Source organism: Haemaphysalis longicornis, unplaced genomic scaffold, assembly GCF_048455015.1.
Source record: "Haemaphysalis longicornis isolate Haplotype H1 unplaced genomic scaffold, Haemaphysalis longicornis Haplotype H1 scaffold_7, whole genome shotgun sequence".
In the NCBI taxonomy this organism is placed as follows: domain Eukaryota; kingdom Metazoa; phylum Arthropoda; class Arachnida; order Ixodida; family Ixodidae; genus Haemaphysalis; species Haemaphysalis longicornis.
In genome coordinates, this window is record NW_027526422.1 from 114,134,183 (window position 1) to 114,278,361 (window position 144,179).

Sequence of the window (144,179 nt, forward strand, 5' to 3'; positions counted from 1 at the left end):
ATGTTCACTGGCTAGCCTGTTTTTCTTTTTGTTAACTGTTCCTTGTTCATCGTGAGCTGCGTTCTGTAATCACTTGTTTTTGTAATAACCGTGTTTTTCTTGGTTTTCAATTGTTTCTGTGAGATTACAAACGGATATTCATACTTTATTTGTCTCAATTGCAATTTAATGAAGTTTTGTCTCTCTGCCATGTACATCCCAATTATTCGCACTTCTACATTGTACAAGAGGTCCCCTTACAGTCTCTGACTATGGGACCTCTTTCTGTATATCTTGCACATGTTACCTGTATTTCGCCTAATAAACCTTTTCTGATTTGTGATTTCTGACCGTATTAGTGCGGAGCTAATGAGATTTTCGCAAGAGGTGACCGTGAGCCGATTGGCCCTCTTTACACGTCAGGATCCTCCAATCCTGTTTAGAGACCTGTTTGCTGCACCAACACAATGACATGACGCCCACGAGTATGTGCACCCTAATTAGGTATGGGCTAGTGATAGTCGCATAACCAGGGGCCTGAAAATGGTCTAAGCCGCCTCAAACTGGCCTATAAGTCAATCTATATACTTATCACTTTAATAACCCCGTCTTAACGATGATGTTCGAGTTCGTAAACTTTCCTTATCTCAAACTAGAGCAATTTGCGTATATGATTGTGTGTCTGGTGTTAGTTATTTGCTTATTTACCTTTTATTGCTAAATTAAAGCCTTTTTCAGTCACAAGGAGATGTAGATATAATGTATAGAGGGAGTTTCAACAAATAGGTCAAGTAATATTATAAAATAGGATTTGAAAGGAAAAATAGCTTTTCTTGGCCCAGGGGATCAGAAGGCCGGGGCGCACCCAATAAACCGACTTCGATTTACTATTTTGGTTAAGAATTAACTACTAGTTGTTACAGAACTTCTTTATTATTGCAGTCAGGCGTGTGATTGCTATGTGTAAATTGCACATGATTATCAGTCAACCTGATATCCAGCATTAGATTTGCGAAAATGTAATTGCCAGCAAACTTATTGGCTGAGTACTTCAGTCCTCCGGACTCACGCTTCTAGAGCTCAGCGGCTGCAAAGCGCTACAAAGCTATGCCCACGGGTCGACGTCGCTCAGAGATGCACACGTCACATGCCCGACGAGCTTTATCACGGCTGGGCTAGAGCGCGCCAGTGCCTCGACTCTAGCACGGCCATGGCTTTACCTTGCTTTAAACGAAGGGTAGGACGGTGTGCTCCGATTATGTCAACACAGGGCATAGCTTTGCGGCCCTTTGCGGCCGCCCACCTTAAGAAACGCGTGTCCTGAGGAATGAATTGCTCAGCTCATACGTCTGTGGACATTTTCGCAAATCTAACGCTGGATATCAGGTTGACTGATGATCCTCTGCAATTTCCACATTCCAAGCACACGCCTGACCGCAGTAATAAAAAGTAAATGAACAAGTAAAATAAAATTCATGCCTAATTAGCAGTTGGAACTCGTTTTATTGCTTCCGCCATGGCCCCTGATCACTTCGGGAAAGAAAAACAAATGTAACCCCGAAAGCCTATTTTATAAAATTAACTTGTTCTCTCTCAAACACCCTGCATAAACCTGCATCCATGAAAAACCACGTTCACTTGGAAATTGCAGCCCTAATTATATCGCCAGTAATTCAGTTCCATTAGGTTTCTTGCTAATGAACTTTATATTTATAAATTTCGCTGTCGCAGCTAACATAATTGGAAGCTTTCTTTGGAGAAAATATAGAACGGGCTTATGCAATGAGAAGCCGGGCCTCGTTGGTTCCTGCGGCTTCTGCGTTGGTTCCTTTTCACTTTGGAATTTTTTGGCGTTGAGGTAAGGGACAAGGCAAATGGCTACATCAACAAATAACGAGTTGCCATAACCATTTTGGTGTCATCACCCCGACACACTAAGCTTACACGACTCTATAGTGTACGCTCACCACTAGAACGTATGGAAAATAAAAACAGAAGGAAACATGCGATGATTATGTACAATCCACTGCATCTATAAATACTGTTTTGGTTTAAACTGGTTTTGGGGAGCTTTTACTTCGTCTGGTTTTCATATCTTGCGTCTCGTTTTTTGAAGGGAGCCCATGGGTGCGGTGGCTTTGTTCCCTGAAGTAAGATATTACGTACGTCACTTTACTCTGAACGGGCGTGGCATTAAGGCGGTATCAGTGTTAAAATTTTTAGCTTGATTTTAACTGAAAATCAACTTTTGTTATCTCAAGGTTTCGAAGCTACTGCTAGCCGCTTAGAGCATGTGCGATTAAAAAATATTTATGCACTGTAAAACAACGTTAATATATTTCAAACGATGCGTGAAAAACCCTGACAATGGTGACATGTTATAATGTTGATCATCCACCGTGTAGATTACAAGCCAATATGGCTACACCGTACTAAGCATATAAAAGTACACGCGTATAAGCTGCAGCCGGCGTCCTTCAAATTTGTGCCCCTTTTCATACCTCGATTCCGCTTTTATTTCGCTCATCAGAGATGCTCACGCGGGCTCTTCGCCAGATCCAGGACCACGTGTGTAGGTTTGTAAAATAAAACTAAAACGTGGTCGGGCGGCACTAGGCTTGGGGAATTGGCTGTAGAAAGCTTACTGTCCACAAGAAGATTTTCTCCCCAGTATCCTCCCTCAGAAGAATGGTTGAGCATGGACCTCTACCAATGACGGAGAACCGCCCTCCTCTCACTTATGAACTTAAAATGTCGGCCACAAATAAAAAAATTACACCATCTTCCCGTAGGGGAACCCTGAGTAGTATGCGAAGCAGGCATGGGGTTCTATTGAAGTGCCCGTTAGTTTTCAGTTCGTCGTTTCCGTGAGGTTGAGATACGTAGATACCGTTGTATTTACCGTTCGGTTCCCATGGTAACTACCACACATTTCACTTAGCGGAACTACGAAATGGGAAATAGCGTTGACACCATGGCTGTTTAGCATACCCAGGGTTCACCTACGGGAAGATGGTGCAATTTTATTGGAGGGGTGGGGGGGGTGTTAGAGTGAAGAGGCATTAAAGAGAGACAGAAAGAGATGTGTGCGTGGTATGCGTTTGTCTTTATTTAATCATTAGGCAGTTTTAGCATATCGTTACCGCGTTTGCGTTACCGTTTACCGGGTTTGCGAGGGTGGATTGCGCATGCGCGAGAGTTACCGTGAACGGTAACTTACCGGCACAGGCTTTACCGTCGCCAGCGAGCTTCCTGAGCAGACGAAGTTTACCTTCGCGTATTGATTACAGCAAATGCAGTGCGGTCGGCGCTTTATGCTTGGTACGGCCGAATAAAGTAATCTTACTTGATGTTGTTTATCACATGTTTCTTGCTGAATAATGCTCAGGAAAGCGACAATCGACCATTTTTCTCGGATGGGTGAGCAAAATGGCCGTCCCTACGGGTTCTAAGACTTGCCCGCCTCAAATAGTTGAGACAGGTTTCTCAGCTCGCAAAGTGCTTTTAGGCCTCCAAACTTGTGCTAGGCAAGGTAGTGTAGGTTACTGAGTAATTGCTACGACATATTTCACTCATTTCTTGCCTAAATAATTAGCGCGGGGGCAAATTCTATTTCACCTTGATTCTAACTCTCCTCAGTAGATGGCGCCACCAACTCGTTTTCTTTTTAAAGCTCTACAGGTGATGGCTACACTATTCTCAAAAGAACTGCAGTTAGTGTGAAAGCTTTACCTCAAAAGTGAAATATTCAAGTTACTTTAAACGAATGCAAATAGATATGCGCATGAAAATTATGAGTGATTTGCTTTGAGACTAATTCATCAGATGGCGCTACTTGCGCCTCGGCGGCCGGAATACGCAAACCGCAAACGGTGCGCTAAAATGTGCCCTACCGTTTTCAGCTGTAAACGGAAACTCAGGCTTCCGGTAACACGGTAAACGGTAACGCAAACACGGTAACAATATGCTAAAACTGCCTATTGTCATCATCATTTCCGTAAGGTTGAGGCACTTACCTACCCTTATATTTACCGTTTGGTTTCCATGGTAACTACCGCACTTTTCACTTACCGGAACTACGAAATGAGAAATTGCGTTGACCCCATGGCTCTTTCGCATACTACTCAGTGTTCACCAACGGGAAGATTGTGCAATTTTATTGGAGGGTAGTGTGGGTGTTAGACTGGAGAGACATTGAAGGGAGAGAGAGAGAGGCGTTGTACGTGGTATGAGCTTGTCTTTATTTAATCATTATCATCATCATGTCCAACGTAGGTGACGTCCAGCTGTCGTTGGCGTTCCGCTTTGATTATGACCGTCTTATGGTGTGTGAATTTTAAAGTCACGGACTGTTGTAGTGGATGAACCCTAAAATTGCTGAAGATGAGGTGCACGTTCCCCGGATGGTTGTGGGCTGCTTGTAATCACGGTCCGCCGAGACTCCCCGACGCGCGCCGCTTCCGACGACGATGAAACGTCGAAGGCGCGTGAAGCGTGCTCGTCTCGTGCCGGCCCACGAAGACACCGGCAACACTGTCACTCCAGGAGCCCTTAAAAGGGAAGTGTGCTCGTCTCGTGCCGGCCCAGGAAGACACCGACAACACTGTCGCTCCAGGAGCCATAGAAGGGACCAGGCGTTCAGGAAGCCGAGCATGCGCAGTGGGGGTGTGGACAGCGCCACAAGGACGATGACAAGGGAGGGACATAGCCCCGACCATGAGATGCTTCGCATCTAAAACATCGCCTCAGTATTAGAAACCCGCAAACTGGAGTTTCGTGAACAGCCGTCTCCCATTCTGCTAGCAGTGGTGTTGTATTCTAGCCTTCACAGTAATCACGTTTTCTCGGTTCGGCAACGTCATTGGTCGCCTGCCGCTATTTTTTCTCTTGCCAGTTTTGTAGCAGCGAAAATTCCGGTGAACGTGAGCGATCCGCCAGTTCTTCGCCCTAAATGGTTCACACGCAATGGTGACATTAATGATGAGCTGCCATTTCTCGACCAAAAAGCCGGCAGCTGCTTTAACACACCGCCACCGTTCTGCGCACTGCCCAGTCGTCATCTGTTCCTGTGCTTTCCCGACGCTCCTGTGTTGACGGATCCAAGACTCACACTTTTCGCGACGCCAACAATTTCTCGGTGAGGGCTTTTTAAAGCTTCATAGGGCGTCAACGAGAAACAAAAGTTTGCCTCTCTTGTTGCTTTGCTTCGTTATTCATTTGCTGTGTTACTTTTGGAATGATTGAAGCGGCGACCTTCGTTGTATTTAAACCCCTGTTACGATGCCTTGTAACGCCTGTGTATTTTTGCAATGTCAAAACACACCAGGAAACTGGGTATGGTAAAGCTGCAAATTATTCACAAGTGACAGGTCAGTAAGTTATACCAGAAGCATTGTATTAAGAACGGCTGACAACGAGACAGTGGCAGGCATGACTGGTGCAAGACGAAAAAACACCAATTCGTTCTTTAAGGGAGTCCGGTCGCAACTTACGTCGCGATAAATTAAACACTATGCGGGGTCACCTGGATAGTACGCTAGTGCTGCGAGAGATCGCAAATGGCGGGGTGTACGAGGAAACGACACAGACTGTGTTTCAAAATAAATGTTTTAGCAACTGGTACACAAACTGGCTGGTGAAGCAATGTAACCGCAGTCCGTAGTCAGCAATGCATGGTGGGCCGTTATAGCCTTTAGCTTAAGCCGGTTGGTTGCGATAAGTTGGAAATATTATGTCTCTGAGAGAAATTGCGATCTATTCCTAATTATTTTATTCATGAAGTTTTAGTTCTGCAATTTCTTGTGGAAAGCTCTAGAAAGCTCAAGGAAAATACAATGAGCCTATAAGGAGTGAACTCGGATTCCTTGAAGTATAGAGGTAGCGTAAACAATGTAATGTAACAACATTATATTGTTCTGAATCCGTGCTGAGCGAACGTAAATTGGTCCGTGGTATAACAGTTTTAGTTAATTAGATATATAGCATGTTCAGCCTCTTACGGGAGAACTTGTCAGCGACAGGGCGAGAAAGCTGCCAGATTTATTTACTCCCTGAGCAGTTAATTTGTACTCCTTATTCAAACCTCTAATGCCTGAGCATGCAGCATGCATTAGGCCATTGAACATTACTGTTCTAATTACATGCGAGTGTATATCAATGTGTTTTCACAATTTTTTGCAGCGACCCTGCTCTAATCAAAGTACACACAGTTTACCATATAGGCCCAGTGTATTGTGATCCCAGCTATACTGAACAATACTTGAGAAATGGCAGTGTAGCTGTGATGATTCGTAATAGTGTGATTTTGGTAAGCAGCAAAAAATGCCCGCAGAAGGTTCTAAAGACCCAACTCACGCCGTGAATATTGAGCATTGTTTTGGTTACGAAGATATTTTCGTCCCATTATACTTTGTCAGTGATTTTCAAGAACCCTCTGCAGTATTCTAGCCATTTGAGAGAACTACATCAAGGACGTGGTAATAGTCAAATGTAGAGAAAATAGAGTTTCGAATAATTTAGGTAAACACGAAAATAAGCAACATTGTGCTATATAAGTCTACAGAGATATGTTTGGTGCAAGGAAGCGTGTAACTTCATCTGCAGGATTCTATTATTTTTTCGTGGTAAACAATTTGCCTGCGTTTTTCTTGCATTCTCCACTTTTTAAATGGCGAAAAAAGCTACTTTGACGAAAGGGCGGAAAGGTATCTGAGATGTTTTGTGTCATACATTCGGAAGTAGCCTTCACACATGGTCAATCCTAAAAAGTCACTGATGATTTTAGCGCCAAGTTTGGCTGAAACACTTGAAACTTCAGGAAGTCTCGGCTCGTATAGAGGGGAAGGAGATTGTTCTACCATGGTTATCACACGTCGTCATGATTGTAGGTTAGTTTGCCGAAATTCCTGAAGGGGACTATATATGCACGGCCACGGCATCGCTGATTCAATGCCGCGTCACTCACCCATCACGTAATTTTAGATGGTGTTGCTGGCTGTGTGCGGGTGTTTATCGGCCGCTGCGCCATCCCTGCCGTTCGTCTCCTATGCTGGTGCTGCCGCTTTCCTAAACGATAGCGGCCAGTGCGCAGATCCGCCACTCGACACGCCACCACTTCTGGAAAAGACGCGATTCGTCGTCTGGCAAAGTGCTACACTGTCAGCTGACCCAGAAGCTATAAAGCGCGGAGATTTCAGAGGTGCCTTCGCCCACGGCATTGCTGATTCAAGCTGCGTCACTCACCCATCATGTACTTTTGAGGTCAGTTTCTATGATTGCAGTCGCTTCCGCAACCATGATGTCTGTCTGCTAGCGGTGTCGTGGTCCCCTCTTGTTTCGAAGCGTTTCCGCGCAGTTTCAATGAACACGTGGCGCCTTTTGGTGCTGCGGGGTGATATTGAGCTGGATCCTTGTCCGATGACTGAGGTTCAAGAGGAAAAGTTAGAAAGTGTGTATAACGTTGTACGCAGGTTTGAGGTCAGTACTGCTTGAAGGCATAATTAAAATCCTACAAATTCATTTTACACTGCAGAACGGTATACAGGCTCTAACAAAACGTGTTCAAGAACTTGAATTCATAGTCAATTGACAGCATCACCCGGACCTTCCGCCTCTTTCGAACCTAACATCTCCAAAATGAAAGAAAAAATTGAAGACCTGGAAAACCGCTCACGCAGGGCTAACGTTCTTTTCTACGGGATTGGCGACGCCGATAAATCCGAACCGTGGGACGTCTCTGAGCGTCTCGTCCGTGAATTTTGCACTAACAAACTTGGCATAACAGTGTCGACCATAGCCAGGGCTCACTGTATAGGCCGCTTTTCTTCTGAAAAACCACGGCCTCTCATGGCCAAGCTGTACAACAAAAAGGAAGTTGAATCGGTGATGGGCAACGGCTTTAGGAAAAAAAAACATTGCGCATCTCCCGCGACTACTCAGAGGCTGTTCGCGCTAGGCGACGCAAGTTGTTGCAGTTCTCGAAAACTGCGAAGAAAGATGGTGATCGTGTGCGCCTTAACTTCAATAAATTTCTTATTGACAACGACACTTATTATTGGGACACTGGGGCCGAATGCGCTGTACGTACTTCACAGCCCGTTGCGAACCCGCGTAATAGCGACAGCCACTGGCTCTCTGCAGTCATACGCCCATATCGTGATGCTAATCTGTCTTCATGCCCAGGTGCACGACATAATGCGGACATGACTACTAGTTTCTTGTTTAATAATATCTGAAGTGTAGTGCCCAAAAGCGTGCCTCTCCCCTCGCTAATCAATTTATTTTATTCATCTGTCATCGCACTCAATGAAACGTGGCTAAATGACAGTATCCCTGATGATTCAATCCTGGTTACTAACTCTGAATTCAAACTCTATCGCTGCGACCGTAAAAATCACAGCACTGGGAGTGTGCTTCTTGCTCTTAGAAAAGACCCTATTGCTGTGCTCATTGTTATTATTTCATATATTGAGTCTACTTGGGTATAAATAAAAAGTGGAGTTAGTAACATAATTATTGGTGTTGTTTATCGTCCCCCTGATACAAACATGTTCACAGTCGTATTTGACAGAGTATTAGGCGAGGTATCTTTGAAGTTTCCTGAAGCGACGCTGATCATATTTGGTGATTTTATTTTCCTTCTATTTATTGGTCTACCGTATCAGGCGCTACCACAGAATCCGAGGCTAGCGCTTTCCTCGACACCTGCCTTGATTTCTAATTGTTTCAATTATTCACTCAGCCCCAAATGACGTTCGGCTACCTCAGCTAACATCCTTGACCTAATTTTAACAAACAACCCTGATCTTTTTTCAGATATAATACTTCTTGATGCCCTTTCCCATCACTCCATTATAACAGGTAACTTGAAATGCGCACCACTTAACAAGAACGTCACTAAAAAGCAATAATGTTACTGTAGGGCAAACTATGACGGTATTAACGAGGAATCGTCTACCTTCGCAGCAGCATTTCTCGGGGATTTTTCCACCCGATCAGTAGAGCATAACTGGCGTTTGTTTAAAACTGTATTTCCAAGCTCATAAATAAATTTGTACCCGTCATAACAATTTATTGCACTAACACAGTTCCTTTGTTTAATAATCAGCTGCGCCGACTTAAAAATAAAAAGAAGCGCCTTTACAGGCAGCCTAATAAGCGTAAAATTTAGCTTCCTGGAAACGGTACAAATTATATGACAGTCAATACCAATCTCTGCTAAAATCATTCCGCCGTAACGTTTTCGTCCGCGGCCTGCCTTCAATGTTAACTAACAACCAAAAAAAGTTCTGGCGCCTAAAAACCCTTCTAATCATCCCGACATCACCCTTTCCAATGCTGCAGGCCACGCAATTCCCGAGGACGAGTGCGCGCAGGTCGTTAATAACAACTTTTTTTTTAATTTTTTACCCGAGAGGAGGTCACATCATCACCAGGTGTTAACACTTCCAGCGTTAGCTCAATGCCCGAATTAGTTATTTACGAGGCTGGTATGCTTTCTTTACTCAGCAAACGTAAAACCACTTCAGCATCTTATCCACTTGGATTCAATAACAAAAAATTTAAAAATGTTCTTCAAGGCATCCATCGTATCTTATCAGCTCTTTTCGCTCAATCCTTGTCACCTGGTTTAATCCCCGAAGACTGGCGAATTGCTAAATACCCATATTTAAATCTGGTGATCGTTCATCCCCACCTAATTACAGACCAATATCGTTAACAAGCACCATTTGCAAACCTCTCGAACACGTCATTCACTCGCAGGTAAATAACTACCTGGAAGAGCATGACATCATTTTCAAGTTCTAGCACGGCTTTTGGGAGGGCTACTCGTGCGACACTAATTTGCCGGGTTCATTCACGATTTACTTTCTTCTATTGAGGCTGGCATACAAACTGACGCAATTTTTCTTGATTTTTCGAAAGCCTTTGACCGGGTCCCTTAATACAGGTTGCTAATCAAATTACCACAGATTAACATTCACCCACTTTTACTCGCATGGAAATAAAGATTTCCATCCATGAAGACTTCAGTCCACATCCGTCAATAACAGTTTCTCTTCTCTTCGTAAAGTGTACTCAGGCGTTCCTCAGGGCAGCGTGCTAGGCCCCCTGCATTTTTTTCATTTTTAATAATGATTTGCCTAACGCAGTTTAATCTCGAATCAGACTTTTCGCGGACTATTGGGTGATTTATCGCAAAATTTTGTGCAAAGATAATGAACAGGCCCTCCAGGCTGACCTGGATTGTATAGGCTCTTGGTTCTCTAAACGGTTAATGTGCCATAATAATTCTAAAACTAAGCTTATGTACTCTACTAAACGTGAATCTCGCGTTTCAACCTCGTACATTTTAAATATTGCTCGTTTTAAACTTACTAGTAATTACAAGTTATTTGGTGTTTACCTTAGTTCGGACGTATCCTGGAATCATCACAGTGACGTCGTACTTGCATCGGAAAACCGCCCACTAGGTCTTTTAAAACATAACTTGAAGCATGACCAATCGCACCTACGTAAAATCGAATACATCACACTTATACGGCCAGAAATGAAATATACATCAGCCTTTTGGGACCCTTACCAAGCATACAGAATCAGCAACATCAAATAACTTCAACACCATGCAGTTCGCTTCATCTTTTCAGACAACTCCCGTCATTCCAGTGTCACAGCCTTGAAAATTTGTGCAGAACTGCTCGACTTGTCGCAACGACGCACAGCTTCAAGGTTATCACTTTTCCACAAACTTTATCACCACCCATTGCTTCATGACGATATATTTTCTTCACCAGTGTCCATTCTTCCTAGACACCACCGTCGTTTCAAAATGAAGCGTTCAGCATGTCATACTTCGAGCTATTGTCGGTCATAAGTTCCGCGTACAATCGTTGTCTGGAACGCGTTGCCGTCACACATAGCCACCGTCATTGATGCTGTTTAACTTAATCAACTAATACTCACGAAAGTTGTCAATTGAAAACAAAACTATCACTTTTTTATTCTATAACTTCTGACAGGTTGTCTTTTTTCAACATAGATTTTTTTGTTGTTGCTTCTTGTGAGTTTATTTTAAGCGTTATTCCGAGCTAATATTACATTTATCATATTTGTGTTCGCGCATGCGCTGTCCTTTTTATGTTCTATTTCTCCCAGTGTATATCTTTGTTCATATGTTTGTTTCTGTTGCATTGACTACCCCCTATCTTATACCCTCCGGCGGAAGGACCCTTAGGGGTATTCTGAATAAATAAATAAATAAATAAATAAATAAATAAATAAATAAATAAATAAATAAATAAATAAATAAATAAATAAATAAATAAATAAATAAATAAATAAATAAATAAATAAATAAATAAATAAATAAATAAATAAATAAATAAATAAATAAATAAATAAATAAATAAATAAATAAATAAATAAATAAATAAATAAATAAATAAATAAATAAATAAATAAATAAATAAATAAATAAATAAAACCGCATATGACCTTATATCTTAAATAAATCAATGAGCGTATAGCGCCAAATAAATGAGCTTATAGCGCCAAGAAAGCAAAAACCCACCTTAAATTAATTTGATGTTGTGGAAAGGGTGGCACTAATCCTCAGAGATTTAGGAATAAGAAGCTGCTACACAGTCTTTCCTTAGGGCGGCATATAATTAGGGTTGGTAATTTTCTGGTGTTATATTTTTTTCCAGATGGGAGGGGGGGGGGGTGTAAAAATCGGGTGCTATTGCTCAAACTGATATTCAGGGAGAAATATAGTATTTTGGTGAAACCATTAGAAAATTCCTGTTTTTTTGCGGGTTAAATTAATAGATATACTGAGGTTAGTTTTATACCTCAGTTTATTTTAGAGGGTATCACGAGCTTTTTTAACGGCTTAGAAGTGATATTTATTTCAGGCTGGTAATCGGAGGAACTTATACGTTTTCTTGATATTGCTCTCTAAAATTTGGTATTACTTTTGAAATGAATAAACTATAAGAGTATATATCAGTAATGATTTCTACCAAATGAAGAATTTTATTCACGACGAGCTGGTCATCGATTGTTCCGTCATCCCTTTTTAAATACATTATTGTGATCTGTTTCCGCAACTGGCCGGTCTTATTCGAGGCCGGTCTGATCGCTAAACGTATCTCAACTGAGAGAATGTTCTGTTGACAACACAGCTTCCACCAGATAGGCACAGCAACGTCAGAGTAGCATTTGAAAGCCTGAGGTTATGGCTGATAGAGTGATTCCAACACTCAATTTGTTCGTGAGCTGTATGTGTGGGGTTTGCTTCCAGCAGGTATTGGTAAGAACGGCGGAACGTCAGACCACAATTGTGCCGACCGCTCCTTTAGAAAGGTCCATTGGTACTGAAATCGGGTTTAACCCCCATCTCATAAAACATGTTCGGGGTGTTAGAATCGTGAATATCGGTGTTTACACAAAAACGAACAACCCTACACATATTTCAATCAATCAATCAATCAATCAATCAATCAATCAATCAATCAATCAATCAATCAATCAATCAATCAATCAATCAATCAATCAATCAATCAATCAGTTTTATTTTTCGCTCCAAAAAGTACAGCAAAAAAAAGGGGTCCTGAAAAAAAGCTGCTCATTTGCAGCTTGACGGGGCTCGGGAAACCCATCGGCAGTGGTCGCAATGTAGTCACAGAAGCAAACATACATTAAAACATTAAAACATATGTTTAAAAACATACTAAGCATTATGATATGGCATTGAAATGAAACACTAAAAACAAAAAGATAGTCACAAGCACTTTTTCGACACAAACATTTTGACAGTTTTCTTTCGGCTCAGTTTTATAATGTCGACTTCTTTTGAGTGAAAAATATTGTAGTAGTGTGGGCAAAGGGTGCTCTAATATTTCTTTCCCATAATTTGTGCGGGAAAATGAAACTTCCCAAGGTGACGGTTGGCGGAACGGGTCTGTGTGTGTGGTTTGCTTTAAGTGAGCTAGGCTAAAAAGAAATGTAATTTTTCTTTCGCGGCGCTTTCGTAATTGCATATCAATCTGTGATTATACATAACCTTCACTTTTATAATGCGATGTTTTTTAAAGATCGGAGAGGTGTGTTCTAGATAATGTACATTTTCACTGATTCGCAGCGGTCATTTTTGTAATGCAGTCATCTTGTGTATATTTATTTCACCAGTGTTTCCCCCCACTAGCACGCAATAACTCAAGCTAGAGTTGAACAGGGCATAGTTTAGTTGCTTTTTAATTGTGATTCGGAAAAAATGGCGATTCCAATTTAGATGCCAACCGTTCGGCTTAGTTTTGACTGTAGTTTTTTGACATGGTCGTTCCATGACACGTGCTGAGAAAAATAACATCGAGCGTTTTCACGGATTTTTCCATTCACACAGCATACGGGCCAAGAACAACTGTTTCCGGAGCACAGATTGTGGTTCACGGCGCACAAAACATGACGCATGGTGTTGTTTTTTTTCATTTAAAATGATGCCGTTCTATTCACTTTGTTCACTGTTCTGTTCACTGTTTACATGGCCGCCTTTATGCGCCTTTGAAGGCGACGAAAAGTTCAATCTCGCCTCCCTAATACCGGGGTCCGACTGAAAAATTCTACGCCTTCTTTCTTCCGCTCATCCAGAGCCATAGTGCAGATAGCCCGGCGCATCCTGTCAATCCTCCGGCGAAAAGCATTAGGTGGTCGTATGAACCCAAGGTGTCCCTGAAAAAGCCTGAAACAGATTGTAGTTTTTTAGATGGAGCATAAAGTCATCTCAGCTTTATCTGGCGGTATAGGTGCTAATAAAGCAGGTAAACCTCAGGGTGCCTTTGAAACTTACATTTTTCAAATGCCCACAGTTTTGTACTACTCGAGCAGCAACAAAGCAAAGACAACCCGAAATATTCCATAAACATTTCTGTTTGCTCCTATGTGTGGATGTTTACATTACTTATATTTGTTCTTTATAAACAGCATAAAAACAAAGTAACTGTGCCAATATTACAAGTTAGGCACCAGTAAAAGGCTTTTCTATTGATTCTAGCAAGCAAGGCCGTGATACGTTCAGGACAAAACGCAACGACTTGTATAAAGTTATCTCAGTTAACGATGCTTCTTCGAAGTTGTCACATAACATTTTGAAAGTACCGCATAACGGATATAATAGGTCGCAATTCAGCTTTTTTAGAGAAAACGTATTGCATGCTTTCTTGCACACATAAAACGAAATTGCGGTTTCAGCCGCTGTAATTATTTCACGCAGGGTTTGCCTGTCGCTGTTTTCTAATAGCCGGCAACTATCAAACCCAAGATTTAAACCTCCAGCACTTGCCATAGATGACACGGCAGTTATATATTCACTCGTTTAAATATTATCGAGCTGCGTCAACAATTACTTTCAATCAAGTGAAGTTTAACTGACGTATATGCACTAGACAACTCATAGTGTACTCAAAGCATATTATACCACTTGCTTGGAATAAGCAATTGGTAGGATCTGTAAAGACAGTTTAGTTAAGGAGTGACATCCCCAGGAAGCAAAGGGTGGCTTTATGCCTGTCCATTTCAATTCTTGCTCGTTAAAACCACAGTTCTGATAAATGCAAGGTAAAAGAAGTAACTGAAATTGAACCATAAGTGACACCGGCGAAGAGCCTAAAATTACTCTGTTATAGTTTAGGTGCATTCTCAAAAACGTTTATCACGTACTCATAGTGTCTGCAAAACGAGTGAGCCGCCGCGCGCCACCTGCGCACTTGGGGCGTGTCTTCACCATTCTTATTATTCAGAATGAACATCAGCATCAGTATCTCAGACACTGCAATAATTGTGAACTTCGGTGGGTCGCATCTAGGTGCGCATTGTATTTTCTGCTGTTTTTTAAGTGCAGCTGTATACGGTGGATGGTTAACAAAGAATTTTCACCAGCAAGTCAACCACTGAAACGTCGATTTTTTTGTACGCATTCCTTCCCGCGTTGTGTCTAGTCTGTAGGACAGGCTATCTTGCCAAGCAAGAAACTTAATTACGTAGAATAGATGGTTTGCTACTTCCTTCTTGCTTGCTTGCGCGTAAAGAACACTTTTACAAGGTGTTGCAAAAAGGCCAATCATGGGCAGTCATGATGTAGAACGTTAGGATATACTCATACTCTTTATAACGCGTCCCTACGTCCTGTTTGCAGTTTAGCCAATCGCTTTCTGTTTTGGGTGCCTCCTAACTGTTAACAGTTTTTTCACCTGAACCTGCACAGTCGGCCCGAGCAAGGACCGTTGCAAGCACAGAAATTAAATATTGGGAGAGGCTCCTGAGAGCTGCGCAAAGAGGTATTCGTTCACTGCAAAGTAGCGCAGATCACCGTTGAAGGCTATTTGGTATGCAGGAATGACTTTAGGTGAAGTGGGCACTTCAACTTTTTATCAACATTTTCTGGCGAAGAAGCATAAATACCACTTATTTTACACGTCTATTTAACATCGTTTCATACTTGCCTGTTATTGAAGGCGTAGCTAGAAGTAGTGGAGTGCTGAGGAGGCCACTCACGCCCCACACAAAGGCAATCCGATTAGATCCGAAGTGATCGGCAACGAGCACCAGCATCAGAGTCATGAGACTTGCGTGTGTCATGGATAAGCACATGTACAAGGCTAAGAAAGAGCCGAACCCAGTTGCGTACCGAAGTGCGATAGTCAAAGCCGAGTAGCAGAACATGGCGACACACGCTACAAAAGTCCGGCTGAGGCCAGCACAGTCTGCCAGCATCATAACGGCAGTTCGCCCTGCGATGTCTGTTGCGGCGCAGTAGGTGACGGTTAACTCTGCTTGCGACAGCTCAGAACCTTTGTCCAAGGCGTAGTCCACGTTCACAGACCGCATTACTACGGCTACGTATTGGATTATCACGAACTGAAATACTACCGCGTAAAACCTGGGACGCCACCACCGTTTCTGGAGTTTTGACCCGTTTTCTTTATGAATGGTTTGCAAGTCGCATTTGGAGCTACCGTCATGTTCAAGGACGAAGACAGCTTCTTTGCCGGATTGGCTTGCCTGGTTGCCCACTTTCAACGTCTGCACAGTCGGCGCCGAATCATTTCCTCCACAGCTGAAGAAAACTGTGTTTTGCAGTTCGTTCCCCGATGAGTTTTTTGTAACAATTTCAGCGCGTTCGGACTGGGTGCATTTTTCTGCACTTGAATTTAATAACTCTTCTGTTTGGGGTGACGGCTTCTCCGCGGGGGCCTTTCTTGAAGAGTCCCGATGTCTAATGGTGAAAGGATTCCTACGCAGTATAAGGACCAAGGCTGTGACGTTCATGCAGAGGGCTCCACATATGCCGAGTGCTCCTCGAAGAGTGTACTCAGCCGTCAGCAGGGAAAGAATTTTGGGGAAGACGAGTGCAGACAGTGTGCATCCAACGTCTTTGATTCCCATCGCAATACCTCGGCGCTTCTGGAAGCACGTGCTGATAGCGACGGAAACAATGCATTCTACGAAGCCCATGCCGACGCCTGTAAATAAACCAAGGCAGGAGGACAAACTTAACAAGAATGATGCAAATATATGTATTATATCTTTTTTATAATTGTGGGTTATTGCAGTGCGCAGCACAAAAGCTCTGAGCATCCCTTAATAGCATCCCTTAATCCTTCCGCCACTTATGAATAGTTGGAAGTCTCTGCAATGTTTGAAGATGTGGCATACATAATCATTATACAGCAGAGTAATCAGCGTTGCCGTAAACAATGATGAAGATATCGCCATCGTAACAGGACAGATAACGGGTTTCAGTGCCTACTTTAGTTATCACGTAGAAAGGCTATTGCGTCTCTAAGGTTTAAGGAAGTCGTAATGTTTATCCGTTCTGTTTATATTTATCTTACCGCCTGTGTAACTTTCATGGCAGCACATGCGACATTGAGAACATATCCAATCCCGAGGTTTGGCAACAATGTGGCTTCTTTGCTTCATAAGATAAAGACCTTACATGCTACAGCATATCAATACACAGGCGTGCGAGAGAATTACGTTTATAACCTGGTATTTCTATGCTTGTAGTCACATTTATGGGACCCCAGATAGGCTGTCAAATGAACCCATGAAGACATAAGTGTTTCTTCCTTCGGAAAAATTGCATTGCGGCTAGGGGTGAATGTTATATGTGCCATTTTTCTATTTTCAGAGATTTCTTTAGGATACTTGTTCCTCAAGCATAACAAACATTCTCATTACTGAAAACAATAAAGATTCTTGCAGTGAAAAAACGTCGCAAATAAACAGTGACTTCCCAAAAATTACAGAATATCAAATTTCAAAACACATAAACTCTCGACTGATGACGAGTAGCACAAGAGATCAATCCCGTTAAACTGAAACGGAAGGTGAAGAAGTTAATTTCTTGCCAATTTAGAGCCTAATTTCTTATTGTCGATCACTTTTCTTGTAACCCGGAACACAGGCGGCGGGTCCCGAATTACATCGCCACAGCTGAATGTACGAAGAGGGTGAACCATCAAATAACTCATAAGTGCAATTGCCATACATTAGGGTCACTGTGATATTTTTAGGCAACTTAAGGAAGCACGGTTGTACCCCATTTTGGCGCTCAATTTAATACCATCACAAGGTTTCACTTTCATTAGTCGGCATAAAATAATTTGGAAAGAAGTGAACATTAAAATTTATCGGCAATACGCGAAAGTAACCAGTGAGCGATGCCTCTCCAGGCTTCCTCATGGACTCGACACACCAGTCTTTTGTAGTTTCTTTTCGGATTAAACAGGGTCCACAGTTTTTTCGACCTAAATGTGATGAAAACGCAGGCAGATATCTTCAACTAACTGCCCTTAAAACAGTTGCAAATGCGTGCCCTAACCACACGAACGCACCGCGACAGAAAGGCGAACTGAATAGAACTTTGAATGAAACTGCAAACCACTAGAAGCTTACGTGACTCGCGTGATTGTTTCTTTTTGCATTTTTCGGCGGCGCGTATTCTTTACATTTTATTTGTCTCTTGTTTTAGAAATTGTACGCTGCTTTTTAGGTTACGGAAACATTTACTTTCAAGTTTTAAGTTTACGGAATGTTTTTCATTTAGTGCAAAGTGAAGGCAGAGCCAAATGCCACGGCTTGACAAAGGCTGTTGCTTCAAGGCGAATTCCGGGCAGTGCACTGCGCTCTGGAATGAACTTAATTGAACTCAAATTATGGCAATTTTACAATGCGTAGGTCGTACCTACACACATGAACAGATGTACTCAGAACGTGAAAGTAGGGGCAAGGGCGGGAATGAACACTTCGTCATAAGCCCACCTATACGGCTGCAGAATAAATATCTTGCAGACACTTGGAAAACACTGAACAAGGGATACAGCGAATCAGAATAGGAAATGAGGGGCTCGTAGACATAACACAGAAATAAGGGTTGGCAGCCAAGAAAACCTCGGAAAGCAAAGGGGAGGTTGTGGTAGATCATTGAAGCAGATAAAGAATTTGGAAAGAAAGAAAGAAAGCTGAGAAAAAGTTCCCGCCAGGTGGGATCCCAACCCACGACCTCCAGAATACCGGTCTGGTGCGATAACCACTACGCTACCGGCGGGGCGATTCCCCCCCCCCCCCCTCAGCTTTCTGGGCTATTTATGTCAATGTAATTTTTTCCCGTGCTTGGGGGATGTATCCAGCGCCACTCGCGCCACTCTGACTTCTCGGGGTGAAGGGGACCTTCTTTTTAATCCCCACGCCGTGACTCGAGTGTCTACGACATGTCGAGAGTGGTCAACCTGCGTTGAACTTTCTTAAGCTTCCTATGGCACCAAGACTGCCAGAACAGAGGCCCTCGCTACGCATGTAGCGAAGCAGAATAGGAAATGAGGGGCTCGTAGAAATAACACAGAAATAAGGGTTGGCAGCCAAGAAAACCTCGGAAAGCAAAGGGGAGGTTGTGGTAGGTCATTCAAACAGATAAAGAATTTGGAAAGAAAGAAAGAAAGCGGAGAAAAAATGCCCGCCAGGTGGGATCCCAACCCACGACCTCCAGAATACCGGTCTGGTGCGATAACCACTAAGGTACCGGCGGGGCGATTTTCCCCCCCGCTTTCTGGGGTATTTATGTCAATGTAATTTTTTCCGCTGCTTGGGAGTGGTAGCCAGCGCCACTCTGACTTCTCGGGGTGAAGGGGACGTTATTTTTATTCCCTGCCCCGCGACTCGAGTGTCTACGACATGTCGAGAGTGGACAACCAGCGTTAAACCCTCTTAAGCTTCCGAGGGCACCAAGAGTGCCAGAACCGAGGCCCTCGCTATGCATGTAGCGAATCAGAATAGGAAATGAGGGGCTCGTAGAAATAACACAGAAATAAGGGTTGGCAGCCAAGAAAACCTCGGAAAGCAAAGGGGAGGTTGTGGTAGGTCATTGAAACAGATAAAGAATTTGGAAAGAAAGAAAGAAAGTGAAAAAAAATGCCCGCCAGGTGGGATCCGAAACCACGACCTCCAGAATACCGGTCCGGTGCAATAACCACTACGCTACCGGCAGGGCAATTCCCCCCCCCCCACGCCCCACCGCTTTCTAGGGTATTTATGTCAATGTAATTTTTTCCTGTGCTTGGGGGTGGTAGCCAGCGCCACTCTGACTTCTCGGGGTGAAGGGGACCTTCTTTTAGGGGCGAAGCTCCTAAAGCCGTGGGTCTGTCCATCCCTTGTGTCTCGTGGTACGTGACCGCCTAGTTCGATGACTTACTCGCAGGTGGCGCTACGTGACCGCCTAGTTCGATGACTCACTCGCAGGTGGCGCTGGTGTGAGTGACGTCATGATGACGTCACTCGCACGTGACTGACACTATAAAAGGCAATCGCTGTTGAAGCGCTTCCTCTTTCGCAACGAGTCACCGGATTCAGGAGGTGGTTGTTGACAAGGCTGTGGAGCAGAGGGCGCGCAGGGCGGCTAGGCGCGCGCTCGCCGACAGGATCCCGCCGTGCTCGAAAGAGAGGTCGAAGCATCTCGTCTAGAACGTCGCGCTTAAACCGCGCATCGGCAGTTTCGGGCTGAGCTCGCTTGATGCCTTTTGCAGCCGCCTCGCGAGCTCTCACTGCATCGGGGTTTGCCTGCCGATACGCGCGCTTGCTTGCAGCCTCACGAACCCTACAACAACAACAACAAACGAACAAGAACAAAATAAAAGAACAAAATAAAAGTTGATTTGTACAATGTACGCACACAGTCTTACGTCTTTCTTAATGATGTAATGGGCGAACTTTCACGGGAGAGTTACGGTTACTGATGATCTCCCCCTCTCGAGCTTCGCCCCACTTATCATCATTCATTCCGTGAATATGGCGTGATTTTTTTTAATCCCCGCACCGTGACTCGAGTGTCTACGACATGTCGAGAGTGGTCAACCAGCGTTGAACCGTCTTAAGCGTCCTATGGGACCAAGACTGCCAGAACAGGGGCCCTCGCTATGCATGTAGCGAATCAGAATAGGAAATGAGGGGCTCGTAGAAACAGCACATAAACAAGGGTTTGCAGCCAAGAAAACCTCGGAAAGCAAAGGGGAGGTTGTGGTAGGTCATTGAAACAGATAAAGAATTTGGAAAGAAAGAAAGAAAGCGGAGAAAAAATGCCCGCCAGGTGGGATCCCAACCCACGACCTCCAGAATACCGGTCTGTTGCGATAAACACTAAGGTACCGGCTGGGAAATTCCCCCCCCACCCCCGCTTTGTGGGGTATTTATGTCAATGTAATTTTTTCCTGTGCTTGGGGGTGGTAGCCAGCGCCACTCTGAATATATATATATATATATATATATATATATATATATATATATATAGATATATGTATATATATATATATATATATATATATATATATATATATATATATATATATATATATATATATATATATATATATATATATATATATATGTCGACGTCTTTCGTCGACATTTGCACCGAGGGGAGCAAATAGCCGGTCATTTTTTCACCGCGATTTCATGATTCACTGATTCAAATGCTCTGCTCAGGGCCAGAAAGAGACCAAATGCATTATAGGTTGTCTTGAATATTCGTTTTTTCATGTGTTCTCTGCAATACGCTATTATCCATGACAAATACAAGCCCTATTTTTCAGAAACAGTACTGTGCCTCACCAAAGCTTTAAATATCTCCTCGAACTAAGCGAGTATAACATTTATAACATGCTGAACAAGTTTAGACAACACAAGTAAAAGAGATATTGGTCTAAAACGTTTGATGTGCGAGCACTTTAGGGCATTGTCGTCGTAGCTCGCTCGCTGGAACCAAGTGGATCCGGCGCACCATCGTAGCCGCTGTTGTAGCGGTGTAACCAAAAGGCTTCGAAAGCAAAGCGCTTTATAAAGTCATAAGCGTTCGAAACTCGTGAACCGGTGGCGCTTGTATGAACTCCCCGTTGTTTCGAGCAAAGAAATTTGTAGGTACATTTGAGGCAAAATATATCTTTTAACCGGCAGCGCCTCAATTCATTTAGTTATGAATACTCGTTGCGTTGGTTTTTACGAGAGTAAGCGAAAAAAGTGGCAGTGCAACGCCGGCACGTGCGGGAGGAAAAGCAATCACAAAAAGCACAGAACTCCCGCTTGAGCAGTTTCAGGCAGGGGGCGCGGCAGCACTGTGAAGGCGGAAAATTTGATTTTCGTTGTGTTGTAGCAGTGATCTGATAGCGGCGGTACAGCCCATTATGGCTAATCAGTGCTCTGCATTTTCCCCAGCTTTCACATTGAGGGGAATGGCTTTAAGTTTTATGTTATTGTTTCTTCCTACTTTGTGAACGGAGCACACTTTTTTTTAAGATGGTCAAAAAATATGCTTGTTTTAACATATGTCTGATAATGCGAACCAAATGGCGAGATATTGTATCAGCTACGTAAGTTATTTCAACCGGTTTTAGAAAAAATAGTCCGAAGGATGCGATGTTTGTTAGTACTGCTAATATTTTCTCCACCGCATGTACAGCAGTAAGTAACCACACCAATAAATTCTACGTTAGTTTTTTGGGAAGGTTATATCTTCAAATAAGTAACAACGCAACAACCGGTCTGTTTACTGCTGCTAGCAAACATTGAGGCAAATTCCAAATATCGTGAATAAATATTGCTTTATCTTGCTGGGTTTTGTAGCTACTCATTTCACGGCTTTAAAAGCCGCGCAGATACGTTTAAAAGTGTGCAGAAAAATAACAATGAAGGAGTGGAATAGCCCCCTTCTTGAATATAGGAGGGCTTTGGTTCGATTCGTACTTAGAAGGGGGGCTATTATTTTCAGTTTTTTCAAACACAGAAAAACGTGTGGAGAAAAGTTCAATCGATGGCTGAAGGTACTTTATGTGTAATAGGCAGATACGTAAGAAAAATACCACGCGGCTTAACACATTGCGGGTGTAAAAACCACGACGAATGCCGTATTCCTTGTTGGGTTTATATACATGTGGTTTCTCCTCCCTTTAGTAACGGTGCAACCTAAACCAGTTTTTTATTTGTAATCAATACAAACGAAATAAAGTTTATGTTTTTCATTCCGGTACTTTAAAAATTATCCTTAATATTACTCGCGCCAAAAAAACTGTGTTACTTCCCTCTGATTTTTGTTCCGCTGACTAAAATTCTGAGCAATAAAAATGAAAGTATACAACACTAGCTTCTGACTAGGCCTGTACATCAAAATACAGTTGAATGCACGAAGCTTACCTTGAAAGCCGCCCAAAAAGACGGTGATGAAAATCATGTTCGGTGCAAATGCGCATATCATGGGGTTGATCCAAACGAGAACACTCCCCAAGAACACAATCTGAAACATGCTCAGATATTTTTGCAGTAGGGACACCAGAAGACCTAGAAATATACAAAGTTGCAGGATCACTGATCCAATAGTTTCGTTAACAGCTACATACCGATTTTAAACTTCATGGATTCCTTTGTTTTTTTGATGACTTTGCACCTGCCCATTAGCATTTACATAATTTTACCCTAAACTCAAAGCATCTGCTTGGTACTCTACGCAACTGCAGTGTATGGTTGCGGGTGCCTGAAACAAAAAAAAAAACTCAATCTAGATCAAGCATCGCAGGTTTGTAACCAACTTAAAAGGCTCGTTGTCTTCAGATAATCTGATATTTTGCGCGGAAGGGCCGTAAGAGTAGCGAGAAAGGTATTTTTTACAGAAACGTGTGACTTCGTTTGCATACTTTTCTTGAAGAGTTTCACTTTGAAAAAATATCGCCACCAATACATTCCTCTCAAGCTTACTACAAGTATGAATGATGTTTATTTACTCAGACAGGTAAGTTGTGTACTTCGGCAAACGTCGTGGTGGTAAATTTGCAGTTATTTTTTTTCCTACCACAAGCGCTTCTGTGATTTATCGTGCACGTGTTGTAACCGACAAGAAAGAAAACGTTGCAGCTGCCTCAAATATAGTTTAAAATAAAGGGCATTCTAAAGAGTTGAGAAATCGTTGTAGGCATTACTGCTCTCCATTATTGCACACTGGCGGCCGCTTCATGAATTACTAGTACTGTTCCGTAACATTGCCATTATGCACACAGGAGGACGCCTACTTGAGGAAACACTATTACAAACACTACGAGGGTTCCAAAGTAATATCTATACAACGTCTCCATTCAGGGTATATGCGTTTTTGACAAAGGCAGTTTTTTAAATAGAACTAAGCGTTTGTAAGTGCCCTGTACATGAGAGCTGTGGAAGTTGAGGTGGTATAAGTTCAGCAAAATTCTATTCGGTAAGGGGCGTACCTTACGCGGCGTGTGAGCTGCAGCTCTCACTTTTATAAAGTACAGAACAGGTGTGCAGCCATCGACGTATTGCTTCATGGTCTTGTTATTTGTCTCACCTATTAATTTTTTGTTTGTTCGAGCATGAATGCTTCCGCATATTTTACCCTTGTACGTAAAGATTTAATAGGAGGCCGTTGTTAGTGAGAGCTCGAGCTCCACGCCTTTTTTTCCTTGTCCTAGTTTATTGGCCCTAGTATTTCAGTGGTAAGGATTAGTTTATAACAAACTAGACTTTAACTGTCTTTTAAAACGGCGTCTTTTAAAGCTGCTGCTAAGAGTGACAGTAACAGCAACACTGCCGTTTGCCTCACCAACCTTATTCTTCTGACTCTGCGCATATCGCCTACAATTTAAAAGGAATTCCCCAAATAGGAGTTATAAGCGCGTGGTACTATAGCACCCTAAGTTATGACGGTGGTATTAATTGACGCTCTGACAACCTGTTATTGCATATTTGCATACAAGAATAAAACGATTCGCATCTGCCTTGGCTCTTCTCTGTAAATCATAAAATATTTTTCATTGCAATAGGCCTAACCACGTTGTGTAGAGTGGCTAAAATGGACGATTTGGTGAGTTTATACATTATGCCTAGTAACCGCGCAGAGAGCACGTTGAAAAATAGAAGAGGACACATCGCTGTGTTCGCGCCTTCCTCTATTTTCGTTGCGTGTTGTTTGAACTGTTACTGCGCGTGGTGTAGAGTGGTGCATGGCCGAAGCCCTCTATGCTGAAACTGTAAAATACGGGTGAGTGGCCCATTTAGTTTTGTGATGACTTGTACTACGAGAAACAGGAAATTATTACATTCATATTCCTTCCGTATATACAGGCACATCCGCAAGCCAAGGTTTTGAAAAATAGCATGAATCTGTACCTGCGCATGAAAACACCATTATCTTCAGATTTGCAGGCCAGAAGGCTTCGGCACGGCTTGCGCCGAACTCTTTTATGAAGTGGACATAGAGAACACCTGACGTGACGAGCAGGCTTTGTGTGAACAGCACTGCAGCACTCAAGGCGACCGCGAGAATCCACTCTTTGTCCACAGCAATTGCGTCGGGCGAAGTGCGACCAGAGGAGAAGCCAGACTTAACATCGGCATATGGAATTGCATCATTGGACGAAGTGCTGCGAGGCTGTGGTTTCGGCGAAGGCTCTTCAATGCCGAACAGCGGCCCTTGTAAAAAGAGACAACAGGGTATACGCTGGCCAAAAGGAATCATGGACACAGTTGTCATAGCTATTGATTTCGTCGTAAAAACCGGCGTTTGCCCCTAATGAGACCAACATTACCATCATCTTCACACAAATTGCGCCCCAGAAACTGGCGCCAAAGTCTGGCCAAATCACAACACTACAGTCTACTATTCATAAAGCATCCGACCGAACTGTTGACACTGGACTAGAAGCTATCACTCAGATTTTTTGTTTCGGGAGGACAACTGGGAAGAAATACTACGCCAATATACAGGGGACCCAGTCCATGCTATGTAGAACTACCAGTCTATATCTTTCCGGGGGCTTCTTTAGTAATTGCCACGAGCGCCCCTGTCTTCTGCGCAACCTCATAAAGCCCTGCCACAGACGGCGGCATGGTCACGAATTCTTTGTTAATTGACAACCGGAACGACCCTACGAGTGACACACCCACTGATCACAGAGATAATTCCCCCACACCTGAATTTAGATTTCTAGATGTCCGTATGTATATCTTAAAAGAATCTTCGTATCTAATGGTGTTTTGACCAGTTTGACTTTGCGTTCACAAGGAGTGATGACTGGCCATAAATATTAAGTAAAGAGCGATAAAGGGAAGCTGTAGTCGCATTGCCGTATTAAAAGCTGCCATTAAACGGTGGAGACAAGTTCCCTTGAAACATTTCAGCAATTCCATCAGTTGCTTGTGGGTTGCGAAATCGTGTAGTCGTCTGTCCGTTATGGTTACAAAAATACGCGCCGTACTAGTTTCTTTCGTCCTGGAGTACGGGTGATCACTGTACTGCCTGCACCAGTTCCCTTCTTTCTACTACTACATGCCACTGCACCCCAGATTGCGGCGCGGGCCCCGTCTATGGCGCGGCAATGTGGTCAATTCGGTGTGTTAAAATGTTACGCGGCAGCACAAAATATTCACCGGAATCGCGACAGATGGGATGACCTATTGAGACAGCTGGAACACAGTACTGTCACCTGTTCTCTGAAAAGCGGTGCTGCGAAATCATGTAGACGAAACTCGCCTATTTACATGTAGACACATTTCCGTGTTGGTAACATCTTGGTTGATTCTCATTTTTTATTATAGAAAAACTGTTGCGATAATAAAGTACAGCTTCTTCACTTGTTTTTGTATTGTTAATTACAATTTAAATAACTAGCCAGTGCCACCACGGTGGTACAATCGTCGCATGTGCTAGTTAAATAACGTGTTGTGAAGCAGTTTTGTAGTACCATTACATCAATATTTGAACAAGAAATGAGTCACAGTCTGTCACATTGCAATACAAATTTGCCATCATACACGCTACATTCATGCTAGAAACATAGTGAATATTCTTTGAGCTAGCGTGCACCGAAGCAGAACAATAAAAACGCGGCCGGTGTATTTAGGAAAGATTTAGGTCCTTAATTCCACTGGCGTAATAACAGCGCAAAACATTAAAAAACACTTGCGCCACACAACACCGTTGTGAAAAATATAAAAAAAACTTTGACCTATGCCTTTTTTATTTCACAAAAAAACACGGCTAACTTTATATTGTCAATATTATTTCGATTATTTCCTAAAGAAAACAAAAATAATTTTGCGCCACTGCTTGCATTTTGGAAGCACCCATAAATGGAAGCCTACACAAGCCCACAATATCAGGGCAATCAACCAAACGCATAAAATGCTTATTTTAAGTTCTCACGCAGATGGCCTATATTATCGCAAAATATAACACACGTTCACTGGATATTGTATACACAAAAACCTGTTACAATTGTGCACACTGGTTGTTCACTGGCTGCGAGAGTTTAAAGACGTTTTTCAAGACGTTTGAAAAAAAAACATGGAAATGTGCAGCATGCCTGCGCCACATTTTTGAAAGAAAAGTGAAGTCCCCTTAAGATCGGATAAGCATAATACACCAATTTTATGTGCCTTAAGTGTTTTTATTTTTTACTTTCAAGCCCAAAATATTAGACAATTTAACACACTCTTTCGAAAATGGGCCGCAGATAACTCGGGCAGTATGTATCTGTGTGTTGCCTTAGGGCCTCTTTTTACCAGCTATTACGTGTGCACCTATTGCGGCGCTGAATTAAAGTGCTGAGGGTAATCTTTGATTGATAATCGTTGTGTCGCTAAATCGTAAATCGTGCTGACCATTACTGTTCACTAAGAGAGTTTTCATTCGTCATCTATCTGACAACGCAGGGGCTATTACAATTAATGTGAGGTAATCTGCTCCTGTTGCTCCTTCTGACAGAACAGACGCCGTTTTCTTGTGATAAAACAGAAAAAACTTATATAAATGTTGGGATTAAACAGCAAACAGAAATGCTGCTGATTGTAAAGAAAACAATCTAAGTCAACGAGGTTATAACTTCTGCGCGGGAATTTTTGAAGCGCAATCATGGATATCTCTGGAAATCGGACCCAACACATTCGCCCTAAATGTGGTCAGCAAAATAGATCCGGCATAGTGAACTAGTAAATAACTGCACAGTAAACAAGGCATGAAGTTCCACTGGTACCTGAGTGGCTGCTCCCGGTCGACATTGCAACTGTTGTTATGAAAGCACGTGAGCCGTGCTAAAAGAGGCTCAGGCCCAAGCTTGATGTCGTTGCCAAGGTTATTGCCTCTCGTAACATCGTCAGCCAGCCGAGCAGTTTGTAGTCATAAGCTTGGGATGTGCAACTGCCGGCTCGTCGCTCGCTCTCTCACTGTTCATAGATAAAAAAACGTTTCGTTCTCGTATGTACTGTACAATTGAACGCACGCGCACACATGACACACAGCAAATCCTCTCAGACTCGTCTAAGCCACGGGTTAGATTTGTTCGTGTTACCCCACAGGTAGCGCTATACGGAGGGACCTCATTCGTGTAGATTGAGGCGTCGAGTATTTGCACCCCGATCCTAAAATATTGTCCGTGCACTTACCATTTTATGGATATGACGAGGGTTGGAGAATAAGGGAACCATTCTGTCCGTTAGTTTTTCACCAATGCAAAAAAAGGACGGGGTGCGTTGTATAGGTTATTGGTGCAAGCGAGGGAAAGATATTAATGCCGGCAGTGTAGGAGTGCGTGAGCAAAAAATTAGAAGGTTTGTGGCCTCCGTGCTGGAACGCGCCAACAAAGTGAGTAAAACTAGTTCTGAGCGGCTTTATGGCGTCACACTAAACCGCCAATCTTTTGAAGACGTTACACGAGCTTTCGAATTCATCACAAGTGACTTTTACTTGAAAACGTGTGGTGAGAGTGGTCACGAAGTTCACCTCCTCAAAACGCGTTATTAGTAGCGCTGAAAACAGGCGAGATTAAATAAAACACAAAAACACTCGAGCTGCGTCAACGACTAAAGAGGCAAGAGGTGCCAAAAGATGGGGCGGAAGCCTTGGGGACACAAAACAATTTCTCAGGGCACTTCAGACTGGTTTCGCGATCTCAAGGCGGAAGTCCTGTGATTCTCATCACCTAATGTACTTTCACGGAGTACTTCCGCCTGTTCGCTTTCATTTCTATACGTTTTGGTGAGTAATACCTTAACAGGCTTCTTTACTACTGCACTGCAGCGGCTGTCCTGGTCACGTGCAATCACGCTCATATATCACGCGGCTGGCAGTATCCTACAAGCTTTACGTCCAAGATAAGTGTTTTTTTTTTAATTTTAAGTACAGTGAGCTTTACCCCTAATATTAGTCGTTGCTGGTCAATTCCTCAGGGGATTATATGCCATGAAGGAAGAAACAACAGCGATATCAGTTTTAGTTCTAGCTTTGTGTTACTTCGCGTAGTTCTAACGTGGGGTACTTTCTATTCAACCTGCACATAAAGGCCTCACGCTATTGGAAGCGCAAATCCTGCGGAAACCAGCATACAGAAATTTAGATGCTCCAAGATGCTGCGACATTAACATCCGGACCTTGACGAATACTGAAAGATGTGCGGCGAGAGAGCAACGGTGTCGCACGCCCCATGGTCCCGCTCAATCGTATGGGGAAGCGGCACTGGCAACACCACAACGCAGCCTACCACACTGGATACATGGGTGGCCACAGTGGCGCCTACATCTCTACAGGGCCACCTCAACCTGCTGGAGAGAGCAAAGAAAGGAGCAGTTTACAGGGCACCGTGGACCTAGGCTTCGACCAATAAATCCCACAGCATTGTATATTCCACCCTCTTCCCTCCTCTTCGTTTTTCTCAATAATGTCTGTTCAGTCAGTCAGTCAGTCAGTCAGTCAGTCAGTCAGTCAGTAAGTCAGTCAGTCAGTCAGTCAGTCAGTCAGTCAGTCAGTCAGTCAGTCAGTCAGTCAGTCTATGCAAGGAAGCAAAACCAAATTTGCTGCCACTGTGGAAACCCTGGTTCGGATCCCATAGAATCACACGTCTATTTTATTTACTCCTTACACCTGCGGCCAGTTTTATCAGCGAAGCTGTGGTTACTAGCCACTAATTACGAAGAAAATGCCAAGCATTCGTGAGCGCGTGCATCGCGGCGATCACCGAGCATTCCGGGCACGCGGAGTGGCTATAACAAAATTCAACTGCAAAAACCTGTCGGAGTGAGAAAATGCCGAGCGCGCGTGAGCACAGGCATCGCGACGACAGCTGAGAACCACACAGCAGTCATCAAGATCGGAGAGGAAATGTCGCAGCCGATCAAGCTGGGCGACAGGAGCACTACAAGGTTCCGTTCTTTCGCCCATGCTCTTTAACCTGGCCCTCCTCCCACTTCCGGCCATCCTCCACACTATAGAAGGAATAGACCACACTCTCTACGCAGATGGCGTCACCATATGGACCTCCAAGGTGGGATCGGACGGATGGATGGAAGAGGCCCTCCAACACGCAGCCAACATGGTCAAAGAATACGCACAATCATGTGGCCTCAGCTGCTCTCCCCAAAAATCTGAACTCGTTATGACACCAAGCAGAAAAAAGAGCGAAAGGCCTTCGATAACCCTCACCGTCTACGGCACAGACATGAAACCTACAAATTAAGTGCGGATCCTAGGCTTACCATTCAAGAAAACGGTAAGGCCGCGGGGGCCAAACTCAAAACGACATCGGAGCAGATCATCCACATGATTCGGCGAGTAACCAATCGTCAAAGGGGACTCAAGGAGGAAGACGCACTTCGGCTGGTAATATCCCGAATAGTATTTTCCGTCCGATACCTCCAACTCCTCAAAAAAGATATCGACCAACTCGATGCAATAATAAGAAAAGCTACCAAACTGGCCCTGGGGATCGCCGTCCACTCCTCCAGCGAAAACCTCCTGGTCATGGCCAAGCACAACACCGTCCGCGAACTAACAGAGCCCCATCTCTCCACCCAACCAATCCGATTCAGCCAGACCTCAGCGGGACGAGCTGTACTAGCCAAAATAGGATAGCAGGTCGCCTACCACCAAGACAAAGGACCCATACCCACTATCTGGACCAAAAGTAAACCAATCCCCCAAAACATGAACTCCGATCGCAACAAAGGTCGCCGAAAGGCCAGAGTGAAAGCCCTGCCTAAGTCCTGGACAAAAACAACCGAGTCCTCTACACAGACGCCTCCCTCCCCATGGGCTCTACATCGGCAACGATAGCCGTCATGACAATTGAGAAGCCCATCTGCTGCGCTGCCCTCGTCACACCCTCCCCCGAAGAGGCCGAGGAAGTAGCCATAGCGATATCTCTTACTTAACCCGGCTACAAGATCATCATCACGGACTCCCAGACAGCATACAGGAACTACAGAAAAGGGTGGGTGTCTATCACAGCGACCCGCATTCTCCGAAAGACTGACCCTCCAAATACCAAAACCGAGCTTATATGGGTCCCAGCGCACTCCAAAGTCGAGGGCAATGAGTTCGCCCATCAGCAGGCCCGCGAAGCTACCCTCCGGACTGAGGAAATGGCACAACAACCCATCACTACCTACCGCGAAATACTCCGCCATTACAGGGAGGGTAGGGCACGTTTCCCCCCACCTTACCACTCCCTTACTCGACAAGAACAATGCATCCATCGGCGAATTCATCCCGGGTCCTTTACACACCCTGTACTTCAATACCAAATTTACCCCATGCGGTACGACAAGGAATGCCCTTTCTACAAACGACTCGGCACGCCCGCCACGTAATTGGAGTGTGCAACTTTTACCACGCCGTCGTCCCTCCACTCCCCCCCCCCCCCCCAACAACGCTTCACTTGAACGATGGGAGACTTTGCTGCTCAGCCCCGCCCTGGAACACCAGACCCGACTGATCGTCAGGGGCCTGGAGGCCCGAACAGCATATGGAGCCCATGAAGAGGGCCCCACTCCCTCTGGCGCCTAAGGGCGCCAGCATTGTTAGCTCAATAAACTCTTTTCTCTCTCTCCCTGGCTGGCAAAGTGGCTTAAACAAAAAAAGAACCCTCGAGCACTGTTTAAAAGCGCTACCGAACTTTTAAAACATTCCAGGGCTAATGTTTAAAGCAGTACTGACACCAAATTTGGACGCCTAAAAAATGATATAATTGGCTTCATTAGTTTGTACAGATGCCTCAAAGAAATTTTTGCAGCGCTCCGAGGCCGGAATCACATCTAAAATCGATTTTGATTGTCCCTGCCGCGAGCTTCCACAAATCGGCAGCACTAGCGAAATCGCTTTCGCCGTGACGAAACATCGGCCGGCGTGTCTGGTGGGTTCAGGGTGACGTCACATAGTCGTTTTCGGAACCGGAAACAATATCCTGCGCTGCTGTTGTCGGTGGTATCGTTTGACAAGGAGACGTACGGGAGTAGCTGTGTGAGCAATGCTTGTAAACTTTGCGGACTTCGCGTGTTCGACGTCTTTGATCTTCAGTTCGTGGCCGGCGCATGGTGTTCCCCTGCACTAGTGCCGAAAACTGCGTGGTGCGCGTTGCCGAGCTCGCCCAAGTTGTGCTATGGCAAGCTCGCGGAATGCGAAGTATTGCTCGTGGAAGCCTGTCCGACCAAATCGACGACGACGCCAAGATGCATTATTTTCCACGCGACGACATGCAGCGCTAAACGTGGACTTAGGTCGTGCGCAGCGGCGGCCGCAAGAACTGTCACTCAAACCAGCGGGCTCGGCGTTGCTCGGGTCAGCTTGGGTGTTGTGAACTTCAGGCTTAGTATCGTGACGAATATTTGATCGCCCGTATCTGTGCAACTGCGAATGACCATCCCTTACACAACTTTCCACCACACTATCACCCCCCTTTTCGCATACCTAGCTTTAATTTGGCGATAATTGCCGTTTCAGCGATCGGTGACCAAGACATCTGCCGTGGGCTGTTTTGATTCTAGCGTGCACGTGGCGCCATCTTTCGGCCGCTCGCCGCACCGCGGTGCCGGCAGTGCTGGGTCGGAGCGCCGAACCTCTGCTTCCGGTCAGTGTAGGCTTACCATCGCGGCAAATATCTGAACGCCGCTTTTAAATTCAGCGCTGATAACAACCCCTACCCCAATTTTTCACCATACTAACACCTACTTTCTCGCATGTGGAGCTTCTTTTTCGCGATCAGATTGATTATAAGAGTGGCGACAAGCTGTTGCTATCCCGGTCTGCGCCGGTTCGAGCCGCAGTGACGTTAAGAAACGGACGACGGCGAAGACATCGTCGGCTTAATCGTCTGGCCAAATAAAGTTGCTTTGTCTGTCGGGTGGCAGCTACTCGTCCGAATCTGACGATTCAGACGACATGTCGACTGCTCGGGCTAATGCGGACTATGTGCAATCGTAGCAGACGATGCGGCGAACGTCCCTGACGTCACGGGTGAGACCATGACGTCATACTGGCCCGCTTGCAGGCTGGCCTTCGAACGGCCATTTTCCCGCGCGGCGACCGAATTTCAAACTGGTTTCAATAAACGTGCTATAATTAATTCTGTGTTGGCGGCTGACGGCTTTCGGTTCTATTTTCGTAATTACTGGGCCAATAGACACTCTTTACAGCATTAAAACTGAAAGTGAGAAATTTAGTGTCAGTACTCCTTTAAGCAACCTGAAATTGCTTTGCCGTTGCAGCTTCGTTTCTAGGGCCATCGGGTTGGAGTTTAAGAGGAATAGTCACACTGATTGGGAGAGGTGACCGCGGGCGCCGCATTCTGTAGCATTCATTATAGATAAATGGATACATGGCTACAAGTGTGTCAATCCTTCTCGAGACGGCCTCCAGGTCCCGCCACCGCTGCCTCCAGTCGATGAATAGGAGCGGGTGGAACATTAAAATGCTTAGGATGAGTTTCCACACACCATTCTCCGCGAAGAAGACGACGGACATTTCCATGCATATGAAGAGGTTACTTGCACCGCAACTATGCAAATAAATATTTATACTGAAACTTAACTGCGTCATTTAAGGCTCACCTACGAGAAAACGAACATACGTGTGCGCCCGCATTTTTTGTTTTCTTCCCATATTTTTAAAAGTTATACGGGAGCCAGAGAATAGCTTAAAACTGCAATTCGTTTTCCTCTAGCATGTATACTTTACGAAAAAAAATTCGCGAAAGTGTCGACCGCGACGCGCAGTTTCCGGCGGCTACAGTTTTTTTTTTCGAAATTTCGGGCTTAGCGCACGGCAAGTTTTCATCGTTGACTAAAATTTGTTTGAAAACAAAATCTACACCAAAATGACAAGCACGCCAGAACAAACTGTCCATTCGGCCGTGAAAAAAAAAGTGAATTCGAGATCGACTCTAGATTGCCGTTAACCTTGGAGACCCCTATCTTCATATCTGTAATCGTGACCAACTTTTAAGTGACTGGTAATGTCGACCTTTCCTTCAAAATTGGGGAAAACAGACGCCTCTAGGGGGTCAAGAATACCGCTGAAAAACATGTTGCATTGTTTTGTTTGTACCGAAGTTGTATCCGGTAGAAATCAGGCGTCCGAGACGCCTCTTCCTGTCATGAGATAAGCTACTGCCGCTGCTTTTCGGGCTTTTGGCTTCGATAAAAAAAAGTATCTGTTCGCATTCTAAGGCAACACCAGGGACTTTTCAACCGTTTACGTCTTTCTAAACGAGAAATTCGCGGTTTAATTTTTTTTTATTTGCGGCGTATGCCTGCATAAGCGCCAGCACAGCTACGTTCGCGGCGAAAATTCGCCAAAAAGTACCCCTTGTCGGGCGAAACTATTCTTTGAGCAAGAACAAAAAATTAGGGGAAGAAAACAAGGGTTTTTTTGGTGTGGCGACTGCCGCAACTGACCCAGCACCGGGCGGGCGCATCAAAGGCCGTGGAATGATCTCCCAATGGTAGCTATAATGACAAAGTCACGGCCTCTCCTCGACAGCCGCATTTCCGCAGGCGACGCTAGTTGAGCGTGCTCTAACTAGTAAATAACATCTGCCTTGACCGAGGGTACAGTTACAAAGACTATTAAAAAAACAATACGATAACGAGCTTCTGCGCATGCACAGCCACTATGCCAGCAGTGGATGTGAGGAGCCCATCCGGGGAGATGCCACTAGCGTGTGAACGTGTCGTGATGCTCGGTAAAGGGTCGGTTGTAACAAAGAACCTAACATGTCAGTTGTTTAAGATTTGTTGTGTAGTCTTTATGATGAAGCTTTGTGTATGTTTCAGTTACATAGCACAGCAGCAAGGGCGACCTGTAATATGCCTCTTAGAAGAAATTTCGCATGCTGTCTTCGAATGTGCGAACGTCTATGTTGTACCGAAAATGTTACAGGAATTTCACTTCAATTTTATGGTTATGAGCGCGTCTTCTGAGAGGCTTAAATAGAAAAGAAATGGCTTTGGATGTCAGCCACGTCATCCAGCTAATTACCAGGCGTCAGCGTTATTTCACTTTAATCGCGCCAAAACGCTCTCGCCTACGACTTTTCCTGTGAGTTTACTTGTGCTCTCACCGGAACTCTGTTATAACTAAGTTTTACGGCGGGGTTTCGTACATTTTAGGCGTGTCCACGCAAATGTCGGCGTTTTTTCGATATCGAAATCAATTACAGCTTTTTAAGTGTTCATTATTTAAACAAGTGCTTCATTTACAAACAAGCGCCATTTCTAACACGTGGACTGCGCGATGTCAGTTATGGCAGTCGCCACACCAAAAAACTCTTCGTTTAATAACCTTCCTTTTCGATTTTGCTAAAACAAAAGTTACACGCAAAAAGCGCGATTTTTGGCGCGTCTTGGCCACCGGCGTAGCTGTGCTATCGCTTCTACAGTAAAACATCGCCAATAAGGAAATTAAATCGCGGATTTCTCTTTTACAAACCCATAAAAGTCTGAAAGCACCTGAGGTGGCCTTAGAATTAGAACACACAATTTTTCATCAATTCGCGAAGCCGGAAAAACAGCGGCAGTAGCGGATCTCTCGGCACGGAGAGGCGTCTCGGACGCGCAATTCATGGCGCAAAAAGGTTCTTTTCAAACGAAGTAATGCAACATGTTTTTCAGCTGTATTGTTGACTCTCTTGAGTGGTCTGTTTTCTCCAATTATAAATGAAATGAAGACCGGCGTTTTTATTTTGATTTTTAAAATTACGCTTTTCTAGAAAAGGCACCACAGTCACTTTTTTGTGTATATTTATATTCGTTTTAGACAAGCGATATGTTAAAGATATGTGTATGAATATCTCGCCGACATCACCTATCACTTACAAGTTGGTCGCAATTACAGATACGTAGATAGGGGGCGTCAAATTTAGTGGCAATTTAGCGCCTGGCACGAATTCACAATTTTCGCTAATTTTTTTCACAGCAGAACGCAAAGTTTGTTTTAACCGGTTTGTCATTTTAGAGTTGTTTCTGGTTTAAAAGAATGTTTAGTCACAACAATGAAACATTGCCGTGCGCAAAGGCACAAGTTTAACAAAAAAGTACAGCCGCCAGAAATCGCGCATCACCCGCGCCACCTTTTCCGAATTTTTTTCTCGCGAAGTACGCACGCTGGAGGAAAACGAATTGAAGGTCTCTATTTTCCGCATAACTCATAAAATGCAGGGAAAAAACAAAAAAAAAAAAAATGCGCGTGTACACGCATGTTCGTTCTCTCAGGCATCACCAACTGCTCCGCTATTCAAGTCGTGCGCATGAGTGAAAGCGTCCCTGCATTTGTTTTGTGCGGAAAACGACAACAGGTGCAACCACAAAGGTTTTTCGTAGAATGGGGCCCCCGGAGCTTTCGCCTTGACAAGTGGATGCACGAACGCTTGTTGCATTTGTCACGGATGTTGGCAGAATAGAGGAGCAACATGTGGGCTGGGAGTGAGCGGGAGTAGAGGGGGGACATGGCAGGGGCGGGAAAAGGTCATTGTCTTTATATTTCCAGTGAAGCGACCATGGAGCGGTAATGTGTACTAAACTAGAATTCGGGTAATGTTAAACCTGCAGCGGAAATGGATTTCTATGTGCCCGATATCGCTAATGAAGCAGGCAATTCATTCACTGCGGCGTAAGAAGGCGCTCATGGCGAAAAACAATTGCTAGTTTGAGTCATTAGGTGGACTTTTATTTTGCGTTAGCGTTATTTTTCTCGTTTATGACCTTGTTCCCCATGTAAAGAATATATACAGTTTTTTTAACAATGGATCTACAAATATAATCACGAGTAAAAAACTGAAAGCAGGATAGCTGAGGTAATCTTGGATATGCAAAGCAAAAGCTTGGCTTAGTCTGGTTCAGTCTTGGTTTGGCTTGGTTATCCTTGGATGTAGCTGTACTGCCTACCATGGGTCCTTCGGTCCCGTGCAATGCTCACCGAAGGAGGCCCGGCCTCGCTTTCATTTCCGGCGAACACAGCGTTTCTATTTCACGGCGAACGCGGCGCAAGATGAGTCGCATCGCGTGATACGCCCCAGCGGTGCCTGCGTGGAAGGCTGCGGGTTTAATCGGCTGTCGATCAGCTGAGCCTGAGCGGCCGCTCCGTCGCCGCCGCCGCGACGGGAGCAGCCGCGATGTGAGCAGACCGGCTTAAAATGGGGCCTTGTGTGCAGCGCCGACAGCGGGCCTGGCGAATCACGCGATGCTCTTCGAGGGGGTTGTCGCCGGGGGTGTGTCTCCCGTCAAAACGTTAACTTGCGCATCCTCCGCCGAACCGCTGAACTGAAGTAATGAAGTCTTGCTTTAAAACTGAAAAGCGTTACACTAATGTAAATGCGCGTTGTAGCGCTCGAGCGCTCGTAGCGCCGCTTGGTTAGCCACGATACTGAACGTTGTGGTTGCAACACTGTCGTCTGCATCTCCGCGCAGACCTACTGGGCTGGTTTTTGCTCGGTTATCAGTTTTCCCGCCTGTGCGGAATTCTTTCCCTCGCAGAGCTTGACTGAGCATTTTCACACTCCGACTCAGCGATGTTGCTCAGCAACTCTGTTGCTTTGCGCTAGTTGGTGACAACCACTGAACTAATTGAGCTTAGAGAAGAAGATCTTTAATGGGCGGGCGAGGGGAGCCAGACTAGTTGTCCTACTTGCTACACCTGATGAGGGTTAAGGGGACATAAAAACACACGGACAAAGAACCATTTGTCAGAAAGTTTATATTTTGTCAATTCCAGCGTTCCGAAGTATCAAGAGCGCTTTTCTGTGCGACATGCTTAGCGGTGGTCAAGAGCAGGTCAAGAGAAAGTTTAGCGGTGGTGCGTTCAAGTTCGTAGCGACGATATGCGCAAAGAATGTGCTTTTGGTCCCCACCAACTGCACAGGTCGGGCACAGGGGGGAGGAAGCCTGTTAAAGTTTGGAAAGTAAATGTTCAGTGTAGGCCACATTGAGCCTGATCGGATGCAGGACAGCTCTATCCGCTTGCACAAACCGCTTGGCATCAGAAATTGGCATCCTGTATCTATTGTGGGTAGCGTAGCGTAGGTCTTGTCGGTTCAGTCCACAGCGAAGAAAATCGAGCTTAATCTGGCATTGTTTGTTTGCTGCTGCTCCCACGCCGTGAAGTGATATTTTCTTGGTTTTGTCTGTTAATTCATGTTCGTAGAGAGGCCTTGTTGTTGTCAGGTGACATCGAGCTTAACCCCGGTCCATCCAAGCGTTCACAAGAATGTACCGGCGATACTGAACAAACACAGCTCGATGAGATGTTCACCATGTGGCGACGTGTTAATGACCATACACAAAAAATGGAAAACTGTCAAGGAAATCTCATAGAAACTGTGAATGAGATAAAGAAAAACCAGGGATTGACCGAGGCCAGCGTAAGAGATATTAACAAACGACTCTCGCAGGTCGAATCCGAAGCATCTATCTTTGACGATTTTCAGCAGGAACTGTCGCACATAAGGCAGCTGGCAAATAAACTCGGTAAATAAAACACCAGATTATTTGACGATCAATCCGAACTTGAATATTGACTGCGACTAGAAAATATTTTGCTTTATGGTTTCCAAGATGAACCATTGGAAAAGTGGGGAGATAGAAGATACGGAAAATAAAGTCCTAAATTTAGTTTCTGTAATACTGAATCTACTGGTTGCTACAGACATGATACAAAGGGATCGTAGAATCAGCGTACGTTTTGATGCAAAGGAATGGCCATGGGTTGTAAAATTTTCCTCGTTCAAGTTGAAGGAGATGGCATTGCTCTCAAGTGCAAAACTTGAAAATGAAAGAGTAAGCATTAGAGAAGATTATTCTTTTGCAGGTGTCAAGTAAGAAACACATTCGTTCAATCGGGCAAATTGAGCAAGTGAGCATTCAAACTACGGTTCAAAACACTTCACATGACTGACAAATGCTATGGGCACAGCCATAACGATGAGGGTGTATGAACATCTTCCTGGCAACGCGCAATCTACCTCAACCTTTAAACCTGAAAATGGAACTGGTTCATCGGACGCTCTCGAGCAAAGATAGCGATCAGTGAGGGGCAGTGGCTTGGCGCATGCGGAAAGGAAACAGCTCTCTAGTTTTTCACGAGTATAAGAAGCGTTGTGCCGAAACGTGATGATTTCAGCTCCGCCATTGATCCATGTGATGCCGATATCGTAATTTTAACAGAAACTTGGTAGTCTTCGAAAGTAAGTTGCACTGAAATTTTCATATTCAACAACATCATTGTAGTGTCAGCTAAACTGGCCGAGGTAGAGCAGTCTCGCGCGGCTCCTGGAGAGCCGTACTGCGCATGCGCGAAGAGCAGTGACGTCGCAAGGCGCACAGGCTGCGCGGCGGAGCCGCCGCCGCCGAGCGCGCCTCGCCGGTTTGCGCATTCTAGAGGAGTGAAGTCATAGCCGCGGCAGACGCACTGGCGCAGGTGCGTGCCCAGCTGTGCGCCTCCGTTGCGCAGTAGCCAAGTTTGACGCTGCGCCGGAGCCGCTTGATAGCGCCTCTCATTTTGTGCGCACGCGCAGAGGTATCAGTGGGGGTCTACATATAGCGGGGCGTTTGCCAGTATGGTATCGCCATGGAGAAGAAGAGCGAAACTGCTGCTCAGCTCGGGTAACCAGTTGAACCTTAGTTCACGCTACGTATATCCTGGCATAGCCGAGCTAAGTCACTGCTAATTTTATATGCGAAGCAGCTTATGGTCGAGCCTGTTCACTCCGGAGTTGTGTGGGCGCCGTTGTGCGGCGTCCACACCCCCACTGCGCATGTCTGGCCAGGCACCGCTGATGATGATTGTGGCAGGATGGCCCTAGGAATTGGCCAACCAAAGAATCCATCACAAGATAGCTTCGTGGTCAACCACCGTCGTCATTTTCTCGTAGGGGAACCCTGAGTAGTATGCGAGGTCTTCCTCCTCTCCTCTCCGACACTCCTCTGCTCGCCGGCATTCCTCCTCTCTTCTCCGAAGCTCCTCTCCTCTCCGGGATTGCACAACGAATGGCAACACCGGCTGCTCCGCGCGCGATAAGGCGAAGCAGCTTAGGGTTAAAGACGCGACGGTAGCCGCTACATACTACGCTGGGGTGCTCTCCGGCATTCCTCCTCTCTTCTCCGAAGCTCCTCTCCTCTCCGGGGTTGCGCAACGAATGGCAACACCTGCTGCTCCGCGCGCGATAAGGCGAAGCAGCTTAGGGTTAAAGACGCGACGGTAGCCGCTGCATCCTACGCTGGGGGTGCCACTGCAGCTCCGCGGTATAAATGACGCGCGCTTGCGCTCCGCTCCCCTCATTCTTCTCCCGCAACGCCGCGATCGAACTGAAAACTAATGGGAACTTGAGTCGACCCCATGGCTGCTTCGCATACTACTCAGGGTTCCCCTACGGGAAGATGGTGAAATTTTTGATGTTAATCGTCGTGACAGAGGCCATAGGTGTGGCGGAGGTGTTTTGATCGCAGTTGCGGATAAGTTCAGTTCTTTTACTAGTGATTTAGAAATTCTTTGGGTGGAAATATACATGCACTGTAAGAGGCTTGTTTTTGGTGTGTGTTATCGCCCACCGTCAAACACACCCACATTTGTTAATGAACTCCATGACGCTTTTAATAACATTGTCGTAAGCTTTCTTAATCCTATTATTTTAGTTGGCGACTTCAAGTGTCCCCATAATTTTGGGCCCAATGCACCTCCACAAAATCATTTTTTCGAGTGAGTGCGAAAGCTTTCTTTGTTTGTGTGCAGATTTCAATCTCTCTCAGCTTGTCACTCAACCAAACCGCATTACACCGGCGACATCAAATGCACTAAACCTTCTACTAGCTACCTCGTGGGAGATATCTCCGGTATCTTATTTAGCCTGATTAAGTGATCATTCACTGCTACATTTCGCTTTAGAGTTCCCCGTACATTCCCGTTCAACCCATCCGAAACAAATTAGCGATTAAAAAGTGGCTGATTTTAATGCCTTGAATAGAGAGAGGGCTTGCTGTTTTTACACGAATATTTATTTTTCGCAGCTTTGTGTTAATGATAACAGGGTTTTTTTTAGAGAGAAGGTTGCCTCTTTACTTGGAAAAAATTGTTGCAGTCAGGACAAGTATTTCAAGCAACCAGGAACAATGATTTATTAATACCCTGAAAAGATAGAAAAAGCGCCTGTTTAACTCATTTAAAATGTCGAACAGTAAAACACGCTGGGATTCATATCGAGGTGTACCTACCAAATATAACGTGGCGCTTAAAGGCGCGAAGCACACGTTCTTTAATAAAGCATTACCCAATATGCTAATAAACAATCCTAAACAATTCTGGAACGTCGTTAATAGAAGCACGAATGTAGCTGTAGCGCTTAAATATCCAGATCATTCAGCAGTCCCTGCTGAGGACTGTGCCAATGTTTTTAATACTGTGCACTGTTCTGTATTCCCTATCTGTAATAATTTTAGCTGTTACCCTGATTATGAGTCTTCATGCATGTCCGATGGAGCCCATTTTTTTATAGTTATGACGTTGAGAGTTTAATTGGAAAAAGTGAAAATTTCCTCATCATGCGGAGTTGATAAAATAACCTCAAAGGTTTTAGCTAATGCCGAAGTCTACTATTCAATTATCTTTACCGAACTTTTTGCGCAGTCACTTGAAGCATCTCGTATCCCCGATGAATGGAAGATCCAGAAGATGTTCCCATTGCACAAGTCTGGGGACAGACATTCTCCGAACAATTATCGACGGAGGTCACTAACCAGCCTGTGCTGTAGGGCAATCGAACATGTCATTAATTGCCATATTATAAAGTTCTTGAACAGTGATTCATTTTTTACTAAATTCCAACATGGGTTCCGACAATTGTTTTCGTGTGAAACACAGCTAATATCCGTTACGCATGGTCTTCATACTGTTCTTGATCGCGGGTCTATCACAGTCTGCATATTCCTCGATGTTGCTAAAGCGCTTGATACAGACCCTCACAAATTATTGCTTTTCAGATTTTCAAATCTGCACCAGACCCTAACGTACTTGATTCGTTGCACTGTTTTCTGACTAACCGTTATCAATTTGGAAATGTTAATGGCAATTGCTCGGCTTTTGCTGCACTTAATTCAGGGGTTTCGCAAGGTCCGGTTTTGTGACCACTGCTGTTTTTAATACACTTAAATGATTAACGAACTTATATTTATTCCTCTTTCAGCTTTTGTGCTGACGATTGTGTGATATACAGGGGAATTCCGAGTGACTCTGACGCTATAGCTCTACAGTGTGATGTTAACCGTGTTTTGCACTGTTTCGAGCTCTGGAAAATGAAACTCAATATTATTAAATGTAAAAGCATGCGGATTTTTCTAAGTAAGACCGAAGCATTTTTTCATTCTAATTAAAATGTTCCCTTGAAGATGTCTCGTCCTATAAATACCTAGGCCTGCACATATCATCTACGCTATCAAGGAAAACTCAAATTATGTTGTTAACAAGACCAATCGTACGTTAGGGTATCTCCGGAGAAGCTTTATTTAGGCTTATTCTTCCTTGAAATTGCTTCTCTATAAAACATTAGGGCATGCGAAATTGGAGTATGGGGCCAGCGTTTGGGATCCGAACGCGGCGTCACCCTGTTCAAAGTTAAAAAGCGTTCAGAATCGTGCCTCGCGTTCCATACTGTCAAATCATCAACGCACATCTACTGTTACACCTATGAAAGCAAGCCTATCTTTGCGTCTTCTTGAACATCGCAGGAGCGTTTTATGCTTGTGTCAAAAGATTTATCATTGTAATCCCATCCTCACATGTAAGCCCATCTTACATGTTGTCCCGGATCTACCATCAGCACATAGCTCACGTCCCATCGTGTTGCACAAACCTGTTTCAAGATTCTTTTGTACACAGCACTTGTGAAAGTTGGAATGGCCTTCTTCCGTCCGAGGCTGAAATCGGCAAGGAACAAAGTTTTGATGACAAGCTGTTAGTTGTAATGTTTAATGTGGTTGCTTCGCTGCTTTTGTCGGTATTATTGTGTATACCACTCCCCTTTGTAACTCCCTCGGGCCCTTAGGGAAATAAAAATAAATAAATAAACAAATAAATAAATAAATAAAAATAAATAAATAAATATGCCAGTGACGCGGATCTTCAAAGTGGCTGCGTGTAGAAACACGTGTAAAAAAGCTTCGTCGTACAAATGCTTAATATAGGTGGTCCATATCAAAATGTACTCACACATAATACGAGGATGAAGTCTGCCTGATGTATACAACAACAAAAATAGTAAATAGGAAGCAAGCACACCACTTTACTCTACCCAACAGACATTGAAAAAGGAACGTTAACATGCTCAGGTTACCTCGAAGCTGCATTGGTTTACCTGCTTTCCAGGTTTGTTCTTTCGAAGCCCTAGTGCACGACTAGAATGGTGGCAGCTGCTTCTCTTTCGCATAACCATACTGTATGGACAAATAAAAGTCCATGCCCCGGGTAGTTCATGAAAAGGATGTTGCAGGTGCTTAAAATAATATTATGCTTCTTTGAACAGGCGCGGGAGACGGGTGTTTCGCGGGATTTGTAAGCAGATGGCGGGAACCAGGCATAAATACAAAACAAATCAAAAACAGTGAAAAATTAATGTTTCACCTGTAACGCTCCCCAACGGGGTGTTTGATAATCCAGTCATTTTTACAGGCACATAGGCATTTTACCTGTACATTTGAACGCGTACTTGAAAAGGTGTATGAATACTTTTCAATAGCTGCGATTTCGTACCTTAGGGTGTTGGAAGTAGGTATATTTTTTACGAAGAGTTTTACAACCTGGAAGTGTGTTTTCGGCATTGATAAATAAATAATAGGAGCATTACCGATGACTCCTCAAGGCGCAATGTGTTTAGAGTCAACCGCAATTATCTTACATAATTCTAGTAAAACTGGTCTTATTTAAATAGCTGTAAATATAAAACAGAACATGACAGGTCGCTTTGGCGCGTATTTTGGTAGCTTTGAAACGAAAAAATCTGCGTGGTTCTTTTTTTTAGCAGTAAACAGCACGCGAAAGCGGCTAAATACACCGTAAATGAATTGTCCCCAGCTCGAAGCCTCCTCTGAAGTTATGAAACTCTTGTTTAATAACGACCGGGTAGCTAAGTTATTCCCATCAAACGTTGTATTTCGATTCAACAAAATCTTCCTGCATGCTATTGCTTGGAAGTAGTTAAATTGCACTTTTATGAAAGCTAACTTCTGTATAGAAGAGATAATAAACGAACATGTGCTTTCGAAAGAAAACAAAAGGTTTAAACCCATAGTAACTAACGAAATACGTTTTTGAGCAATATAATAAAAGCAACCTTCAATACCGAAGTGAAACATATGCACATGCACGTTGAAAGGTAACGAGCGGTTCACATGCGCACAGCTTCATCATCAATAAAAACGAGTGTGCGGTAGAGGAATTTGTCCGGCCCTTTTAGGGCAAACAAACCTGTGTTGAGTGCCACGGGAAAAAAAATGAACAAGTGCCGTAATAGTGAACAATGCGTCAGGCATGCAAACTTTTGCTAGTTCAAGGTCTTTCAGTTTCACCTGGTTGACTGTTTCTACGACACCATTCTGCTCTGTGGCCAAGGTCCTTGACTTGTAAACACCTGATTGATTTGCGGCTATGTGACTGCGTAATTGGTCTAGCGCACGAACGTTTGACATAGCACCAGAGATAGGAAGACAATGCGACTTGATGCCAAAGAATTGACAAGGAAAGACACGTCGCCCCGTGGTGACGATCACACTTTGACTCTCAAAGAAACAAGCCCGTTAAGGCAGTACGCTTCGCTTATATAGATTCGTGCAAAATAAAGAGCAACACCACAACAGTCCACAAACTCCGCAGTTTTCTGACGAAGGCTGGCAGCACGGCGCCACGTTCTAAATTTAGCTGTTTCCTTTCACAGGCGGAGCTTAGGCAGCTTTTTGCGGTCTTTTCAGTCACCATTTTCCTGGACCCTATTTATAAACGCGCTTGTTAACTTCCGCGCATTTATTATTTTTAGAATTTAGGTCATGGTCGCGAATTTTTAGAACAAACACTTTCGTTGGTCATCTGTGGCTTGACAATATTAGCCTCCATTTTAAAATGGCATTAACAGAAAATAATTAATAATCAAAAATAGAAAGTAGATGCACGTATCAATCCTCCACGTCCGGTGATAATAGGGAGGCTTCAGCAGGAAGTCCTGTCGTACTGAAGCGAATACGCGGAAAAGCAGTCTCCCGGCCGTGAGTCGGGAGAAAGAAAACAGAGAGGAGCGTCTTTCGAATGTGCGACAGCGGAACCTAGCCATCCTGATGTGCTAGCTTGGGGCTATATACCACAGCGCGACACAAGCTCAGACAACGAGACAATTCGGCATGTGACGTTAGCGATTTCCATTCATACGGATTTGAACTAGTTAGTTTAGTAAGTTTGAGAATTGCGGGAAAGCTGAGGTAACTTTCTATAACCGCTATTTATGAGGATCGGATGCTCCATCCGCCTTTGTAATACCTCTTAAAACACAACCGAATTAGTATTCATTAATTTAGACAATGGAGTCCCATTCGGTGCAAGCAGTGCGCAAAAGGTAGCGTCTTTCTAGCGTCCAGATATCTGTATGTGGTCTCAACATTTTGTTTTCCCGCCCTTCAAACCAATCCGTATCTTTGCCGTACGGCGACTTAATTCCGTCGGGTCTATTTTACCCAGGAGGCGCTGTCGAACAAGTTAATCAAGCCATGCGAAGGAAGCGCGCACTGGAGGCGAAGCTTCGCCAAAACACACCCAAAAACAACCGTCGCTAAAGCGGACGAGCAAGCCGTACCGCCGACGCACCCTCCAGCGAGCAGGCACCTCCGCGCGTGCAACGGTAGGTAAATTAGCCGCGCCATTTACAGTGTGCTCCGTGAGTTAAACCGTCCCTCGCACTCCCCGCCGCTGTCTCCGCCGCATCGGGAGTTTGATGTCCCGCACGGCGCAAAAGAAGTTTTAACAGCGACCCTTTTTAGCCATCCCTTGATTCCTGCGTTTGACAAAATTTACTATAAAAGTACAAAGAAAAGAAATCACCGGCACCGGCAGGAGTCTAACCTTATTCTGGTTGATCAACGGAATTAGATTCAGTCGTCTTGCCCACGCAGCTACGACCGGGAGTTAGTACCTGAGAGTCAAGCGACTTACTCGATGGGCTGTGAGGGTGGGGGGAGAAATCACGCCACCTGCGCGACACAGAATACGTGATAGGGTGTACGTTGCTCCTACATGCGCCTAGTCGAAGTGTGCAAGCTTCGTTTGTTCGTTCTGTTTGTAACATTTGCTTCTTCTTCGCACTTATAGCATCAAAAATGGAGTAGAGGTCGTTGCGGCACTGAAGAAGCAAATCGGCTGCAATAAGGAACTTAAACCATCGTGATGGTCGTGAACGTAGCGCACAGCTTCGCTCCCTTAAAGTCTTACGTGTTAGTGCAAGCTTACTTCATTTTTTTATTGGCCAGTATATACTTTATAGGTCGAAAGCAGTCCTTTTGGCCTTTACTGCTGATTACGTCGGTTCAGGGGTTGAGGGCTGCTACTCGCCGAGGGAACCGGTGTCTACATAGCGTGGCAGTGGTGCCACTACAGTGTTAAATATGCTTTTTTACTACCTGTACATTCGCTCCTTCTGAGCGCACTGTGATGAAGTGCCGATAGCTTTCGAAGGTAGGAGGGGGGAGGGGGGTCGTCGGGTCAGAAAACACGCGTTTATTGCACCGCTCATCCGTACTGTCTGCGCCGAACTGAATGAATCGACACCTACACACTGGCAGGGATGGCCATGACAAGCAACACGGGGGTGTCGGAGCTGGAGCTCGATTGCTGTCGTTGTTGTTCCTTTTAAATTCCGCATATCTCCTTGTACAATTGGCCAGGATGGCGAGCTTTAGGGGCTTGCCTGCTTTAAAGAACTACGATTCGGTAGAAAAAACATTGAATGTAGATAAAGCGCACAACCAGATTTTTGAGCTAGTCGAAGAAAAGGTCGCCTTAGGATAGAAGTTCAAAAAACCAACGCCTTTTTTTACCGCACAAAAACAAATTCGGAAAGAGTAATTAACAATTAGGCACGCCTAACTGTCAGTTTCTCTTCCCGAGACCACGTTTCTGAGACCACAAGAGCGTGGTCTCATAAAAGGCAAATGTGGACGGCTGTGACCACATCCGTGAGAGCGAACTGCAGCGATACGACTTCAAACGAAAAGAAGGCCGGCGCTGAAAGTGAATGCCTCAGTCGGAGACTAGGCTCGGGCAAGTACCTTCTTATTCATGAAAAAGCGTGGCAAGGCAGGAAAAAATGTTCCATTTTTGCATGTTCACCACTAAAAGCAAAATTCAGAATTTTTAGCATGACAACGCGTATATCGCTTCTGAAACCCCACAGGAGATAAACCCGAGGTTCTTAGCGTGTTTCAGGGTTGTAACGACCTTATTGGGTTCGGTTATCAGTAAATGGAAACTGTATCTATAAAACCATTTTTGTCTTTCGCCTATAACTGCTACCCTGGTTGTTGATAGCAAGATTGAAAGTTGGGAGAATTGGTTTGGATACTTAATTTCAAAAGGGGTGATGAAACACGGGTGCAGAGAGTAGCAGATACACTTGGTGGCGCGCTTACAACCCCGCAGCTGAATGTACAGGAGGTTAGGTGGCGCTCCTAGGTTAAAACGTATTGTGATGGCACATTGAATACCTTGTTGTTTGCATTTTTATTGGCAGTTTTTTGTATGTCGATCCCTTGGAGGTGTTAGAGACAGCTGTAACGCGTCCTGTGTATATTCTGGTCCCGGTTTTAATCTGTTTTGAGCATTTCGCAATAGTGTTCAGTGAAGTTTGGAGCTTACTGCAATAGCCATATCCGACGCAGGTCGGGTGGGATAGAAAGCATTATCGGCGTTCACAAACTACACTTCTTAGATGGGAACATCAGGAGCATTTATTTTTTGTTAGAAAGGTTTTCGACTTTTTCGCGAACTCCACGCGGAAGACAGAGCTCTCATACAAGAAGCTATCAGCATTGAATTACAAACGCAGCCCAATGGTGATTCCAAGCACATGCAGTGGAAAAGGATGGTTGGTTTAGCTTGAGGAATGTCATTTGTGCTTCTTATCAATTCTACAGAAGGCACGCATCCCGTTGTGGAGCTATGGTGGTTCGAGGGCTTGATTTCGTTTTGCTCAATGGGAACAGTTCAGCCGCACTAACAAAATGACCAGTGACGAGTTCACTTAGGTTTATTTTAACCTGTTCCACCACCTGCTGTAGCGAGTAGTGCAGTGCAAAGAACATTCACGTGAAAAGACTTCCGGCGCTGCTGAAGCGATTGCTCTTATTTTACGTGTAGGTCATCAGCGCGTAAAACTAAATGATCATCAACCTTAGAAAACTAGAAAACAACTCATTTGACAATAAGTTGCGACAGCCTCTGTAAGACTAAAGCGAGCCAGTATGTGGCGCTGTGTGCGGGTTTCAAGAGTTGGGTATTGCTGGCGAGAAAGGAATGCATGAAAATACTCAGAATTCTCACCATTCTTCAGCAAAACTGGACGCCACTCTCTCACACCTGCACAGAAAAATATATTTTTTCTCACGAATTCACTCATACTCACGCTCACCAGTCGCCCTCACCACTTGCACTCACTCGAATGCAATCGCGCTCACGCTGACTACGCGTCCTCTACCACTCATACCCCCTCACGCTCCCCATTCGCCTTCACCCCGCGGCCCACTGGTGCTCACGCTTACCACTCGTCGTCTACCCTCGAACGCGATGGTGTGGAGCAGACCCTCCATGAGTGATGAAACCGAACGGAGTGCATTACGGCGCCACAAGGCGACCCGAATCATATTCCTTAATCAACACGCCACCATAGAGCGAATTCGAGGGTGCCCCTTAGCAGTACCTCAGTGACGACAAATTTTGGAACCTAAAAGCTATCGCGCATTTAAGAAGCATCACAGTGAACGGCTCGTCCAACAAATAGCCAACAGCATGTACAAGCGCAATAGTGGTGCTCAACGAGGTAAGCCCCGCAAGTGGCGCGACCAGTGCGTGTGCACTCGCGAGTGGTGAGGGGAGCTCACTACGCGTTGGGCTCGCCGACACGATGCTGAGCCTCACTCACCACTCACTCGTGAGTGGTGATTGGGGTGTGTGTGAACGCACTCGTATGTGAGCCTGCCGACCTTGATACTCACACAACCGGGCCCTTCCCTGTAGTCGTTATTGCACACGCCCGCAAGCATAAAATAAATTAAACCGCTTGTACAGGTTTGTGCGGGTTACAATATATTTATACAACATACGAAATTTAATGTTATCGGAGACTGAAACTAGAAGCCTACACCACGCATCCTCATTGAGAAAAATGAGTAGCTGAGTTGAAGCCCAAGTTGATGTTACAGATGTATTCGCGGTACAATAATTTTTATTTGGAAGGAAGTCTTTGCATATATGTACAATTAAAAATTTCATTGCTCCGCTGATGTTACGGAACAGTAACAAAGTTTTCTGAATATTATGCAGGTACAAATTGGCCATCCACTCGCTCCAATTAGTTCCGCCGCTAACCAGAAGGGGAGGCGTGGTTTGAGTACTTAAACTAAGGACTATAATGACGGGACTAGGAAGCTTTACCAGCGGAGTGAGTGATACCCAAAAATGTTAGCTTTACTAGAGATAATTCGCAGGAAGCTAGTACAATGTGCTAGCGGTCCGCAGTATGTGGAGGCTAAAGTTGTACTGCAACCAAAAAACAGGAGCAATGGGTCGTACCTGCTGTGTGTGGTCCGGTATGCTGCATCCGCACAAAGTAGAAGGGGACAACTCTAGGATTTCTTAGTGGACTCCAGACCTAGAGGTCCTGATGAGGATGGACATCCGAGCAAAGATTAGCCATAGCTCAAGAGGCAAGTTTGCCGAGAAAAAATGCCACTTCCTTTGTTCAGGGAACACAACCGAGTCATGATTGCAGTCGCACAACTGTTACAAGCTAGCATGACCGGAAACAGCAGGGCATAACCTACTTTGGAATGAAAGAGCAGCGGATGGAGGATATTTTGACTGTTTTGCTTGCCGCAAAATACCTGGGTGTAGCACAGCTGCTGAGCAGAGCAGTAGGGGGAACAGGCCCTTCAGCGTGGCTGGTTTTTTTATTACCCCAACAATTTAGACAGTGAGAGCTAGAGCACGACCAACTGGCTATATCCACCGGGATTTAAAAAACTGGTTCCAAAAATTATTCATATAAAGAAATTTTGCAGGAGTTGTTCAAACATCCGACTGACAACTGATCTTTTGAGCGGCTTCATTTTCTCCATTCAAAGCGATTACAGACATGAATACTTTTGAGTTTCATAATAACTGTTACGTGCAAAGCAAGGGTACCTCAGTGAGCACAAGGATTGTTCTAATTATGCCAACAGCTTCATGGGAAATTTGGAAAACAAGTTTCCAGAAGGCTACCCGTTAAAACCACCCTTTTACAACAGGTTAATGACATATTTCTGATCGGGCCTCACGGTGAGAAAGCTCTCCTCACGTTTATTGAACACTTCAACCATGTCCTCAGAGCCGTCAGGTTTTCTTACCGTACTCTGCCTGTAGCATAGATTTCTTTGACATCCCTGTGCAAATATCAGGGTATGATCTCACAAGATCACTTTGTAGAAAATCCACTTACCCACTGACCGACACCAGTACCTGAAGTTCCACAACAGCCATGTTCGCCATTGCAAAATCGGAATTCCTTACAGCCAGTCCATCCGATTCAAAAGACTTTGGTGCAACCCTGAAGACATTGCCACCAACTGTGACCAACTGCGTAAACACTTAATCACCCAACACTAGCCTTCTCCCGTAACAAACGATGTCATTGAACAATCTAAAACAAGAGACAGGCGTGAACTAATGAGCAGCGACATTGTCCAAACTGATAAACCTCGAAGCAACTTGATTCTAACATATTCGGCCTACACTCCGAACATAAGAACAATCCTGCGAAAACACCACAACATCGTCCTGGAAAGCTATCGAATGCGACGTGTCCTCCCAGAACCGCCACGCGTTTTATACAGGCGAACAAGAAAGCTGAAAGACATCGTAACTTCTTCAACAATCCAAACTTGCCAATTTATAGGCTCTGCACCATTTAACATATCCCGGTGTAAGCAATGGCTCATGTTGCCAAAAATGCTTGTTTCTAAAAGCGCTGCTTCTAGCGCTTCCTTTCAAGTACGCGGAAACTTCGATTGTCACAGTGCTAATGCTGTGTACTTTCTTCAGTGCATTGTATGCACCGCGCAGTACATAGATCAGACGAAAACACCACTGCGAGTACAAATTAATAACCACAGATCCAACACAGGAACGCTGGATCATCTCCCTGTCTCGGTGCATGTCCCCTGCCTGGGCCCCTCTTTTCACAAATTCATGGTGACCGTGCTAAAATCGAACTAAATAACACATCACGAAAGGGAGATGTTTGAACCATTTCTAATCTGAAAATTCAACACAGTTGCAGGGGGAATAAATGAACAAGAGGCCAAGTTTTCGTTCTTGTGCCCGTAACGCACACATCTGCTGCCTTTTTACTGATGCACAAATTCTCAGAGCAGGTTGGTGCTGTATATACATACTGGTTCCGCGACACCATCTGAGATGGCGCTGTAGTCTGTTGTCATGTTGTGTATATAATTGCACTGTCTAATAAACATTGGCAGTCGTCGGTAGCCCACGGCGGCGTTCATGTGTGCCAGTTTGTTCCTCCCGATATTGCAGCCGACCGCGCCGCAACACCACATTGGTGATGAGGATGGCCACTGGGATATCACCGCCGCCACCCTTCTTCGAGTCTACGGGCACGTCAGCGATGCCTTGGCACCGCTGGTTTCGCTTGTTCCAGAACTTCGTGCTCGCGTCCGGCGCCGACGAGTGGTAAGAAACCCGCCGTCGCACGCTCTTGCTTCACTGCCTGGGCCCCAAGGCCAAAGGGTTTTCGACGCCCTGCCGGCACCACCCACACAACAGCCACCGCTTTCACCTGCAGCCACCGACGGCAAGCTGACGAAGGAACAGACGGCTGCCACGCACACCCCTGCCGCAAGCCCTGCAGACCCATACGACGTGGCCGTTGACACACTGGGAAAGTACTTCTCCGCCACCGTCAACGTTCCAGTAGAACGTCATCAGTTTCGTGAGCGTAGATACTTTCCGATGAGTCAGTTGCCGAATTTGCTTTGGCGCTCCTGAAATGGCAGCCCCGTGTAATTTCGACGCTACCGCGGATGATAACTTGTGCGAACAGTTCATTTCCAGAGTACTTGCCCGGAACTCAGAGAAAGAATGATGCTCGAACGAGACGCGTTGACATTCGACCGAGCTATAGAAATAGCCAGACTTCGAGAACAAACCCTCGAAGAAGCTGAAGATTTCGCGAGCCAAATTTCGCGAACAGTGACAATGCAGACGCAATCCCACTAACCAAGGTAGCCCCCGCTTTGGCTTCAACGGGTTCCGCCCCCTAGTCAACATCGTCATAGCTCGTCGCGCACTCGCCAAAACTACAAGCCCAAGCCGGACACTGCCGCTATTGGCCCCCTACACGCCGTATCTCGTGATAACTGCGATAACTGCGGCGCAACAAGATGCGAACGGTCGCGCTGCCCCGCCGGCGGCCGCACCTGTTACTGTTGCGGACGCCGGGGACACTTCCAAAGCATTTGTCGGAGCTCGCGTCGCGGCCCACCACGAAGGCCTGCACCAGTCCGCGACCTCCTTTGCGACAATGACGCTGAAAGCGTTCACAGTATTTTGACCATCCGTTCAAACAAACGCCGAGGTCTGTATGTTGACGTCGACGTGACGGTGCTCAAGTCGGAGCCGGTCGCCCGCAAAGTATCGTTTCTCATCGACACAGGCTAAGCAGTGAAAATAATTAGGGAAGGTCACTTTTGAAGCCTTTTTCAAGATAAAGTGAAACTTAGTACCCCGATCATCACACTTCTTGATTTTTCACGCCAGAAGATTCCTGTGCTTGGCCTGTTTGAAGCACAGCTATCCTTCAAGGCACAACCAGCCATCATAACGCTGTATGTAACGCGCAAGGGGACCTCCCTTTTGGGACTAGCTGCTGTGCAAGCCATGGATCCTCAAATTTCAGGCACAGAGCTACATTGCCTGCACACGGTCGTTCCGCAAACTCCCGCCCACGCAACCTCACCGTTGCCTGCAATGAGGTGAGACGCACAAGACCACATTCCACCGCAAGGAACCATCGTAAAGCAGCCACATTGTGCGCCAAAGTTTGACATGACTGCACTGCTCTGGACCAGGTTTTCTCACCTGTTTACTCGAGGCCTCCGCAATACTCCGCAATAAATCCACGGCACCGATGCATCTATGGGATTCTACGGTGCTGTGAAGAGCTGAGCAGGTCGTTCTGCTCTGTCAACGGATAAATACGTGCAGTAAGATCTTTCTTCGGTTTGCATTTGTGTCTTCAACCATCAGTTACCGATTGTGCCTCTTCCACCAAATGTCCTATTACTATAGCTTAAAAATTCGGCTAAGGGCAGAAATTTATTACAAATACACTCGTCGGTACTACTAACACCATTGCAGACGACAAAAGCGTCGTAGCCAAAATTGTTTACACTACACTACACTTGAACGTGACTTGGCACATTTGTGTGCTTATTTCACACTCTTAGCAAAAAGCATATTTCCGCAGCTGAGTGCTTTTGCGGCACTCTGACTAAGAATGCTGAGCTCATTTCGAAGGTCCAGGTCTTACCCGCCACAATCCCCAAAGGACAGGTTTCCGATAGCCCCACTCCTGTCTGGCAATCTGCTATCCCATCTGACATTGAATTCCTGGGTTTCCTGTGCTAAAAGAGCTGTCGAAGGTTCTGAGCACCAAACAAAATTATATTCCAGATGGAATCATGAAGCGTCCCGAAGAACAAGCACACTTCTCCGACTTCAGTGAACGTTGAGTGGTGTTTTTCGCACGCAATTATCGACCGAAATGAGGTACAACTTCAGGTCGCAAATAATTAAGATGGGTGTGCCTTGCCATCACTTTTAAGCTTTTCTTTTCATGTCCAATCACCCTGCATTTAACGTAAACCTGTTAAAATGTTAAAATAGCCACTTTTGTGTGGCTTATTTTCACGAATAAAATAAAATTACTTTCGCACAGCACAAGACTTAAAAGCTCCCCTGTTTTACTGCAAGTCATAAATTGGTCGTAAATTATGCTGCGGAAGAAAATACAAATTGAGCCTATACGTGCCCTAAACAAGAGTATTTGGTGCCTAGAAACTCCTAAATGGCACTTTTCAGTGCTTATTATAGGCGCCTAAAACCCTACTTTTTCGTGCCTAAAGTTTCGGTCTCTAATGATAAGTGAGTAGAAGTTTAAAACCAACTGGAACGCGAAGAAATAAACGTGTGTGCTTTAGTCGAAACTGACCTCCGAGACCTAGAAACCCCACCTGTCATTGACAATTATGTTTGGGAAGGATGCAACAGGGTCAAAGAAATAAAGAAAGGGGGAGGCAATGGAATGCTTATTAAACAAGGGACCGACTGTCAGAGAGAGCATGGAAACTGTAAAGAGCATTTGTAAGTTAGAGGCGCCATAGAGAGCAACAATACGTTGTTAGGAGGTGTGTATCTGTGCACCGGAAGCAGAGCCAGGGATATGCGTTAAACCTAACGCATATGTTGCAAAGCGAAGTGGTACAATAGCGTATTCCGGGAATGTCATACGCAGACGGCATTATTCATTTTAGCTGATAAACACACCGATATGCAACGGCTCAGATATATTAAAGGTCAGGCAGCCGCCAAACCTGAAATAAATTTTAGCTCGGAAAATTCGGGAATAATAGTTTCCAATGACACCAGCGCTGCGCAGTATCCATACAACATGGAAAATTACCCATAGTCAAGGAATATGAACATTGGGGAGTGTTGATAAACAAAGAGGATAACTACTCAAAGCTTACGAGGAGCAACTTAAGGGTAAGAGAAAGCGAAACGCAGCTATAAAGCATAGGGCTCTGTAGGGGTAGAACACATATAACGTTGTGAAAGAACTGTGGAAAGGAGTATTCAATACTGGTCTCACATTTGCGAATGTAGTACTCTGCATAAAGTCGGACGATCTAGCAGGCCTTGAAGTAAACCACAGACGGGTAGGCCGTTTGACCTTAGCAGCGATTTGAAAAACAACTAACCAACCAGTGCAGGGAGATATGGGCTGTGCGTCGTTTGAAGTTGGGCAATGTAATTTATTACAGAAACGTGTAGACAAATATTAACCGTTGTGATAACGTCATGATTGTGAAATAAATACAATCTCTGTAGGCTTTGTTTAGATTTATTCAGCTACATTACTGGCTATGATCCATCTATTTTTTTTAGAATGTCCTGGACATTTACATACTTATGCCATATGTCGCAGACTCCAGGACACACAATATATAGTCTTTCGGGCAGACTGGGTCCCGGGACACGTAGGCGGGATCGGCAGCAAGACAGCTTACGCGTGCGAGAGCGAGCACTTTGAACTGCGCTATAACCCGGTGTTATCCGTCCCATTCGCACAATACGACCCCGACCCCACAAAAGCCAAGGCTGCAGCCAGGCACGTGTCCAAGCAGTTGTTGCGTAATTTGGTTCCACCAGACCCCGCTCCCCTGCCCTTCGGATTGCCTAGGGACGCACGAGTGCTTCGGCACAAGGCACGGGATGGTGCTGCGCGCTAACCGATGATGCGTTGGCCAAGGGGCGTTCCTACGAGCCAAAACGTCACCAGCATCCCGTCCAGGATCAGCAACCTGTGGCCGCAATTGCCTACACATTCTGTTCGACAGGAGCCACGCCCACTGTACACTACATGTTGTGGGAGTGTCCCGGCCTGCAAACGCTGTGTTCAAAGAGTCTCCCGGGCGGCGTCCAGTGGCTTGTGGAATGGACAACGCCGCTGCAGTCCGCCAGTACACGGCAGACGCTCCTTTCTCTGTAGGAGTTCGTGCGCTGCTCAGGTGCTGACGGCCAAAAATAACCTTTAAACTCCTCCCTCCCAACATTCCTTTATTCCCCAAGCCTACCGACGTGTCTACTTTCTGTAATATAGTTTTTTATATTATGTTATATGCTCCTGCTTTTGCAATGAACATCTAACCAGTGTAGTAGAATTGAATACGCTTCGGATAGTTTAAATTGGAGTTGTCACCGCCTTAGTTCCACAAGCTCGTTATCTACAAAGCCAGGGGTCTAAAAACAACTTAATTTATACCTGTAATGTCCGCTCGGAGTTTGTGCAAAGCACCATACTTTCAATGCTGGTGGTGTCTAGCAGCTATGGCATTGCGAAGCGTGTAAAATAAAATTAAATATGCCATATGTTCAAGTATCAGACGGCGTGTCTTGCATTCTTGCCTCCCTGCAGAACACGTGATTCATCATGCATGTGTAAGATACACGCCAAGAGAATCCGAAAAAAAATTGTCTGTACAAGGCCAGCGACAGGTGCTGCAAATACGTATTCAGTTTATCCTGCAGCTCCTATTTTAAATACTATTTTTTTCCGACATAATATGTTATTGTGCCCATCCCTTTCACTAGATTTTGCCATCGCAAATGTACACTTTTTTTCTGTTAAGGTAAAAAAATAATAGCAATCCCCACACTGGCACCGAACGCGCTCACATTTCCAAATCGTCAGCATGGCGTTTATATCATCGAAGGAATGGCGCAAAAATAACTCGCCGAACACGATGTAATCGGCTCGAAAATAAAACCGGCGCATGCGCCTTTCAGCATTTTGTAGAACCCTTCAGCCTACAAGCTTTGCGGGACGCAGTGCCGCCTTTACGCCGGATAAAAGTGGGCGTACCACGCTCAGTTACTAAGCGGGAGCCGTTACAATTGAGAAGTTTCATTTATCTACCTACATATTCATCACAGCTCCCTTCTCCCCCTCCCTTCTCCCATAGGTGGTTCTCAGAAGAGACCTCTTTCACCTTCTCCTCCCCAGTCTTTCTGCTTCTGGCTTTGCTTTTCATGCCGTCGTAGGGGCGGAACCCAGTGTTAGCAATTCGCACTTCATAAATGAACGGATGAAGGTATGAAACATTATGGGAAGAACGATTACCAGCAGCCGACATTTTTTTCCTACAGGCAGGACACACACAGGGACTAAGCGCCTGAAAGATCAAGAGCGATGGCTGTCAGCGCTGACATTCAACCTAAGTTGGGTTTCTAATTACGTTAAAATAAATCACACAAGAATTAAAACAAATTCACCATCTTCACGTAGGGGAACCCTGAGTGGTATGCGAACAGCCATGGGGTCGACTGAAGTTCCCATTAGCTTTCAGTTCGATCGCCGCTTTGCGGGAGGAGAATGAGGGGAGCGGAGTGCGCGCGCGCGTCATTTATACTACGGAGCTACAATGGCGAAGCCCAGCGGAGTGTGCAGCGGCTACCGCCGCGTCTCTAACCCTAAGCTGCTTCGCATTATCGCGCGTGGAGCCGCAGTTGTTGCCATTCGTTGCACAATCCTGGAGAGGAGAGGACCTTCGGAGAGGAGAGGAGGAATGCCTCGCATACTACTCATGGTTCCCCTACGGGAAGGTGACGACGGTGGTTGAACGCGAAGATATCTCGTGATGGATTCTTTGGTTGGCCAATTTCTAGCGGCATCCTGCCACAACCATAAGCGGTGTCTGGTCAGGCATGCGCAGTGGGGGTGTGGACGCCGCACAACGACGCCCACACAACGGCGGAGGGAACAGGCTCGACCATAATCTGCTTCGCATCTACAGTGGATCTCCGTCGCATGTGTAGTTTTAAATGCAGGGCATTTTAGTAACTCACGATGTCACCCGCGTTGGCGTCCGTAGTCCGCATCACTACGTAGTCCGCACCCTACACTATATAAAGCAATAATTCCTTCCGGCGCCAGGTTTCGATCCCACGACTCTGCGGGCAGAACGCGAGGTACACGGCACTTTACCGACGGCTCCACGGAGCCGACACAGAATGGAAGGTTACGCACGCGCCTTATATCCTTGACTCATTCAACCGTCGGCCACAGGTGCGCCCTCTCCCCCGCGTCCTCCTCGCCTTCTCTCCGCTCGCAACACCCTCTCTCGCCGCGTTCGGTTCACGTTCATGTGGTGGCGCGATTTCGGCGCTATAACACTCTCTCGCGAAGGGCATTGGATTGGATTCGATTGGATTGGATTGGCTTGGCTTGGCTTGGCTTGGATTTGGATTGGGTTGGATTAAAGTGGATTGTGTTGGATTGTGTTGCGTCATAGCCGCGCCACGTTGCGTCGTAGCCTCTCCACGTTGCGTAATAGCCGCGGCAGGGGGTTCACCGCACGTTTCACGTTTCACCATCGACTTCATCGACAATGTGTACGCTGGAACACAACAATTACAACAACAACCAATACGTAATCCATAAGACCTGCAGGCACGCCCCCGTGGAAATGCTCTGCATTTGATCGTGCCCCTCGCGAGGGGGATGTTTTGATTTTTTTCTTTCGTGCTCTTTATGTTTTTTGCGAATGTTCAAACGGTAAAAAAGCCGGCGTCCGCTTATTCTTGGCTGCTTTAAGAATGAATCTAAGGATAGAATGGTTTATGTTTGCGCTACAATGTTTCTGTAACGAAGGGCCGCGTGTTTATTCATTAAAAAACACAATTAACCGTGAATTTCAATCGGCAATAGAAAAGTATAACGCTTAGCTTGCAACATTTGAACATTATCACATTTTTCAGGCAGCAGTTTTTTCCCCGTATGTGTTAGTTCATTTACGTATTCTAGTTCATTGTTTGTCGTCTCAAGCACACGCATATCGAGATGCGGCAGCTGTAATACACCCCGCCAGGTGCACCTTGTTATGCATGCTCTAGTGACAGTGAAAGATGTTACACTTATCGTACCATTTTTTGTTTCAAGTTGCTGGTAGAAATTGATTTTTTTACGACTAATACGAACGAACACAATTATTCAGCCTTCCAAGAAAGAAGTTCCCTTCTCTCTTTATTAATTTCCCATCACGTTTTTCAAAAAAAAATTTTGAATTCCCGTAGCAATTTCTACGTCCACTGCAAGACGCTAACAATGCTAACTCACAAAACTATCTTGTTAAATCGAATCAGCGGAGCTGCAGATATAACTCGCTGAACATATCTTTATTGGGTGGGGCAAAAAGCAGCATGTTACATTTAAAATCGATATTTTGCTGCAAACTTTCAACTTTAACAAAAAAACACAAGAAGGGGTGGGGGATTAGGAGGCCGTTGTGTAGGAACATTATCACAAAGAGAGTCGAATGGGCAAGTTCTCAACTTGAGGCGAAAAAAATTCCCCCGCATTTCCCCGAGGGGGAGAATGTGAAAGTGCGAATGCACGGTTGTCGGCCCGCTTGCGGCGCTTGCGCTCGGCCCCCGCAGCCCACCGCCTCGCCGCCTTCTCTTCCATCTCTTCCATCGGGTTTGTAGTATCACGTGTACACCACGCAGTTATCAAGCCGCTATAACGCCGCTGAGTCGCCAACGCACGCCGCTGACGACGTAGTTTGAATGCGTTAAAGATATAAGGCGCGTCACTAACACTGATATCACCGTCGCGTCCGTGGCTTGTTCGGTAGAGCGTCGCGCTGCGGCCGCAAAGTCCTCGGATCGAAACCTGGCGCCGGATGCTGTTTCTTTTTTAAATATAGAGGAGCACTGCGGACGCCGCCGCCGCCGCCGCCGGCGGTGGATGGTTTGGGGTCGCTTATAAAGTGCATTCGCACTTAAAAGCGAAAAAGCGAAAAAGTGCAAACGCCCATGTGGCGAGATTTCAGAAGGAGTTAAATATCCCCAGGTATTCAAAATAGGTCGGAACCGCTCCACACCACGAGGCTCATTGCCCGGGTTAGCGTCAGAACGTCAGCGCGTTACACCTAACCACTCAATCCATCATTGCACTGATAGAAGTCTTGGGCAGATCTTTTAACGGACGCCCAGATACAGCAGCTCACGGTTTGATGATATTCAGTAACGTTTGCGTTCACTTACGTGGCTGATCTTTCTTTTCGAGATACTGGATTGCATTCACCGTTGTGTACGTAGCGCATTGAGCGTAACAGCGCCGCGTCAGATGGCTCCAGTATTTGCAGGGGTCGGAACAGAACTAATGTAGTGGGGGCTGCTGGAAACTTCACTGGTGCGGCTTATCGAAATGGGTTGAGTGGCGTTCTCATTCTTATCGTGGTCTGTTTATAACAAACGTTCGGGGTGTCGTGCTTTGCTGTCTCCTAGCGCTCTTCGAAAGAAAACGACAGCGCATCCGACCGGATGGCAAGAGTGGACAAACACTTGCCATTCTTATCTCTGAGCGTCTGTTCTTTTCTTTAGAAATTGATTGATTGATTGCAGGGTTTAACGCGCCGACGCAACGCAGACGATGACGCGCGACGTAGTGGAGGGCTCCGGATAAATTTTGACTACCTGGGGATCTTCACCGTGCGCCGAAATCTCGTACACAAGGGCGTTTTTGCTTTTCGCCTCCATCAGAAAAGCGACCGCCGCGGCCGGGAATCGAACCCGCGACCTCGTGCACAGCAGCGCAACGCCTTAGCCACTGATCCACCGCGACGGGTTTTTCTTTTGGAAATTAAACACAAACCAGCCAGAATTTTAACTCTCCCAGCTTGCTCTATTTTTCATACATGTTGGGGTTTTGCGCTCCAGGCTACACCTGGGTTATCAGTCACGGTGTAGTAAATGTCTTCGCCTTAATTTTGAACACCTGGGCATACCTAACGTCGACCGAAATCTTGACAAATGGGCGTTTACGCTGTCGAACTTTATCTGAAAAAGTCACCGTGGCCAGGTCTAGCGTCCTTGGGCTCCCCAGCACAAGACCCCTGGGCCATCGCCGAGGGCTCGTACTCCCCTTTTACTATGGTTTTTCTGAAGACGGCGGGAATTTTCAACACGTCAGTGTTGCGGTCTTTGTATGGGGGAGTATTTTGCAGTTCGGAAAGTTTACAACCGATCCACAAATTTAGCACAGCTCGTACGCTTCGCAGAGAAAATATCCATTTGGAGGGGAGCACATAACGATTACGAAGAAGTTCCACAAATGTCTTAAGGACTTAATTTCAAAAGAAGCCACCACGCCTTAGTTAAGGGGAAATAAAAACCTGGGGTACTAACGATGAACTCCGGTTTTAATAAGATTACTCCAATGTCATTCATTTTTGTAGGAATCAATGACAATTCAACCAACCGTTTCTGTATATTGCTCTTGGTCGTCGCTGGTGCGGAAGCAGTGGCTGTGCTGTCCTTTTGACCTACAGGAAGTGAGGAGGACCATCTAACGAATACCAAGTAACGCTGCGTCGCTCAAACGAGGGATCCTGAATAGTTCAAGATAAACCAACCAAGAGGGTTATGAATACAATGGCAAAGAGAAAAATCCTTCAGGGAAGCTTGGACTCACGCGCAAGACTTGACTGGCGAAGCTGTTTTCGGTAGTCATTTGCAGACACAAAGTTGAGTTTCAGTATCCTTGTGGTGCCGTTCGTGACTTCGGCGGCATGGCATTTTAATGAACTTATGTTCAGCAAGGCCAGAGTGAGCTGGTACTTTTGACCGATGTTTTCGTATGCCACTCCGCAAGCGCTACTTATCATCGCTATCAGATGCTTTGCACACCGAGCCTCCCCTATCCAGACCACGTACTCGGCCGTGCGAACTATCCGCGGCCGGGCCGTGTGGAGTCACTGATCGTATACAGCAGTTTTGATATTCAAGTCGCGACTTTTCTACGACAGAGAAGGCGTGAGCATGACAAAACGAGGACTAACGAGCAAGAGGCGTACTCTATGACACAACTTTCTCTTTCCGAGCAAGTGTTGCCCCGATACGGCGCACCGTGGAGTTCTTTTGTGGCCAATGTTGACCAATCTGCCCAAGTGGGTATGCTTGGCTTGCCGAGCGTGCGCTCGAGGCAAGCGCCGAACGCTGCAGTTTTTTTTTTTTTTTGCCAATATTGGTGAATCTCTCCGCGTGGGTATGCTTAGCTTGGCGAACGTAGGCTCGAGGCACGCGTGCACGAGTGCTCCGGCTTTTCTTGGTATTTTTAACCTCGGACAGCATACAAAAACGATTTGTTCAACAGCTTCGCTGTAAATAGCTGGGAACGTTGGATTCATCAGAGTGGTTTCTTGTGCGAGTTGGTCATTCATCGTGTAAGTAAGCGCAAAATGAACAAGGACGAACGAAGTGAACGGGACACGGCGCTACTATCAACTCATTTTATTTTCACTATGATGTCCGATTTTATACCGGAAGATACACCGCTAATGAAAGAAAGGAGGAAAGGGGGAGGAGCACAAGCAAGTACAAAAAAAAACAAAAAAGTGAAGGATGACATTTCAAACGGTCGCGTTACAAATGCACTTTTGCACGGTAAAATCTAATGATTTGATAAGTATTGCAGTTCTTTCTTTGTCAATGCTAAAGAAGCTGTGCTATCGCAGTTGTCTTTTAAGGAAACTATCTGGTGGGCCTCGATGATCTCTCGTGTCAAGTGAACCTCGTGTCGAGCTACAACCCTAGTTTTATAAAAAATTGGCTTACACTCACAATCTCTGCAGTCTCTGCAGTGTACGCCCAGATGTCCTTTAATCTTATCTACATTATTCCTGTGTTCTCTAAGCCGATCGTTTAAGCAACGACCCGACTGTCCGACGTACTGCCTGCCACACGGTAGAGGAATAGAATAAACTGTGCCTACTGAGCAATTCACGAACCGGTCCCGATGCTGCGTTGCGCACTTGCTTTTCTTTTTTTCTTTTCCATTGACTCTGTTCATTAACTTCGACAATTTGTTGGGAGCAGAGAAGACAACGTTAACGTTGACGCACTTTCCTATTTTCTTTAGATTGTGCGAAATACCATGTAGGTACGGCACGACAGCGCACTTCAGCTTTTCTCTGTCTTTGTCCCTGGGTTCCACGTCTGGCTTGTTCCTAAGCTGTTTAAGCATCTTATCCGCGACCGACAACAGAAGAAATGGAGGGTACCCGGCTGATGTTAGACGTACTGTCTGTTTTTTGAAACTATCTTCCATGACATGGGAGCAGGGTTTCATAAGCGCGTTGGTAAAACAATGCCTAGCGATCCCAGGTTTGGTCAGCTTTGAGTGTGCCGACTGAAAAGGCAGAATCGGTTTCGGGCTACGTGGATCATACTCCCAACAGACGTGATTGGGACCGAACGAGAGCATGAGGTCGAGGAATTTTATGGACCACTCACTTGGAGTTTCATGTGTCAGAACAAGAGGGGCGACACACTGTCGAAACTGTGACAAAACACTGGTTACGGCGGACGTGAAAGCACTACGCCCACAGTCTAGGATCACAAGAAAGTCGCCGACATATCGGCACACCTTAACGACGGCCGACCGCTCTAAGTGAGGAGCTAGGAGCCTGTCCAGTGAGCCTAGGTACAAGTCGCTTAGGATGGGAGCTAAGCAAGACCTTATGCAAATGCCTTTTCTCTGAATATAAACTCTGCCCTCCCATGTCGCGTACGTGGAATTCAGGTAGAAGAAAATCATTTCCAGGAAGCTGCTTGTCGAGATTCCACACGCATTCTGGAAGCGTACCCTATGCAAATGCCTTTTCTCTGAATTGTTATTGTTTCCTCGCTTATTGTTTCCGAGAGGGACACTTGGCAGAAACCTTTCGCGCTGTTTCTGAAAGAAAAGCTGGAAATATTGGCAATCGAGGATCCGTTCCTTATAAGACGCTCGGAGGACGTCATTAGTTTTGTGAAAGAAAATGACCACAAAGAACTTGTTGCTTTCTCGATTGACGTGAAAGACTTATACTATTCCATACCGCACGATAATCTGCTCCATTGCCTGGAGGATTGCATTGACCGCTATGATGCCGTACGCTTCCAGAATGGCTGTGGAATCTCGACAAGCAGCTTCCTGGAAATGACTTCCTTCTACCTGAATTCCACGTACGCGACATGGGAGGGCAGAGTTTATATTCAGAGAAAAGGCATTTGCATAGGGTCGTGCTTAGCTCCCATCCTGAGCGACTTGTACCTAGGCTCACTGGACAGGCTCCTAGCTCCTCGCTTAGAGCGGTCGGCCGTCGTTAAGGTGTGCCGATATGTCGACGACTTTCTTGTGATCCTAGACTGTGGGCGTAGTGCTTTCACGTCCACCGTAACCAGTGTTTTGTCACAGTTTCGACAGTGTCTCGCCCCTCTTGTTCTGACACATGAAACTCCAAGTGAGTGGTCCATAAAATTCCTCGACCTCATGCTCTCGTTCGGTCCAAATCACGTCTGTTGGGAGTATGATCCACGTAGCCAGAAACCGATTCTTCCTTTTCAGTCGGCACACTCAAAGCTGACCAAACGTGGGATCGCTAGGCATTGTTTTACCAACGCGCTGATGAAATCCTGCTCCCATGTCGTGGAAGATAGTTTCAAAAAACAGACAGTACGTCTAACATCTGCCGGGTACCCTCCATTTATTCTGTTGTCGGTCGCGGATAAGATGCTTAAACAGCTTAGGAACAAGCCAGACGTGGAACCCAGGGAGAAAGACAGATAAAAGTTGAAGTGCGCTGTCGTGCCGTACCTACATGGTATTTCGCACAATCTAAAGAAAATAGGAAAGCGCGTCAACGTTAACGTTGTCTTCTCTGCTCCCAACAAATTGTCGAAGTTAATGAACAGAGTCAATGGAAAAGAAAAAAAGAAAAACAAGTGCGCAACGCAGCATCGGGACCGGTTCGTGAATTGCTCAGTAGGCACAGTTTATTCTATTCCTCTACCGTGTGGCAGGCAGTACGTCGGACAGTCGGGTCGTTGCTTAAACGATCGGCTTAGAGAACACAGGAATAATGTAGATAAGATTAAAGGACATCTGGGCGTACACTGCAGAGACTGCAGAGATTGTGAGTGTAAGCCAATTTTTTATAAAACTAGGGTTGTAGCTCGACACGAGGTTCACTTGACACGAGAGATCATCGAGGCCCACCAGATAGTTTCCTTAAAAGACAACTGCGATAGCACAGCTTCTTTAGAATTGACAAAGAAAGAACTGCAATACTTATCAAATCATTAGATTTTACCGTGCAAAAGTGCATTTGTAACGCGACCGTTTGAAATGTCATCCTTCACTTTTTTTTTTTTGTACTTGCTTGTGCTCCTCCCCCTTTCCTCCTTTCTTTCATTAGCGGTGTATCTTCCGGTATAAAATCGGACATCATAGTGAAAATAAAATGAGTTGATAGTAGCGCCGTGTCCCGTTCACTTCGTTCGTCCTTGTTCATTTTGCGCTTACTTACACGTTGGATTCAGCTGCATCAGTCACCCGTTTCACAGCTTTCATAAGTACCACGAACGTATCATGCGTTTGGGTGTGCTTGACGCTCCAGTGCCCGGAACTGACTAAACAACGATGTGGGACCCCCCTCTTCCCCTTATACCTCTCCCCTCCCCCCCCCCCCAAAAAAAAAATGGAATCATTTTACAAGCTTAACTCGTGGGTGTGTCCATTTCTTGTCAGGAATAAAACCAACACTTATACCTCGCGAATCGGTTGAACATGCTTTCCAAAAGTATTATTTAAGTACCTCGTTATTACAGTTTCATTTACTGAGATTGAATCGTGCTTCATTTGTGCTAAATTGCAGCAAAAATATTCATGCATTCAAAGAGTCAATTGGATTATTAATGCATTCTATCCAAGTTGATACATAAGTTACTTTGGTGTTGGCATGAAAAGCAGATCAGTGAAGTTGGAAGTTCGTGAGATTTATTGATTGTAGTGTTCAACGCGCCGAAACTGCACCGGGGCTATGAGGTGCGCCGTAGTTAAGGGGACCCGATTAAAGCTTGAGTTTGGGCTGGTTGGTGGCTGGTTGGTGGTTGTTTCTTTCTCTGAATTCTTGAATTCTACTTATTGTTTTCGGAATTCTGAGAGCTGATGAGTATGTTTTTTTTCTAGTAGAATTTTCATTGTAATTATTGCGTCTTTCTGAAAACTGAAAGCTCATTTTCTCTGTGTTAATTGTGTGCATTCTTCTGTTATTTTTTATTGTCACAAAGGACGTGCCATTTTTCGCAGAGTCGTGCCAGAACGGGAGGGGGGAGAGGGACGTCACCTTGTCAGGCTTTTTTTTTTTTTCCTGTAGCCTTTTTGACCGTTCCCCTCGACAACTGTATAGCCATTTCTGTACATGTTGTCGCAACAAACTTTCAAATTTCAACGTTCAACATATCGATGCGAACGCGCAGGGTGGAGGACGAAAGAAACCAGAAAAAATCTGGAATAATTTTTACCACGTAGGGATTTTTACCGCGCGCGTGCCGACGCGTGTTGTCGCCTTTCGCCCCCATCAGAAAAGCGCCCACCAGGGCCGGGATCCAACCTGCGTCTACGGAGTCAGCAACGCAACGCCTAGCCACGCAGGCACCCCGGCGGGAAGCGAATAATCAAACTTCCCACTTGAGTGAGCAATCGGCATAGGTGGGCGCAATAAAAATAAGCAACACACAATAACAAATAAGCACGAAGTACGGTGCAGACCCAAAATGAGAGCTACAAGCACAGAATAAGTTTTGGTTCCCGGCCACGGTGGCCGCTTTTCTGATAGAGGCGAAAAGCGAAAACGCCCGTGTCTACGAGATTTCGGCGCGCGTTAAAGATCCCCAGAGGGTCAAAATTAATCCAAATATAATCCGGAGCCCTCCCCTACGGCGCGCGTCATCGCCTGCGTCGCGTCGGCGTATTTCCTACAATCAATCAATCAATCAACAGAACAAGTTTTGAAAGGAAGTGTTTAGCCAGAAGCGGTGAAAAGGACGTACGAAGAACCACTTCGAGTTGACTTACTGATTTCAAGAGTATCGTGGAAGCAGTTTGAGTGTCTTCACTCTTATCGTGGCGCCTGTGCTGGATAAAAAAGGGGCTCTGCCTGTGAACTCAAAGCAGCCGTCGTATCCTCGTCCTTTCTCTGAATCGTTATGCAAGCAACTGGGTTTATTAACCTCGCATTGTGGGTCACGTTTTAGGTGGCCAACGTAGCAAGTGCACACTTTTACTAGAAATACACCATCGCATCTCGCTATGTGCGAACTCCAGTAGCGTTCGTTCAAGAGGGCTCTTGAGTTTATGTAGGCGTGGTCAACCACAATCACACGTCTCTTATCGAAGAGCATCCCTACGATCTGGCATGTACTTGCGACGGCCATACGACAACAAAATCTGCAATTTTGACTAACAAACCATGCGCTTTACCGAGACGTTACAAGCTGCACTGCCTAATTTGGCGCTTCTGGTCAAGAGGTCCAATGAGTCAACAGGTCCAACGAGAAAATAGGTCCAATAGTCACGTAACAGCCTAGTCAAGATACAACGAGTCAAAAGGTGCAATTTCGGTCAAGAGGTCCAACGCGTCAAAAGGTACAACGAACATTGTTTTCTTTTTGTCTTCTCCATTTATCATTTCCCCTTAATCGTTTCAGCTCAATTAATAAAAAGGCTGGATCCAATAAAATCTCGTAGTAATTTTTGGTCGTTTAAGAGTAGGGTTACAAAATTTCAAATCTGAGATAACTATGTAAACTGCTTCCTTTTTATTAGGAGACATCTCCCAGCAAGGTTCAACAGTAGCCGTTCAGTATAACATATCTTAAATCCATTTTAATCTGTGCTCGCACGAGAAAGCCTAGAGCCGGCCACCATGACATCATGTGCTACTTGCCCCAAACTGCCGACGTCGGGGCTCCCGTGACGTAGCCGACGCACTTTCTGCGGTTGGCGCGCGCTGCTAAACCGTGTGTGCACGTCATGGGTTTGGGACCGACGTCGTGCTTCTCGGGCGTCCGGAGATCATGAAGACCTCGGCCGGCCTGGGCGATCGCGTGCGGTCGCTCGCGCGGGCGTCCACACCCGCAGCGGTGCGCCAAGAATGGTGACGTCAAGTGCTATTTCCTGCCATGGCGGCCACTCGTCGTTCGTTTTGTAAAACCCAAACCGACGCGAGTAAATGACGCCGTGAATGATTGTTAGGCGGCTATCGACTGTCTAATGTGGTCTAATCGGTACCCATAGCAGCGGAAAAAAAAACGTAACACGAAAATTTCGTGTACATACTCCTTTGAGTTATGCGGGTCTACATTGCGATTAATTGCTGCTTGTTATGGTTACTGACTGTTCTAGCTATTTTTATGATTTCGTACTATACGACTACTATATGGGTGTTGGCGAAAAGTAGACAGACTGTTTTCCAGATAGCGTGGTTATATTGCTAATAACGGCTCCTGGTGACGGTTACCGACCGCTTGAGTGACATATTTTGGACTTTTAGAATTTAGGGTCAGTGTTCCAGTCTACGCTTCATATGACATATACTATAAAAATTCTATAGAAATGCAGTTCAGCGTCTTACGTATACCCTTCCTTTTTAGTATCTGAGTAGTCTTATTCGTCAGTACTTTCCTGCGTAACTTTGACCAGTCCTGGGTTCTCGTGTGGTCTGTTTTTTTTTTTTATCGCGACTAGTGATTGGGGCTCCTCTGAAAGGTTGCCGAATGCTGTAGTCCCCAAAACCGAATTAATCTTCTTTCAACGCCTAGCACGATATACGCCTTTCTTCGTCCCTGAGAAGTAAAATAATTCAGCTTCCATCTAGCAAGTTCTCAACGCCGACATACCCGGTCAATTAGCTACTCTTCAAGCGCTATACTAATTATTTCACCCGAGAAAGGTGTAATGAGGGATGTTTATTGAAACAGAAACGCACAGTTACAGGAACCAGTTATTTGACTGTTGAATGGTATTGAAATAGAATGACATGTCCGCAACAATCAAGTAAACACAAACGTTGAAGAAGCGTCCTACAAAGTATCGTGCACGTTCCAGCGTCGGCTACTAAAACGTAGCGGAGTTTGCCCGGTGAGCATCTAGTTTTCAGCTTTATTACATCCCGAACAATCAAATTGGATCGGAAACATTGTTCATCAAAGAGGCGTTTGATAGACAAAAGTATCGAAATGGGGAAACCATCTTCATATTAAACAAGGTCGCCCGGCGCGGCGTGCAATAAACAGAGAAAACCTCGGCTCAGCTCTAAAAAGCTAAAATAGCCTGGCGCGTCCAGGCGCTGGTAAAAAAAAAAGGCGAGACATGCTCGCGCCAATATATATACAACCTATACACAATTTTATACATACGAAACTTTAATACACAGAGGCATTTTAATTTCAACTGATACACAATTATATACAGATAAAACCTATATACACAGACGCGTTATACGTTCAACTTTTCGTAACAACACCGCGACTTGACGCACTAACGTGGCGGTGATTTGTTACAGCTTGGACCTCTCGACTCGTTGGACCTTTCGACTCGCCTCAGCCGCGTCAAGAGGTCCACGGGGAGTCAAGAAGTACAACGAGACAAGAGGTCCAACGAGTCAAGAGATCCAATATTGGACCTTTTGACGCGTTGGACCTCTTGATTCACTGTACCTCTTGACTCGGAATCCTAATTTGGCGGGGTATAAAACTCAGACGTGCGAGCATAACGGATGTAGTGCCAATAATGGCCGCAAGAACATATCTTCCAGGTACCCTCATTACTGTTCTCTTGTTCCTTGGCACACCGCCGTATTATCACTGCTTGCTCTAGCGTAAATATTGTACTCACTTCGGCACCGCTCCTTCAAAAGACGTGCAGCATATCACTCCTGAAGAACACAGAGGCAGGTAAGTAGCTTCGCCGAGAACATGAAGCGTGATCACGCAAGCCAGAACAGCAGTGCGGCGCGGCTACAGATATCAAGAGGAGGAACGTGCGAAGCCTCAGGACACCGGGAATGTACGTACATATGCATCATTGGGCACCTGCACGGCAGTTGCAGCTGCGCAGCTTGCCCTTTAGTCAGTCGTGGGGCTGGGGTTAGGCAGGAAACATGCATGGTTCAAACGAGAAAAACCTTCCGTTAGTCAGTCCAAAGCGAGTGTAAAATTGCGGTAAAGGACGCATAGATTGCATGTGACACTATATATGTACAAATTTTTAGTCGCAAATTCATTAGCTGGTGATTGATTTTACTGGTCAAATTTTTCAAACACGTTATCGTAGAAAAAATGCCACATCTTATTCTCAGTTTTATGTTCTGGCTTGTTATATTTACCACCATCCAATACATAACGTTCACACGAGTGGTCAGAATAAATTCTAAGAATGCTATTTAAAATTGGCTTATGCAATAAACGAACGATCAAACAATAGAAATGTGGTGCCTGGGTGGGGCGTATAGCCCTGTGTAGGGTAATATTTATTCAAACACATGTAATTACTGAGAGGTCAAGGCAGGCACACAATATGACTTTGAAAGCCACTGTACATGATGTCGGAGTTTTGCTCTACACCTCTCTCATGGGAAAGCATCGGCTACGTGTATTTAGGAGCGGTTGGTTTAGTCATAGTTCAGCTTAGTTTAGATTAGCCTTGTCTTACATTTTTTACTCTAAACAATGGGCCACGAAACGAAAATTCAACAAGTAACTTTACAATTTAGGTGAAATCATAATCAGGTAGTTCTGTATATTCACTCAGATGTTCTTGGTGGTGGTTAAAGTATGGACCACGTTCCAAAGACTCCAGCAGTGCTTTTTTACGGGTACGTTTCTGGCCTTACATCGGTTATTCGGGTCGTTCAGACACAGCCGCAAAGAGAATGATCGGGATCGGTGGGCAAACAACAAAGTTATTAAATATTTACTTCTACAAATGCAAGCAAATGCGGCACTGCCTACGTTACACCTGAAACCTACAGATATTATGACGCAACTGGGGAACCCTACGCAGCCTACAGCAGCCTGAGGATGCAATACTTTGTGCCATCGTATCGACCAAACGAGCAGGAATATTGCTTTAGGTCGTACTGTTTTCCATGAAGGAAGCACAAGACGTAACCGCAGATAGCGACAAGGGCAGACACTGCTACCCGCTTCGAGCGCATGTGTGCCCTTCGAATCCATGTTACGAGGAGCGGCTTCGTATTCTTTCAGCCAAAGAATTTGTTATTAAGAATTTCTAGTAAGTTAGTACTAGAGTGGAAACTGCGCCGGGGAATCCATATCGACATGGGGGGTCATGAACTCATGGGAAGACCACAGCTGATGGCTTGGCTTGGCATGTCTGTCGGATTCCTAAACGTTTTCTTGGGTTTGTTTTCTTCACTATGTCTATGTCTACGAGGTAACCGCTTCAGCCAAAATGGCCGAACCTCGCTTCGCTTGGTAACTCCCAATTCTCCCCATTAGTTCATGTTTAGACCACTGTGCTTCATTAAAAGCAAGTTTGAGGATTAGTGCCGGCGAACAACCATCAGTAAATGTCTTACATAAGTACAAGCCCACAATGTAGACACGCTAGTTTGTGCGAAGGAGAGTGCGCTTCTCGGTTAATTTTTTTTTAGAAGAATATAGATTAATAGCGCCCGGATATCTTGACTGAGCGGGTAAATTTTCGCTGCGAAAGTTGTAGACGCCCGTGCGTTAGGAAAACACGAACGAAAACACGGCGAAGGTTAAGTGTTCGTTTTCATTTGTACGCGCAAAAAACCTTTATGAGCATTTCAAACCATTTATTGATATAAATATTTCCAGAATTAGACTATTTCATGAGTTTCTCCCCATATTTAACGATATTTTTAGCAGGGAGCTACAAAATTAGCAGGGAGCCACAGTAGACCTGATCTGACTACGGCACACGCTATGCTGGCGCCAAATAAGGCTGCCGACAACGAGGTTTGAGGGCATATGATCCGGGCGGATGCCCGTGACGTTCCCTACCACGTGGCCAGATCCGCCAGCGACAGACTAGTCTTGTACAATGAAATCACCACACATTACTTCCCGCCTACCGTAGCTAGCCTTCCTCCCATACCCAAGTCATCCATTCAGAAGAACACGCATGGCGTCTTCTCCAGAAAAGACCTTCCCTAATCGCGGAATGCTCTGCCTTATCTACTCTTCACCATAACCCTTCCCGGAAGGCGGGCATGCGGTGTCTCGCCACCGTACCTCACATCATTTGGGGATGCCTTTAGACCCCCATCGTAGAATTTTCTGTGGGGAGCTGTGGTAGAAGGGGCCGCGTAGCTAAGATGTTGAGGTATAAATCATAAACCGGCTTGGTCAACAGAGCTACTAAAGTCGTCACACCCAGAAGCTGGGGTCACTTTAGTCCCTTAGTCCAAACAACTCTAAAAAAACTGTTTCTCGCTTTCTTTCACCGCACACTCAGAGGTCTTCTCTGTGGGTACCTCTTGTAGACACGTGCCGTCACTCTCAGTGAACACACAAGCGCAGCAGGGCGCCTATTGGAGCAGGGTGGCGAGTTGGGCGAGTTGGTGTACTTGCATCTTGGGGAACAGCGCGAACTAACAGGGACACAATAAGAAAGAAGAGGACAGGACTAGCGCTGTAACAGGACAGGACCAGCGCTAGTCCTGTCCTCTTCTTTCTTATTGTGTCCCTGTTAGTTCGCGCTGTTCCCGAAGATGCCTATTGGAGCTCCTTTCGCAAGGGGTGAGTTGGCAAACTAACCCACTTGGCTCCTGGTCTCGAGAGCCAGGTTCAAATGCAGCGCAAAACCAAATGTGTTTTATTTGTTTGTTTGTTTCTGTACAGCGGCAACCATTTTGGTACCATTTATGATGAGGCCCCGAAGGCGACAATGAGGACGACGTCACTTTTGGAATTTCACGCTGCATCAAAGGACTTGCCCTAAAAAAGTAGGAATATGCCAAACCGTCAGTGGGGCCGGAGACTGAAGCCAGAGATCCAAGGAAGGACTGAATAGAAGCAAGGGCCAGGGTTGAAATTTTCAAAAGTAGACCACCCACGAGGGATAAAACCGAAAAGTTCTGCCTAACAAGGAAATTAAGAAGCCCACGATAGGGCCCATTAGAAAAGTACGGAAAAGGCTGTTGTCCAGCTGAGCAAAAAATTATTTCAGGCTGCCGCTGCCGCATTTTGGGATTTTGGCGATTTTAATAACTTGTGCTGGACAAGCAACACTCTCGGTAGTATGCACTGCCTCTTGGAGAAAAAAAAAACGCTGCCGCCTTCAAGTTGGGGTTTTGCGGTCGTTCCATAACTTCCACTAATCTGAGCCAGTGATGTTCTGTACTGGAGAGAAACATTCTGATTTCTAGGTTCAACAGTTTCTTTTTTTATAATTTTCCCCTCGCAGATGTATCTATATTTACCTGTAATTTTCCCTGCATACTCTTTTTTCGCAGCCGATAAATCTTTACGTGGATGCCCGTTTGGTTTTGCCCGAAACCTTACAGGCATCCACGTTTTGGTTAACGCTTGTTCGTTAGCCAGTGGTACCTATGTCGACTTTGCATACCCTCCTAGACGTAGGCGTGGTTCAAAGAATCAGAGTATCACCGTGAACTAAAATACACTGAATCTTCCGCTCAGCAGCATTTCACTACGCATTTCACGGTTTGTACCAAAAACCATGCTTAGCTTGCATGCTAGAGTTTGTTATAACTACAAGTATAAAAAATAACAAGGTGCTCTTGCGTAACTGTAATTTGTGCGCAGCGCCGTCACTGCTGGCGCACTATCCTATTGACTGAACGAAGACTAAGGCGCACCCGAAATCATTTTTGTTTTAAAGTGGAGGGGAGGATTACATGCCAACAGGCTTGAGCTCTTTAGCTGCTGCCGCTTCATGCTTTAATAACTCTTTCTAATGGCACATTTTGCCTCTATTCTCCCTCCTGTCTTATGAACTGGATTGGGAGCCGTCTTTGATGCTTGATGATGATGATGGTTGGTGTTTAATGGCGCAAGGCCGACGAGGGCAAAGAGCGCCAGGGAAGTCATTTAATGAATAGAAGTGATTACCACAAAAGGTAGGTATAAAACGTGTAAACTATACATAGTAAGATCAATAAAGATAATGGTGATGACTGGTGTATAGGGCCAGATTTGATTATGCGTGATAGGAAATGAGGTTTAAAAACTTGACATCTGACAAATACTTAAAAAGGCGTTTCACAGAAACCATGGCATCGTCACCCAGAAACAACGATGGGTGTAGGGGAATATGTTGTCTGTAGAGTTCTCTGAAGTGTTTGTGTCGTGTTGTGTCAAGTGCCTTGCATTGTATGAGTATGTGGACCACGGATAGGCCCTCCCCACACCTGCTACACAGGGGTCTTGGAGATCCCGTGAGCAGGTGCGAGTGCGTTACATGCGTATGGCCTATCCGTAACCTAGCTAAGGTAACTTCAATGTGCCTGTTGTGTGAGTCAGTAGTGCATTGTCCCAAGTGTGGTTTTATGACGTGTAGTTTGTTGTCTGTCTGTTCGCTCCAGTCTGCTTGCCAAGTTTTACGGAGTTGCTGTCTTATGTGTGGCTTGAGGTCTGTGTAAGGTAGTGTTGTTATGTTTACTGTGTTTCGGAGTGCAGCATTGGCGGCCATTTGATCCGCCAGTTCATTTCCGCCGATGCCAGAGTGGCCTTGCACCCAACACACAGTCACCTCAATGTTTGAAGAATATGCCAGCATAATTGATTTGAAGACAAGGTTAACTACATGGTTTTTCGATGACTTTCCGGATGTTAATGCACGGACGACGCTCAGCGAATCTGTATAGATGATGGATTTAGGAATATTATGTTCAACTATGTGATTTACAGCCAGAAAGATGCCTTATGCTACTGCCGAAAAAGTACTTGTCTTTGCATTCATGGTTCTACCTCCTTCAAAATTGGGTCCATGAGCAGCACAAGACACCACAGTGAACGTTTTGGAAGCATCACTGAAAAACTCTGCAGCCCTGTATTTTTCCTGCAGATACATGAAATGCTGCTGAATCGCAATTCTTGGTGCCCTGTTCTTATCAAGATGCGTAAAAGACAGGTCACAGAGCACAGGGCGCACATTCCATGGTGGTATAAAATCAGTGATGGGTGTCTTGTGAATGTCTAAAAAGGGTACGTCATGCTCAGAGGCTTCCTCTCTTACCCTAAGTGAAAAAGGCAGAGAGATGGATGGACGATTTAAGAACAGTTGTTGTGAGGATGTGTTATTAATGGTGGAATTAAAAGAGTGGTTAGTCAGGGCCATGATTTTTGAGGCATACAACAAATCCATGTAAATCCTCTGGTGATATAGGGACCATTTATCACACTCGGCGTAGAGGCTCTCGACTGGGCTAGTGCGAAAAGCACCGCATGCAAGGCGAAGACCCAGATGCAGCACTGGGTCGAGCATTTTCAGTGCCGTTTTTGTGGCAGACCCATAAATGACGCTGCCATAGTCCAATCGGGACCCCACTAGGCTTGTAAAAATGCGTAAGAGGAGTTGCTTGTCCGTTCCATAGGACTGGTGTGACGAGATTTTAAGAATGTTGAAAGCCTTTAGACATTTATGTTTCAATTGTTTAATGTGAGGGATGAACGTAAGCCTTTCATCCAACACCACTCCTAAAAACTTGTGTTCCTTCCTCACAGGAAGCGAAACGCTATTAAGTGTAATGTCTGGGTCCGGATGGATCCCAAGCTTCCTGGAAAAGACAACACAGGTGCTTTTTTCTCGATTAAGTTTAAACCCATTCTTGTCTGCCAAGCTGGCAAGTTTTTTGACAGCGAGCTGACTTGACGCTCACAGATGGACATATTGCTTGATTTAAAAGACACCTGGACGTCATCTACATACATGGAATAAGAAATTGTACGTGGCAATGCCTTCTCAAGGGAGTTCATTTTAACTATGAAAAGAGTGCAGCTTAAAACTCCACCTTGCGGGACGCCGTTTTCTTGTACATGAATCCTTGAGAGTGCGCTACCAACTCTCACACGAAAAGTTCTTTCGGACAAATAACTAACAAGAATGTTCATCATGCTCCCTGAGACACCAAATGACTTCAGGTCACTGAGGATCCCGTAGCGCCAGGCGGTGTCATATGCCTTCTCAAGGTCAAAAAACACCGTTGTGCAAAACTGTTGGTGAATGAAAGCGTCCTTTATGTATGATTCAAGGGCGACAAGCTGGTCATTTGTAGATCGCCCCGCCCTGAAGCCTGCCTGGCAGCTCTCGAGAAGACCGTTGTACTCCAGAAAGTACACAAGTCTCCTGTTTATCATCTTCTCGAGGAGCTTGCACAGGCAGCTTGTAAGGGCGATGGGCCGATAGCTAGCCGGAGAGGAAGGGTCCTTCCCTTCCTTCAGGAAAGCCACTACTATGGCCTCCCTCCAAGAGCGAGGAATGTGCCCCGAAAGCCATATGTTATTGTATAGATTGAAGGATCCTCCTTCGTTGAAACCGGTTTGTGTCAGCTCACCCGGCGAAAAATACGGCCGCAATCTTTTGCAAGCAAACAAAGGGTTTATTACTTGAAACCGCCAGAACTAAACTATCGGCTCTTGAGCGGGACGGGTGCAGGGCAACACCAGTCCGCAGGGCAGCACTCACGTTTCGTAACGGTCGCTGGCGGTATCGTTCTGTCCCGGGTGCAGGTTGGGCGGCGAACCTCGTATCCACGCACTAGACGCCTTGCCGCTGTGTCCCGTCGCGTCCGAAAACCGTGGCGATGCCTCGTCCGCCACCACTCACACAACACACCCACGCCTACTGCCGCCGTCCCTTATCTCTCTTCCGCCTGCCCGTTCCTTCGCACTTTGGTCCTGCGCGTGCTGGAGCGCGCATGCTCGGCCACCAATCTACGCGACTGTTACCCGCGCGTATCTAGACGCGAGCCGTCGTGCACACCACGCTCACGCACGCGCACTGCGGTCCCCTCACATGCCCACACTCCCCTCCCCCCAAGACCGGTCAACTCCTGAGATGACCGAAAAGAGAAAAAAAAAACGTCCTGCAAACCAAACACAGCCACAGGAGAAATGAAGGTCACTAATTATCGTCCATGTCGAGCAAGTGAGCGCCTTGTAGCGCGTCTTCCTGTTGAGCGGCTGGTAGCGGAGCTACGATCCGTTGGACCGGAGCCGGACGTTCGGGTTGCAGGTGGTTTAGCAAGCGCCTGGCTACCTGCTGTTGCGGTCCCGGAGCCAGAGCGGCCTGCAGCGTTTGGTACATCTGTTCCCGCGCTGTGTGTCTCGGGCTGGAATTGTGGGCCCTTTCTGAGACCATACACTGGTCGCAGATTTCACACCATCCCACGAAGGCTTCCTCTGGTAGAGGGTGTAAAGGATCAATGCGCCTTAGGTCCTCGAGAGTTCTTCCAGTGAAAGGCGCGGGCGCGGGGACGGCGCCCCTTGGTGGTCTAAGCTGAGTCTCCCAGCTTGTACTTGATGCGTAAGACGCCTCCCCTCCTCCTCCGATGTGGCACCACGTCGCCATGTCCCGAGTCTCTGTGTTGTGGCCGCTCGAACTTCGTGCGATGGGCCCTCGTCGTAGTCTTGTGATAGGCTGCCTGTAACGGTACTGTTGCGTGTGAGGGTTCGTGTACCGGTGCCGGTACCCCGGCCCTCGCGGTCGCCTGCGCCGAGTCGGGGAGGAAGTAGGGCGCCTGCCGTGCTGGTACGCACTGGGACCTGGCTGGGAGTGCCCTGGCATCCTTCAGCGGTATGGATTCAAGAAAGCAAAATTACTCCATGAACTCGCAAGAGGGTGCTTAGATTATTCCTCTGTGAGTTTCTCGTTTGCACTGTCAATGCGATGGTAGTAAGCTTTCAAGTCTGCTATGCGTATGGGTCCGATTTCTGGACCCCCTTCTACCTTACGCAGTATATAAGCGAGAGGAGACAGCTGTTTTGTCACTATGTACGGCCCTTCCCACCTGTGTGAAAGGGAGGCCGTGAAACCCTTCGCAGCATCGCTTAACGCGTGCGTGCGTCTTAACACGTTATCACCTACCGTGAATTGCATGGCTCGCCTGCCTTTGTCATACTGCCTGCGTTGCTCTAGGTGTGCCAGGTCCAGTTGCTCCCGAGCTTCCTTTACGGTCTCACGTAGGCGGCTGCGCAGGTCCTGCGTATATCTGGTGAGGGTTTGCTTACCTGCCAATAGAGTGTTCGGAAGTGAATGCTCAATTGGAAACGATGTATTGCGGCCAAAGAGTAGAGTTGCGGGCGTGAAACCTGTCGATCGGTTGACCGTTGTTCTGGTGGCGAAGGCGATTTCCTGAATGCGGGAGTCCCAGTCTTTGTGTCGTGCTGTGAAAGTTACGAGCATTGACTTCAGGTTCCTGTTGACGCGTTCAGTAATGTTGGCTTGTGGGTGGTATGGCGTTGTCTTCTTGTGTTTTACTCCTAACGCCACACACATGTATGTGAACGTCTTGCTTGTGAAGTACGTAGCGTTATCTGTGATTAGTTGGGCTGGGAAGCCGAAGCGGCAAAAGGTTTCGAGAAGCTTGTCCCATATACCTTTTGAGTCTAGCTTCCGTAGAGCGTACACCTCGACCCATTTTGAGAAGTGGTCCGTTACGACGAGCAAGTAACGGTTACCTTTCGGTGATCTTGGGTAGGGGCCCATCACGTCGCAAGCTGCGATCTGCCAAGGTTGGTGGCTCTCTACTGGCTGCATAAGGCCTGGTGGCTTTCCTCCTCTTGGTTTAGCTGTCTGGCAAGCAGGGCAGCTGCGAACGTACTTTAACACTTCTCTTCTCATTCGTGGCCAGGTGACGAAGCGGCAAAGTTTCTCGTATGTCTTATTACCGTCGCTATGTCCTGCCAGAGCAGTGTCGTGAAAGTACTTCAAGAAGGCCTGCCTTAGGCTCTTTGGTATAAACACTCGGAAGGAAGACTCGCCGTTGTCAGGGTCGGCCTCTGCTAGGTAACGTAGGAGGATACCGTCGTCTCCCTGCACGTAACAGTCATATTGTCGGGTGGCTGTCGTGTGACTAGCCGACTCTGTGTCCGCAATGCACTGGAGAATCTGTTTAAACTGGTCGTCTGCCCTCTGCGCCTCTATTAGCTGCTGACGGGTGACAATGGTGCCCCAGGGATGGTCCGAGTGTGATATTGCCAGGATTTGCGGGGTGGGTTGTTCCTCTCCTGGCAGTGGGGCACGCGAGAAGGTATCGGCCGCAACGTTAGTCGTGCCCTTCCTATACACGATGGTGTAGTTGTATTTTTGGAGCGTTAGAGCCCAGCGAGCCAGACGGCCGGCCGGGTTCTGCAGTCGCGAGAGCCATGAGAGCGCTTGATGGTCGGTTTCGATAGTGAACTTGGCGCCGTCCAAGTACATGTCGAACTTCTTTAGAGCGAACACTATTGCCAGGCATTCTTTCTCCGTTACCGAATAGTTCCTCTCTGCGCTCGAAAGTGTGTGACTGGCGAAGGCGAGTGGGCAGGCTTGTCCATTGTGCTCTTGGAGCAACACTGCACCTATTCCGTATTCACTTGCATCTGTTTGCACGATGAAGGGTCGGTTGAGATCCGGGAGTCGCAGGCTTGTCGTGTCCGCGACGGCTCTAGATAGAGCTCTGAATGATGTCTCCTCGCTGTCGGTCCATGTCCAGGTCGCTCCTTCTCGGAGTAGTTGGTGCAGTGGTCTTGCCATATCTGCACAGTTGGAAATGAATTGCCTGTAGAATCCTACCATCCCGAGGAAGCGCTGCAGACTTTTTACGTTCTCGGGCCGCGGAAACTGCAAGATAGCCTCGAGCTTTTCCTCATTTGGTCTTACTGTGCCTTCCTCCACGATGAAACCCAGGAGTTCAATCCTGGTGCGAGCTAGCTGAGCCTTTCGGGGGTTCACGGTGAGGCCTGCGGTTTTCATACGATCCAGGACCGTTGTGAGGTGCGATAGGTGATCTTCTATGTTTTCTGAAAACACGACCACGTCGTCCATGTATGCCATCGCGTAGTTGAATTTAGCATCCCCGAGGACGATATCCATTGCGCGTTGGGAGGTTGCCGGTGAATTGCAGAGCCCAAACGGTAGCCTCACGAACTCGAAAAGGCCTCTGCTGCAGGTGAAGGCAGTTTTTGGGATGTCCTCTGCTGCTATCGGGATCTGCAGGAACCCTCTGCTACAATCTAGAATTGTAAACACTTTCGCGGACCCCAAGGAGTACATGACTGCATCTATTGATGGAAAGGGGTAAGAATCCCTGACTGACACTGCGTTTAACCGACGATAGTCTACGCACAACCTTGGTGTGCCATCCTTCTTTTCCACTAGGACGATATGGAATGCCCAAGGGCTTTTTGATGGCCTCACCGTTCTGGTGTCGATCATCTCATCGAGTGCCGCGTCTAAGAGCGGTCGCTTGTGGGCGCTGAGTGGGCGTGCGTTGAAGCGAATGGGCCGGGTGTCCTCCGTGTTGATGTGGTGTTCCGCCACGTTGACCATCCCAGGCGTTTCGGTGAACATCACTGCAAAAGGTCTGAGCGCGGCAGCCAGCTTTTCCTTTTGGGAGGGGGAACCTGCGAATGATTGCAGAGCCACTGCCAAACCGCTTTTAGCGAGTGCGACCCTAGAAGCTCCCGCCACTACTATGTTCCCTGCCGCCTCCACCGGTGGTACGATGAAATTGATGGGTGGAGTTCCTGCCCCATAGTGGTATTGTCCTGCTTTGAGATCGAGGACGATTCCAGTCTTAGCCAAGAAGTCGCGTCCTAGGATAGCGTGGCAAGAGATTCCGGGAAGATACAGAAAGCGTTGCCTAATCTTTTGCTTGTTTGCCCGTACGTTAAGCCGTATCGCAGTATTCACAGTGTGCTTTACCTCTGACGCCATGCGAAGAGTGCTGTTTATGTTCCGCAGCGTGCGGCCGGTCTCACTGCAGCGCTGCCGAACATAGTCCCCGAATACCGAAACAGTAGCGCCTGTATCCAAAAGTGCAGGAATTCTTATTCCGGCTAGCTTAACAGCGATGTAGGGCGCATTCCCGTTGGTATTACCACTTACCCCGAACATTACTTGTTGCTTGCTTCCGCCGGACTTCGTGGTCATGGGTCTGAGTGGTGCTGGGGCTGAAGCCTCCGGCAATGGTTCTGTAGACTGGGTATCCGCATGTTCCACTGGAGTTTGACGTGCTGGGCTCTGGCCTTCGTCACGCGGGTTCTGCCCATCTCTGTTCCTCTTTTGTTGGTGTTTTGGTTCTGTACATGCCGCTGGGTGGTGTGATGACCAGAATACCCGTGTGTTAAACTTCTTGAAGCGATTCAGGTACGCGGGATACGGTTCCGTCTGTGCGGCAGAGAGGGGCTTGTGGCACGGGTTTTCCGGTTTCTTTGGCGCTGGTGGCACACAGCTTGGGTCCCCTGAGCACGATGCGTTCTCCCACGGTGGCGCCGCACCACTGGGGTGAGTCAGCGCTGCGACCTCGTCCTCCCGCGGTGGCGCCGCACCGCTGGGGTGAGTCAGCGCTGCGAACTCGTTCTCCCGCGGTGGCGCCGCACCGCTGGGGTGAGTCAGCGCTGCGAACTCGTTCTCCCGCGGTGGCGCCGCACCGCTGGGGTGAGTCAGCACTGCGAACTCGTTCTCCCGCGGTGGCGCCGCACCGCTGGGGTGAGTCAGCGCTGCCACCTCGTTCTCCCGCGGTGGCGCCGAACCGCTGGGGTGAGTCAGCGCTGCGAGCCCTCTCCTGGTGGCGCCACACCGTTGGGGTAAGAAAGCGTGCGGAGGCTTCAGCTTGTGCGTCTCATGACCCGACGCTAAAACGTGCCTTTTGGCGACCGGGGCCGACGGTCGTTTGCGGGTGTTTACCACCGCCGGCCTGTAGCGTTTCCCTGGCGTGCACCAGCGCTGGGGTTACTGGGGCACTGCCTTTTGAAGTGGCCACGGCCCCCGCATTGGAAGAAGAGCGGCTGCTGGGCTTCAACCTGATCTGTTCTTTGGCCTTCGCTGGAAAAGGCCTGGTTGTGACGCTCTCGTACTCCGCCGTGCCTTCGGGGTGCAACTGCTCTCGGTTGATGCCTTGGTAGTCCCTCTGTGGTTCCTGACCAGGCGCAGGAAGGCTCAAGGGTTGCTACTGGCGGTGGGGGCGGGTGATATAGGCGCTCAGCCAGCATTGAGGCCTCGATGTTTGAAGCCTCTTTTGCCATCTCGTCCAAGTTGGCGAAGCTGCGTCCTCTCAGAAAAGGCTGGAATTGAGGGTGGCACTGCCTTATTGCCCGTATAACCTTTTCCGTGTCCGACGCAGTGGGGTCTGCTCGCTCATGAAGCTCTTGGAAGGACCTTATATATTCTATAAGGCTTTCTTGCGCCCCTTGTGTCCTGGCGCGCAGCTCGTCCTTCAGCCGGACGACATAGTCGGGGGGGAGGAACTCAATGCGCAACTGATCTTTGAATTGGGCCCAAGAGTCGAACGTTTGCCGGCGGCGCCAACGAGCTGCGGAACCTTTAAGTGACACGGGTAGGATGCGTTGCAGCACTTCAGCCTCCGTCAGCCCTTCAGCGCTGCGGTAGTCTGCGAGTTCCTGCAAGAAATCTGCTACAGATTTGGGGTCAGTGTGCCCCTCGTAAGTTGGCACTGGGAGGTGCACTCGGGGGCTATCCCTAGTCAGCGCATTGGCTAATGGGGCTAAGGCTGTGCATAACAAGCTTGTCTGGTCCGTGTTTGCTTGCACTACGGTAGCCAGATTTACGTCTACTCTTTCATTGGGTGTAGCAGTTTGAGCATCCAGCTGCGCCTGCAACGAGCTTATGAGGATACCCTGTTGCGTTACTAGCGTGGATAACTGTCTCACTACTGTCGCTAATTCCTCTGAAGTCATTTGTCCCGTCTCAGATTGACTTATCTTCCCTGCCTGATCCCCTGATACGTCTACCTTGTTCGGTGAGGAGGTGTTGCCATCGCTGTCATCGTCAATTTCGGCTACCGGTTCCAGCGGCACGGTAAATTCATGGACGATGGGGTCTAGCCCCTCATTTTCTAATGCCTCCTCGAGGCGTTCAGCGAGGTCTGCTTTGTTACCTGACTTATTCAACCCGCGTGCTCCTAGTTCAACCTTTAGTTCCGCGACCTTAAGCTCGTTAAGTTTCCTTCTACTAGTTGTCATTATGTCTTGTGCTTACCCTAAGAGCATTGTGCAGACCCCATGCGAGCTTATGGGTGGCGAGTTTTCGCCGGGTGAACCAAGGCTTGACACAGTTTAGGAGGAAGGTTACGTTAATTAACGTTAGTTAATTAAGCCACGTTGGGCGCCAATGAAGGATCCTCCTTCGTTGAAACCGGTTTGTGTCAGCTCACCCGGCGAAAAATACGGCCGCAATCTTTTGCAAGCAAACAAAGGGTTTATTACTTGAAACCCCCAGAACTAAACTATCGGCTCTTGAGCGGGACGGGTGCAGGGCAACACCAGTCCGCAGGGCAGCACTCACGTTTCGTAACGGTCGCTGGCGGTATCGTCCTGCCCCGGGTGCAGGTTGGGCGGCGAACCTCGTATCCACGCACTAGACGCCTTGCCGCTGTGTCCCGTCGCGTCCGAAAACCGTGGCGATGCCTCGTCCGCCACCACTCACACAACACACCCACGCCTACTGCCGCCGTCCCTTATCTCTCTTCCGCCTGCCCGTTCCTTCGCACTTTGGTCCTGCGCGTGCTGGAGCGCGCATGCTCGGCCACCAATCTACGCGACTGTTACCCGCGCGTATCTAGACGCGAGCCGTCGTGCACACCACGCTCACGCACGCGCACTGCGGTCCCCTCACATGCCCACAAGATGTAGAAGTGTTTCAAGGGTGTCTGAGTGTAGGTGTTGTATCATGGTGTATGTGATTTTGTCTGCACCTGGAGCTGAAGGCTTACATGTTGCCAGGGCTGACTTCAGCTCATGAATTGAAAAAAGAGAATTGTAAGAAGTGTGCGACTTGTTGCTATCACGCAGTGATTTCTTCTCCGCAGACGTTTTGTGCTTCATGAAAGTGTTTGTGTAGTGTGCTGAGCTGGACACGTGTTCAAAGTTTTGTGCAAGTGTGTTGGCCTGGTCTTCGAGTGTGTCCCCTGTTGTGCTAACCAGGGGCAGGCTGTGTGTCTCATGTCCTTTCAGCTTGCGTATATGTGTCCAGACTTTGTGTGTGTCCGTGTATGAATTAATGGATGTCAAGAAGGTGCGCCAACTCTCTCGTTTTGCCTCACGGCGCACACGTTTTCCCATCGCCTTTGCCCTTTTGAACAAGAGGAGGTTTCCCGACGTGGGGTACCGACGAAGGATACCCCACGCCTTGTTCTGGGCCTCCCGCGCCCGCCTACAGTCATCATTCCACCATGGCCTCCGCTGGTTGCGCGGGGCACCACAGGTGTGGGGAATGGACTTTTCGGAGGCGTCGAGGATGTGCGCCGTGAGTAGTTGGGAAGCTTCTTCAACGTGTAGGTGTCTAATGGTTGTGTGGTGTAGTTTGGATGTCTCTGTAAATGTACTCCAGTTTGCTCTGGCTTCATTGAACCTGTTAAGGGAAGGTGAACTGTTCGGGCCTTTACCTATGTATGTTAATGTGGTTGGGCAGTGGTCACTACCATATGGGTTAGTGCCGACATCCCACTCAAGAGATGGAAAGAGAACTGTGGAACCAATAGCCAAGTCGAGGTGTGAATATGTGTTGTGTCCTATATTATGCTAGGTAGGCTTGTTTTTATTGAATAGGCATGCTCCTGAGGATGTTAGAAATTTTTCTATAAGGCGACCTCGGGCATCCGTGCGAGAAGAGCCCCAGAGTACATTGTGTGCATTGAGGTCGCCTAAAAGGATAAATGGTGCAGGTAGCTGATCTACAAGGCCCTCGAAATCCGAGCTCCAGAGCTGGAAATCAGGGGGGATGTAAACGGAGCATAGTGTTATTAGCCTATTGAATATTATGGTACGAATGGCAACAGCCTCAAGGACGGTCTGTAATTGGATAGTGTGACACGCCAGGGACTTTCGGGCAATGATGGCCACACCACCGGAAGATGTAGCACCACCGTCCCTGTCCTTCCTAATTACCAGGTAACTATTCAAAAAGTTTGTATGTTTGGAATTTAAATGTGTTTCTTGTATACACATGACACTTGGCTGATTGGAGTGCAGTATTTCGTACACACCGTCAAGATTTTTAAGGAGGCCTCTACAGTTCCATTGAATTATGTTTTCTCTTCCCATTATTTAGTGTGAGAGCTACTGGAGTGTGTATGTTTATGTGTCATCTTTCGGGGCTGTGACTCGTCTTTTTGGACTTGTCGGGAGGCTTTGGCGTCGGGACACGTTCCTTGCGGTGCACCGCAGACAAGAACGGTCCGACATCCGTTTCGTCGTCTGATGTCCTCGGAGTGCCTGACTGATCAGGCCCCTTGGACCGCGCACCCTTTTGGGCGCGCTTTGACTTACCAACAACCACCGAGGGTTTAAGGTATGCCTCGGGTGGCGCAGGCGGTGCGGTGGGGGTGGGAGCTGCCGCTGGTTCCTCCGTCTCCATCGCGTCTGCGCCCTCGCCTGTGGTTTGGGACGCTGGAGCGGAAGTGGAGGATGCAGCATCGCTCCCAGCAGACGTGGTTGCCCCCTCAGTCGCTGCTTGCTCAGCGAGCGGTGCGGAGGCGGGTTGGGCTGCCTGAGGCAACCCGGGGGGGGGGGGGGGCGGGACCAAGTCCGACTCGCGGTACTGGGTCCCCGCCGAAACCAGACGCCGCTCCGCCCCCCGGCGAGCTGCGTCGGCGTACCTTCCCAGAGGGAAAGAGGCGACCCTCTTCCGCGCCTCTGGGTAGGTGATGTTCTCTGTCACTTTCACGTTGATTATTTTCTTTTCAAGATGAAATTTCTCGCACTTCCTTGAGTAGGCCGCATGTGGGCCCCTGCAGTTTGCGCAAGTGAGGTTATCAGAGTTGCAATTGTCGGTGGGGTGGTCCTGCGCTGCGCATTTCGCACAGGTTGTTTTGCCGCGGCAAGAGGTTGTACTGTGCCCGAACCGCTGGCACTTAAAGCAGCGGCGCGTGTTCGGTATGTACGGGCGAATAGAGCATCGGATGTAGCCTGCATTTATACATTGCGGAAGTGTCGATCGGCTGAAGGTCAGGATAATGTGCTTGGTGGGGATTATCTTATCGTCCCTGCGCATCGTGATGCGGCGCACGGCTGTGACGCCCTGGTCCTTTAACCCTTCAAGAAGGTCGGAATCTGTTTCTGAAAGGAGATCCGACTCTGAAATCACACCCTGGGAGCTGTTCAGGCTCCGGTGGGGCGTGATCTTGATGTCCAGGTCATGGATGCGCGTTTGTGCAAGAAGTGTGCGGGATTGTTTTTCAGTGTTGAGTTCGACAAGGATTTCTCCTGTCCTGAGCTTTTTGGCCTCATACTTTTCCCCTAATGTGCTTTGCAGAAATTTTGAGACCAGGAATACCGACAGTGAAGCGACGGGTCTCGTTGGGTCAGCAGACTCGATCACAAGAAAACGAGAATAGTTATTCACGTTTGTTGAAAAGACAGTTTTTGCAAGAGGTGGGAATGAAACTTCGGTGCGGCCCCTTTTCGGGGGCCGATCACGTCTGGGGGGGTGTTTAGAAAATGCCATATATCATAGTATAGAAGCAGGGGACGGGGGTACTTTCTTCTCAAACCTTACCCTGATAGCCTGAGAGGTCCCGGAGCTCCCTGCCTGGTAAACAAACAGGGAGCCCATCCGCCGGAGCTTGACCTGAGCTCCGACGGCCACCGTTTGAGGCTTGTACCCTTCACCTTTAAACACATCACCACGGTAGGTTACAGTTTATGTTGGGGGCTCGGGGTCCGCGGTGTCGCCAACACCGTCACCATGAATACTCAAGGTTCCCCGTGCGGGGGTCTTTGATGCTTGAGGTTAGCGAGAACACTACTGCGGATATTTGAACATAAATCTGTCGAAGTGTTAGATGAACGTTTAACAGTAGAGCTGTTTAGCTTGGGATTGGCCCGATGGCAGATAAAAGAAATACCACGAAAAAATACGCACTCGGTGCCACCTGGTGAGGAGGGAGTGCACGAAAGCGCGCGTGTCAGCTAACTGCAGAGGCTTGGAGCGGCAAAGGGTATGCTGTAGACTCCCGGCCTATACCTTCCAGAAGGGCTCAGCTCTAGTCGGACGCAGCTTTTAGAAGCGTCGGGATGTAGCGTCGAGAGGTAGCCTCGCAGCCGGGCTCAAATCTACTCGAGGAACTCACGGCATACAAGGTGCTTCTGGGACACACAGAGCCTCATGTCGCCATGCCGAGTACATCGTTTAGACTCCCGCAAAACATGGATCGGCCGCAGAAGTATGTACCTCTCGAGGAAGAAAGAGCGTCGCTAGAGCGCCATCCCGGCGTTGCTCGAGAAGACCTTGCAAAATCACGCTAAACTTGGTCTCACCCATCAACACTTAGCCTGTACTACCAAAAGCATCAGAAAACCTAAAGAGCTTTGGAAAGCCTGGCAAATCCGAGAAAAATTAGGAAAAACGAGAAGAAGATATGTTGACCGCCAGCTCTGCTGTTTCTGCAGGCTGGCATTGCTAGTGCTAGCTGCGCCAGCATTTTTAAAAGATAACAAAGCAATGAATGATGCGAGGTCAGGTTTAATAATACTATTTTTCGTTTTTACTCCATGGCTTTTTCGTTTTTACTCCATGGGCTAATCGCTAATTCTCACGTAACTTGCTTTGGGAAAAGTTGTATAGACCAAGACTTACAACCACAATTTCGCCGTAGACGGCGTTTTATTGACAGCAGACAGGAACCCCGTAACGTTCAAGGCATCACTGCGAAAAAGCTATAAATGGCTAGTAAATGAACCCCGACGGAATTAGGGATTCATTGTAGTGGCCAATTCCTTTGGAGATTGCTTCGACCAAACAAGATTTGAAGCCATTTTTAATAACCATACTTCCTCCGAGGACGACCACGTATTGAGAGCAGACGGGAGTTCTGTAACGTTCTACACGTCAGAGGCAACTATTAAAACGGTAACTCAAACTTCGCGTAACGATTGCGTTGCCTTTTCGGTGAATTGCAGTATACTTCTGTTGAAGTACACACAATAAATTGGGAGCTAAAGAGCATTTTCCGGAGTTACTAAGCGCTGCACACTTTAGCGTTTAGCTACTAAACGATAAATGTGCAGTCGGTATTTGGAATCAATATTTGTAAATGTTTAATCTGCCAGTATTTTTGTCACGAGGTATGTGCGGGGTAGCCATGAGAGCTATTCTTTCTGTCTAGTTTGCTTTTTGTAGGAGGCTGTGACCACGAGACCGGATAGAGTCATCAGAGTAGCTAAATAATGACTTTAGCCATAAAAAGGTGAGTCGCTGCAGTATTGTTTAATTTAGAAAGTGATGTGGTGGCACTATTGTTTGATTTCTCTGAAATTATGGTTCTAAGAAGTATTAGACTGCTCAAATTGCCGCACACATATTTGGGCTGCAGGGAAAACTGATCAACCGATAGGCAGATATCTGAAAAAAATATTTTGCCAGTAAAAATGATTATATAGGCGGCTAAGCTTTACAATGCTACAAAAGCATAAAAGAAAGCAGTCACAATTTCAGTGGATGAGAAATCCGCCACAAAACATATTTTACGGCGATGTTTCGCAGGTCTTTGGAGGAAGGCTTGCTGTCCTCTTCTTTGGCCACTTTAGCCGTCTTCTACTCGCGCGGTGGCTGGCTTCGCACTCCTGCTCCGAGCCCGTCGCCCTTGCGCCTTCTGGCTCTTACAACAACCGGCTGCTATTTCGAGCAATTTTGAGGCCCTACAGCGCTTGTTTTAAACCATTTTATTTCCCACGCAGCAATTGTAACATCCGGAGTCTCCAAGGAATCAATTATTAGCCCGATCCAAACTCTTATATTCAATAATGACATAACAACAAGCATTTTATGAAAAGTCAAACTTTTTGCTGACGATTGCATTATGTGCGAAGAAATCCACAGTTCCAAAGACCACGTCGCGCTCAAGCAATCTCTAAACAAGCTTGATAACTGGCGTGCCAAGTGGCGAATGAAGCTTAACCTGAACAAAGCAGTGTGTATGACTGTAACAGGAACGAAAGAGCCCATGAATTATCCTTAAAATATTAACGGCACGCAACTGACGATTGAAAATGCACATAAATGTTTTGGTGTAATGTTACACATCGAACCTTAAATGTGACTCCCACATCGTTCCCATTATATCCGCTGCCTTGCGCGAGTTATTTTATACTACCAGGTCTCTGGTGCACGCCCCAAAATCAACTGAGCTTCTAGGATGCATCACATGTACCACACCAGTAATAGAATTCACCAGCACAGTGTGGTTCCCGTATACTGTCACTAACATAAAAAACTAGAAAATGTACCGAGGCAAGCCGTAAGATTATTCTGCAACAAATATAAACGTACTGACGCAACAACTAATTTGTTATTAAACTTCACATAATAGAGCTTAGAGCTAAACAATCCCGTCTAAAATATATGTTTTCACTATTGCACACCATAACAGCATCGACTCATACAAGTTCATCCACCCTTCATAATCCTGGCAAACAAGGCCAAAACACGGAAAAACGTTTGCTGACTATTCTTGCCATGATGACGTCTTCAAATATTCTTTTCCCTTTCTATCTGAGAATGGAATCACTTGGACCCATTCGTTAATAGCACGGATTCATTACCTGGTTTCTTGTCCAGACTCACTAACATTACCAACTACAGGGAGGTAAAACATACCATTCTAATGTTAAAAAGTGTGGATTTGAAAGGTGCGTACCCTTCACAGTGAACAACACTTAACTTCCGCCTGTATAACGAACAGCATCATGTTCAGCCGCTGTGAAGTTTGACCTTACTTACTTTTCTGTAATATAATTTTTTTGTCAATTGAATATGTATCAATTACTTCACCAATGTGCTTTATCGTTTGTTTTTTTTGGTTTTATGTGCATACTACATACGCAAATGGGGAAATTCCCCGTAGTTTGTTACTTGCTGACTAACGATTTTGTGACTCCTTTACTGTTGTGTTCCTGGGCCGTATTGCTCGTTATGGTTTGCGCAATGTATGGCTATTCGACATGTGAATATTTTTTCCTTAGACAAGTTTTTTAGCTTACTAGAGTACAATTCCCCTGTTGGCATCCTTTATAAATTGTGGAACCTCAAAATATCGTGCTAATATTATGCGTTACCCAACCGGTGTACTTGTTTCGACTTTTTGCGTGTATTACTGGGATATTATCTACCGACATAGTACGTTTCTATGTACTTACATTCATGTACTCCTGTATGCCCGCGTGGCTTGGTCTGAAAAAAGAGACTGGCAGCATTTCCAATAAACAAATAAATAAGGTGTGAGCGGAAAGAGGACCGGGAAAACCGATGTGGTGCGTGGAACAGCAGATCGCGAAAGGCGCTATCAGTACACAAGGAAGCTGCCGCGGCTTTCTGAAGAAGTAATCCTTCTCGTTCAAGCATGCCTCACCCGATGCAGCTTGTCGTACTGCTGCTTCAGTTCATCAAACCCCTGCCAGCCACCATGTTTTAAGAAATGCGTGAAGTAACTTTTGCCAGTTGACAAACCTGCCCATTGGTATGGCGGGAAAGGTGAGGCGCAGTGAATCCAATGCGCAGAGTTATCAATAAGACAAGGGTTAGAAAAACTGGCGTGGCTACCATTGCATTTCTGCACTCGAAGCTTCTAAGAGAGCGTGTAAATCTTGCCACATAATAAACAGCAAATACGGGCTCGAATTCAACAAAGAAACATAAAAAGCAGTCGGCCTAACGTTATATGTCTGGGAGGAGGAGAAGCAGGAGGAAGTGGTTGTTGGGGGTAGGGGAAGGGGAGATAGAGGCCGGTAACTGTCTGGCGTTTCGCCGACACCTCAACCGGCCGAACGGAAGCGAGAGGGGGGACAACACAACTACAAAGAAAGAAAGATGCATTTATTCACAGACACCTATTTGTGTTGTCGTTGTACTTGATTGCTAAAGCGGATCTCAGCTTTGAAATTTCGTGTCAGTACTCCTTTAAGCGGGTGCATTAGCCCTTCTCACGCCCGATTCTTGGCCAATCCCCCACGTGGGTATGCGCAATGCCAGCGGCCAGGCAGCGCGCGCCCATCTCCCCCCGTTGCCAAGGAAGACGAGGAGATTCCTGGCCAATCCCCCACGTGGGTATGTGCTGCTAAGTCAGCGGCCAGGCTGCGCGCGCCCATCTCCACGTGCGCGGACATCGCCGGTGGACGCAGGTTCAGGGTCGCTTAAGAAGTGCATTGCACTTAAAATAATTCGGCACGCGACTCTTCCTTGTAGCACGCACCCGTCCCTGCAGACAGGGTAAACGCGCGGCACACAGCAACCCGCCCACGGAACATCACCACGAACCCAGGGGTGCGCCAGGAAGAGATCAGAACCCCGGTAAGTGGGTCACGAAATTAGGTCACTGTGAAGGTGAGCAGACGGTTTGTGCGTGCCTCGAGTGGCGCGAGCGCAAGACCAGATGGTAGCCGAGGGCGTAACTACGCCTGTGCCGCCGCCGCAACAGTCACTAGGTCTGAACTGTAACTACTGGAGAAGGGGTTACACGCTGGTTGGCAGTTGTGCTAGGTATGCATTATACATTGGTTAGCGGGTTATGCAGGAGTGGATCACAAGGTTGGCGCTGTCGGGGGGAGAGGTGGGAGGGAAAAAAAGTAATAATAATAAAAAAAATAAATAAGGAAAATAAAAAAGAAAAAAAAACAGTACATCAAAAGAAAATTAATAACAAAAGAGGTTAAGCAGCTGAGCCGCAAAACAGGACCGGAATAGGAACAAACAGTGCGGTGTTGGATAAAAAAAATAAAAAAAAGATAATGAGAAAAAAAAGGAAACGACAAAAAAAGAGTACACTAGATGCTAAGTAGTAGCTAAATTCTAATAACAACAATAAGGAAAAAGTTAAGTTGATAAAAGGTAGTGGATAAATGTTAAACAACTGAACAAGATATATAAGGGTTGAGCTAAACAAACTAGATGAGAGTTGAACAAGTAAACATTACAAAGGAAAAAAAAACCAGATGGCAACAAGAATTAGACAACCGCAGATACATGGGGATAGACAGTGAGATAATGACGCAGGTAAAAGGAGAAAACAACAATTTTGTTTATTTCGGTCAAAGCATGCCAATAAATCTTTCTCCGCTGTGCGCGACCCGATTCGACACAATGTCCTCGATTACATGTTCTTCGAAAAAAGGTGCTCAGGGAAGCGGTGTTCCATCAAACGGCTCTTAGAAAGTTGAGTTAGGTGTAACGGCGTTCAATGAATTTCCCGCAACTCGTCTAGTAGAATACTTTTATGCGAGTGGGCTGGAGAGAATGCATGCCTTCCCAAGGTAAAGGCTGTGCTCTATCTCACAAGGAAGACGTAGACCGGTGACGGGGGTATTCATCCTTAATTTTATCTTCGTCCACACCTGGCTGCAACATTTCTGTTCCAAGGGCATATCATTTCTTCGCCAAGTGCTTCATTCTCCAGTCTCCCATGGCAAAACATCTGTATGCGGCTGCCACCAAACCATGCTATGTAGCGCGATGTCTGCTACCGTCTAGATGGCTGCTCTTGAGAAGGCTTTATAACATGACAACAAAAAACAGAGTAGCGAAGGCGGAAGGCTTACTCAGGCTTACAAAAAAAGACAGGAAGAAAATTAGTAGAAGGAAAGTATGAAAGATAACAAACTGCCACACCACACTAAAGCGGCAGTGTCTGAGAGATGAGATCAGAGTGAAGAATGCACAGCAACGCAATAATTGCTGTTCGTTCCAGAAAGGGCGGAGAAAACTTTAAGATTGCTCCTTCAGAAAATCCCCCGAAGAACACTTTGAACTCCAGCAGTGTTAACCTCTGTAGCGAGTGATTTTATTATGCATATTTGCCCCGCTGTGAAAGGAGTATTTCAGTCCTTTTAGTGTCCACACATGGTTCTTTTCTTTTGGCTGGCCACGCTTTATGATTGAAGGCAAATATATTGTGATTATTAAGAGTTGCCGTTAGGGCGGCTGCCACGCAAAGAAATTGTTTTAAAGCCCTCATTATTGTCTTTATTTTGGCAAAAGAGAACTATGGCCAAACTCGTGCCCATACATGCACCACTCTTCCAGGCTTTCAGAGCGCCAGTACTGGGCTTTTATTGACCTGCTTGCTTATTTCATGAAGCACTACTGCACGTGTAGTAGGACAACTCTAGCACAGTCACAAGCCTTTGTATGAAACAAGGCTATTATTCTAGTACTCTATTCTATGTCTGACTTTGTTGAGCACTTTCACAAATTAGTGATTGAAGTTATCCAGCACGTAATTGTTAGAACAGTAGTTTTGGTTTCGAAAATATTAGGTGGTTTTGAAAATATTTAAACCTTGCCATTTAAACTAAAATATCCGCTGGTAATGACGGTCATCTAAAACGTCTTTTTTTTGCTACGAGTATGATGAGGTCAATTTTGGTAGTTTATAATGAATATTGAAACATGCACTGGCGCAACGCGAGTCGCACTAGTCTTAGATGCTCCCCAGCTAAATCAGCACTGGTGATAATCCCGCCAAGGGCGCCTAAGAAACAAAAAGAGGACGTAAAAGTCAGCCTAAGGGCGAAGACATCCTCCCACGCCCCAGCACAAACATTCTCGGATTAGTCACCCAGGCCGACAACAGGGCATCTATAGGCATTCAGTTTCAGTTTATTATTCATTCGAAAAAAGTAGTACAGTAATATTATTATACAGACGAGGGTCCCAAAGTTATAAACTGTAATGGGACCCTCGATGCATTACAGCAATCAATAAACTGGATAAAGTAAACAAGCAACGAGTGAATGGCCATCAATTATACGATATATTGGGGTGAGTAATCATTATAAGCTACGTGACACATCAAGCAACGAAAAGCAACGCAAATAACGAAAGAAGAAAAGAAGACGAAGAAAAACGAAAACAAATTACATCAAGTTTAATGGCGGACATTATCGATCAAAATACAATTATCTAAATTGCATTACCAAAAACCCAATGCCTCCAAAAAGCCCATAAACAGGCAGCTAATATTTTAACAGAAAACTTTAATGCGACTTTTTGAATGATGACAATGTAGACATCGTTTTAGCAGAAAGAGGCATGTCATTCCATAAAGTGATGGCCGCAAAGGCAGAGGTCCTTTTTCCATAATTTGTGCGCGACGCAGGTAGCAAAAACTTATGGTTCATTGCAAATCTGGCCACATTGTTGTTTTGTAAGAAAACTGAATCAATGAACTCAAACGGTAGCCATGCATTCCGCAATTTAAACAAAAGAACGGCTGTGCCATAAAAAAATAACTTACGAACACGTAGGATTTATTGTATTGGAGTAGATGGCCTGCACTGGAGTAAAGTGAGCTTTACAGTATCACAGCCGGGTATAGAGTGAGGACCTAGGTTTATGGGTTGATGAAAAGGCAATGGCCTTTGAGCAGACCTAAATATCATAAACTGGGTTTTGGCTGGGTTAATACTAAGTTGGTTCTCGTAGCACCATTTAGTAATATCTAGAAGTGTGTTATTCAAATGTAAAGTAAGAGCAGTTAGAGAATCCTCCGCCGCTGATATAGTCGTGTCATCTGCGTATAACACGCAGTGAGTTGATTTAATTACATCGACAAGATCGTTAATGTAAACAATAAATAATAAAGGGCCCAAAATAGATCCCTGGGGCACACCTTGATTAATTATCTTGTTTCAGAAGAAGCGCCAGCTACGTACACCGAGCATTCTCTATTGTGCAGATAATTTTTCAGGAAGGTCAATGGAGCTCCAGGTACCCCATGAGCCTCCAATTTGTTCAACAGGGTGGCATGAATAATGGTGTCAAAAACCTTGGTGAAATCTAGAAAGACAGATCAAACAAATTTACCAGAGTCAATCGATTTTTTTAAGTAATCTATTACTGAAACTAGTGCTAGGCTTGTCGAACTGCTGAACGAAAGCCAAATTGACAGGGATGAAGTATATTAAATTTGCTTAGGTAATTACTTAAACGATCAACGAACAACTTTTCAATTACTTTGCTGAGGGAAGAAAGAATAGATATGTGCCGATAATTGGAAACGGTTCTTTTGTCACCCTTCTTGAACACCGGAACTATTTTAGATTTCTTTAAAAGTTTAGGAAATACGCCTAGCTGAAACATTAAATTAATGATATCACTGAGTATCCCAGAAACATTACGAGCAACGAGTTTTAAGTGATACGCAGAAATATTGTCTAGACCCGCACATTTATTTTTTAGATTCAAGAGAACTCAGCACACTTTGTCAGCGGCCGAAACTAAAGAGCACGCCGGAACAAATCCTTCATATACTCCGACAGGTGGCGTCAAGAACACGAGGCCTCAAGGAGATGGACACACGTAGGCTCGTCCAAGCATTTGTGGTAACCAGAATAACGTATGCATCACCTCACCTCCTCCTGAACAATGCGGACACACAGCTGCTGGACGTCATCATCCGCAAAGCCGTCAAGCAAGCTATTGGAGTTCCTATGAGCGCGTCTACATGCAAACTCTTGTAAATGGGCTTGCATAACTCGGTCTACGAGTTCATTGAGGCCCATCTCGCCAAGCAGAAACAAAGGCTGAGCCAAAAAAAAGCGGGCAGACGCCTCTTGCAGAAAATCGGCTGGAAGGCGACGCTATCTGAGGACAGAGACCAGCGGCCAGATGAATGGCTGGAAGCCATCAAAGCCAAGCCCATCACCAAAAACATGAACCCAGCGTACCATGGCGGCAGGCGGGAGGCAAGAGCTCGTGCTCTCAACAGGCTTCTGGCAAAAGAAGGGGCTATCTTCACGGACGCCTCCATGAAAGACGGTACGAATCGGTCAACAGCAATGGTGACAACCACGAAAGAGCTGCTGACGTGTGCATCCGCTGTAGTTAAGACCATTGAAGAGGCAGAGGAGCTGGTGCTTGCTATGGCCTTTACTCTACCGTACAAGACCAATGTGGTCACGGATTCCCAGCAAGCCTTCAGAAGCTTCCAGCGTGGTTGGGTGTGCCGGCTGGCCCTAAGATTGCTCAAGCAGAAAAAACCTCCGAAGGAAACCGTAGAATTAGTGTGGTTACCGGCCCATTCTGCGGTGGAGGGTAATGAGTTTGCCCACCAGCAGGCCCGAGCGCTGACGCACCGGGCCACGTCCGCAGTAGAGGCAAAAAACCAACTATTGCTTACCTACAGAGAAATAACCCCTTATTACAGGCTCGACCGGAGGACGCTACCAGCACCAAACGCAGCACTCACGAAGGAACAGCAAACTATATACCGGCAAATCTAGACAGAGTCATTTCCGCACCCCCGTCTACTCAACCACATGTACCCAAACCAATTCGAAGAAGCTTGCCCAATCTGTAAAAAACTAGGCACTCTCCAGCACATGATAGGAGAGTGTAGGTTTAGCCCGAAGCACCCGCACCCCTTACTCGAGTCTCGTCCCACCAGCCGCACTCTACCATTTAACGAGAGATGGAGGATCTTGCTGACCAGCGCCGCCCTGTAGGATCAGCAACTACTGGTCACCAGGGGCCAGGCGGCGAGAGCAGCATATGGATTCGCTTGAACAGGGAACCACCTCCGTCCAGTCGGGAGTTCGCAAACAACAACTCTTAAATAAAGTTTTTTTCTCTCTCTCTCGCACTAACCCGTGCCATCCTAGTCTCGCAGCGGGATTGCGAGCGCTCTGAGGCAAAGGGTGTCGCGTGAGCATGCGCTGAGGTGTCTATGAGAAAAATAGAGGAGGATGACGCGGGCACATTTGGGCAGTGCTTGGCAACGTGAACGCCACGCTGGTTCTTTTTGTCTTGTTTTCAGCACAAGTTCGCCCATAATAAACGTCCTTTAGTTAATTGCATTCGTTTGTCCGTGACAATTGTTGTAGAGGTGCGGGGTAGACTGCTGTAAAGCCTCTGCATGCACCGAGACGACAGTCCTATCCGACGCCCGATTGCAGCCTACGAGTCGACGTCCGTCTATCAGCGGAGCAGCCGCCGACTTCGAGGTGCGACACCTGAGTTCGGGCTTCTACCCGCCGCAACAAGGGGAGCGACGGCGGATGCGCTCAGTTCCGCCACCATGACCACCGATAGCAGCGGGCAAGGTCAGTTTGTCCTTCTACACCCACGAACGCCACAAGCTTTTCACGGCGATTTTTCTGAAGACGCCGAAGACTGGTTGAGTCACTTCGAACGCGTAGCAAGCTTCAACCAGTGGGACGACGCCGCGAAGCTGAGAAACGTCTATTTTAGCTTGGAGAACGGTGCTCGAACATGGATGGAGAACAGGGACGGCAAGCTGCGCACGTGGCAGGAATTCTGCCATGACTTCCTGCGAGCGTATGCCAGCATGGATCGTCGGGAGAGGGCCGCGCACGCGCTGCGAACTCGCTTGCAGCTACCAAACGAAAGCGTCAGCATGTACGTGGAGGAAATGACGCGCGTCTTCAGGCGAGCGGACTCCAACAAGGCAGAGGAAACAAAACTGCGCAACCTAATGCGTGGCGTGAAAGAGCAATTGTTTGGCTGCCTCGTACGGAACCCTCCCAAGACCGTCGCGGAGTTCATCCCCGAGGCATCCGTGATTAAAAATACCCTGCGACAGCGTTCCAACTTCTTCGAGCGTAAAGTATTAGCTGCAGCGCCGCTGAATGGAGGTCTTCGAGACCTGATCCCCTCCTTGGTCCGCGAGGAGCTGCATAAAATTCTTGGAACGGCACCACAGCCTACCGCAGGGACCATCGCGAGCATTGTACGAGAGGAGGTGCAGCAAGCGTTCAGGGCTTCGCCAGCCTATGACGATGCTGCACCGGCGCCACCCGAACCTGTGCAACTGACGTACGCTCATACCGTGAGGCGTGCACTCCTCGCCGCGGTATTGCCGCCGCATGCTGTCCCGCGAGCTACAGAGCCGGTTCAAATGTCCCCCTACTTCCCTGAACGACGACGCAAAGCAGAAGTGTGGCGCACCCCAGACCTACGCCCGTTGTGTTACCACTGCGGCGAGGCCGGCTATGTCTATCGTCAGTGCCCCTACAGAGAGCTCGGTTCACGGGGTTTCGCAATCGACACCTCACGACCTAGACCTGGCCAACGACCCCACGATATCGAGGACTACCAGACAAACGAGCGTGGACAACTACAGACGTCGCGCCGTCCTTTCTGATCGCTATCTCCACGTAGAAATGCAGCGAACCACGCTGGTAGCAACATTGCGCGATCACCAAGTCCCCGTCGGAAGAGCTAGATGCAGCGGCCTTTGGAGGCGGGGTAGCTGACGACGGAGACGATCAAGAGCTTCCATCGCTATCAGTGTCGAGGCATAGTGTGAAGACAACGACAGGTGCCGACAGTGAAAACACGTCCTCAGATATTTAGGTTGATATCGACGGTCGGGGCGTGAACGCGTTAGTATACACTGGCGCCGACTACTCTATTCTAAGTGGTGAGTTGGGGACAATTTTGAGCAAGGCGATGACGCCATGGACAGGAGCGCAAATTCGCACAGCAGGAGGGCATATCATCACACCAATTGGCATGTGCACGGCCCGAATTAAGATTCATGAATCAACGTTCGTCGCAAGTTTCCTTGTTCTGCGGGAATGCTCTCGAGAGCTTATTCTGGGTATGGACTTTCTCCCAGAATACGGTGCCATCGTTGACTTCCGAAAGCTGCGGGTCTCTTTCACTACGCAACTAGCGAGAGGGGAGAACAACGGTGGCCGGCGGCAAGTCCTTCGCATAACTGACGATGTCGTTACCATACTACCCTGGTCAAGCGTATTTGATGAGGTTTCGTGTGATGAGGTGCCCGAAGGTGAAGCAGTCGCTGAGGGCAATCTGTCGCTCCTCTTCACACAGGGAGTTTGCCGGGGAACGAGTGTGCTTTTGACAAATTTTAGCAAGGAGCACTGGCATCTTTTTCGGGATACTTGGGTAGCCCATATTGAGAAAATTACACGGGTTGCTGACTGTTTCACGCTTGGAGAAATCGCGACGGCGACCAATGCAGAAAACCAAGACGCGCATTCAACCGAAAATATGGACATCACTCCTCACCTTTCCGAAGATCAGAAGAAACTTCTCCGAAAACTCTTACTGGAGTTTCAAGACTGCTTCTCTCGCTCCTCGAAAGTTCGCCGAACCAAAATGACAAAACACTGCATAATTACGCACGTAAATCTGCAACCTCCACGGCAGCAGCCGTATCGCGCATCTAACAAAGAGCGATAAGCTATTCAAAAGCAAGTGGAAACAATGCTTGACGACGACCTTATTCACTTATCGAACAGCCCATGGTCATCACCAGTTGTCCTGGTAAGAAAAAAGGATGGGACTGTACGCTTTTACGTCGATTACCGCAATCTGAACCGTGTGACCAAAATAGATGTCAATCCCCTACCTCCGCATAAATGACTCTTTGGACAGACTTCGGCGGGCCAAGTACTTTTCGTTTCGTCAATCGGCTTGAGAAGTGGCTACCGGCAGATAGAAGTCGAGGAAAGGGACAGGGAGAAAACCGCTTTCATCTCGCCAGATAGACTCTACGACCTAAGGGTGCTGCCTTTCGGCCTCTGTTCTGAACCAGCCACATTTCCAAGAATGATGAACACTGTACGCACTGGTCTCAAGTGGCAGATATGTCATGTGCATTTAACCGACGTCATAGTTTTTGCAACCACGCTTGAGAACCACCTCTCCCGGCTGAGACAAGTGCTCGAGGTTTCGCTTTCGCTAAAACAAGCTTTCGCTAAAACCCAAAAAATGCCGCTCTGGATTTACTGATCTTACGTTCTTGGGACATATCGTCAGCGCCGAAGGGATACGACCAGGCCCAGAAAAAAAAACAGCTGCCGATGCCTATTTTACCGCACCTAGAGATAAAAAGGCTGTCCGGCGTTTTCTTGGCCTCTGCGCCTACTACCGCCGGCTTATTGAGGGATTCTACGAAATTGCTGGGCCGCTTCCGTGGCTTACAAAAGACGACGTTTCGTTTTGTTGGCGAGATGGGCAGCAAGAAGCCTTCAACGAGTTGCGGCAAAGCATGCAGTCATCTCCTGTGCGGGCGAATTTTCATGAAGACGCAGAGACTGAGCTTCACACGGACGCCAGCAACACCGGACTGGGTGCTGTGGTCGTGCGACGGCAAGAAGGCCATGAAATAGTAATAGGGTATATGTAAGCCGTACCCTTTCGCGTCCCGAATCAAACTACTCCACACTTGAAAAAGAGTGCCTCGCAGTCATGTGGGCAATTACGAAATATCGCCCGTATTTTTATGGCAGGTCATTTAAAGTGATCACGGACTATCATTCTATTTGCTGGTTAACAAATCTCAGGGATCCATGAGGCCGCCTTGCGCGTTGGAGATTACAACTGCATAAGTTTGATTTGACCATCATTTTTAAATCTGGTCGCAAACACCAACACGCTGACTGCCAATCCCGGACGCCTCTCGAACAAGCCTGTGAGGACGCCGATGTAAACTGCTTTCCTGGGTGCCATCAGCTCCTGCAATATGGCAACGAGACAGCGAGGCGAAACTGAGCTTCGCGCCGTTAGCGACCACCTTAAAGGCCAAAATGACACCTTACCCTGACACCTTGCGCGAAGAGTTCATTTGTTCTGCTTACGGAACGGTGTTCTTTACAAGAAGAACACGGAAGACAACGGCATACCCTATCTTCCTGTCATGTCAGAAGACCTGCGCGACGCATTCTGTTTGCCTGCCACGGTGAACCCATGTCGGGTCATCTGGGATTCACGAGAACTTTCTCGAGAGTCCACCAGAAACATCATTGGCCAAAACGTGCGGCCAGTGTCAAGCGTTACGTGAAGATATGCCGTCAATGCCAGCGCAGGGAAACTCCTCCATTAAAACCTGTGGGATTCTTGCACCCCATTTCAGCATCTGCAGCAAGTTTCGATGACATAGGCTTGGACATACTACGACTTTATCGTCTGTCTTCATGGAGAAAAATTTAATTGTTGTGGCAATACACTATTTGACACTTTATGCCATGATAAAAGCGCTACCAAAAGGTAATGCCAGCGAAGTAGCGAGCTTTTTTCTACATAATGTTGCGCTATAACACGGCTCCCCATCAAAGGTAATCAGGGACAGGGGAGCAGCTTTCACGGCGAAGCTGATGCAAGATGCTCCCCGACTAAGTCACACGACCCACCACAAAACGACAACCTTCCACCCCCAAACAAATGGATTGACGAAAAGGCTAACCAAGACTATTGCCGACATGATTTCAATGTATGTCGACGTCCAGCATAAAACCTGTGACAACTTTTTACCATATGTGACATTGGCCTATATTACCGCAACGCAGGAAACTACCCGCTTTACTCGGTTTTGCCTAGTTTACGGCTGTGAGGCTCGAACGATGCTGCGCACGATGCTACCATGCGACAGCGACGAGGAAATTGATACAAAAGCTGAACTGTTCAACCAGCGGGCAGAAGAAGGCCGCCAGCTGACACTTCACATCCACCGCCAGCAAGTGACCGATACCCGCGCTATAACTTCCATCGCCGGGAGGTAAAGTACAGCCCAAGCGATCACGTCTTGGTGTGGACTCCAATCCTCCGCCCAGGCCTTTCAGAAGAGCTCTGCACCGCTATTTCGGACCTTACAAGGAGTTGCGAAGCAGCAGCAATATAAACTACGAGGTTATTTCAGACAGGACTGTGCGAAGTAGGCGCCAACCGCGAAGTGAAATAGTTCATGTGGTGCGAATGCAGACGTACTTTTCACGCTAGTCCACCCGGCAGCCGGTGACGTGTACCTTTAGACAGTGTGATATTTTTTCTGCTGAACAAGTGAATACCAGTCTTTTTTTTCTGGCATAGGACTGCCACTCTTGTGTTGCGTACGATAATGACTTCAAACTCTTTTTTTTTCACTTTTCGGTCTTGTTCTTCCCGCGCCGGTGTTTAGTATTTTGGTGTCCATTTTTTGACATTTGTGTATTCGAGGCATGGACCCGATGCCTCTTTTTGGAGAGGGGAACATTGACACATGCACTGGCGCAATGCGAGTCGCACCAGCCCGTGCCCTCCTAGTCTCGTAGCGGGACCGCGAGCGCTTTGAGGGGAAGGGGGTCGCGTGAGAACGCGCTGAGATGTCTATGAGAAGAGATAGAAGAGGAGGATCACGCCGGCGCAGTTGGGCAGGGCTTCGCAACATGAATGCCACGCTGGTTCTTTTCGTCTTGTTTTGGGCACAAGTTCGCCACTAATAAACGTCCTTTGGTATTCCTTTACTCAGGACAATATAGTGACGAGCATATTTGGTCTCAGGATACTTCCCTTCCGAAAACTTAACTTGAAGCAGACTGTTCGTTTTTGCAGCGGGACCAGTTAGTTCTGTGGACACGCCCATTACCTACGGCCTAAATTACCTATAGGAATTTAACGGACCCTAATATCTTAACTTCGGCAAGGTCATTAGAAAAACCATAACACTGGCAAACCAAGAGTGGTGGGTTGCTCGAAATTGTACACACAGGACTCGTGCTGCTGTAAATATTCAGTCCTGAACCCTTAGAGAAACCATTCTTGTTACAGATAATGTAGCAATGAATGTTTATCAAAAACATTTCCCGCTGGCTTTCTACCGTATTTTTGGGCTAAGGACACGGATTGGATACGGAAGCTGGTTGATGCGATGGAAGGATAATGATCCTTCCAGATCTTGGAGTTTGATTCTTGAGCAATAGATGGGGTATGTAAAAAATCTTCGTTGGGCTCTGTTCATTTACGCGTCGCTCTGCCAGCAAAGCTAGCCATAGGAGAACACTGAACGGGAGGATGAGAAAAGGCGCAGAGAGGAGGAGCTAATGAGTGAATAAAACTCGCAAAGTGGCGGGCATACGTTCCCCGACGCTCACTACACCTGAGAGAACCTCTCGAGGACTCCAGGGAGACTACCATCGTGACATGCTCCTCGTGTCACGCACCAACAAGGCCCACAATACAGCACATGCTGTGGGAGTGCTCGGGGCTCGCGACGGAGAGAAGAGCCCATCTCCCGCCGTACATCAAGACCCACCAGGAGTGCGCATCGCCTCCTCTGGGCCGGGCTCACCCAAGAGAACCTGTTATGTCCCTGTGGACTTTCGCTTGTACCACGGGGATACACAAGAGAATGTAGACACTCACCTTCTTTTCCGCCTTCCCCATCCCTGACTATATCTTGAACCTCCCCTTCCGAATAAAGAATTATAATAATAATAATTGACATAAGGATGGCGACTCGGCCGATTTGGAGGCGGGTGGGGAGGGTGGTGTCAATTCGGGAAAACTTTACATTCTCAGATGGACGCCAGTGGCGGGAGGGAAGTCCCACAAAGAGGCAAACACCGGCTTAGCTAGTAAACATTTATTTTATTATATTATTTATTTTATTAATAAACAGCAGGGTGCTGGTATCAGAACATCTTCGCGGCGACAGGAGTCCTCGGTCCATAGCTCCTTCGAATTTACTCGCCTTCTTCGCTCTCTCCACAACAGTTTGGCTGTCGGAGAGGTCAGTGTGGGGGATAGCAGCGCCAGGCTAAAGCAGGGACTGCTTTCTGGTGTGATTTCTTGCTTGTGGGGGCACTCCCCAACGATCTGGTATACGGTGCCTGTCTGCAGGCAGTATTTGAAGTTGGCAGTTGATTTTGTCGCGTACGTGGTGGTAAGTATGCTATTTTGGGTTGTAGTTGGAAGTCTTTGTAGCGTGATGGCGTCCTATTTTGTAAGTCTGTGGTTCCGCGCCGGGTATTTGCGATGAGCCTGTCTATATGGCGGTTTGACTTCCTGTCAGAAATATCTCAGTGTGAATGCTCTCGAGCTGGGGCGTGGGCCGCCTCACTTCCTTCAAGGGCGGTGTGTCCGGGTGAACATACGATTTCCATCCACGGTTTTGTTGTAGTATGTGCAGTAAAAGTGTAGAACTTCTTTCGTTTAGGTAACTGCTGCACGCCATCGGTTAGTCGGTGATGACGGGGGTGTACTCTTGTCTATTTGTGGCCGTGAGGGCAGTTGCATCTTCTTCTGCTGTCCCCGATGACTGTGTTATAGGACGTTCACTTCCAATAGCCCTTTTCCTGCTGGCCTGGTATGGCGGTGCGTTTGTGTATCTGGTGGTCATTAGGTGTTGGTTCAGTGCGTGACGTGATGGAATGCTCCTTTATTGTCAATTTCCAATATATGATATTTTTACTGATTTGAAAGCCAAAGAAAGTACGTCTTTTTTCAGCTGCAACACTACGTCCTGTGTAGATGGGTGTGGCCGGAATCTTGTGAGGGAAGTAATCATTGTGTTCCATATTGAGTGAAAGGCGGTTGTGTACCAAGTGCTCCAGCAGTTTGGTCACGTTTGCCATGGAAATAGGCCAGAAATGCTTAAGGGTTAATGGTTTGCCTGGCTTGGAAATTAGAGTTACGAATGCAGGTTTTCAATGCGTTGGAAAGATTCCGCTTGTCCACTGGATGTTGATGTAGTCCGCGGAAAGAGAAAGCGTCCTTCAAGAATGGAGGAGTTGCAATTGCATCGCTGGCACGTTCCCATGAAGACGACGAAGTGTGGCTCCCTGGCTGCCCTACCTAGAAGACTTGTTTCCCGTCATAGCTTGTATATTTTAAAGAATCTAGTTTGCTGCCGGTGCAGGCGGCAAAAAATGCGGCAATAAAATCGACAGCAAAGAAAGCCGGATTGTGGTGGCCAGCAAAAGGAATGGCAGGCAGTAAATGCCGCAGCTCAAGCTACCAATGTTGACCACTGAGAAGGAAACAGCGCTCAACACGGTTGCCACGACATAAGACAGGCATGCGAGAAACGCCGCGCTACCGACTTATGAAGCCGGAGCAAAGCATGGGTATCAGGCTGAGCCCAAGATTCAAGAGAGAGAGAGAGAGAGAGAGAGAGAAAGAGAAAATGCTCACGCAGATATTGAGGAACACCAATAAGCCATCAAATATTTCCTTCGTACTTAGATCACCCTTTTCAACTTTTCTCGTAATTTCAGGCTGAAACGAGCCTAGTCAATGCCAAAATAACGTCATTTCTCCGGTGTAAGAAGTATTCAACGTAGAAAAACAGTTCTTTTTGGAGGTAGGCCTTTATTATGAAGTATGTACAAATGTCATTCAATGAAAATGCTTGCATTTGCAGGCAACAAGCGCTGCAAGCTCTTGTGAGGCTATGAAAACCGCCTAATAACTGCGTTGCTGCTAGAGTAACTTGTGGGCGTGTGGGCGTGTCAACAGCCCTGGACACACTAAGCTCATGCGTTTAACCAGGAAGTTGACTTTGCACCTAGCTGTTATACTAAGAAATGAAGCATACTTACAAAAGAGGCGGCGTCCACCGCTAATTATCGAATGAATTTACAAAATAATTGTAACTGGAAGGTATGTGTAGAAAGTTGTAGCGTTGATGTCATGACAATTACTTCCCAAACTTAAAACTGTGGTAAGTCAGGTTGAGAAACATAATTCTGCACCATTTCACAGAGCACGACTGTATTACAGAAATTCTCACATCACAGCGCATTTACAGAAGAAGGAAGACTTGCAAAGAATTGTGGTTGCGGAGAGTTACAGTTGGCAAATCAGATGGTGAAGAAGTTGAAATAAGCAACCACATATCGGGCTTTTATTACCCCCTTCCCATTTCAGGTGTTTTTTTTTATAAATAATAAACGTTTTCCGAGGAGTAAAACCAGCTAGAATGATACATGGGTCTTGAGGTATCTGAAATGTCCTGTTTTTGCCAACCAGTTGAGGAGAACAGCAGTTACTCAAAAACAGAGGCGAAATGAAAGGCGGGGGAGAGCTGGGGTTGTTAAATGTACCTTGCCAAAAAAAGATATATTGAAGATTCGCTATGGTAGCTGCCGACAAAAGCTAACTGGGGTGATATTTTTCTTCCGAAACGTTTTCCAGGAGACTTAAACAAAATGCTAATAAATTTCTATGAACTTCCAGGAGCAGCTCACAACTTGTGCTCATACTCAATGTTCCTTACCAAAATTTAACAAATAATTCTTTTTTGTACAAGTGAATTCGTCCTCCTTTCTAAAACACTTCCTCGGTTTGGTATTTTGTATAGGGAAAGGAATGCCGGCAATTTTAACGACAAACTGCTTCTTCTTTTCTACTATATTGATTAACGGCTGTTCAAATTGGCCTAGTGCGCAGCTTGACAATGGTGTTTCGAAATGAACAATCTACAACGCAGGCCCAAATCTGTAATACTATAAATGTGAACTAAACGCAACACCTCTTACAAAAACGGGCTATACTTTCCTTTATCCCCATAGGCTGGAAGCGTGCGCCAAACAATGCGCACAATTCAAAGCAACCTATAATCAGTTTCGTGCAGCTGTTGCATGCCAACGAAGTCCCTGTGTGGTTTTACGAAAATAATTCACAGTTTTGTCACTTCCACACACGAGTCCTTTCTTTCTTGGCTGGCGTCTTTCTTGCGCTGCCTCTCGTGCAGTGCGAGATGAGCGTACAGCAGGACCATGAATAAGTGCAGAGCCGCGAGAAGTCGGTACATATTGTCGTATGAGCCCATGTGGTCTCGAAAGAAACCTAAAAACGAAATGTTGAGACTTCATTAAAACAGAAACAATTGGGGTAGTGGGGAGGGCACTCGAAAAGAAGACGACACATTATGAAAGATATATTTTGATGGGGCGCAAGGCAACAAAATTCACCTGGCTCAATTCTTACAACAGCCCGTTTTCACACCAACATAATTCTAGTGTGCGTTTTTATTTCTGCCGAACTACATTCTTCTTTATTCAAAGTACAAAAATTACTCCTTGTACACAGCAGTTGTTCCTCATGCTCGCAGTAGTGTTTAAGCTACGCGCTGAAGCTTCGGTGTAAAGAACACGCCTTACATTTTTTGTTGGTTTCCGGAAGCTATATTCCGCAAAATGTACACTAGCATTTTTTATGCGTTCAAGAAAAGAGAATGGCGCTTGTTCTTTATGACAATGAAGTTGCTAGCACATTACTACAGAAAAACAAAGAATCCGACCCCGTTAGCACAAATGGGAACATTGCATCATATGCAAAACGATCACAATGATTTTGTGGTATTGTTTGCAATTCTTACCGATAATCGTCGGGCTGCTGAGCTGTGCAGGAATCAGAATGATGCCGGTCGCCGCCATGCAAGTGGGAACCTGGTCTGTGCCGAAGAGCTCCGTCATGATGGAACATCTAAGGGCACTTAAAGCAGCGATAAAGGTTATAAGAACAGAATCCACAGCTTCGTACGATAGAGGCCACGTTGTGTGGGGGACGAGGGCGTAGGATATTGCTAGAAGCATGAAACAGGTAGTGGCTAGCGTCGGCCGGCTCACGTAGTTAAGATCGGCAATCAGAGGTACTAGAACATATCCGACAAGTTCCACAATTGTTGCGTAAGTGATGGCGATCTCGGCGTTCTCAGTAGAGGCGCCTTTGTCAATGGCATAGTCGGCTATTGTGTAGAGGAACGTTGTGTAACCGTAAAGCTCGACCGCTGCTCCGAGAACCACCACGTAGAAGCTGGGAACTGTGAAGACGGAAACGCGTTGATTCACGAACGTCGCTTGCTGTGTGTCTTCCTTATTTTCAACAAAGCCTGCTGGCGCGAAATTCCTAGTTGCCAGTTCCCTACAAGACTCCGTGTGTTTATTTAAGTAGTGGGCGTTCGTTCGTGTTAAGCAAGGTGCACTGCTCTTGACACTATCCCGTCGCATATCTAGCCGCGCTGTGGTCCAGAGGAACAGCGCTGCGGCACTGACATGCATTAGTAGAGCGCTGTAAATGAGCAGAGTTCCACGTAGTCGGTACACGTCTTGTAGGAAGAGGAGAAGGGAGGGGAATGCCAAACCGCACAGAGTAGTGCCAGCGTCACGTATTCCACTTGCGACGGCAAGGTACTTGTCGAAGTGCAATCCGAGGACAACCATCAGACTGACCATCACGACACCCGCCCCGGCACCTGCGTCAATTAAAGCCAGTTAGTAATCAGGATGTTGATACACTCGGCATGCTCACATCAACGCAAACACACCAGAGCCACCTCACTGTAGATAACTTCGTGAATTGAAGACGACAATGTATCAGTATTTTCGGTTGTCGGTATTCTATCAATCAGTCATTTACAAAGTACAGCGAACTGTGCATTGATTACACATGTGAAGGGTAAGGTTGGCAAAAATGCACTTTAATGCCTGACGAAGTGCCGCAACCTGCCAAGTCAATAAAGCGCAGAAAGAGCATGTTCGAAACGTAAAAGCAACCACTGTTACGCATTTATGTAACAGTTTTAAAACATCGCTTGAAGAACATTAATATTCCGAGATATGTCTGCTAGACTCAGTTTATAAGAATCCGTATTATATTCTTTTTTGAATGACACAAAGCAAAGATTATGTGCAAATACCCACACTCATTCAACAGACCATGCTATTTCTACTGACTAAAAAATAAATTCATCTGACTTTACTACTCAGTAAAAGTGGAAAACATCCATACGCGTCAATGTTTAAAGACAACCTGAGTGATACCACCTCAACGAAAAAATACTTTTTATGACTAAATTACTGAAATTATTTTGCAATCTCTAAACGAAAAAGCTCCTAGAAATATTAGGCTTTCAGAATTTGTTCACTGCAATTGAACCCTTGATTTCACCCGCCCTTAAGAACAATGTTTTCAAATGTGTAATAAACGCTTGACTTGCTCGCAGCAGCAAGCATTCAAATTGCTTTACAAAGATTGTTCAGCGCCAAGTGAACAACAGACTGTTGCAGGGGAAGGTTATTTTGGAGTGCAATGGACAGTGTTTTTCCATGCTTCTGTTTTTAGCACTAGGCAACAGCGACGAGCACTCCTGCAATCGTCACAAACAGTAGTTCCCAACTTTGGAGCAAGGGCAAAGATTGCGGATCGTTTACGGTGTGCAAAATACAGAACTCTGTTGTAGGTAGGGTAGTTTTACACATAAACGCAAAATTGAGAAACATATTGGCCAAGTTCATTGCAGAAACAAAAAGTAAAGATGTTGGTTATAACAACGCATTTGCGGTTTCTGTTAGCAGATAATGGGATATCGGAATATACTGTTTATAAAAATGGCACCAGGGACAATTAAGCCGGATAATTCCTACAATGCACGTAGTTATGCGCTTCGGTTTCATTTACGGTGGCGAAAAAGCACCGTTAGGCAGGTTGAACCTCCCCACATCATTGGCGTGGCATTTAGAGGGCAATCCTCCGGAAGCAGGTAAATGCCAACAACAAGGAAAAACCAACTGAAAGCAAAATGGCGACCCCAAATAAAGAGAGAGAGAGAAAGAGAGAGAAATTTTATTGAAACGAAGAAGCACAGAATGGTCGGCTTCATGGTATTAGTTCTGGCCAGCTATTCTGTGTGTAGAAAGGGGAAGGGGAAAGACAGCGTGGGTAGGAAATGAAAGAGAATAATATGGCGTATAAATAAAAGAATTGGTACATAGAAAAGATAAATCTACTTGTACAGTTTATGTGACGTAGTGCCAGGGCACTAGTGAGAGCACTGGTGCGGATAAGTGTCAGAACTGCCTTGAAAGCATTGTGGAAACGCTGCGCGTCTCGTAAAGGACCCAACAGTACTTCCTCAGACACAACCCGACAGTCCAAACGGGCCGATGATGTAGATAATGTTTCTCGAGCATGCTTCACAGCATGTTTCACAACCGGTGTAACTCGTAACGCCAATAAGGTGCAGCAGCAACGAGTACAGGTTACGCCAAGCAAAGATGCAGAAGAAAGAGGTTAAGTGGCGAGGAGGAGGTAAACGGAGAGCGAACCTTCCGAAAATGAAAGGAGGTCGTCCAGACTACTAAAATGACTAACGAGCCTGGGGATTCCGCCGTGACATTGAGATGGCGCAGTTAGAACGTGCTCCGTATAAATAATCGTGAAACAGCACGCGTTTGGATAGTGGCGAGAGGTTTGAGGGCCGAGTCTAGACGGGAGAATACGACAGAAAAGCGTAAGCGCCGAGAAACATTGTCGACGGCAAGTCAGAGTAGGTGAGAACAAGCTGGCAGCATACCAGCTGTCTGGCTGTTCCCCGCACCCTATGATCATCCTGACGGGGTCTCAACAACAGCGGCGTCCGTGGAACCTGAGCCTTTCCTGCCTCGCTCCCCGGGCCATTCTGTGCTTTCGCTCCTGTAGCCACAACGGCAAGGTTCACAGAGCTTGGTGTAGCTGCAACAGAGTCGTGAGCTGGGCAAGTTGGTATGGTGTCATTCTGGGCACAACCGCGAAAAAAGACGTGGGCGAAAGGAACGGACGGGACGAGCGCTGACTCACAACTAGTTGATTCAAGCGATCCGTGTGGAAAATAAACGTTTACAACCGAAAAGGGAGAGAGAAAAAAACAAAACATTCCAATAAACTAAACTTGAAAAAACTAAGAGTGAATAAACTTGTTGTGAGCCAGCGCTCGTCCTGTCCGTTCCCTTCGTCCACGTCTTCTTTCGCGCTGTTTCCAAGAATTGGTGTAGCTTTGCCTCGATTTTACTGCCACCATGGGTCCTTGCCCCTGCAGCTGCGGCAGGGAATACTGAGGAACACGCCTTATCTTACTGTGCCGAGTTCACAATACTATGAAACCTACAAACTGGGCTTTCGCGACTTGCCAGCCCAGAAGGGGCAACTAGGCAATGACCACGTTATAGCCACGCTCGATGGCTACAGCGACAACGGTTACAGCTCCCGACGCATCGACCGATGAGACCGTAATGACGCACAAAAGCAAACCATGGCGCACAATTGGCGTTGCATAACGACCTTCGTAAAGAACGACACGAAACCCCCCTTTTTAAGACGAATACGATTTAGGCGAAGTTCTCTCCCATGTAATCCGTGTCAAAGTCAAAATGGAAAATAGAAACGGCTTCAATAGCGCTAGAATTTTCTTCTTTTTTATCTTCCGGGCGGTCCCCGCAATTTCGAACAATCTTCCTGAGTGGGCATGCCTTGGGCACGCCGCGACGCCTGCGCTCCATGGGCGCGTTCGGCAATTTTTCGCTATTTTTACCTGATTACACGAAAAACTGCGCTTTGCTAAACAGATTCGCTCAAAGTAGCCAGAAAAGACAAGTGAATCACTTTGTCAGCCTGTGTGTTTGTTCGTGCCACCCTAAGGCTGGTGGTGATGGCGGTGCAAGATGTCTAGAGCTTATAAATACAATTGTTGGAGTTACGTACATCTTTTCGCGTTTCTCAATTTTCAAAATATTACAAAATGTTCGTGACTTTATTGGCCTATAGCTATAAAAATAGTACAAGGTGTTCCACGCAAGCGAAAATAATGCAAGCATATGTATACAAAGCGTTTCAGAATTCCGCATGTCTCTATTGCAAAACAGCTATGTAGGCGCGCACTCCACGTAGCGTTCTTGTACGACTAGAATGACTCTAGAAACCTAGAGTAGTTCATTGGCAACCCAACCGTCGAGGTGGTGGAGCGTTACGAAATGAGCCCGCGGAAAATTTTACACTGGCCGCGAAACTGGGGACCATTCCAGAATTATCTAGCGCAGAAGAATGTTAAAGTTAACATTCTAGCATTGCAGATGTGAGCTACGGCGGGGTGGTGCCAAAATCCAGTTATTACGAGACGCAGTTGGTCGAAATAAGAGATAGGTCGGGTATTTGCTCTCCATTTAATTATTGAACCGAACGAGCCAAGAGACAAGGCAAAAAATTCAGTGGGCATCTTGAATGGGGATACCACTATTATGAATAACAGAAATCTTTGCTTTAGTCTTCACAGACCGCAGAAGGGGAACGTAATCATGTTCTTCAAAGAAAAAAACTTTGCGGTCATTGCATTAGGTCACGACCGCAGAGCTTTTCCCATACGTTTACTACCAAACGTCCTCAGCCGCTCACGTAATAGCACGGAATTCGCTCTGCAATAGAAGAGTGTCACGGGCAAAAATCAGGCACTTTTTTTATTTGCCATAGAATGCCCGTTTGCAGAAAATAACCTATTTACAAGTATAGAATATTAGGGGCGCTAGGCAGACGAAGACGAAGTCGACACACACGCCAAAAACCGATCGATTGGTGCCTTTTTGTGGTGTGTGTGTCTACTTCGTCTTCGTCTGCTTGGCGGCCCTGTTATTCGTTCCAATAAGCATAAACCAACTTGCTGAACAATTTTTGTTAAGCCTATTTACAAGTAGAGAGGGGTACCCATCTCGCTAACGAAGGCAAGAAGGGAGCGATGGTGGGGTCCCCAGAGGTCCGAGGGCCTTGGTCCGAGCCTGGAGGTCCAAGGGCCTTCCAGGTTGGAGGCCTGTGCCTCTCAAGTGCCGCTTTCTAACGAAGTTCAGTGAACGACACACCAATATTGGATGGTCCGCATCAGCGTGTTTGGCAGGAGCTGTGCAAAAGGTGCAGGTGTCATCGAACGTGTCATGGTAGCGTGGTGGTGATGGCCGGGTAATTGCAGGCAAAAGCGCCACTACAACGCGAAGCCTGTGGAGCAAAACTTCTTCCCAGCGAGCAAGTCTACTGGGAGGTCCGCTCCACACGATGGGATGAGGGTACGTGTGGCGCGGCACAGATCGTCCTTCCGCTGGAGAAAGTTTTTTGTTGGACCAGTTGGTAACATTGGGAGCGGCCGAGGTATATGTGTAGAGTGACAAGCCCTATCCGCTACAATGTGAGCGGGGAGCGCATTCCGCCGAACCCACAACAGCCAAAGAGGGCAGGGGTAAGTGTCTAGTAGTGTGTGGATTTCCCTTGAAATAGTGAATTTGTTGGATACTCGGCGTAAATCCCGTATCGCCGCCGGGAAGTCGGTACAAAGATGCAGGATGGAACCCACGGGGGCGCGCTGCAGGGTCCGGCGTTATTGCCTGTAGGCCATCCCGGATGGCTGTGAGCTGCGCTAGTGGAGATGGCAGAGTGCGGATTGTTTGGTAGAGGTACAGTGAACTAGAATGTCTTGATCCAGTGGCGCGAACGGGAGCGCTCTGCCGCGTTCGGCTGAAGCAAAGCGCGTCTACCGCCGCCAGGGCCGCCACTGCGCCTTCTCCGAAAACGGTACCGCGGTTGAACGGGCCGTTGCTTGGGGCGCTCGCCAGCTATTGCCGCTGCCATTTTTTAGTGTGGTACAGTAATTAACCTTTATGGAAGAAAGATGCTCACTTTTGTTGTCCCTGTACCTTTCTAGGAACGTTTTGTTGCTTATCAGACCCGTTTGAGCCATCGGGCAACGGCTACAAACAAAGTAGCGCTGTGTCGCCTGCTAGCGGCGCAGACGACACGAGGGGATGTGCGATGCGTTGGCGGCGCTCGGTCGGGCAGACTCTCCGTCTGTTTATGGTCGAGGCCGGCCTTTCATTTTCTGCGTGTTTTACGTTTCCGTGATGTTCCCCTACAGAAGCAAGGGGTATCTAATCGTCAGAAAAATAGTTATTGCGAGTGCTGTCGAATAGAGGTTGGACAGGCGCCGGGTAGCCCCGATGTCTTGGGAGCACCCAGGTGCTCTTAAGGCGTCTTTGCTTGCCGCTCCAATGGACGATGAACTGCGCAAAAAGTGGGAACAAAATTGGGGAAGACTGGACAAACTCTTGACCATATCTTTAGCCGTCGGTGAGCGCCACTTTGGGCCCGAGTGCATATATATTGCGGGATTAAATCCACGTAATAAACGGCTGTGAAGTGCGACTTGCACGCGGGAAGCTGTCACTGGCTCCAGGTGCTGTACCTACCATCCTGCCTACTGTGCGTCGAATTCTGTACGGAGCATGCAAGCGGAAGCCGCAAAGAAAAAGGCGGGCAAAAAAAAAAGAGTTCCAGTTTCGGCAGTCAGCAAGAAGCGACAAAGCTGAAGAGCCGAAAAAGATGAGGTGCGCCAGCCACACCACGAGGCTTCTCTCTCTCCGCAGGGCTCATCAAATGAAGGCGCAAGTTCTGTGGAATGGGATGCTTTCACAATTAGCCAGCTTCAAGAAGTCAAGCTTCCTTAATTCAAAGCTCTGGTGCCGGCTAAATTTTGCCGGCGATCAAAACGTTCTTTTCGCTACCACATCGATACGAAGAGAAGAAAAGCTAGAAGTTTTTCACGAGAAATCCGTGCTCTTCTATCCACATGACGACAAAGTGTCGGCGCAAACATTTTTTCGTAGTGTGTTATGCGGAAGCGGTGAAATAGATTCCCCAGCTGTTGCAAACAGTGTGCTGCAAGAAGCTGACAGCAGTTCGGCCTGCAAAGGGGCCATGACGGCTACGGCGTTTTGTGATGTATTGCACGTGCTAACCTCGCATTCAGCCCTAAGTGCCTGGGGAAAGCTTCCTCTAAAGGTAATTTGTTCACTGAAAACTTTGCTGCTGAAAAAATCAGCCGGGTGCTACTGGACGCGTGAATAAAGGCAAATTCACGAGTAGGTTCATGCCGGGACTTTATTACAGTAAGTAAAAAAAAAGTAAATCCATTCGTAAAGAATTAAACATACCAGTTGTCCGCCGGCAGCACATCGAACGCGTACGCTCGTATCGATCATCTGCGCAGGTAGCAGACGACACGATTTATAACCGTTTCCCTACCGCTCAAACGGGCAGATTTGCAACAAAACGTTCCTAGCAAAGTACGGGGATGCCAGACGCAAGTAGCTTTTTTTTGTACAGGTTAATTACTACCCAACATCGGAACAACGACAGCCATAACAACTGCAGATCGCCTGAAGTACAGCGACTGCCGCGGCGGCGCCTTTCGAAGAGAGCGCAGCAGCGCCACCTGGTGTTTTCTACACAGAAGAGCACACCCCTTCCTCGCCGTTCGCGCCACTAGATCATTCTAGTTCACTATAGGTAGAGGCAAGTTTGGGGGGCCTCAGGATAGACAAAACGCCACCCTTGACCCCAGCGTACTGGGTCTCAGCCGTCAGTAGTGATCCTCTCGCACATGGCTTTCCGGTAGATCAAGTCTGAAGTCGAGTCAGTGGCCGATAACCTGGTGATACAGCCATGACGGCCTGGTTACAGGGCGATCTGGTGGAGCAGGTAGGGAACAGCCCATATAACTAGCTAAGGCTGCTGCTTCCGCAACAAAAGTACGTTTGTGCATAGGATCTGAGCGATGTTCTTCAACCAGTTCTGCAAGCCTGTTCAGCTAAGCCTCAGCATGGAGTGATGGTATCGGGGTCATTCTAGGGAGGCAGGTCATGGTGCGCATTGCGGCTCTGTTTAGAGCCTTAAGCCAGGCCCACTCCGTCTTAGTCATATACTGGAATTAGGCCTGATAAACCAGCCGAGGCTGCAGTACTGACCTCTCTAGCAGACAAGCCATCTTGTAGCGGGAGCCACGGGACGTCTGCGAGATGCGTCAAATCAGGTGAAACATCTGTTCTGTATTTTGTCGGGCAGATCGAAACCACATGGCATCCGACCCACACGCAGAAATCGCCAACCCTACCACGCGAAGAGATGCGGCAGTGCGTACCAGTTGGCTGGAAAGTTTGGGTATGAGGGGAGAAATTGCCAGTTTGCGACTTCCCCAAGCACTTGCCACGAGCAGAGCGGCTGTTTTGTCCGCTGAAAGTGTCAGTCCACCAAATTGACACATGTCTGCGTGTCTCTCCTGGCTTGTTGAAGGCCCACGCTTTGGCGATGCAGGTCTGGCTGGACGGTCCATACCGTGATGTCAGCGTAGACGAAGAAATACAGGTTCGGTATAGAGCCCAGAGGCCAGGCAAGCGGCAACATCATAATATCAAAAAGCAGGGGCGAAATAACTGACCCCTGAAGTACTCCGCGAACCGTTCGGAAGCGGCCACAACTTTTCCCGCTAATTTGTATAAAAAAAGATGGTTTAGTAAGAAAGATCTGGATGAAAGCTGCCTTGACAGACGCTTCTCATGACGCTTGGAAGCTGCAGTCAGACGTTGTAAGCGTATTCGTGCCTCCACAGACAAGGGATCAGGTGAGGCACTCACTTCAGCTTGCGTGCGCTGGGCACATAGCTGCATACGTCGGAGGCAGGTTTTGGCCGGGACTCCTCCACCCACGTTTTGTGAGAGGTGTCAATCAGAGCACGCGTAATAAAAGCGATGGAATCTGGGCTGAGTGCCGCCACTCGGTGATTAGCAGGAGAAAGATCCGGTTTTATTTCAGTGGACTTCATAAAGCGATTACTTCTGCAAAAGAGCATTGATTTGCGCTTTGGAATAAAGCGGCCAGTGACCATGAGCCTCGGGTTGGTAACCCCTTCAAGCATTCTACTTGGTGATTTTGAAATCCTTTATTCCCGAACTTAAAAATCTATCTGGCTTTTGGCATAATCACTTCATTATACACTAATGTTCCAGAAATCGTGCTCTTGCGTACACTTCACGCTATCAGTACATATTACTGCAGAAACATTGTCTCTTCCATCAGGCAACACACCCCGGCATTCTGGGCATCGAATGACTGATAAGCTTCACGTGTCTTTATTTAAAGAGATGAAACACGGCGTGGCATGAACTACAATCGAACCCAGGTACGTGCGCTCGATAGGAAGCTTTCTAACCACAAGTCCAGAATTACATAAAGCTCAAGTGGGTACTGTTCTGCTACATAACTTTTGTAATGCAGTAGCTCTGTAAAACGTACTCGGATTGCGCGGTTTAATGACTCCAAGCTACAACTGGGCTAGGAGGCACCCGGTAGTGGAGGGGAAGGGACTAGGTTGACTATTTGGAGATTTTACCATTCACCAAAACCTCCACAGACGTGCGTTTTAAGTGCAGAGAACTTTAGGTGCTCGCCTTGTCGTAGCTCCCTCGCGGGACCCCAGTAGAGCAAAAGGGCGTTCCGTTGTAGCCCTGTCGTCACTGCGTACCCGTGAGGCTTCGAAAGCCAAGCGGTTTATATAGTCATAAACATACAAAACTCGCGAACCACTAGAGTTTTGTCCTACATCTCGCCGTTATTTAGCGCGAAGAATGGGTGCGTTTGAGGTAAAATATAAGTAATTAACCGGCAGCGCCGGCGTTCATGTAGTTAGGAAGGCTCGTTGGGTTGCTGTTTACTATAGTAAGCAAAAAGAGCGGCCGCACGATAAGAAAAATAGCGCGTTCGAAATGCCACAGAAAGGTTCCAGACTGCAAAATGGCGCGTTTTAAATGACGCAGAAACGCTCCGGCCGCGCAAGAAAAACGTGTTCCAAATGTCGCAAACCAGTTCGAGCATACGAAAGTAAACTGAACACGGAAGGAACAGAACTCCTGCTGACGCAGTTTCAGGCATAAGGCACGCGAGTACTGAGACGGCGGGAAATTTGAATTGCATGGGGTGATAGCAGTGAGCGGAAAACGGCGGGAGCGCCCAATATGGAGAATCACTGCTCTGCACTTCCGCCAGCTTCCACTTTGAGTAGAGCGCTTTAATTTTTAAATGCGGAGCATTACTTAGGCTCGCCTGGTCCTCCATCGTTGATGGCGGCGCCGTTCACACGCTCACTGCGCATGCGCAACTCTCCTCCTTACACCCACAGCTCCGCGATAGTACACTATAAAAAAAAGAAATAGTTAGTGGCGCCCGGTTTCGATCCCACGACTCTCTGGCCGCAACGGGAGGTACATGGTGCTCTTCCCACTGCGCTACAAATCCGGGACAGGAGCAAGTGCTACGAACGCGCCTTATGTCCTTGACTCATTCAAACTACGTCAAGAAGCTACTGATACAACGAAGGCACGCGAAGCTGAATGTCAACGGAAATGACGAACTGAAAACTTTAGAGGGGATGCTGAATTTCCCGTCGGAAAGCTGTGGCGGGAAGCGCCACGCGCCTTGCAGCTCAACCAGCCCCGTCCGCAGCGCCTCTGATGCTGATTGTGGCAGGATGCCCCTAGGGATTGGCCAACCAACGAATCCATCACGAGATAGGTTCGCGTTCAACCACCGTCGTCATCTTCCCGTAGGGGAACCGCCGAAGAAGAAGAAGAACGAGAAGGCAAATCTGCGAAGAGGAGAGTGTGTACATTGCTCTGAGCCGGTGCACCAATGTAACAACCTTTACCTCACCAAAGCTGACGGAGACTACCGATTCTACCACAGAGACAACATCGGCAAGAACATGATGAACGAGTTTCGGCGCCTCGAGAACCACCGCCTACTCACCTAACACAACAGCACTTGCGTGGCTTTGCGACCGGTGTGGACCCGGACGCGGAATTCCCTCTGGCGCTAGTAAAAACCAGATCACTCAACATAACGGCAACACAATAGAACCACACGGAACCATCACGATGCTTCGCATCCTCACCAGGGTTCCCCACGAGAAGATGATGTAATTTTTTGGTTTATGCATCCACGTGTAAACTAGCCACTTCGGCCGGTATGAAACCAGTGTCATTGTGCTCAGCAGCACAACGCCTTAGCTAGTGGGTCACACGGCTGGTTCGTTCTGGGTAGCTGCCAGAGTACAGATTCATGGCTTCCTGGTAAAGAGTTCTAAGTGGTCTTCAGAATATTCACATACCCACTCCAGATCACCTAATGGCATTGACAGCTGTTTTCTGAACCTGACGGTCCATTCACAAATTCCTATTTACTTGCGACGTCCGCATGCGCTACATTTCCACATACGGACTCACAGGAGTTGACCGGATGAAAATATGGCAGCCTTCCGCCGCTAACAGTCGATTCGTTAGCTCCATTTCCCATCATGCTGTGGCATTCAAACCTCATAAGAATATCTCTGCATAAGCATATCATAGGCATATCATAAGCATAAGCAAACGCCATAAACATGTCCCTAGGATATTTAAAGATAACGTTATGTGATGCTGGAGTATATATATAGGTAGCCGTCTGAGGCATGCAGAAAAACACCTTGCTTGATTTGAATTCTAGCGTTAGGAGGTAATGTTCGGGAACAATGCAAATCGCCTGGAAGATAATTTTTGCTTCAAACGACGATGAAAGGTATGCGGCATCGTCTCGTGTTGCAGTACATTCAAAGCAGTTGGTGAGTATATTGCAAATACAGAAAGTTGTGCATGTTTCGTTATGTAAATGCAGCTGACAGCAAAGCAGCCTTAGAACAATTTTTCTACTGGCTCTCTCTGTGTCAAATTTCGCCTCGTAATGTTCATGTGTAATAATTGCAATTTTGTATACATGCACCAACACGACTTTTGGTACCCCCGTAGTCTTAAGCTTCCCTGACTATAAGGGTTTCGCGAACAGTAAAACGTTTTCACCTTGAAGCAGTTTCAGATTACAGAAAATGCGCGTCTTACGTGTCCAAGCAACACCTGAGCTATGCAAGCTTACTATAAAACTGGCCACAGAATAACTCAGCCTATACGTTGGACGTTGTGGTTTTTTCATATGCGTGCTTTTGTTCTTTAATATATGGTCACCACGTCATCCAGGAATATTTCTTAACGTTTCTTGTCACTATGAGCTGTCACATTTCCTCCAATGCACCCCATTGTCCACAAGAGAGCGTATACTGAATAGAATCAATGAAGCTTTTTAGAACGCCTTGTGAAGTTGAGATTCGGTTGTGCTGTTAATATATAGCTTGAGTGTTCAGTGCCAGTGGACCTCTGCAATTCAAAAGTAGTAATATTGAACCGTGCAAGAAAATTGCACTGTGTTGTGAAGGTTTCCACTGTTCTCAGTGGAACATAGGTCGGTTTGCTCAAACATAATGGTGCTATGTTTTGTAAGAGTATTCAGATTTGCAACCAGTGGAGCGCCTACTTTTATTTGGGGGGGGGGGGAGGTTGTTGGTCATTCATGAAGTCAGGGATATTCGTTGGAACAGATTGAACATGGTTTGATTTGTCAGAGTTGGTGGCCAGAAAATACGCTTACCAAATATTTGTGCTGAACATTAAAAATATGTTTGAGGTTTGAACTCCACGTGTTTCTCTCCTCCTAGGGCTCTTGTTATGAATATTTCGTCATTGCTTCCGCGCTGGTTCGAGGGCACATACGCAAGAAAACGCCGCTATTGGCAGAGTATATGCTTTAGTAACAGCGTGAAGGTATTTTACAGCCGTATGCAACAAAATGGACTAGACAAAAATCTCATAAAAAACGTGTTAGTGTGGCGCGCAAACCATGGAGGTATTCATTGAATGGCGATCACACTAGCTATCCAACTGCTGCCAAGCACAAAACAGAGGCAAAAACGTTATCGCAATCGCTTCAACGCGATTTAAAGATTAATTTCTTGCTTCAAACATCGCACACACCTGCTATATTACTAGCTAACGATTAAACATAAATCGCAGTAAATCAAAACGAATAATTTTTTTGTGGGTACTGCGGTATGATGAAACCGCTGTTATTGATCTGCTTACTTTTAACTTTGGTATATTCACTCTTTGAGAAAATGGATGAAGCACTTATACATTGTTTAGGGCGAATGGAAAATTTGTGTGTATTGGAGCAGCACATATTTCTCCAGTTAGTTTGACTAGGTGCATTTCTGCGTGCCTCCTTTCTTTTCGGAATAAATGAGGCACGTAGAAAAGCACCCAGTGAGGTCAACTTCAGTTCTGGGACGAGCTTCTTTGTAGCCTTAAAAATGAAGCGTGTGTTGATAAACGTTTATGGCGTGGTAGTAACCGAAGTAGCAAACCGTTTCTCTCTAGCAGGGTGTACGTTGGCTTTGCAATAGCCAATAAAAAGAAAATCAAGAAAGAAAATAAACCCACGCCCATGGTATGAATTATTCACTCAAAATGACAGTACGGAAGCATTACAGTGGATGCCCACACAAGTGTTTTGAGCACGCTTATTACAAAAGTGCCAAAGTAAAGTCTAATGCTTTGAGCACTGCCGCGCGAAAACAGTCAGAATTGTACTTCAAAATTTTGCAGTCCTAAGAGGATTTGGTATATTTAGCTGAATTTGGGAAGAAAATAAAGCGTTAATAACTGTGCCGAAATGGGTAATTATAACAATTAAAAATACTTATATATGTTATACCGAAAAAGGAACATATTAGTTATAGAAAATTGTGTCCTGAGTATACTCACAATTTAATAGCTGTGCCAACTTTTTTACGTTCTTTTCTATGTCTAATCTGCTCAGCTGTAGATCCTTACGATGATATTCACGACTTGACGTCGTTAAGCCAAATTTTTATCTCTGCAAACCTCGGGTAGCAATTTAAACTTTTCCCGATGCTTATTTCAAATTTTCAGTTGCCGCTTGTTCAATCCGATAGAAAGGTATTACATTAAGAGGTAAGCTTTTTGACTTCTCTCGAGGAATGTAATTTGACATCATGAAGAAAAAAAGGGCCACCTAAGTATGGCGATAGATAAAAAATTACCATTTAGAGTCAACCTTTTTTGCCTGATTTGCAGAGAAATCAGTGGAATATTGTAGGTAAGGTTTAAAATGACATTGGAAATACCATGAAGAGCTCCGAAGGCAAGGGTCAACCACGTGACATTTGGAGCAAAGGCAGCGCCTATGACCGGGAGCCAAAGCAGCACGCTGCCCAGGAGGGTGATTTGGGACACCGTCAAAACCCTTTGAAGAAAGAGTATGAAGAAACCTGAAACAGAGCAAAGTTTGCATGTAAAGCTTCGCAAAGTCGAGAATTCAAATATTGCCAGGCTATCTCGTTTTTATTAGTCAGATATGCGAACAAAAACGAACGCGATTTCTGGAGAAGCAGCATTGATTGATCTATGAAAATGTTGCGTACTCGTAAGGTGAACCGGAATGCTTTTATTCATCGTGCGATGCGTTTTGACTTGCACACAAGACGTGCACAGTTCTCTCATGACCCCGTATTGGATCTTTCATACTGGACTTCCACTAAACAGCAGACTTCATGATGGGCAATCGCAGTACAAATTGAGTGTTATGGGGCTGATTCAAAATAATTTGAACGGGCGCTGTCAATTAGGCTTAGGTCACCTAAATGAAAAACAGTGCCAAGATACTCCAAAGGAGTGATTAATCCAATGCAAGCGCTCACGAAAAATTGAATTCTTCTTATCGTGGTATTGAGATTTTCGAAGGCGCGTTTGTTGCATGAATCCCATTTTTGAACTCCAGCGCTGTTTTTGTTGAAAGTAAAATGTTTGGCTGCCCTCCAAAACATTATTGTACCAGTAAAGTTCCTTCTATCTTTAAAATGGTAGTAACAGACGACTACTCGTAGAAAAACTCTTTTAAAAGATTCTTGCAGGATGCGCTGCCTTTCGAAAGATACGGCGAAATCTTCTTGCAAGGTTATATGGAAGGAATTGTGCGTGACGTATTGCGCGCACCAATTACGTAATCAGTCATCTGGTGAACTCAAACTGCTTCTAAACTTCTGCGCAAAAAGAACACACTCCCAGATATAAAAACCGACGAGGACGTACAACAATTTTGTGCCCCTATATTGTTACACTACTCAGGGAGCTGGAAGGTAATTGACAGGTTATCTCACTCTACACTTTAACGAACTTGTTATGCAGCCAAACTGCAATGAGTATGAAAACTTAATAGATGTCACCAAAAAACTTCGGGATTCTTCTGCACTTCGCCTCACAACACGTCACGTGCTGCTTTACGGCATTCAAATTCGGCCAACAAATTTACAGTAATATCGAGTTTTCACAATACAACTCTTTACACAAAAACGTCTATCAACCTTGCTCGAGGGCCACCATCGACGCGATTCTGCAATTACCGTAGAGGGGAATAAAAATGAGCGAAACAATTTGCGATATCACGGTAAGAGATGTTTTTCCTAAGGCAACCACAACTGAAACTTCGCACACGCCAAAGCAAATCACAAAATTGATAGGTCTTCTGATAGATGAAGATCCGGTCCAAGGCCGTGGGCCAACGCAAATATCTCTTCTAGGCATTCAGTCTTCGTGTTGGTTGCCAGTGGTGGAGCAACAGTTCACTCACTGTTTGGACGGTCGTAGCGATCCGCTGTGATTCTATATTTTTGACATATTTTGACATTTTTCTGGATTATCCAGAAATTTATCCCGCTTGACGTACGGCACAACATACGCGTAGATGTAACGACAACTTAAGGCCAAGGAAAAACAACATATTCCGTCTGAATACACCCTCCAGGTAAAGCGAATTCCTCCCGAACAAAAACGACCCGCAGTTTAGTTTGGCTAGGCTCGGTCATGCAAACGAAAGCGTGTTTGACTACCCCAGCGCACATGGACCAGCGGCCTCGCTCCATGCTGCCATCGCACAACTGCTAAAATAAAGCACTGTATCAGCTTGAGCAACAAACTGCGAGGCGGCAGACAGAGCATCGCCATCTCACTTCCATCCGGTCGGTGATTCACGTGGTTAGGTCACATGGACGCAAGGCATGAGGTGGCGGTCTGTTCAGAGGCAGCGGCGTCGCGTGGCTGCAGCTGCGGGAAGTCAAGTGGTATCTTTTCGTCACTTCAACCGAAACTGTCATGAGCGGCGCAACTAGCTCTATCAGCGCTGTAAAGCAGCCAGACTATGATCATTCGAAGATAAGCAAGGGTTGTGAAGTGTTTGACCAGTTTCTTTGCTGCTGCAGTTTGTTGGCCGGAGCAGCTCGGCTCTATTTTGGAATGTAAAGAGAGAGTGTTTAAAAGAGAAGAAATGTCTCGGGTTGTACTTTGAAACCTAGTGAGCAAGAGCGAAAGCGAAGACTATGGACACACTGTTTCTTAAAATTTTGAGTTTGCATGGGATTTCGCAGGCTGCCGTAAAAATATATCTATTGGATGATGAAATTTTTCCATTCCCTTGCGCTAAAACGCTTATGCAGACGTATCATCTGGTGCTGATCGACCAATCGCAGTCGAAGCAGCAGTTTCGCCCTCCCGTAGTCGCGTTTTACCGCCGCAGCAAGGCTCCAAGCAACAGAGATAATAAAAAAAGGCACACCTTCCGCGTCGCCGAATGAAAGTAACTTACGACGTGCCAAATGACACCTCAAAAAATTGGCTCCAATCCACGCTGTGAAGGTGCTTGGAAAGCAAAGGTTTAAATGACACCCACAAGAACTGCCCATGCGACGTAACTTGATGTCACTCACGTGGCTCTAAAACGAGTCAAACCAGAGATACTGACAGCTGTTACATGGAATTCGCGGGGTGGCGTTCCGAACGCAGCAGCAGCGACGGCCACGGCAGGGCTACAGTGGCGGACACCGCCGCTGTAGCCCGGTGGTGAATCGGGACAAAAAAAACGGAAAGGAACGTCTTTCGAAGGCAGCGGAAGCTAGCCGGAACCTTCGAAGACAGCGGAACCTAGCCGTACTGATGTGCTAGCTCAAGGCTGCACCACCGCGCGACACAAGCAGAGACACCGAAACAATTCGGCATGTGAGTGTATTGATTTCCTTTTATGCAGATTAATTGATTGATTTGATTGATTGTAGGGTTTAACACGCCGACGCAACGCAGGCGATGAGGCGCGCCGTAGTGGAGGGCTCCGGATTAATTTTGACCACCAGGGGATCTTTAACGTGCGCCGAAATCTCGTACACACGGGCGTTTTTGCCTTTCGCCTCCATCAGAAAAGCGGCCGCCGCGGCTGGGAATCGAACCCACAACCTCGTGCTCAGCAGCGCAACGCCTTAGCCACTGAGCCACTGCGGCGGGTTATGCCGATTAATACTAGTTAGTTTAGGCAGTTTGAGAATTGCGAGAAAGGCTAGGGAACTTTTATGAGCGCTGTTTATCAGAACCAGTTGCTTGTTTCGCCTTTTTAAATGCAGAGCATTTCTTTAACTCACGATGTCACCCGGCGTTGTCGGCGGGCCTCGGCGTCCGCAACAGCCGTTCCAGGTGCGCCCTCTCCCCACTCCTCCTCTCCCGCATCACGCTACCCTCCTCGCTCTCAACAACAGGTCCGCACCCCTCCCCCTACACTATATAAAAAATAATACTTACTGGCGCCTGGTTTCGATCCCACGACCCTGCGGGCGGAACGCAAGGTGCATGGTGCTCTACCCACTGCGCCACAAAGCCAACACAGAATGGAAGGCTACGAACGCGCCATATATCCTTGACTCATTCAAACTACACACTAAACTTTTTTACACCCTTTTTGGCCGAAAAGGGTGCAAAAATCTTGTCATGGCTAACACCCTTAAAAGGTGTTTTGGCAAAAAAAGGGTGTATGGATGAAAAAAGGGTGTTGAGCTCAACACCTTTAAAAAGGGTGTTGAGTCTCACACCCCTTTTTTTTAGGTGATGGCATGCGCAGAGACAATGTCAAACGGCGGAGCGCGCAGCATTCAACACAAACAGCCAATACGTACAAGTTACAGTTGGAACACGGGATGCAAGCGGTACAGGGTGTGCATACTTACTTAACATGTGCTGTTCTTGCTTTTATATCCAGCAGAGAAAAGCCCCCAGATGGAGTCGGTGGGCTTGTCGCGAAAAACTGATATTTTAGCGCTAATTTTGGAAGTATGGATTTTACTACGAGAATATACAAATCAACACGCTGATTTGCAAAGACTTTTTAATTACGCGGTAGTTTTTCTGATCCGTAACTTATAGAATTTTATTAAATACTATACAAATCTTCCTCGCCACCTCAACACGCTTCAAAAAGGGGGTTCATTATTTAAACACCCTTTTTCCCAGAAGGGTGTAAAGCTACAAAGTAGGGTGTTTGAAACTAAGAAAGAGGGCGTAAAGAAAAAGGGGTGTAAGAAAAGACCGCCAACGAAGAAAAAAGGTGGAGAGACCTCTAATTTTGGAGGCCTTTTGTACCTTTTTTCACGGGTGGACTGAACTTTCTCTACAAGCGGGCGGGGGGGGGGGGTTGTACATCACGATGTTTACAGAAATATGAATTGGCATAATTTATTACCAGTGAAGCTCTTTAAGCTTCAAGAGGTAGTTTCTGTGGCATTAGCAAAAAAACACAAAGAAAAAGAACTGGGGCACCTGTAAAGGGTGCCCCACCGCAGATAGGGTATTATAACAGTGAAGTCGGCTTTCGAGCTTGTCAGAGTATGAGCACAAGGGGCGTATGCGTATCCGCACCTCTTACTGTACCATTTCATAGGTACTAGTCTTTTTTTGGATTCTAAAAGGCAAAAAATTCGCGCAGCTTGCAATAGTGGTGCAAGGCTGGAGAAACAGCAACGCTGGGCGCCGACCTACCTTGTTTCCCTCTTGGATCTCCTGGAAATGGGGAGGGGGGTAAAGGGGGACACACTGGAACAGCCTTGTAAAATCCGGTTAAATTTGGCCTCATCCCTGGGCGGTCATTCTGGCTTAGCAAGAACATTGTAAAGCTTAGCAAACATAACAAAACTTAGCAGCACCGGAAACATCTAGGTCGACCTCCAGCTCCGCTGTTCTTTTTTTGCAACTGAACACCTATTTCACACCGTTTCAACAACCTACAGAAAGCCAAGCGTGTTGCAGTCGGTACACCCTTTTTGCCACACGGTTACAGTCTTCTTAATTTTGAAGGTTCAAATTGGTGTTTCACGTGCCAAAGCTAAACTTGGGGCATGTGGTGCACCGAATAAGGAAACGAGCGATCATTGCATGAGAGCAATTATTTTTTTTTGCGCTTGGAAATTTCTTGCAAATAGAGGAGTATATGAGGGGATGTCTTCTTCTTTACAGTTCTATTATGCATCCAAACATGGCCTTATTCAATGAACAGCTGAACACCATTTCCACACCCTTTCAACACCCTAAGAAAAACCAAGGGTGTTGAAGTTGATCAAAACCCTTTTTTTTCACGCAAAAAGGGCATAGAACTAGGAAAAGGGTGTTGAGACTCAAGAAAAAGGGTGTAAAGGCCTCCCAACACCCTTTTTCCACTTATGCTACACCCTTTTTGGCTAAAAGTGTGTAAAAAAGTTTAGTGTGTACGCCAAGAAGCTGCTGATACAACGCATTCACTACCTGTGGGCGGAACGCGAGGTACATGGTGCTCTTACCACTGCGCCACAAAACCGACACAGAATGAAAGGCTACGAACGCGCCTTATATCCGTGACTCATTCAAACTACGTCAATCAGCTGCTGATACAACGCATTCACTACCACCAACTCCCCAAACAATAAACGTTAACGCAATATATCCACCCCCTATGCGACGCATTTACTCGAGTCCCCCTCGCGGGGAGATGGGCCCTTTTATAAGTACTTCATTAACACTCCACTCACCCCTGCGAGGTGCTGGCTATCGGGCTCCTTTACAACCGATTTCACGGCCGCACACAAAGGTATTGCTGAGAAGACGTACTTCCCCACAATGCAAGCGGTCTTGCGTGAGAATTTAGGTCACCTATTTTAATACCTCTAAAAACACAACCAATTTCGCATTCACCAATTTAGAAAACGCAGTCCTATCCGGGGCAAGCCGTGCGCAAAAGGTAGCGTTTCTATAGCGGCCAGATATCTGTCTGTGGTTTGTACATTTTATTTTCCCGCTCTACAAACCAACCTTAACGTATTTTTGCCGTGCGAGCACTTAATTCCGTCGGGTGGGGGTTACCCCGGGGGTGCTGCCGAACAAGTTAATCAAGCCTTGCGAAGGCAGCGCGCAATGAACGCGAAGCTGCGCCAAAACAGGCCCAAAACAAGCGTCGCTAATGGAGAAGATGAACCCGTACCGCCGACGCCACCACCCGTGAGCAGGCACTTGCGCGCGGGGAACGCTAGGAAAATTCGCCCCGCGATCTGCAATGTGCTCCGTGGGTGAAGCCCTCCACCGATGTGAATCCCCGCCGCCACCTACACCGCGTTGGGAGTGTGTTCTGCACGCCACGAAAGAACCTTTGACTGGTAGAGGTAGAAAGCTTTGCTATAAAATGTGTAGCTCCGAAGATTCCCCACGTTATATCAACTTTTGAGTGGTTGAGATAAAAAGCATTTCTTTAAGCTGTGTAGCTCCAAAGATTCACCACGGTATATCAGCCTTTTCAACTACATGGTCTTTTTTTCCCTGGAAAGGTGCACTCATTGGCTTGAATATTTTCGCGCACACCACAACTGATGAAAAGCACGTGTTCCGCCAATACACGTTCTTTCAAACGATCCAAAACCACTTGCGGGTCTAAAAGAAGCCACGTGCGCGTTTTTCAATTTGCTGTTTTTCTTCACATACAAAAAAAAAACGATGCGAACTTCTTTGAAGAAAAACTGCAATGCCGATTTCTGGTTAGGCCCTTTACATTCCCCTTTCGTTTTGCGACTGCCGCCCCAGAATGACCGCTTGAGTTTGGCTGGCTAACTTCTAGAAGAAATGGTATAAGGTTTGTTTCTAGCTACCGTACCATACAGTTTGCTAAATGTAGTCTAAGCCGGACTTGCCCATGCTCATGCAATTGTGAATAACAAGTGCTCATGCAGTTGTTATTCACAATTTTTTTCAAACGTTTTCCACAAAATTACGGCACTAGGAAAGTATTAGTGTCACTACAACATGTGCATACGAGCGCAGTTCAGAACTTTTGCCATGCTGCAGCATGTTTCAAAAATGGAGAAAACATTAACAAGAAAAAATTCGGAAGTTGCATGGCACGTAATTCATCTTATTGCAATGTGGCATATTACGTCTGCCACAATAATACCTTCAAGTTCATACTCATATCGTTTATGGGCAGTTTCAGGTGAAAGGCGTTTTCTTGGGTTTCGAGAGATAGCCATGGACATCTCAGAGGCGACAGCGCGCACCTCAGGGCGTCGAATGACTTGGAAGGAAGGTTGCACAAAGTTAGCATCAAAGATTGTCCCTCGCAGTCATGAAAGCTGACTGTGCTTCTTTTGTTATTACGTCAGCACCGCACTATATGGACGCTCTAAGCCAGTGAAACAAGAGTTTCCTTGGTAAGCTGCTTCGCTTCGGCTCTATTATCCTGTGGCCGCTGGCTGTGTCGTATTGCGAAAGCGCCGCCAGAATGCTATCTGCTCGTCTGAAACCATGGCGGCGTATAGCGTCGATGAAATGCGTTGCGGTGTGACGAAATGGAAAAGCCTGGCGTCGTTGCAATTCGTTCGTGGTGACATGCAGCTTTTGTAGTTAGAGAAGCCTGGCGCCCCGCACTTCATCACAGCGCGCTCGTGTCGCAACTAGAAGAGCATCTGGGACACCACCTGCGCACTGCCTAACGCGGAAGTTTTTCGGAGGATTCGAAACCAGAACGAATGGGCTGCAGACTAGCAATACTCAATTATTGGTAGTGTTCTACAGCCTAGCGAGTGACGCTAAAGCGGCATTTTCGTTCGCATACAGATGGGCTTCCGCGCACTCTACAGTGCACATTCGTCGAATGTGGAGCAAGCAATGAGGCGTGTAGGTCATTTTTGAGATTAAAATTGTAGGTGGCGCAACTTTAACTTGAGTAGCCCGGGCGGCAACGGTGCCAGATGGGAGTTGTTCACATGTTCACAAATGAAATTTGTTTTTTGATGGTACCTCAGACGTGTGTTGCCAACGTAACTTTTGCTTTACATGTGTGTAATTTGAAAGGGAGTTCCATTTAGTACGTTTCCTTATTTATTTATTTATTTAAAATACCTTACAGGCACCTGTTCAGGGCATTGAGTAAGGGGGATAACAAAGGAAAGAGTTACAGATCATTCATCACAAAATCACGGGTTAAAAAAAAAAAACATCAGAACAACTTATGACGACAAGGTTCGCAATACACGTGCAAGTTCGAAAACGATAACAAGAAAAGGAAAAGTCAATATCATATCGCACACACGTATACTGCGCACAAATATTGCAAGTATACTGAACGCTAACACGCTAGTAGGTAAACTGGAGAACAACCAAAGATACCCAAATATGCGCAGACGAAGTGCACCAATCAGTTTCTGCAGTCTCGAGTATGCACAACGGCAAAATAACAGAAAAAACGCGTTTATTTTTATATAAAAAATAAACATTTATATATAAACGAATAATTTATTTATTTATTTATTTATTTATTTATTTATTTATTTATTTATTTATTTATTTATTTATTTATTTATTTATTTATTAGAGTACACTCAGGGCCTTTACGGCGTTACAGAGGAGGTGGATACAGTGCATCAAAAAGTAACAGTGTAGAAAAAGTAGGGGCAGTAAGTTGACACAAAACAATTTTCTGTAACCAGGTCACTGCAGTACATATAATGAAGCTGCATTTTTTACTGATGCAGCATCTTCAATACACAATGAGGTGGGGAAGGTGGTTCCATTCCTCATGCGTTTGCGGGAGAAATGAATTGGAGAATGCGTGTTTGTGGCCAGATGGAACGGCAACCTTGAACTGATGGTCGATGCGTGATGAGATGTACGTAGGCCGTGAGAAAAGGTCTCGTCTCATTGATGGGTTGTGGAAAAAGATTTTGCGAAACAAAGAACATCGAGAAATTTTTCGGCGATTGTGGAAACTTGCTAGAATCGGGTTATTTTTCATTAGTGAAACATTTGAAGTACGGGGGTAATCGGAAAGTATTTCTCAATCTTAGCGGTTTTGTACAGATTCTAGAAGAGAAATTAGGTTTTATTGTGCAGGGTCCCAGATTGCCGAGGCATACTCTAGTTAAGGGCGAATTAGTGTCCGATAAAGTGGTAACCTCAGGGAGGATGGGGCATGCGAGAAATTGCAGCGAATATAACCTAAGGAACGGTTTGCGCTGCTACAGACAATGTGTGTGTGGCACGTTAAGTCATTCCCGATATGAACAGCAAGATATTTGTATTATGTAACGTATTCGAGAATGGCTCCGGTAATGTTGTAATTAAAGGGCTGCAGGGAATAATGTTTGCGGGTATTGGTCATGTTTTGCATTTGTTTGTGTTAAGTGTCATGTGCTATTGTCAACCATTTTGAGACAGTGCCGACGTGTACTTGTTAATTGATGTTGTACGTTTGATCATGGATGTCACGATAAATTATGCATTCACCAGCAAATAGTTTTATGCAGAAGTTTATAACATTAGGAAGGTTGTAAATAAATATTAAAAAGTGCTGAAGACCTAACACTGAACCCTGACGTACACCAGATTTAAGATCAGTAAGGGTAGAATTGCATTTGTTAGCAGTCACACAAAGGGTGCGATTTGTGAAAAATATGTCTATCCACCTAAATATATTCAGGTAAATGTTTAGGGTACTGATATTAAGAAGCTATAATTGATGAGACACTTTGCCAAGCGCTTTTTGGAAATCTACAAAGATGCAATCTACAGATGAACCGCGATCCAGAGCTGATGCAGTGTCGTGTGTGAATGTTAGAAGCTGCGTTTCGCATAAGTAATTTTTCAGAAAGCCATGTTAAAATGGGCTGAAAGATTACTTGAAATCGAGGACGGATACAAAGTGAAAATAAATGACGTGCTCTAAAAGTTTACAGAAAATAGAAGTTCATGACATGGGCCTGTAAATTAAGAGAGAGCTCTGGTTACCGGATTTGAACACAGGGACGACGTTCCCCACCTTTCAATCAATAGGCACCGCAGAGCACTGAAGGGATTGGAAAAAAAAGAATGACAGGATTATTGCCGAGTAAACTTCGGTGTTTTTTTTTTAATCTTGGCATTAATTTTATCTACGCCAAAACTGGAATAAGGTTTCAGGTTAATAATTAGCTTCATAAATCCAACAGGATCTACTACAACCGGATCCATAGGAAAAAAGTTGCAATCACATAATTGTGCCACAACATCAGCAAGACAATTTGAAAACAACTTGGCGAGTACGTGATTCAGAACGCGACAACATTCGCAACTGCGGATGAACTGGTTGTCAGCATATGTAAGAGATATAAGTCCTTTTTTATTAGGTCTAATCATCTTCCAAACTTTTTTGGGTTACTCTGGAGAAGCGAGGAGAGAGTGTTTGTGAAAAAGACGTTCTTTACTTTTTTTATGGCTGCGCGGTCGCGTTTGGTTTCTTTTGCTAAACATGAACAAAACATTGTTCGCATATCTGTTCACTTCGCTTGAAATGCCGTAGAAAGACGATAGTCTTTGGCCGTCATTGTCAATAAATGTCTCTTCTCTTCTGTGCCTACATATCACGCTCTTCCTCTGGTGTCCCACTCTTTCACGGAAAACATGGTACCGGTTTGCTCTAGTCAGTCCCCCTTTCCTGCATTTCGCTGCTTCTGCGCTATCTGGGAGAACCTTCCGGTACTGATGGAATTAATTTATTGCCGTCACTTATCCTAGCCACGCACTGAAGCGCTTTTCCGAGTTTTTGGTCAAAAGATTAATTTGTATGTTTGAGTCAAAACATTGTTTCAGTCAGGTGTTATGCTTTTGATAGCTATCGTAAAAATCCAGCAGCCTGTAGTTTCAATAAAGAACATCGCACATACCATTTTAGTATTGGTGTTTTCGCTAAAATATTCCAACGTTATCGATTCAGTGAACAATGTTGGCAAATAGGGCGTTTGTTTCCAGACTTACTGGTTTCGGCACTGACGTCATGTTGCCCCGGCACGTGCGACACGGCTGGTGTGGACGCGTACGCGCATAGGTCGAGGCCAGCCGTTGTGCGACAAAAGTGACATGAAGTGCGCCCTCCTGTTATGGCGACCGCGTCGGTGTTTGTTTCATCGAAACTGAAACTGATGCGAATAGACGTGGCGGTAAACGAGAGTTTACGCTGTCATTGATCATCTAATGTACCGTGCTATGACTGGTAGGCTGCTACGGTGTGTCAAAACAAAACGCGAAAATATCCTGTCAGCACTTCTTTAAACAAGATGCTCTGAATCTCTATATGATGCCAAATATTGTTTAAATATGCAGCTTTCTTGATGCAGGTCTTGTTTGTTTCTCTGTTTACTTACAGCGTTTAAACACTATGTGGCCAGGTGGCGCCAATGAAGCAGAGCACCACAAGTGATGCACGACCAAGTGTTGACCAAGGCAAAATAAATATATTGAATATTTTTTTGCAAGCCAGAAGTTATACGACTCTGTTCAAAAGCTACAATCTTGGCTTTACAGAGAGGCTAAGTCTACACTGTGATGCTTCGGTATTCAAGTTCTGCAATATATTTTGCACTTCTGCCGGTTGTAGATGATCTGAAATCACCTATGCTTTGTCTTGTTTATTTTTGGACTACGTCATCAAAGCATCCTTGGTATAAAGAAATCGAAAGAGACTTCTGTGTGCTGCTCAATTCTTTCTGAACAACTTTACATCTTTAAAGAGCAAGATTGACTGAAGTTGCAGAAAATAACCGAATCTGTAAAGACCGAACGTCTTTGACTGATGGGCTTGTCACTTTGTGATCTTCGGCCATGGCTCCGTGAACCCCATATCCTGCATATACAACACGCGGCCCCATGTGCATGACACACAACTGAGTAATCCCGCTATCACACCGGGGGTGTCTTTCCGTTCTACAAAGCGCTACTTACTGTCACCGGAGGAAGCCACTTGCAGCTTTGTTTATTCACCGTCTCATGTGCGAAGCAGCGCAGGGGCGCCTCCAGCACTGTTTGACATATTTAAGAAGCCACATTACTTTTTCTGCCGCAATGAATTTGCTTGATATACTTATGCTCTCAAGGTAATCAGTATCCAACCAAATGATATAAAAGTATGTTCGCTTTACCACAAAATGGTGCAATTTCAGACGCTCTAGCCACGGTCGCTCGATGGATATGAGGTCCGCCGAATTCCCATGTCAGCCCTTGCTGATGTGTGACGCCCCCACCGAAACTAGCGGCCGCAGCTGGAGACACCGCTGTGATGCGCCAGGCCACTACTGGTGCGTGATTTGGCAGGCCGGCCCTCCTTTTAATGGAGCGGCCGTGCTCCAGCACGTCTTGTTCGACAAGTCAGCTGAACGATGCGGTGATGGTGTTTTGGGGTAGTTTTTGGGTTTGCACCAACAGTAAGAAAAACTGAGGCAGTTGGAGTTGCCTGAAGATGGGTACGTTTTAAAATGCAAACAAGAATTTTTATATTAAAGATATGTGAAAGAAGGGACAAGAGGGGGGCGGGGAGGGAGCTGCTTGAGGGCCGCCGTCGACTGCTTCAACGTGCTGGGTTTTGTATGCAGATAATACACATTAATATTTCTGGGGGCATTCAAAGTGGCGGGGAATTTTTACAACAGTATGTTGGCAGCACTGCAAGTTCACACACATTGATCCTACTAAAAAACGCCGAAACCTTATAGTTTTCCCGTTAATTGTTGTGAGTTGTGTTTTTTTTACATTATCCTGACGTCTGAACTCCCTTCTAGAACCTTGGTCACTGCATACGTTAATTGCTTGGCTTGCATTATCCCAATACAATGTACTGTGTTGGTACATTCGCCATGTCGATGTTGACGATGACTGGTGTGCTTAGCGTATCGGTACACATAGTAAACATAGCATTTCGTGAGTTAAACAGAATTCAAGAAAGCATAGTCTTAGAGGTTTTTCTAAAATGTACCCGCAATTTAACCTAAATGGGGAATTCGGAACTGTCTTGTGCTTCAAAAATCTAACAATCTTATTCTCTTGAATTCCACTATGAAAGCGGTGGTATATCAAGCAGGATAATTTCCATATCCTACACATTTTTATTGTTCCTAGTGTACATAAAAATCACGGGCTTCCTTGAATAGTGGGGGATGCCAGCTGTCCAATACCGTCGGACCGGCTGATCACTGACCAAGAAGGCGTGCAGCCAAAGTCATCGCCGATGGTATAAGCAAAACCCTTGTCTCTAGTTCTGCGCGGTAATGGCGTTTAGGTGGCACACGCGCCTGTGCGTAACCTGAGGCGCAAACTCGTGGGCGGTAAAAACAGGCTTCCGAGATAATCGTTCCCTCGCGTGGTCAACAAGATTCCCTGCAGAAATTTGTGACTACGCGTACGTCCGCGAATAGAGACAAACAGAGGCTGAAGTAGCATCAGAGCGACGTCGAAAAAACGTTAACAGCGTTGAATGTTCTTGCCGCGTATAGAATGCAAAGGGCCACGAGATTGACTGGGGAAAATTAAAAAACTATCGGCCAAGAAAGGAACTTGAAATCGCCACTTTATCTGGACTCGTTCAAGAGACAGAGGAGACGCCACCCGCTAAATGGGTATTAAGAGAACCATTCCCACGACGTACACGCGCTGCTTCCGTCACGTGCAGAAGGATGCCTAAGCATCCATGAACTGTCCTTGACCCCAGTGTGGTGAAGGAACCCTACTAGCTTCTAGGATAAAACTGTTGTGACGGCGACATAAGGTGCTCATTGATAAAGACACATCCACTACTATAAAGGATACTTCTTGTGGAAAGGAGCGTGGGTATAAGGAATACTCCTCAAGACACATTCCATCTTTCTGACGACACGTTTTTTATGACATCTGCGAGAGCTCCAGCGTGCACTGCTCCACGATGTTTGGAGGAATCAAGAGGACTCATTCATTTTGAGTGTGACAGGATCCCCTCCCGGAAAAATCACGTCTGGGGAGGTCCGGCTTCTCAATTGTTAAAGGGACAGTTACAAACACGAAAATTTGTAGTCTCTACTATCGGTGTCAAACGAAATCTGAACATGAAAATATGAACCCGAACGTGCAAAATTGAAAAATACTGTTCGTAGAGTTCATGTAATGGCCCGCTCTTGGTATATTTGGACGTCCACTTTTCTCATCTTTGTTTTCGTAACTAAGCCACGCGTCATTTTGGCTTGCGTGGAAAGAAATCGCGCCATTTGTGCGTTCAAGTGCATATTTTCGTGTTCGCGCTTCATTTGACGCTAATAGTACATCCGTAACCCCTTGAGCACGTTCTGCAATTTAACAATGTATCCGCTTTCTTCCGCTGAACTTCGAATGTTCCTTCCTGGCGCTTCCGCCCCGGTGTTGCCTCGTGAGCTTGCCTCCACAAGCTTGCTCGTTGAGTACCTGGGTCACTGACTGATTGTCAAGCGAAGCGCCCCGTCTATACCTTAGAGGTTTGGCCAGGCCAGTGCTTGAAAATATTGTGTGTTACAAGAGGTCTCCCCAAAGTACCGAAAAAGTGCGCAAATGTGTGAAGGGCATTGTCTCAGCTATCTCTCCTCTCAGAGCAACGAAACCGGCGAGCGAATTTTCGGCAGGTTTTCTGGTACAAAAGGTTTGATTTGGCAAAAAAGCGCAATATGGCGAACTCCGCAATCTGGGAGTAAAATGTGGCCCTCAATAGTCTACGTTGCTGCGTGGTGAAGGCATTTTTTGAAGCAGAAAATTTTGCGAAGGCCTCCTTGTAGAGATATTCGTGGCGCATCGAGTAGTTTACAAAACCTTGCAGTGGAATACCACCCACCGATAAAGAAATAAATTTCTTGTCCCGACATTAAAGAAAGCTGCACCCATTATGCACAGAAGCAAGACACAGCGCACTTGGGAACAGTGGGCGTGAAAGCCGAACCCAATTTGTGCGCGTCGCAAACTCGAAACGTCTGAAGAGAAAAGTGGCCACACCAAAGGACATGCTGAGCAGTCAACGAGCACAAGAACGCTGTTGAAATCGGCACTTCTCGTAACGCTTTCATCGGCATAGCCGAGGCCACACAAGCGTAAATGTCCTTTGCAATATTTTTTGCATTAAAGCTACGTCTCTTCTTCCAATATTATTATTAGTGGCTGTAACAGCGAGACGTCCTGTGTAGATTTGACGCAAATTAATCTTGGAAACTTTAATTTCGCAAATGCTGCAATAATCGAAATCATTTTGCTTCTATCTTCGCAGATATAAACGTGGCGATGGTGTTGTTATTTTCGTCCAGCAGGATTGTGAACATGGTGGGGTTGCAGCTGGCAAGCTAATTTTTCTGAGCTTCTGCAATCATTTTTATTGATCAAGCGAGTATAATTACTACTGCAAGGCTGGCTATAACGGAAATCGAGTTGACAGTATAGCTTAGCGTTTTGCAAAGACAGCAACCTTCGGTTAACTAAAATACAGTTACGCTTGTTCTACCAAACAATAATTTCCATTCAAAAAGGCCATAAACCTTACAGAGCTGTGTTTAAGGCCACGCGGCCATATACGCAGTGGTTTGCTACCCGGTAGCACCAACGGTTCTTGCATGCTCTGAAAAAATAATAAAGTAGGGCTTCTGCCTCTATTTAATGCTGGATCAGAACACGGAAGGACACGGCAGGAGAGCGGCTTCATACTGAGCAATTTCTCGCTTTCTCCTAAAGCTGTATTCGCGTAGGATTCGTCTCTGTATATGGAATTATTTCGATGCTGCATACTGCTCTAAGAGTCACTTTGTTCTTGTCCGGAATTTCTATTCTGCATTGTAAGCTGTACCTCTATGCGCGAAAGTATCCGTCGGCTCCTGCGTCTCTGAAGGTGGTGACTGCACATACATGACATAACTGCCGCATTTTTATGAGACAATGAGAAAATTGAAGCGTACACGCATGCGTAGAAGGTCGAAGCTTCTGTGCGTTCATTAACGCAAAAGCATTGTGGGCACCCCGCGGTAAAAACATCGTTAGCTGCGAGCGACTACATTGCATGTGGGCTATGCTGTTTGCATTTTCTGTTCTATGTATGCATTTATTTATTTGAAGTTTTCACTACCAGCGCAAGGCCCTTATTGGGTGATGCACTGGGTACATTTATATTAGGCATTCAAAATACAACATATGGGAAGGGAAATAATAAAAATGGGTAAAAAGGGATGTGTAGATATATTCTCACAAGGAGACTGGTCAAAAAAGCAAAAACCTTTTCTGAACCGCAAAAGATCAGAGGTCGCGTGTTGATGATACCCCAATCAACACAGCCACGGATAAGAAAGGTGGTGCTTTTGACGCACAGGCACAAAAACACACGGAGAAGTGCATGTGTGACTTCTCCACAACATGTGCATTAAATATGTAAAATATTTCAAGGATCGTTTAAGAAGAACCGTTTCATTGCAAAAAAGTCAATTGAAGACAAAAACAGAGTGTAAAGCCATGTTGGCATCGGTTAGTTGGTGCCAGGTTCAGTTTTCTGTCACCTTGAAAGCAACGATGCGGGCGCAGTGGTCTGCATGGCACTTGCAGGTCAACAGAGCTTACAAGGCAAGGGAACATGCGAGTGTCAAGCAGATCACTGGTTGGCCCTGCGGTCTGTGCATTCAGTGCGCACCAAAATTTTATGCTCACAGGTTGCAGACTGTCCTTTAAAAAAACCTTTGTCCAACCCACGCTATTGTTGCAGTGCATTAAAAAATGTGCAGAGTAAAAGCAAACACAGCCAGGTGCCACAAGAAACGAATGGGACAAAAGTCAAGGACTGGGATGAAAGCGTCTATTTAGGCACTACAGTGGCAATCTTTAGTCATTCATGTCTATCAGTGTACCAATCATCGGCTCAACCTGGGCGGGTCCTCGTATCTTATTCGCATTAACCTTCAATTTCGTGATAAAAGCCTAAACTCAAATCAAAAGCAGCCACTTTGGCCAGTCTGTTCATCTCAGCACTGAAGAAAATTCTGAAAACTCCCGCCTAATAGCTGCCGCCATACCTTTCGACCGACCGGGCACGCTCCGAGCCCAAATATTTTATGGCATGACTGATCAAACCCCTGTGCTGATTGACATTATAACGCATTTTTGGCAACGTGGAGCTCTTTGTGTGTAACATGGTTTTCTTGTAAATATAGAGCGCCAATAGGAGGTGGAGTGGTTCACAATCAACATTTCACGCACTTGATTTAACTCCACAATTTAAGCATAAAACGTGCATGTAGCAATGTTTACTTAATAAAAAACCTAGGCGTGTAAAACATTTAGAATACCACAAATAGCACTTAGCATAGTATATGAGAGCTTGCTTCTGGGCTATTTGGTACATTTTTTCTTGTAAAAACACTGCGCTAAATTCAAATTACGAAAACGAAGGAGACGTACGCGCCATGCAAACGTAAGTCTGCATCGTGTGTTCCGCCGTCCTTCGTCTTCGTAATTTCAATTTAGCGTAGTGTTTTTACAAGAAGCCCTTACCATGCCTGATTTCATTGGACGTTAACAGAAAGGTGTAGTTACTTCGCTTAGTAAACCGGGGAACATTTCGACAGCCGCAATAAGCAACGGCGTTAATATTTTTGCAACACGCAGCAGTAAACGCTCGTACAGGAACCTTTTTCCATGACCTGTATTTCCGCATATTTCAACCTTGTCCAGCATTTAGTTATATCAATCCCGAGGAAAAACAGTGCAGGTGCTTGGCACAGTGGCTTACACAAGGTAAAATGTGGATTTAGTTTTATCCCACCGAAACGAAGCCCTAATTTTGACCAAAAATAACTATTATAATCTTTTGCTACCCTAAACTTTAAGGGACACTGCAACACTTGCCATCGACTACTAGTAATGTATTTTGGGATAAAGTATATTGCCCCAGAAGTCTCCTCTTGCAAGAAATATAAAAATCCGTTCACAATTAACGAAACAACGCGCGATGAGAAATCCCGCATAATCGTTCCCTCTCAAATCGACCGCGGACAACGCGACGAAAGCTGCGCGCTCTCTCCCGGAGAGGGGGGCGGCTGGCGGCGTTCTCTTCGGCGGCCTTCGATATATCACATGCCGGGTAGTTTTCTCCTTTTCTCCGCAACGCGGAGGGGCCTATTTCCGGTCTGGTGCCACAAAAAAGCAGGCATGGGTACCTGCTCGCAAGTGCGCGCTCGGGCTGGTACCGCGTTTTTGAAGGAATAAACGATTGTAGTCGAGTGGTCCCTTTGGAAGGGAAGTATTGAGCTTATCACTCAAACTCCGCGCGCACTCAAAAGACAAAAGAAACGGCAAAACAGTGCCTACAGGTTCCGGCATAGAAGAGGTTCGTACACAGCAATGACGACGACGGAAATGGGAGAATCTAGCCGCGAAGTTGACCAGTGACAGCCGATCGGGCAGCCATGGCCTATGTGACGTCCCTTAGCCCATGCCAGGGGTTGCATAATGAGGACAACTGAAGAGAGAGCGGTGGGTTTTTCCGCGTCTTTCACATCGAATTGCGCGCTCACCGCTCCACGTGCACGTGTAATATTTGGCTCAGGTATTCCTGGCAGTGTAATCTAAACGTCGCGCAGGTTTACTTGCACTGCTCAAAGAGTGTTGCAGGGTCCCTTTAAAACCGAAGTCCGCAATTCTCAATGCAGCGACCGCAGTGCCCTAGTGTCAAAGGCGTTTTGCTACTGGGCAAAAGAAAGCGAGGTCTATCCCGAACACGGCGGCGAAACACAAAAACTACTGTGTGTCGCGATTTCTCCGCTCGTTAAAGATTACCAGAGAATCAAAATGCTACTGTAGTGCTCAAAACGGCGGTCCTCCTAGCCTAGGGGCGCCTTCAGCGTCTAATACCTCGGTAAAGAGATTTTCAATTTAAACTCGCCTATCCAAGGTGCTTTCAGCATTGTTTAAACTGTAAATTACCCTCAAGCATTTAAATTTGTCTCCACGAAACACGTAACGCGCCCAATATTCTTTGCAAATATTAAGATACAACACGCTTAGGTATCGTTAATACTGGGCAAATATTTTACGCCATCTATATAAGTTAAAAAAAGGTAATTTTTTTCCGAGAAGCCAATGTGCGTTAAGTGTCGGACGTTGACCACATATTCTTGACATGCCTCCTATTCTACAAAAGTTTAGCTGCATTCCGTGGTTCACCCACGACATCGAAAAGCATGTTCACAAACGAGCGAGTTCCCCGATCAACGTAAACTGCTTCAACATCAAAATGTACTTACAAGATATTAGTTCACTAGTGCGGCCTAAATTCTCCCAAAATAATTGAGAATTCACGTACACAGTTTTGGCGCTGCTACTATTAGGCTGGTACAGGTTAGTGAGTATATTGGCTTTAGTGTTCGCTATAACTTTAGAGCTCTGACTACAGTTTACTGTCGCTGATAACTTCTGTCTTAATGGGACACTGAAGTTATCTGTAAACTTTTTGGTATAAGTTTTGTTCAAATAGTATATTTTTGAACAAAACTTTGAACACGGAACTACCACTTCCCCTCGCGGGAACCCCGGTGTAGATGCGACGCATAGGGGGTTCACGTTGCAGCGTTGGACAGCGGAGTAACGGCGCTGGAACGATGGAGCGGAGCGGCGCAGGCACCGCGTTTTATTGGCGGTGAGCGCGACCACGGGCGGCGCTGCGGAGCGCGCCTCCGTGACGTCGGCTTAGGGATTCTCGCATTTGTCGTCTGCTTCGCTCGGGCTCGCTCTCTATGCTGTTTCTTTGCGCGCGGTTGAGATTTTGTGCTTGTCCGCAGCCGATCTCGCGAATGCGCAACTTTTTTTTCGTAACAAAAGATTTAAAACAGCGTAAACTAGCTCAAGGCGTGATTTTAAGTATAGTTTTTGATACCGCTCCGGAAAAAAACATTGCCGGCGTCGCCCATGCATTGCTTAGGGTTGCCACCTGCCCGGTTTTGGACCGGCCCGACCGGTTTTTTAAAGAGCGGGCCGGTTGCCGGTCCATACTTAAAACCGGCCGTCATTGGCCGGTTTTTCGGCCCTCGTGCCGTGATTATGTCCGTTTTGGCGATTTATAAGCGTCAATTCAACAACTAAGACGATAAATATGTGTCGACAAGCTGCGCAAAGACACGCGAGCAGAGAAAATACGCGGGCGAGCGCGCTGCCTGAGATGGAGGGGGACCTAAGGGAGGAACAAAACAACGAAATGCTGCTGCCGCCGTCAGCATTTGCGGTTACTTTTCAGTGAAGCGCATACAGAGCAATAACCAAGCTCTCAATCACTTTCAGTACAAAGGTTATGTTGATTCCTCTCTAAGAAAACGCTACAGTACATGGCACATGGCACTTCATGTCAAAAACATGGCGTCTTTTTTTCAACACACATATTCTATATGCCACGCCCCCCCCCCCCCTCCTGAAGGGCCGGTTTTTTTTTCGGGGAAAGGTGGCAACCCTAGCATTGCTGCGAAGGTGGTCCTGTGCGGAGCGCGAAGAGTCGGAGCTAGGCGTCAGCCTCTGTGTTCAGCAGTCTTCGAACAAAGGTAACAGCCGCAGGCTGACAACCAACAACAGCGAAAATGGAAGACCAAAACAAATTCCAGGCCTTCGGGGCTGTCGGCTTTGGCAGAAGGCATTACGATTCCAGCTAATCGTATGTAAGGTAAAACAGATTTGGCAATCTTGCCTAACACTCGAAATTATTGTATCAAGTCACTTTACGTTGTCACGGCATGAAAGTGTGCCGACATGCACTATGGGGCTCAAATAATGTAGGTTGATTTCCAAATAGCCTGCTGTGTGTATAGGCGCGTGCTGGTTTTATACCAGGCTTGTAACCAGCATGCAGGCTTATTGAGCAAAACGAGTAACCTGTAAGGCAAACATACAGTACGGCTATGTTTGTTCAGATTTGGAGGGATATTTCGGTACATTTACCACAGCCATATCATCCCAATATTCAGATAGGCGTTATAGTAAAACTGCACTCAAGAGAGGGAGGACCAGGAGGAGGAGAAAACTTTAATAGTAAAATCGAGCTGGTTAGTGGGCAGGCTCCTCAGTCCAAGACGAGAGAGTAAGATTCATTCTTCAATTCACCGAACGTCATCCCGAGTAGGCCAGGATTTGTTCTTCGTGACTAAATGGGTTGGAAAACAATAAAGAGCTGTCTGGACATATTCATTGGTTTCGAATTGTGTTATACTGAAAATTGGCATGTATACTATCGATTGCGTTAGTTAGCAAGTATATCAAGTTTTCAACACCGTAATCATGTCATAACTTTTCGGGTTGAGATCGAGTTCGTTACGATATCGATGGTTCGATAGAAATTAGGTGCACAAAAGCCGCCTTCGAGTACTGCGGACAACGTTATCTGCGCCGTAGCACAGATCTTATTGCATTGAATATTGAGACGAACTTTGTGAGCCTCGCAAACATCCCCAAACCTCCTAGGACGTTTAGGACGGTGCAGAAAAATGAATGCGTTGGGCACAGAAAAAAAAAAAAAAAACGTTCATCTAACAACAACGAAAGAAAGAGAAAACACCCGTTTTATTTCCTGCTGCGCGACCCGCTGCTTGATGCGTAGCATTAGACTGTTGAGTCTTCATAAGAGCATCTCAGAAATAGTTAAGGGAAGCATACGCATTTTGAATACTTGTCCAGGAGCTCTGAGCGCTGAAACTCGCAAATACGCTAGATAGGACGAGGGCGGGTTACACACGATTGTCTGAGCGATGCTCTCTGAAAGTCGTTCTCTCTCTCCTCGTGTGTTGTAAAATTGTGCGGGACAAAGCTTGAAATTATTCAGAGCCGTCAGAATCTGATTGAAAACACGCTTTTTAAAGCACCAAAGCATCAAAACGGGCGATTTCTAGCAAAGGGACTGCTGCCAGTCAGAACCGGACGACCGCGGCGCGGGTGTAGCAGCGGGGCGAGTGTAGCAGACGACAGCGGAGCGGGTCCCTAAGCTGACGTCAGATCCAGGGGGCGCCACTCAAACATCTCACCGCCAATAGCGCGCATAACGGTGAAGGCATGGAGGAAAAAAAAGTTAGGAGACGGCATGACGTCACGCAGCTAGCCTTCGCAAGCCCAGGTCCGTTGACGCCGCTCCCTCCGCCGTTTCCCTTTCTCAACCCGCCGCAGTCGGCCCTCCAAGGTCGGGTGGGCCGGCGGCGGCGGCGGTCTCCGACTCCGGGGCATCTCTCGTGTTTCGTTGGCGGTAGCTATTCCCCGTCCTTCCTGCATTTGTCTGGTCGGCGATCTCATGCCCGTGTGCGGGCAGGAGTGCCGCGTACGTGCGGAAGACAAAAGCCGTGGGAAAAAAAAACAACATATAGCAGGCTTCGCGACAACGGGCCGCAGAGCAGTTTCGAGCAGACGAAATTGAAGAGCGCGGCGGCCCAGACGCCTCGAGATTCGCGATCGCTGCGCCGCCTGCCGCCGCTTCTCCGCGGCGTTAGCGGGATTAGCGCTGCGTGGCTGATAGGTGGTCATGCAGTGTTTTGGTTCTCTTTCGCTTCTCTTTGCCTTTCCGCGCACTAAACAACTTGTTATGGTGACGTCTGTAAGCTAACTGCATGTTTAGGGCACTTCAAAAAAACAGCTGCGTCTTGGTAGAGCGCTCTAACGCCAAAAAGAGCTACCCGGGGAGGCGGTTCTGCGCGCGTCTTGGCCACTCTTGTGGGCGTCGGCGACGGCAGCAGCATACCACCGCTGTCACCTTCGAACACGTCAGCACAAGTGAATTCTATTTATTGTCGCCTCGTTTAGGCCTGATATTGGCACTGTAAGAGGTTGGTTCGTTTTGCGG

The 144,179-nt window shown here is 46.4% G+C and overlaps 3 protein-coding genes and 1 pseudogene across 8 annotated transcripts in view; 1 reads left to right on the plus strand and 3 right to left on the minus strand.

Annotated features, from left to right (window-relative positions):
• Nucleotides 1-12,552: 12,552 nt before the first annotated feature.
• Nucleotides 12,553-60,215, minus strand: LOC144146834 (monocarboxylate transporter 5-like). Of its 6 annotated transcripts, XM_077678766.1 has the most exons (9): nucleotides 59,969-60,215; nucleotides 49,655-49,742; nucleotides 48,407-48,442; nucleotides 42,687-42,750; nucleotides 27,561-27,750; nucleotides 24,697-24,999; nucleotides 22,714-22,857; nucleotides 15,477-16,496; nucleotides 12,553-13,717 (listed from the first exon to the last, which is right to left on the minus strand). In XM_077678766.1, the coding sequence occupies exons 5-9, from the start codon at nucleotides 27,583-27,585 to the stop codon at nucleotides 13,599-13,601; spliced, it is 1,611 nt and encodes a 536-aa protein (XP_077534892.1). In that variant the 5' UTR covers nucleotides 27,586-27,750; nucleotides 42,687-42,750; nucleotides 48,407-48,442; nucleotides 49,655-49,742; nucleotides 59,969-60,215; the 3' UTR covers nucleotides 12,553-13,598. The 6 variants fall into 6 exon arrangements, with proteins under 6 accessions (XP_077534892.1, XP_077534888.1, XP_077534889.1 ...); XM_077678762.1 differs by lacking the exon at nucleotides 42,687-42,750; XM_077678763.1 differs by lacking the exons at nucleotides 42,687-42,750; nucleotides 49,655-49,742.
• Nucleotides 51,367-52,305, plus strand: LOC144146484 (uncharacterized; annotated as a pseudogene).
• A 21,228-nt stretch (nucleotides 60,216-81,443) lies between the features above and the next one.
• LOC144144888 (uncharacterized) lies at nucleotides 81,444-83,177 on the minus strand. The gene has a single exon (XM_077676388.1). The coding sequence runs from the start codon at nucleotides 82,946-82,948 to the stop codon at nucleotides 81,650-81,652; it is 1,299 nt and encodes a 432-aa protein (XP_077532514.1). The 5' UTR covers nucleotides 82,949-83,177; the 3' UTR covers nucleotides 81,444-81,649.
• A 21,832-nt stretch (nucleotides 83,178-105,009) lies between these two features.
• The window catches only part of LOC144146835 (monocarboxylate transporter 5-like), a 59,953-nt gene continuing 20,783 nt past the window's right edge, over nucleotides 105,010-144,179 (minus strand). The window contains exons 3-5 of the mRNA XM_077678768.1: nucleotides 121,351-121,494; nucleotides 107,041-107,916; nucleotides 105,010-106,508 (exon numbers count right to left, since the gene is read on the minus strand). Coding sequence (XP_077534894.1) covers nucleotides 106,339-106,508; nucleotides 107,041-107,916; nucleotides 121,351-121,494 — 1,190 coding nt within the window. The 3' untranslated portion in view covers nucleotides 105,010-106,338. The remainder of the gene's footprint in view (nucleotides 106,509-107,040; nucleotides 107,917-121,350; nucleotides 121,495-144,179) is intronic.

Coding starts and splice junctions, on each gene's coding strand:
- LOC144146834 (XM_077678761.1), bottom strand. CDS start 27,585: ATGTCGACCGGGAGCAGCCACTCAG. Junction 25,000..27,560: donor GACCGGGAGCAGCCACTCAG/GTACCAGTGGAA, acceptor TCTTTTTACAAG/GGCCGCTGTTCGGCATTGAA. Junction 13,718..15,476: donor AGCTACGCCTTCAATAACAG/GCAAGTATGAAA, acceptor AATCTGTTTCAG/GCTTTTTCAGGGACACCTTG.
- LOC144144888 (XM_077676388.1), bottom strand. CDS start 82,948: ATGACAACTAGTAGAAGGAAACTTAACGAGCTTAAGGTCGCGGAACTA.